At 43.7% G+C, this 121,896-nt stretch overlaps 2 protein-coding genes, 1 non-coding gene and 1 pseudogene across 4 annotated transcripts; all 4 read right to left on the bottom strand.

Annotated features, from left to right (window-relative positions):
* Positions 1 to 41,024: 41,024 nt before the first annotated feature.
* LOC145358976 (cyclin-dependent kinase 6-like) lies at positions 41,025 to 64,034 on the bottom strand. Its single transcript, XM_080213329.1, has 7 exons — positions 63,814 to 64,034; positions 60,961 to 61,096; positions 57,739 to 57,906; positions 55,539 to 55,648; positions 53,099 to 53,149; positions 48,117 to 48,252; positions 41,025 to 41,435 (listed from the first exon to the last, which is right to left on the bottom strand). Exons 1-7 carry the CDS (start codon positions 64,032 to 64,034, stop codon positions 41,331 to 41,333), a joined length of 927 nt encoding a protein of 308 aa, XP_080069455.1. The 3' UTR covers positions 41,025 to 41,330.
* On the bottom strand, positions 59,584 to 59,815 carry LOC145358975 (reactive oxygen species modulator 1 pseudogene; annotated as a pseudogene).
* LOC145358974 (all-trans-retinol 13,14-reductase-like) lies at positions 63,956 to 103,395 on the bottom strand. 2 transcript variants are annotated; one of them, XM_080213328.1, is made up of 12 exons: positions 103,224 to 103,395; positions 101,235 to 101,417; positions 98,601 to 98,842; positions 95,007 to 95,208; positions 88,210 to 88,407; positions 87,992 to 88,111; positions 84,891 to 85,029; positions 82,433 to 82,542; positions 81,076 to 81,242; positions 80,327 to 80,486; positions 76,279 to 76,423; positions 63,956 to 64,072 (listed from the first exon to the last, which is right to left on the bottom strand). In XM_080213328.1, exons 1-11 carry the CDS (start codon positions 103,393 to 103,395, stop codon positions 76,281 to 76,283), a joined length of 1,836 nt encoding a protein of 611 aa, XP_080069454.1. In that variant the 3' UTR covers positions 63,956 to 64,072; positions 76,279 to 76,280. The 2 variants fall into 2 exon arrangements, with proteins under 2 accessions (XP_080069454.1, XP_080069453.1); XM_080213327.1 differs by lacking the exon at positions 63,956 to 64,072 and having other exon boundaries at positions 76,151 to 76,423.
* On the bottom strand, positions 81,476 to 81,674 carry LOC145359357 (U2 spliceosomal RNA). Its single transcript, XR_013889571.1, has one exon. It is a non-coding gene; the product is annotated as a U2 spliceosomal RNA (small nuclear RNA).
* Positions 103,396 to 121,896: the final 18,501 nt, after the last annotated feature.

Consider the following 121,896-nt stretch of genomic DNA (forward strand, 5'->3'; position numbering starts at 1 on the left):
TTGAACATATCTGCATGACACTGGCTGTTTATCTAGTTGATGTTCCTTATCCACGGAGTATTGTGCCTACGGCCCTTGGTGACTGTTACTCCATTGCGATTGTTGAGGGCATGTGGATCTCTGGGACTGATAGTTTTATACTCAGTATGTAGTCTTTCGGGGTTACTGCTTCTCTGTGTGCCTTTTCTGCCTACCATATTGCCTGATTGTATATTGGTTGAGCTTTTTCAACACCTGCTTTAAGTTGGTAACCATGGAATTAAGGATCATAATTTTGTCCTGGTACCTTTTTTGCGTTGTCCCTGAAATTTGTTCGGTGATCTCGCACAGTTTGATTCATTGCTTGCGCTTTCAATGATAAGACCATAAGACATAGGAGTAGAATTAGGCCACTCGGTCCATCGAGTCTGCTCTGCTGTTCAATCATGGCTGATATTTTTCTCGTGCCTTTTCTCCATGACCCCGATCCTCTTATTGATTTAACAACCTATCTATCTCTGTCTTAAAGACATTCAATGACCTGGCCTCCACAGCCTTCTGTGGCAAAGAGTTCCACAAATTGACCACTTTCTGGCTAAGAAATTCCTCCTCATCTCTGTCTTTTTTTAAAGGATCGTCCCTTTACTCTGCGATTGTGCCGTATGATATTTACTCAGCTCCAATCTTGCATTTCAAATCTTGCAGTTCAGCTCTGTGTGAACGTTTTCCTGTTTCATTTATCTTCAGCCTGTGCATTTCATTGCACTGAAGTGGTTGGAAATTATCTTGTGGTTTATTTGAATATTGTCTCTCTCACTCTGGGACCTTTTGCTGCCTTCCTTTTGGGGTCTTTTGTTGCTCGTTCTCTGGCATGATTAAGGTTACAGCCCAAGCTTTAAACTCTCTTCAGCTGAAATTAGTGACCATTGCATCCCATCTATTGGGAACTCCAGATCTGCTGCCTCATAGCCGCAAGGACCCATGTTCGATTGCCAGCCAGGGTCACGGTCTCTGTGGAGTTAGCAAATTCTCTGTGTGGGTTTTCTCCAGATGCTCCAGTTTCTTCCCTGCTGCTATCAGACTTTTGAATGGACTTGCACTGCATTAAGTTAATCTTTCTCTACACCCTAGCAATTAGCTGTAAAACTACATTCTGCACCCTCTCATTTCTTTCTCTATGAATGGTATGTTTTGTCTGTATAGTATGCAAGAAACAATGCTTTTCACTGTATGTTAATACAAGTGACAATACCATATCAAATCAGGTCTTTAAAACATGCAGTCCAAAGATGTGCAGGTTAAGTGGACTGGCTATGCTAAATTACTCCTTAGTGTCAGGAGTACTAGCTAGGGTAAATGTGTGGGGTTTTGGGATAGGGTCTGGTTGGGATTGTGGTCAGTGCAGACTGAATGGGCTGAGTGGCCTCTTTCTATATTGTAGGATTCTATGATTCCTTCTTGGCATTGTATTGGCGCTTAGGCTAATTTGTCCTCTCAGCAGTATGAGTATCATGTGATCATATAGCTTCAATCTCACTTTCGAGGGTTCCATTTTTGTATTACCATTTTGTGCTGCTTCATACAGATCTGCGAAGGTCATTCAGTTACACAATGCACCAAATGTCCCTCTGACTTTTTGTTCGCTTGACATTCCTTTTATGGTCATCATTGTAACAGTCAAAACTACTCTCCATTTTTGGACATGACAGAACCAGCCAGTTGTATCATGTATACATCTCCATCAGACTCTTCTGCTGATATCTCTCCAATGCCTGTGTGTATGGGCTTTTGTTAGCCAAAAACCTGTGAGTGAAATGATTCTGCTTCATACAGTTAAAACTAGGTTTCCCTAGGCTGGGCAATCCTTCTTTTCCTTTGTATTCTACCCTCCTGCAGTTTGCACCTTGCTCTTTCAACCTGGAACATCTCTCCTGATCTGCTCTGCCACACATATGCTATAGCTGACATTTCACAACATCCACATTTCAACACATATATATATCGCTTTCTTTAGTGTCAGTTTCTCATATTTTTTCAATAGACTCTCACCAAGGGATCTTACAAACCATAGACTAATCTATCTTTAATCAGGTCATCTTTTAGTTATCCAAGCTGTGTTACTTGCAGTCACATACAGACTTATGTTTTATGTCTCTCCTTGACCTTGCATACAAAGGAGTATGGCTACGTTTATTAGTTCTGGCTTGTTAATTTGCAATCTCATTGTTTTTCCACTTGCAAGTGGAAAAACTGCCAATTCTACCGCATATCGACTTTCATTTCTACTGGAGCTTTTTGCCGTGTTCGCTCACCCAGTATTTACTTCCAGCTTGCGGTATGTGTTCCCTTTTTTAACGTCCTTTTTCAGCAGTTGTTTTTGCAGATTTAAACATTACTGTGTTCCTTTCTGAGCTGTGTCTTTACAATTTTTCCAGCATTCAAACATCTGTTTTATCTCCACTTCCTGACACCAGGCCTCATGTTTAAAGACTCCAGAGCCTCATTACTGTTTTCTCTGTGAGCAGCGGCCTTTATTGAACAGCCTTAACTTGTCTGCCACCAGCAAGGCAGCCTTACGGCATAGACGCATGACCGCTGAAAGCCAGACATGACATCAGACTGATTACATTTAGGATGTAACAAATAAAATCTAAATGCCTGGACAAATTACACAGCAGCAGAAGCCTGTTGGTTGAGCCTAGATTCAGGAATCACATTTCAGAACAGTGTAAGTGAAGAATTATGGGATCTTTTGCATGGTCAGCTCTAACAAGGAGTAGAGTTTAAGCTTGTACTGAAAATCTCCACTGGCATTTCAAAAGTAACCCAGTGGCTGTGAGGTAATTTTTAGGCGTAACTTGAGGACGTAATAGCAATGTGTATAGTTTGTATGTAGGTCAGTTCTTTTTCAGCAGTCACACCTTTGGATACCTTAGTGTGCAGTGGACATACAGTCAAGCTTCACTTGCATCCAGCATTGCTTAACCTGATGTCCAGTACTCAGCAAGTGACCACGATGGTATCTGAGGATTGATTATGGGAGATACAGGCGTGGCTCAGTCTAGTACACTCATAAGAATTAGGAGCAGTAGGCCATCTGGTCCCTCAAGCCTGCTTCAATAAGATCACGACTGACCTCTTCATGGACTCAGCTCCACTTACCCGCCCGCTCACCATAACCTTTAATTCCTTTACTGTTCAAAAATTTACCTATCCTTGCCTTAAAAACATTCAATGAAGTAGCCTCAACTGCTTCATTAGGCAGGAAATTCCAGAGATTCACAACCCTTTGAGTGAAGAAGTTCCTCTTCAATGCAGTCCTAAATCTGGTCCCCCTTACTTTTGAGGCCATGCCCCCTAGTCCTAGTTTCACCCGTCAGTGGAAACAACTTCTCTGCTGCTATCTTATATGTTCCTATAAAACATCTCCAGACTCCCTGGCCTAGGGCTTGTCTGTTCCCTCTGTGACTGGATCTTAGATTTCCTAACCCGCAGATTGCAATGAGTGACGATAGGCAACACCTCCATGACTATCTTCAACCCGGTGCTCAGCAAGGCTGTGTCAGCCCCTTCCTATACACCTTACACACCTCTGACTGTGTGGCCAAATTCCCCTCCAACTCGATTTTCAAGCTTGCTGATGACGCCTGAGTGGGATCCCAAACAATGATGATATGGAGTACGGGAATGAGATGGAGAATCTGGTGAACTGGTGCGATGACAATCTCTCCCTCAGTGTCAGTAAAATGAAAGAGACAGTCATTGACTTCAGGAAGCATAATGGAGGACATGCCCCTGGCTACATCAATGAGGATGAAGTGGAATTTGTTGAGAGCTTTAAGTTTCTAGGTGCCAAGATTACCAACAATCTGCCCTGGTCCCTCCACGCTGATACTAAGAAAGCCCATCAATTTCTCTACTTTCTCTGGAGACTAAGCAAATTCGGCATATCTAGTGGTTAGCATTGTTGCCTCACAGTGCCAGGGACCCGGGTTCAATTCCTGACTTGGGCCATTGTCTGTATGGAGCTTGCACATTCCGCCCATGTCTGTGTGGGTTTCCTTGGGTGCTCCGGTTTCCTCCCACAGTCCAAAGATGTGTAGGTTAGGTTGATTGGTCATGCTAAATTAACCCTTAGTGTTCAGGGGTTAGTAGGGTAAATAAGTAGAGTTATAGGGATAGGGCCTGGGTGGGATTGTGGTTATTGCAGACTTGATGGGCCATATGGCCTCCTTCTGCACTGTAGGCATTCTATGATTCTATGACTAAGATTCTCTCCAACTTGTACAGATGCATCACAAAGTATCCTTTCTGGTTGTATCACAGCTTGGTATGGTTCCTGCTCTGCCCAAGACAGCAAGAAACTACAAAGGGTTGTCAACAAAGAAGTCCATTATAGAAACCAGCCTCCCATCCATTGACTCTGACTCTGTCCACAGTTCCTGTTGCCTTAGAAAAGCAGCCAGCGTAATCAGGGACACCACGCACCCTGGAAGTACTCTCTTCCACGTTCTTCTGTCGGGAAAAAGATACAAAAATCTTTGGGTCATGTACCAATCGACTCAAGAACATCTTCTTCCCTGCTGCTGTCAGACTTTTGAATGGATCTACCTCGCATGAAGTTAATCTCTCTCTCTACATCCTAGCTATGACTGTAACACTACATTCTGCACCCTCTCCTTTTTGTCTCTATGAACAGTATGCTTTATCTGCATTGCGTGCAAAAAACAATACTTTTCACAGTATACTAATACATGTGACAATAATAAATCAAGCAGGTGACCACAGAAATAAGTTCTGCCCCTTTTGCTGATCCTATGCAAGAAAATCTGAATCTAAACCCAAAATGTTGACTCCCTCTGGCTGTTTTTCATAGAACCCCTACAGTGCAGAAGAAGACAATTCGGCCCATTGAGCCTGCACTGTGAACAATCCCACCTAGGCCCTATTCCCCATAACCCCATGTATTTATCCTGCTAATTCCCTTGATAGGGACATTTCAGTATGGTAAATCCACCTAACCTGCACATCTCTGGAGTGTGGGAGGAAACTGGAATACCCTGAGGAAACCCACACAGACACAGGGGGCAGCATACAAACTCCACACAGACAGTGACCCAAGCTGGGAACTGAACTCAGGTTCCCGGCGTTGTGAGGCAGCAGTGCTAACCACTGTGCCGCCGTGCTGGATTCATTGTTCAATCTCATCTGCTTCTTTACGTCGGTGACTCATTTCACAAAGAGAGCCACTTTGCCAAACAGACTGACCAATACTGTCCAAGGCTGCAGAATCTTTTCCCTTTTATCTATCAGATTAGCTTTCACAGTATCAGAACAACAAAGCACTTTGGATCAATTTTGATTTCAGCTGAAACTTTGGGAACCGAATTTTCTGTGAGCCAATATGAACAGAAATAATCTGTCAGTCTACTCTGAGAAATGTTGTACCTTTTTGTAAGCAGATTCTTGACCTTGTCAGTTGACATTGTATCAGACCCTCTGATGTGTAATGCGGGCAGCAATGTGTAGCATGAACTGACACCATTTGTTTTCATCTCCACGGAGCTGCTGAAAACAATTTAGTTTGAGTTGGAATGGCAGGATTTTATTTTTTAACCTGTGTGCCTTGCTGCAAACGCAACGTGCATCACCCATCACAACTAAAAACTTTGCTAGGGCACTTCAGAGGGGGGGAAAAAAGCAAAACATTGAGGATGCTGGAATTTGAAATGATGACAAAATGCTGGCAATCCTCAGCAGAACAGTTAGCATTTGTGTATGAGGTGGAGATGCCGGCGTTGGACTGGGGTGGGAACAGTAAGAAGTCTCTCAACAACAGGTTAAAGTCCAACAGGTTTATTTGGGATCGCAAGCTTTTGGTGCACTGCTCCTTCATCAGGTGAGTGGAGATTAGCGATTGTGCAGAGAGAGTGTTAACGGGGTGAATTTTACCATCCCGCCCTCCGTGGGAATTGGAGCGGGTGAGGGTTGGACCATAGACAGGACCGTTGACCTCGGATGGGATTTTCTGGTTTCAGGGCGAGTGAGGCTGGAAAAATCCCACCCAATGTTTCAGGTCAGTGATCTTTTAGCGCAATGATTCTGAAGCCCATTGTCAGAGCACAAAGCTGTTGCGTTGGTTCGACCACTGTGGAGATGTCAATAGTGCCTTCCTAAAACAGGCATCAAGGCCCCTGAGACATGATGAGGAGTCTAAGGCCAGCCTCGGATGCTAAGCGGAAATTGCGCTGAACACAGCCACTTCATCCTGGGTTACCAGGACTGTATTCAGCCTGAGAAGGAAGAAGTTTAGAGAATGAAAGCACACTGTAGCAGCTGTTAGGGAAGCAGGCACATCACTTGATGATGCAATCGTGATGGTCACACATTCATGTACATTAATGGGTTTGCAATTTGTAAAGGCAGAAGGATCGTATAAAGGAGCCTGCAAGGTCAAATGAGTGCAGGAAAAGAGTGACTTTTGCACGCAAAAGGGTAGTAAAAAATCTGAAATACTCCTCAGAAAACTGTGGACACCGGATGAATTGAAATATTCAAGATTTGAAATTGACAGATCTGTACATGTGTATGCCACCATGCATCCTATCTGTATGATGGGCAGCATGATGGCACAGTGGTTAACATTTCTGTCTCACAGCACCAGGTACCCGGGTTCAATTCCAGCTTTGGCTGACTGTGTGGAGTTTGCATATTCATAGAATCATACACTCCCTACAGTGTAAAAGGAGGCCATTCAGCCCAGTGAGTCTGCATCAACGACAATCTCACCCAGGCCCTTTCCCCGTAACCTCACATATTTACCCTGCCAGCCCCCCCTGACATCCCCCTAACTCAAAGAGCAATTTAGCATGGCCAATCAACCTACTCGCCACATTTTTGGACTGTGGGAAGAATGGTAGCACAGTGGTTAGCACCGCTGCTTCACAGCTCCAGGGGCCTGGGTTTGATTCCCGGCTCAGGTCACAGCCTGTGTGGAGTTTGCACATTCTCCTCGTGTCTGCAGGGGTTTCCTCCGGGTACTCCAGTTTCCTCCCACAGTTCAAAAATGTGCGGGTTAGGTTGATTGGCCATGCTAAGGAATTGCCTCTTAGTGTCCTGGGATGCATTGGTTAGAGGGATTAGCGGGTATAATATGTAGGGATATGGAGGTAGGGCCTGGGTGGGATTGTGTTCGGTGCAGACTCGATGGGCCGAAGCACAGAAAGAGGCCCTATAGGGTTCTATGATTCTATGAAACCAGAACACCCGGAGGAAACCCAGGCAGATGCCGGGAGAAAGTGCAAACTCTGCACAAGTTAGGGGGATTAGTTATGGTAAGTGTGTGTGGTTACGGGGATAGAGTGGAGGAAAATGCCTGGGTAAGATACTCAGAGGGTCGGTGCAGACTTGATGGGCCGTATGGCCTCCTTCAGTACTATAGGGATTCTATGAAGGGACCTGGATTAAAAATTGGAAATACTCAGCAGATCTGTCAGCATTTGTGGAGTAAGTTAACCTCTCATTTTGTCAGACCTCATCGAGGAGTTGAGGTACAAATATTTATTATCTAAGGAACTGATGAAGTACATTTCAGTGAAGGGTTGGTGGATTGCAGAATGCTTCTGAATAACCCAATCTTTCCTCTGGATTCCCAACACGTCTTTGTTCTACGTGAATGGGAATGATACAGAGATAGAAGATAAAACAGTTGATTAGAATCCTAAAACGCAGCATATTAGACATGCACTGGCAGAGAACATTCTTGTGATTTATCACATTTAACTTATCAGATCTCTCAGCAGCTGTACTCCAGTCGCTAGCATAGCCTATTGGATTTAATCAGAAAGTCCTGAGGTGACACACTGAATGTTAACAGTCCAGACTTTCATAACACTTGGTAATAGAATGTTAACCTCTGCTACAACCCGCAGGTAGGGAGCTTTGCGTGAAATATGTTAGCCACATACTGAGCAGGGTACAAAATCTGACCAAATTACCCACATACTCGCCTTATTTTTATCTTGGGTAAAATCCGAGTAAGCAGACGCCAAACTTAAATACAATGGAATAATATCCATAGCTTTATAATAGTGCACAGTCACTTTAACACACACATCAATTAGATTCAAATGACATTTCACTGAACCTATTTGATAAAACATGTTTGGCATTATGCAATAGTGAAATTTACATGAAGAAATGCCTGATACTGAATGGAATAAATGGGGCCAATTTACAGAACCTTGTATAACTAACATTCAAAGCAAAAACCACAGGTTCTTGGATTTCTACTTGGCACATTAAGCTACTTTCACATTGATAACGGTCCACACCAGATTGACTGGTTCCCAGTGAAGAAATCCCACAATGAAACCAGTGCTAAACCTGTCATAATGCCGAGGTCATTAATCAAAAGAAGGTTTCCCGGTTTGATCAGGTCATATGTTAATTTGTCTTCAGCCTGCTGTTGAGTTTGTGATTCCCATTGGTTGAGAGCCTGGGATATCTTACAAGGTGTTCTGTAAATGCAACTTGCTAATAAACAGCTGCTGCCATCAGAAATCACTTACAGTATAAAAGCATCTATTTTTAAATTTTTAACTTAGCTAATCTGACCTAAAACAGCCTGGTATCACAACTTGTATTATCACAAGCGCAAGAGATCTGAAGTGAAAACCAAAAATGCTGGAGATACTTAGCAGGTCAGGCTTTTGGCTAAGATCAGCTCCAAGATGGGGTGCAATGCCTTGTCTTGTCAGCTTGGGTTTTGATTGTCTTTCTTGTGGGGACCATGAGTGAGTTCAATTTGAATTTGTTTTTTAGAGCAAGCAAGGAATGGATTTGCATTTGCCTGTTCCACTCTGAGCATTTGCTTTATAACTTTAAGAATGGAATTCTCCTTTTTTAAAAAGGGAGGGAGAGGCAGAGTTAATAGGTGTTGGGGATCATGCCATCCAATAGGAAAGATGGCAAGAGACCCATGCTGCCATGGGGCGGCATGCCAAACCATGAGCCAATCAAGGAGTTCCACAGCCGGTGGTGGGCCTTCCCCCTGGAGGCAAGACTGTGGGTGTGCAGTTGCTGCCTACTGGGAGCTGCCAGTCTCTGGCTGGTAGCTCTTGTGCTCAGCAGTGCCACCGGGGAGGTTGTGGCTGCTGCTGGAAGGACAGGCACTAGAGTCCCAGGATTGCAGAGCATCATAGGCCAGGGATTCCTGATGAGGGGGGGATGGGTGGGGGGAGGTCAGGAAAATAGAGATGCAGAGAGGTCGTTGATGCATCATTGAAAATGGTCCCAGGGCGTGTTAAACAGACAGCTGGGAACAGGACTGTAGGAACTTTCAAACCTTGATTAATTATGTACAGGTGAGCACCTGGCTCCTTCTAGAGCCATCTTTCTCTAAGCTCCAGTCATATGATCTAACATCACTGATTACATCTGTTAACTGTTAGCAAAATAACTATTAACCCTTTATACAGCATTTCTCCTCAAATTTTTACCCAATACACAATTTTTACACAATAAACATTTATCCTACATCCACACCTCCCGGTGACCCCCAACCCCCACCGAGTCTCTTTTTGGCAGTGGCATTAACCGCAGACTGTGTCCTTGCTGTCTGGGAGGACGTGCAGAAAGTGTAGTCCCATATTCTTTAGTTAAATCGGTTTCTGGTGTGCTGCGGAAATTTGAGTAATGTTTGGTTTACTCTCTTTGCTTTGTGGAACCTATTTTTGACACTGTGCTCCTTCCCAAGGTAATAAGACTCTGTGTCTCCTGGTGTAGCAGGTCTGAAATCTTCCAATTCAAGAAGTTCCTTATCTGGCAAGAGTATCTGTTGTTTAAGTGCATTCAATGTATAAGTAGTAGTAATAGTTTATTTATTAGTCACAAGAAGGGTTACATTCACACTGCAATGAAATTACTGTAAAAGTCCCACACTAGTCGCCACACTCCGCCACATGTTTGGGTACACTGAGGGAGAATTTAGCATGGCCAGTGCGCATAACCAGCACATCTTTTCATTAGGAAACTGGAGCACCTGGAGGAAACCTACGCAGACATGGGGAGAACGTGCAAACTCCATACAGACATTTGGATAGATACTGACACAAATAGATAATTCCTCATATCATAGCACCAAACATAAAAATGTTGCTTTCTTCACCAGCATTAAGTGAAGGATATGTGGTTAAAGATTTGTCTTCAGGCATTCAATTTGCGTTTATTTTCTTGTCAGCGTATTTCCTTTCCAGATATTTCTTGAGGAGAAATCGAAAGACTCTGGTAGTCTTTGACCTACGTGGTATGGTTCAAATGCTATTAAACTGTGGCACAATGAGTTCAGTTGAGCCCACAAAGCATTTTTATGTGCACTAATGAGGGGAGGCAATGGCCTAGTGATATTATTGCTAGACCATTAAACTAGAAACTCAACTAATGTTCTGGGGACCTGTGTTCAAATCCAGCCCCGGCAAATGGTGGAATTTGAATTCAACAAAAAATATCTGGAATTAAAAGTCTAATGATGACCATGAATCCATCGTTGATTGTTGGGAAAACCCAACTGGTTCAGTAAGTCCTTTAAGGAAGGAAATCTGCCGTCCTTACCTTGTCTGAGCCACATCTGTGATTGACTTTCAATTGCCGACAGGCAACTAGCAATGGGCGATAAATGCTGGCCAGCCAGCAATGCCCATGTTCCATGAATGAATAAAAAAAATGAATATGTGTAAGACCTGGAACAGCATTTTGAGGTGCTCACTGTTGGATCAAACATCATCAAAAATTTTATGTAGTGAATTAATTGGTGTTACAGGATATTTGGACTTGCAATTATAAGCACCAAGAACTTAGGTGGGGATAGGCTCGTAAGAGAGTCTGTTGCAAGGCCATTTGATGATGGTGCATGTTTTAATATTACAGTAAGAAGTCTCAACATCAGGTTAAAGTCCAACAGGTTTATTTGGAATCACGAGCTTTCGGAGTGCTGCTCCTTCATCAGGTGAGTGATCAGTGTTACGTATAAATAGCTGATGCCCAAGAGTTCACGTGCTGTTGAATACTCAGTTCCTGACCTGGAAGTCAGAATTTGAACCCTCAAATATCTACAATTTGAATCCTTTTGTTTTGTGACCAAATGTGGCCATCTGGGGGCAGGGTGAGCTGGAAACACAAGTTTACTAGCTCATAATCCATCCCATCTATAATCCAACAAAGCATGGGGGAAAAAAGTATTTGATACTTGAAGATTCAACTAAAGAGAGAGTGCTGGTGATGCATTTTGAGTTTTTGTTCTCCCGTGTTCTCTATATTGTTGGTGCTGAAAAGCTCGCTCAAGGTAGGAAATTTAGTTGTTAACTGGATTGTGATTTGAATGAACTTGTCATTCCATCAAGGGAAATGGGAACAGCACAAGTGTATGGTATTGAGATAGAGGATCAGCCATGATAGTACTGAATGGGACAGTACATACAAAGGGCTGAAAAGCCTACTTTAGCTCCAATTTTTTTATGTTTCAGTAGGTTTCTATTTCAACACTGATCAAGCACGTGTTTACCTTTTCATTCTTAAAACTTTTTTCAAAGGATTAACATTTATTTTAAAGTGCAGTTTGTTTGAAAAAAATATAGAAGTAAGTCTCCGCCTGACCGAGGAACGTAATAATGTCAATGTTGTGAGTGAAATATCTTTCCTCTTGTTATGGACTCATATTCCTGGACTGGATCCTCATTGTTGACAATCTCTGAGGGGCCACATTTGCAAATAAATGTTTAACCTTTGGCGTGTGGGGCAGTGCTTCCCAAATCTTTCCATGATGTGACCGCAGTTTAACTTCTCAGACTTTATCTGAGCCCTTGATTAAAATTAGTGGGGATGGAGTGGGAGATATTCGTGGTGGTTGGTTTACTGACCAAGAGGTGGGGTGGAGGTTGGTCTTTGCAGCATTCTTGAGCATGGGGAGATGAGTTGTTGCTGGGTGGGGGAAGGTAGAGTTTTGACTGGTTTGAAGGGATGGGCACTGGAGCTGGAGGGGGTTGTTTAGCTAGGATGGGAGTGGAATATCTGATTCCTAGGATGGTAGGTCTGTCATAGGAGGAGAGATTAAGTTGGTTAGGTTTATATTCATTGGAGTTCAGAAGGGTCAGAGAAATGTATAAAATTCCAACAGCGTAGATTCAGAAAAAACATTCCCAATGGTGGGGGAGTTCAGAACTAGGGGTCATAGTTTGAGGATAAACCTTTTAGAACTGAGGTGGGGAGAAATTTCTTCACCCCGACAGTAGTGAATGTGTAGAATTCACTACCACAAAATGTAGTTGAGGCCAAAATGTTGTCTGATTGCAAAAAGAAATTAGATATAAATCTTGGGGCTAAAGGGATTAAGGGATATTGTGAGAAAGGGGGGATCTGGATATCGAGTTCAATGATCAGCCACGATCAAAATGAATGCCAGAGCAGACTTAAAGGCCTACTCCTGCTTCTAGTTTCTATTTTCTTATATTTGTTGACTGAGTGGGATTAAAATTTAAAAAAAAGCGAAGAACCACCTTTTTAACATGCTGTGGTCATAGCAGTGATCAGGCAATTAAACCATGCCCAACAACAGAAAGAAAACATTTAAAGAGACCTCGCAGCTGTAACAACTCAGTCTGAGCTCCATGACTGCTGGAAGCTCACAATCCCAAAATCTCATCTTGCACCCCCACTGAGGATCACTGCTCATAGTTTTGGAACTGTGGGTTTAGGAAAGTGTAACTATTTATGTATCCATCGCCTGGCATGCTGGATTTCACTAAACTCTTGATGTTCTCTGCCAAAACGTATTCCTGAATAAACTTGAGAAGTTAGATAATTTGCATTACTTTCCTCCATGGTCAACCAATCATTAAATCCTTCCGACCTGTCCTGCCCACCTTCAACTCCAATACATGTGAGGAGCTCATGTACTTGTCTGTTTCTAAGATTAAGATGTCTTATGCATTCTTTCATCCTCTTGCCCAAGTTGAACCTCCAAAAAATTCCTCCTTGACCTAATCTTGAATCTGTGCCTATCTTTTATCTCCCCTCATGTCCTCTCTTTCTCATCTGGTCCATTAGACACACCTCATGCTCTCTTAATGCCATCCTAACCCACTGACCAGCTCTAACTGCTGACCAGCCACTCTGCCCTCTTGGTCTCAGAGCTGGCACATATTCTTTCTTCTCCTGTCCACGCTGCAATCATTAACGCTCTCCTCAACGCACACGTTTGATCCCTGTGTCCTTGAAAACCATTATCTTCAACCATCTTTTCTTCAAAGTCTTCGAATGTGCTGTCCCTTCACAGAATTGTGTCCATCAGAAATGTAAAACCAGCAAGCAAAAGCATAAGTAATCTTTTCAGTACAAGACCAGACATCCCACATAACAACAATGCTGACATGCCATAAGATCTGTAGATCCCAAATCGGCCTCAGCAGCCATCTTTAGACTCATGGACATTCATCCATGCTACAAGGCATAGCCAATAAAAATATGAAGCAATCTTTTAAAGACATGAAAAATAAAAAAAATTAGATACACTATTTAAAAAATGTAAACAAAGCACATAGAATTCAAAAGTGGCAAAGTTATGTTAAATTTGTACCTTATTCCAGCAACACTTGCTGCACAGCTGCGCACAGTTCTCGTTTCCATGTTGTAATTGGACATAAAAAGATTACGATTAACACTGAACATTGTGGGTTTTATTTTTAGCAAAAAGAGATGACTTGGATGTGACCTGACAGTGATCTTTAAAATCATAGGAAGAAGTCTCACAACACCAGGCTAAAGTCCAACAGGTTTATTTGGAATCATGAGCTTTCAGAGTGCTGCTCCTTCCTTGGGTGAAAGCTTGTAACTCCAAATAAACCTATTGGATTTTAACCAGGTGTTGTGAGACTTCTTACTGTGCCCACCCCAGTCCAACACCAGCATCTCCATATCATGGCTACCTTTAAAATTTTAGGGTGTTTAATCTGCACTATTATTGCAGAATTTATTTTTGCAATTAGACAATGTTTTGGCCTCAACTACGTTCTGTGCTAATTAATTCCAAACATTCACCATTCTCTGGGTGAAGAAATTTCTCCTCCCCTCAATTCGAAAACATTTACCCTTTGTCCTCAAACGCTGACTCCTAGTTCTGAACTCCCCCACCATTGGGAATATCCTTTCTGAATCTACCCTATTAGAATTTTACATGTTTCTATGAGATCCCCTCCCACTCTTCTGAACTCCAGTCAATATAAACCTAACCAACTTAATCTCTCCTCCATATGACACACCTGCCATCCCAGGAATCGGATATTCCACTCCATCCTAGCTGAACAACACTTAATCCTCACCCAATCCAGGGCGTATGTGGAGGGAAAACAATGGGCCACAAGTTAGTTGCAAATAAATCCTGAAGAGAAATAAAGAGAAATTTCTATATGGCAATACTGTAAAATTTGGCACCAAAGGAAGTGGTTAAGAGAAATAAATTTGATGCATTAAAAAGGAAGTTAGATGAGCAAATGTGAGAAAATGGAGTAGAATGATATGCTGAAAGGTTGAGGAAGAATAGGCAGAGAGATTAGCACAGGCTAGTTGGGCAGAATGGCCTAAGTCTGTGCTATACATTATATGTTTTAAAAAAAAAAGAAATATTAGATTAATGAAGGAGACAATGAGGTAAAAAAGTAGTGACAAAAATATACAATTTTAAATGTTAAAAGTTTCCAACTAATGAGATTGAACACTTAATTGTTCTCTCCATGAGCCAGAGAGATTAATTGACAGTGCCTTAATTATCATGTTGTTAGGAGATTGCTTCATATTTTTATTGGCCATGCATCACTAGTGCAGATGATTGCCTTCCATGAGTCTAAAGATGGCTGCTAAGGCTGATATGGGATCTGCAGGCCTTAACAACAATTGCCTGAAATGTTGTATGCGGGGTGTCTGGTCTTGGACTGAAAAGATTACTTATGCTTTTGGTTGCTAGACTTGCATTTCTGAGGTGAGCTGAATGGATGATTAATTTGCACATTCAGCAAGTTCTTAAAAATAATGTTTGAGGCCAAGGGGGAGATACAGTGTGCAAATGATTGCAAAACCTTCCGGCTTTGGGAGATACCAAGTACTTTAAACTTTACTAATTTACTTTTTACCAGATACTTTACTTATCTTCCTCCTGCCATTGAAATAGTGGCAGACAAATTCATACAGCAAGCGCACCTTGGGGAATTGATTCCCTACTCTCTTCTAATTCCTTACCCTCTAACACATGCAGTAGAATTCCCAGCTGACATCCAGAACATCACCTAAAAGTCTTGAAATGGATGCCTGGATCAAGGGCATTGTTGCGCTTTTCAAACACAAGGGCATCACTGTCAAATCTAATCCTGTCCATTCCCACACTTCAGTAGGCACTGAATAGCAGTTCCAAACCACAACCTTAGTCACTTTTTTCTCTCTCTCTCTCTCTCTCTCTCTCTTTACTCTCCAGCTAAATTTAGCCCCTGCACTGCCACCTAGCAGATATCAGGTAGCTTAGTGTAGGCCAAGATCAAATCCTTTCCTATTCTATGTACCTCCATTCCTGAATAGGGACTGAACAAGTGAGGCATGGTGGAGCATGTAGTAACACTCGATCATTAGGTTAAAAGCCTGGTTTGATCCCAAAAACTTGCAATGTTTCAGTGCTCCGACTTTTTAGACAGTAAATGCAGAGCACAAGCAATTGGGTGAAGTGGATCTAATTCTCCTGCAGCCACCTTGAGTGAGCACCTTCTTCCTGCAACCCATGCAGTGAGGTTACAGAAATGGAGGAGGCCTGTCGTTCTTCACTTTCCTACCTGACGTTAGCGAGTATGACAGAGAGATTGAAGAGGTGCAAAATGGGTTACCAGTTTCTCACCAGTTTGTATTATTTGACTTTTAAAAACTTTTAACGTTTGCCCACATTAGGAATGAGTTCAAAAACAGGTTTGAAGGTATCAAGTGAATAAAGCTGTACCAACTGTATTTTATTAAAAATCCAAAAATCAAATTAGGACGCTACCATATTAATATATGATGCCATGATGATTTATGTATGCATGGATTATATTGACTGGCAACAAGACGTCTCGGGTGGCACGATGTCACACTGGTTACCTCTGCCTCACAGTGTCAGATACCTGGGTTCGATTCCTGGCTTGGATCACTGTCTGTGTGGAGTTTGCAGTTTCTCTCCATGTTTGTGTGGGTTTTCTTTGGGTGCTCCAGCTTCCTCCCACAGTCCAAAGATGTGCAAATTAGGTCGATTAGCCATGCTAAATTACCCCTTAGTGTCAGGGGATTAGCAGAGTAAATGTGTGGGGTTACAGGAATAGGACCTGGGTGGGATTGTGGTCGGTACAGACACGATGGGCAGAATGGCCTCCTTCTGCATTGTAGGGATTCTATGAAGATGTTACTATTGGGTTATTGCAATATAAATTCTAGTTCCATAGCCCTGCAGACCTGACTGTTTGTTTGCATTTGGCCAGCATGAAACTATTCAGTTGCTTAAATAGGTGCTCTTGTAATCCATTGTGAAGGAGTTTAGATCTCATTTGCCCTCTAGTGATAAGTACAGCAAACAGCAATGTTTTCCATATTCTCGATCTGTGCCAACATCAACTTGTGTTTATATGGCACCTTTCAATGTAATAACATATACCAAAGTGCTTCACTCAGAAGCCAAATTGATTCTGAGACAAAAGGGAGATATGAAGATGAGTGGACATAAGCTTGGCTGAAGAAGTAGCTTAAATGTGGTGGAGGCAGATTTAATCCAGGCTTTCAAAGAGAATTACCTGAAGAGAGAAAATTTCCGAAGCTACAGGAAAAAGACAGTAAAATGGGTCTAGCTGAGCTGTTCTGAAAGAGTCGCAATGAACTAGACAGGCTCCATGGCCTCCTGTGCTGAAACCGTTCTTATGATTCTCTGAGCTTCTGAAATGAAGAGTTGGAGAGAGAGGTTTAGGGCAGGAATTCAGCTTGGGGCCTAGGCAGCTCAAAGCACAGCCAGTGTTGGAGTTATTAATATTGTGGATGTGCAAAAAGCCAAGATTTCAAGAGTGCAAACACCATCTGTGTTCAGTGCGCAGAAATAAAGCTGGTTTTTTTATTCTGTGCAGAAAGAGCTAGTGTAAGTCTCATTCAGAACTCGTTCAGTTATAAGCTACAAGTTTGCCAAAATTTAATGTCTTCCCCTGACGGTTTGGGTGGTGGAATTCAATTGGGCAGGACAATGGTGGGTGGGACCCTGCTGCCTTCCTGCCCCAATACCAATTAAGGCCCTTAAATGGGCGATCAATGCCCACTTAAAGGTCTCATCCCACCTCTGCTGGTATTTACCCAATGACAGGCAGGGTACTCGCGTTGCTGAAAGCTTTAAGAGTAAGTCCTGTTGTGTTGCTTATGGAATACTTTGGTTGTTGGGGAGAGAGTTTCATTCAGAGCCTGGTGAAGGGACCTGGCATTGGGAAGGAGGAAGCCTGTTGAGATCTACCGCCCTGCCCTTGTTGCCACTTCTCATCCCCCTTGACCCTAAACCTGCAACCCCTATCCCTTTATTACTCACTTTTGGCTGGGACCAGTGCAAACGTGGGCCTCAGGTGAGTGTAATACTGGCAGCAGCCACCAGCTCCCTGATGGCACTGCTGAGCAATGAAGAGCTGCCACCCTTTGGCCGGCAGTTCTAGGAGGGCAGGACTTCCACCACTACCACCATCTCTCCCCTCAATCCTCCTCCCTCTCCCCAGGGTCCTTGATTTGGTGAATGCCTGCCACGTTAAACTTTGTCTTGTAATAGCAGCCTGGGTCCCTCCTTTTCTTAACACAATGTATTTGTCCAGAGTCATTAATAACTGGGAGGTTATGAAGAAAATTCACTTTAAAGTTACTATTGCTTCAGATAGTTAACAGATTAATAAAGTTATCACTGTTGGACCAAAATGCAAAACTCTTTTTTCTTTCAGTCCCATTTGTCCTTCATTTGAATCATTGAGGCCAATTCTACTAGCATTGTATTAAGAGATTTCATATCCTCCCCCCACCCAATACATTGGATATTAATTCAATTTCCAGATCAAAAATTGTATGTGTTTAATGGTACTCTTGATCTAGAATCTGAGTGCAGAAGGAGGCCATTCGGCCCATTGACTACAGTCCCACCCAGGGCCTATCCCCATGCATTTACCCCAGCTAGCCCCCCCTGACACTAAGGGACAATTTAGCATGATCAGTCCACCTAATTCACATCTTTGGCATGTAGGAGGAAACTGGAGCACCCGGAGGAAACCCACACAGACATGGGAAAAATATGCAAACTCCACACACAGTGACCCAAGCTGGGAATTGAACTTGGTGCTGAGATAGCAATGCTAATCACTGTGTCACCATGCCACCGCTATAAATCAGTAAAGGACAGATAGATCTCAGCACGCGAAACTGCATTATCTATTTTATTATTTAATCACATCCTCCTTCCAAAGTCATATAGATAGGTCCACTTTTATTCTTTTCTTTCCACCCTCACACTCCATCTTTTCCCTCATGCAGTATTTAACTTTTTCCAATTCTGCCAAGAGATATATCCACCTGAAACTTTTATCCTTCTCTTCACGAATGCTGCCTGACCTGCTGAGTGTTTACAGCATTTTCCCTTTAGTGCATGCAGCTATTCCTGAGCTCGGAAGTTTCATTGTGTTTAGTTTCTGACCACCTATTTCCACCTCTATAATACTGCTGACTTAGCACAGCTGCTGCTGAAATCCTCATCCAAGCCTTTGTTACCACTGGACTTGCCTAATCCCATGCATTCCTGGCTGACTTCCTACGTACAACCCCCTCAACTTGACATCATTCAGTGTTCCACCACCCACCGCACTAAGCCCTATTCGACCATCATCCCTGCCCTCGCTGATTACCTTGGCTCCTTGTGAAGCAAACACCTCAATTTTAAAAATTCTCATCCTTGTTTTCAAATCCCTCCCTTGCCTAATTTCCACCAGCCCCACGACCTTGCCTAATTTCGACCAGCCCCACGACCTCCCTGTATTTCTGTTCTCCACCAATTCTGGCACTCTCGCTTTTAATTTCTCTACTATTATTGGCCATTCCTTTGGCTACCAAGGCTCCTTAGTTCAACAATATCTTCCCTACACCTCTCCTCCTCTCTATCGCATTTTCCTCCTTCAGACACTCGTTAAAACTTTGCTCTTCAACCACGTCTTTCGTCACCTGCCCTGATATTTCCTTAGATGGCTCAATGTCAAATTTTGATTGAAACACACTTGTGAAGTACCTTAGGGTGTTTTAGTCCATTAAAGAATTAATATATATAAATACAAGTCATTCAAAGAAGAGTCTAGATTTAATTCCAAACTGGTCTATCAATTTTAAACTGCTTTACCTTTTAGAAAAGTGATCTGTGTCCCTGGAGTTATAATTTGCCTCTTGCACCTATGAGCCTCCATTTTTCTATTTTAAACATTCTGGCTCAGTGGTTAGCATTGCTGCCTCACAGTGCCAGGGACCCACCCTCTGGTGACTGTGTGGAGTTTGCACGTTCTCCCCATATCTGTGTGGGTTTCGTCCAGATGCTCCAGTTTCCTCCCACACTCCAAAGACAAAGAACAAAGAAAATTACAGCACAGGAACAGGCCCGTTGGCCCTCCAAGCCTGCACCAAACATGCTGCCCAACTTAACTAAAACCCCCTCCTCTTCAGGGGACAATATCCCTCTATTCCCATCCTATTCATGTATTTGTTAAGACGCCCCTTAAAAGTCACTATCGCGTCTGCTTTCACTATCTCCCCTGACAGCAAGTTCTAGGCACCCACCACCTTCTGTGTTTTTAAAGAAAAAATGTCTCACACATCTCTTTTAAACCTTGTCCTTCACATTTTAAACCTCTGCCCCCTAGTAATTGATCCAGGCAAAAACTTCTGATTATTCACTCTGTCCATGTCTCTCATAATCTTGTAGACTTCTCGCAGTTCGCCCCCTCAACCTCCGCTGTTCCAGTGAGAACAAATCAAGTTTCTCCAACCTCTCCACATAGCTGATGCCCTCCATACCAGACAACGTCCTGGTAAATCTTTTCTGTACCCTCTCAAGTCTCCATATCTTTCTGGTAGTGTGGCAACAAGAATTGAACACCTATATTCCAAGTGCAGCCTAACTAAGGTTCTACAAAGCTGCAACATGACTTGCCAATTTTTAAACTCAATATCCCGGCTGATGAAAGCAAGCATGCCATATGCCTTCTTGACTACCTTCTCTACTTGCGTTGCCACTTTCAGTGACCTGTGTACCTGTACACCTAGATCCCTTTGCCTATCAATACTCTTAAGGGTTGTGCCATTTACTGTATATTTCCTATCTGCATTATCTCACATTTGTCCGGATTAAACTCCATCTGCCATCTCTACGCCCAATTCTTCAACCGATCTGTATCCTCTGATGGTCCTTGTTGCGATCCGCAAATCCACCATCCTTTGTGTTGTCTGCAAACTTACTAATCAAGCCAGTTACATTTTTCTCAATCATTCATATAAATTAGTTGTGCGGGTTAGGTGCATTGGCCATGCTAAATTGCCCCTTTGTGTCAAGGGACTAGCAGGGTAAATATGTGGGGTTACGGGATAGGGTAGGATTGCTGTTGCTGCAGGTTTGATGGACCAAATGGCCTCCTTCTGTGCTGTAGGGATTCTTTGATCCTCCCCATCATACAAATAATCTAGTTGGCAGCAGCATCTTTCTGTACTCGTATTGTGGGACTCTCTAATCCCAGATATTCAATACAAAGCAAGCAATTAATCCTTGATAACACTGATGAGTAAAATAGGAGTAGTTGGTTCCCACGGTTAGTGAGAATTTGCCTCACTTTTTTTGACCTTTTATCTGAGCCATGAGAAACCTTCTGATTCAGCCTCACAAACAATTATTTCCCCTCCCTATAAGCCATTTCTAAGCTGGCATTAGCAATTGTTTTCACTTAAAAAAAAACATTTGAATGAAGGGTCTGAGGGTATCATTGCGAAATTTCATGATGACAAAAAGATAAATAGGAAAGTAAGTTGTAGCGAGGACATGAGAAGCCTACAAGAAGATAGAGGGGGTGGCTCTCTGATCTCACCACGCCTGACACAGATCACGGTGATCTCAGAGAATAACATGCGGACCTAAAAATAGGTTTTGCGCCCTGCGCCAAACAGTTTGCGATTCTCCCAGTCCATTTTTAGTGGCACAAACTGGATCACGCCCAAGAAGGGTGCCAGGACGATTAGTGCATTTAAATATTCATAGCCTGTTCAACCCCCCAGACACAGAATTCTCTGGCCTTCCGGTGCCGCACGATAATGGCAAGAATCATAATGACCTAGCAAAGATCTAGCAAATTAAATATAATGTGGGAAAATGGGAGGTTGTCCATTTTGGAAGGAAAAATAAAGGGAGTATTTTATCTTCACAGTAAGAGATTGCAGAGCTCTTAAGGTACAAAGTGCAAAATGGTTCGAATGGAGATGCAGCAAGTAATTAGCAAAGTAAATGGAATGTTCTAATTTATTCTAAGGGGAATTGAATACAAGAGTAGGAATTTATGCTTCAGTTGATGTGATTGCATGCGGAATACTGTGTACAGTATTGGTTTCCATATTCAAGGAAAGATACAAGTGCATTAGAAGCAGTTCAGAGAAGGTTCATAGAGTCATAAAGGTTTAGTGCATGGAAACGAGCCTTTCTGCCCAACTTGTCATTCTGCTCTTTTTTGTTTTAAACCCTAAGCTAGTCCCAATTGCCTGCATCTGGCCCATATCCCTCTATATCCATCTTACCCATGTAACTGTTTAAACGCTATTAAAAAGACAAAATTGTATCTGCCTCCACTACTACCTCTGGCAGCTTGTTCCAGACACTGACCACCCTCTGTGTAAAAAAAAAAACTGCCTCTCTGTACCCTCTTGCATCTCTCCCCTCTCACCTTAAACCTATGCCCTTTAGTTTTAGACTCCCCTACCTTTGGGAAAAGATATTGACTGTCTAGCTGATCTGTGCCCCTCATTATGTTGTAGACCTCTATAAAATCACCCTGAAGCCTTCTACAGTCCAGAGAAAATAGTCCCAGTCTATCCAGCTTCTCCTTATAACTCAAACCATCAAGTCCTGGTAGCATCCAAGTAAATCTCTTCTGCACTTTTTCTACTTTAATAATATCCTTTCTATAATAGGAGATTAGTACCTGCAATGGATGGGTTGTCTTACGAGCAAAGGCTTGTATCTGCTGGAATTTAGAAGAGTAAGAGATGACCTGATTGAAATATATATGATCCTGAGTGGATTTGACAAGGTGGAAGCGGGAGGGATGCTTCCTCTTGTGGAAGGGATGTTTCCTCTTTTCTCTATGGGCAGCACGGTGGCACAGTGGTTAGCACTGCTGCCTCACAGCGCCTGGGAGCCAGGTTCGATTCCCGGCTTGAGTCACTGTCTGTGTAGAGTTTGTACATTCTCCCCGTGTCTGCGTGAGTTTCCTCCGGATGCTCTGGTTTTCTCTCGCAGTCCAAAGATGTGCAGGTTAGGTTGATTGGCCATGCTAAATTGACCATAGTGTCAGCGGGATTAGCAGGATAAATATGTCGGGTTATGGGACTAGGATGGGATTGTTGTTGGTGCATGCTCGATGGGCTGAATGGCCTCCTTCTGAATTGTCGGGGTTCTATGGGAGAATCTAGAACTCAGGGTCACTGTTCCAAAATAAAGAGTCACCCATTAGGGCAGATGAGGAAAAAAAAATTCTGAGTCGTGAAACTTTGGAATTCTCTTCCTCAAAACGTGGTTGAGGTAGAGTCCTTAAAATATCTTGAAGCCAAAGATAAATAAATTCTTGATAACCTTTCACCCCCTTGCTTATTGGGTATAGGCAGGAGTACACAGTTAAGGTAAAATCAGATCAGTCATGATCTTATGGAAAGTAAAGCAGGCTTGAGGGGCTAAGCACATTATTCCTATCCCTAAGTTGCATGTTTGTATGTAATCATGAATAATTTCCATGGAGACATCCACATGTCTAATACTTGAATGTTTCTCTGTTCCTAACTGAACATTTTCAGAATCCCACACACCACCAAAATATGGACATGAGAAGTAGGAGCAGAAATAGGCCATTTAGCCCTTCAAGCCTGATCCACCATTCAATAAAATCATGGTTGATTTGTCGGTATTTTGAATGCCACATTCCCATCTACCCTTGACAATCTTTGATTCCCTTACCCAACAAGAATCTATCTATCTTTGCCTTAACCATATTCAATACCACCCACCACATTCCCCGCCCCCCGCTCCTCAGCCTTCTGAGACAGAGATTTTTAAAGTCACACAATCTTCTGAGAGAAAAAGAATTCGCCTCATCTCTGTCCAAAAAGGATGACCCTTAATTTTGAAACAGTGCCCTCTGAGTTCTGTGTGGCACAGTGGCAGTAGTTGTCACTGCTGCCTCGCAGTGCCAGGGATCTGGGTTCGACCCCCAGTTTGGGTCACTGTCTGTGCAGAGTCTGCACATTCTCCTCGTGTCTGCGTGAGTTTCCTCTGGGTGCTGCGGTTTCCTCCCACAGTTCAAAAGATGTGCTGGTTAGGTGCACTGGCCATGCTAAATTCTCCCTCAGTGTACCCGAACAGGCACCAGAGTGTGGGGACTAGAGGATTTTCACAGTAACTTCATTACAGTATTAGTGTAAGCCTACTTGTGACTAATAAATAAATGAACTCATCCACAAAAGGAAACATCCTTTCCACATTCACCTTGTCAAGATCATTCAGGATCTTCGATAGTTCAATCAAGTCACTCCTCACTCCTCTTAAGTCCAGTCTGTCCAAACTTACCTCATGAGATAATTCCAGGTATTAATCTAGTAAACCTCTACTGAATTGCCTTGAACACATTTACATCCTTTCTTAAATAAGACCAAAATTGCACTTCATATTCAAGATATAATCTCACCAATGTCTTGTGTATCTGAAGCATAACATCCTTGGTTTCATGTGCAATGCCTGTCATAATAAAGGATAGCATTCCATTTGTCTCCTTGATTACATGCTACACTTGCATGCTAGCTTTTCATGACTCATGCACCAGAACACCTAGATTCCTCTGCAGTTTGGAATTCTGTAGTCATTTCTCATTAAAGTAATACTCTACTTCTTTTATTCTTCCTGCCAAAGTGAACAACCTCACTTCAGTGCACATTATACTCCATCTGCCAGTTTTTTGCCACTCACTCAACCTATGTTTCACCTCCTTACATCCACTTCACAACATACTTCCCAACATTTTTTTTGTCATAAGGAGAGAATGAGGGTAGATTTTATAGAAACATATAAGATTATGAAGGGAATAGATAAGATAGAAGCAGGGAAGGTGTTTCCACTGGTGGGTGAAACTAGAACTAGGAGACCTGGCCTGAAAATAAGGGGGAGCAGATTTAGGACTGAATTGAGGAGGAGCATCCGCACCTAAAGTGTTGTGAAACAGTTGAGGCTACCTCATTGAATGTTTTTAAGGCAGCGATAGATTAATTCCTTTACTGTTCAAAAATTTAGGGTTATGGTGAATGGGGGGGTAAGTGGAGCTGAGTCCACGAAAAGATCAGCCATGATCTTATTGAATGGCAAAGCAGGCTCGATGGGCCAGATGGCCTACTCCTGCTCTTAGTTCTTATGTTCACCTGTAAATGTAGCTCCCATGCCTTCACTCCGTTTGTCTAAATCATTGACACAAATGGTTAAAAGTTGAGGCCCCAGCACATATCCCTGAGGGATTCCACTTGTCACATCCTGTCAATCAGAAAAAAACCCATTTGTGCATAGTCTCTGCTTAACGCCAGCCAACTAATCTTCCATCCAAGCTTTCCATGTTACCCCCTACCCCATGAGCTTATAATTTCCACAATAACATTTAACTTGAAACTTTATCAAATGCTTTCCAAGTAAGTTACATCTACATATTCCTTGTTATCAATAGCACATTTACTCCTTCAAAATACTCCAATTGTTAAATATGATTTTCCTTCCTCTAAGCCGTGCAAATTCTTCCCAAGTGCCCAACATTAACCTCCTTAATGATTGATTGGCTCTAACACATTCCCCACAACAGACATCAAGCTAACTGGTCGATAATTTCCTGTTTTCTGCCTCTCTCCCTCCTTGAATAAAAAGGTTATATGTGCTACTTTCCCATCTGTTTGAACCTTTCCACAATCTAGCAAATTTTGGAAAATTATCACCAACACATCTACTATCTCATTAGCTACCTCTTTTCAGACCCTAGGATGAAATCCATTAGGACCAGGACATTTGTCAACCTGTAGCTCCCAGTTTATTCAGTATGACTTCCTAGTGATTGTAATTTCACCAAGTTCCTCTCTCCTTTCCACCTCCCTCATTTACACCTATTGCTAGAATATCATTTGTATTTCTATAGTGAAGACAGAAGCAAAATATTTGCATATTTCATCCACCATTCCCTTATTATCTTCTATTAATTCCCTATTGTCACTCTTGAGGACTAACACTCACTTTACTAATACTTGTCGAAACTCTTGTTATCCATATTTTATATTTTTCGCATTCTTCCTCTCAACTCTAGTTTCTTTCTCCTCATGAATTTTTTCATCATTCTCTGCTACTCTTTATATTCTGACTAATTATCTGACCTACCGCATGGTCTGCGCATTATACGCTTGCTTTTAAGTTTGATGCTTTCTTTAACTACTTTAGTTAACCATGGATGGTGTCCTCCTTTTGATGAATGTTCATTATTGTAGAAATAAACTTAGGAGTATTCTGAAATATCCCCTTAAGTGTTGCCACTGCTTCTCTATTGTCCTATTTCTAGCCTGCACAGGTGTCATAGTGTGGCGACTAAGGGATTTTCACAATAACTTCACTGCAGTGTTAATGTAAACCTACTTGTGACACTAATAATTAAATTTAAATTTAGTTGACTTCAGCTATCTCTGCTTTCGTGCCCACATAGTTGCCCTTATTTAAGTTTAAAATAGCAGTCTTGGACCCACTCTTCTCCCTTTTCAAACTGGATGTAAAATTCAATCATAGTATCCTCACTGCTTCCTCATAAGTCCTTTACTCTGAGGTCATTAATTAATCCTGTCACATTACACAATACCAAGTCTAATATAATATCTGCACTCCTCTAATTCGCACTCTGTCTTTGGCTGCAACAGCAGTTGCCTAGGCCCTAATCTCTGACATACCTTCCCTACACCTCCTCACCACTGCCTTGCCTTACTTCTTTTTCAAAGCACTTTATTAAAGCCTACTTCTTTAACTAAGCTTTTGGTTATCTGATATCATATCTCTTTAAGTGGCTGAGTGTCAGTTTTTAATAAGGTGCTTCTCACAGGAACATTATGTTAAAAGTGCTAAGCTGTAGTTGGACTACCATCCACATTCCTCTAAATCTCAATATTCCAACCATTTCAAGTAACAGGAAATAATGAATGGGAATGTTTTTAGGTGATCCCTGTTTTCTAATAAAGGTTAAATTTATTTATTAGTGTCATAAGTAAGCTTACATTAACACTGCAATGAAGTTACTGTGAAAAACCCCTCGTCGCCACACTCTTGCGCCAGTTCAGGTACACAAAGGGAGAATTTAGAATGGCCAAACTCCACACAGACAATCATGCAAGCTGAGAATCGAACCTGGGTCCCTGGCGCTGTGAGGCAGCAGTTCTAATCACTATGCCACTGCGCTGACCATAATAAAATTACTTTCACTGCTCTTTAATAGGTGCAATGTATTTTTATGCTACATTTCAAGCCAGTTTCTATTAAGATACAATAAAACCCCATCACATTCCCAAGACTGAACATAGGTATGCAAATTGCTGGGTTAAAATACATTTGCTTGCAGGCTAACTTGACTGGAACTTGATCTATGTTATTAAGTGAAAGGCTTTGACATTTTTATTATGCGTTCGGGCCAGTAAAGCGATGTACGTTGTATGGTGCACAATTAGATTCCAGGCATGAGCAAGGCTTGACCTGATTTCCTACCATACACACCAGTAAACTGTTTATTCTATGTTGATTATGAACATCGTTTAATGGTGGCCACCACCGGATTAGGATTGAGAAGGAATCACTTAGCTGAAATGCTGACTTGTACTGGAGATACTAAATCCTGAGCTTAGGTTCATTCAGATCCGCCAACTATGAAGATTTTAACAACGCTATAAATTCTTCATCCAGCCTAGTGCAGAATACAGTTTGGGATCATAGTGCAGTGCAGCAGAGCAGAATATTAATATGGAAAGATGTGCTTGAGGAGTAGTAAGATTCAGATTCACGCAGATGAATGAATCTCTGCATTTTCCAAGTCGCACTCTCCTGAGAGGGACATTTTTTCTTGTGCTCAAGCAGGTGATTACAGCAACACTGGCTGAGGTTTAAAGGTCATTTGTCAATCTTTAACAGGGAATCCTTTGTAAATGTGAAATGTTGGCAGATAAATATGTTGTACGTTGGGGAGGGGGGGGTGGTAATACATGATTGGCATTTGACTTCAATCCATGAGGGATATAGCTCAGTGGTCGAGTATTTTGCTGCAGATCAAGAGGTTCCTGGTGCCCTCTACCATTTACAGGTGGCACAGTAGTTAGCACCACTGCCTCACAGTGCCAGGGACCCAAGTTCAATTCCGACCTCGGGTGACTGTCTGGAGTTTGTACGTTCTCCCCATGTCTGGGTGAGTTTTCTTTGGGTGCTCCAGTTTCTTCCCACCGTCCAAAGATGTACAGGTTAGGTGGATTGGTCATGATAAATTAACCCTTAGTGTGGGATATTACTACCTCACTCGAGGTAGTAATATCCCACCCGAGGCCAATGTAAAATTCTGGTCTTAATGTTGGGGAGATTAGCAGGGTAAATACAAGCGGTTACGTGGATGGGCCTGGGTGAGATTGTTGTAGGTGCAACATGAATGGGCTGAATGGCCTCCTTTTGCATTGCAGTGATTCTGTGTGAACTTGGACAAAAAAACAATTCTATCAATTCATAAACACCCAAAAAATGGCACAAAGTAAGTTACAGATTGCATAGTGCATTATCCAATGAAAACGCCATAAATCACCTAGGACAAAGGTGCAGTGACTCAGACAAATAGGGAGAAACCTCTCTGCAACACATTGGCAACATTTATTTATCAATGGGATCTTGCATGTATTTGTGTCGCAGGCCACAAACTAGTAACGGATTCTACCTTCAGTGTTACCAACAATTATGTGTTTCATGTAGGAATATATGAAATTTGAGATGTTTCACTGGAATTGAATCGATAGCATGCAAAGGACTGAATATGCCAACCGGGTACTTGCTGCCCTGTACCTGTCTGTAACAAGACATGCCCCAAGTAGGGAGCAGGCAAACTTAAGGTACAAAATTTATAACTAGAAAGCATAATTGTGCAGTTGTACATTGACAAAGGCAAGATAGGAACATGCCAACTAATTGCACCTGGCTGGATTCATAATGGCCAGGATGTTTAGGATGATGGGGTTTCCCTTCTCCCCACCTGATGTATCAGTGTCCAATGCATCACCGCTGGTACTGACTGCCCTTTGAGCCATTTAATGCTCCAAGGGCTGGTAATGAACTGGAGGAGGGAGTTCAGTCCCTCGGTTGGCCAGTAGCTCTCAGGTTTCAACAGCACCAGAAGCTGCAGTGGACAGAACTGGTATTGCAAGCAGTGATGTGGAGATGCCAGCGTCGGACTGGGGTAAACACAGTAAGAAGTCTCTCAACACCAAGGTAAAGTCCTCTGAGACAGAAGGTTGGAGGTCCGTGCTCCACTATGGATCTAAGAATAAAATCTAAATTATGGGTCGAATTCTCTTATCGCGTCTGCAGCTGGTTTGGAGCAGCCCGGTTCCATCTCCATGCTAAGCTGGTCTTCACAGATAGCACCACGCTGCTGTACCCATGGGTATTTCTGCATCACCATCTTGGATCAGTATTGCTCCTGGAGTTGGGGAAGGCGGAGTCACTTCCACCTCCGCAACAAAGGTCTGAATTTCTACTGGGTATGGAGTGCGAGGTGAGGTGGGGGGGGTGGCGGTGGGATGCTGTTGGTTGTGATGGTCTGATGAAGACAGAGGTAATGTGGAAAAAGGGCTGTGCAAGGCAGCACAGAGGTTAGCACTGCTACCTCATGGCACCAGGCATCCGGGTTCGATTCCGGCCCTGGGTCACTGTGTAGAGTTTGCAAGTCCTCCCTGTATCTGCGTGGATTTCCTCCTAAAGTCACAAAAATGTGCGGGTTAGGCGGATTGGCTGTGTTAAGTTGTCCCTTAGTGCTCAAAGATGAGTAAATTAGGTGGATAAATGCGTGGAGTTACAGGGAAAGGGCAGAGGGGAGGGCTTGGATGGGATGCTCCTTCAGAGAGTTGGTGCACACTCGATGGGCTGGATGACCTGTACGCTAGTGATTCAGTGGTTCTAAGATCTATTTGTGTCTAATGCCACAAGTTTAATAGAACCACTATATTTTTATCCAAACTGTTTTTGTTTGTTTTAAAAATATTGCCCCTTGTGTTAACTTGTGGTTCATTTCCTACTGCCAACTCCCAGCATTCTTCAGCCACTGATGGCTCTCAGCTGTGTTGCTGAGAGAAGCAGCCATATCTGACAGATTCCTGTCTGGCTGAAGGATGGAGTATTGCATAACTAGTGTGAGGCTACAATTTTCCCAGACAAGAGAGGCAAGTTTGACAGTGAAGGCTGAGATTTTCAAACTTGTGACCCTCTGTTTTGAAAGGGGAGGGAGAAAGGATTATTTGAATGGTTTTGTTTAGAGTTGATCCAAAAGGAGGTAGTATTTTTGCAAGGTTGGATTTGACTCTCGAACAGCTTGCACTGAGAATCATTGCGTCAGATTGGAACTCTTGTCCTGTTTTGAGTTCAGAAAATATATAATAGAGACTGTGAACGAGAATTTATAGCTGCTGGTATGGCATCAACTTTTTAAGTTTGGTTTTCTGGAACCTGGCATACATGAGCTGACTGGGCTTGACAATGCTGTCAGTATGCCTTTCGTCTCTTACAATTCTTCATCTGCAGGCCCAGACTTGTGAACAGATTGCCTCAGGCTAGTGAAATATAGGTATCCATGTGCATGAAAGAGGATCCACTTGTTGTAATTGCTATCACAAATGACCTTGTTGTTTCAAGAGTTAATTGGTTCCACATTTTGTTCATATTCGCATGATTCAGTTGAAATAGACGCATGTTGCAACTAGAGACAAAGTTTGTTTTATTAGTGTCGCAAGTAGGCTTACATTAACACTGCAATGAAGCAACTGTGAAAATCCACTAGTCATCTCACACTCTGGCACCTGTCGGGTACACTGAGGGAGAATTTAGAATGGCCAATCCACCTAACTAGCACGTCTTTTGAACTGTGTGAGTAAACCGGAGCACCCGGAGGAAATCCACGCAGCCACCGGGGGAACATGCACAATCTGCATACTCACCCATGCCAGGGATCGAACCTGGGTCCCTGGCACTGTGAGGCTAACCACTGTGCCACCATGCTGCCTTGAAGGTAAACGGCCCATTATTTACAGGTAGCAGAATTATTTAAACTTGAGCAAAATGTCTATTGCCTTATCATGAGGTGTGTTAAATGTCTTTTGGATCAATTTTTCATATTGGGAAGACATCCTTTTATCATTTTCTCACTGTTACACTGTTTTGAAAACACATTCAATAAGTTTTTTGTAATATATAGCTGTTTTTGTTCGCTGCTTAATATTATTTTGTAATAAAACTGATTTGTAGTCTTCATCTCAAATTATGCGACCTGTTTATAACGAGACAGAGATTTAGGAGGAATTCTCCCCAAAAAAAATTCTAAATGTTGAATTCGCGTAAGAACTGGAGTAAATCCTGCTGGTTGTTTTTCAGTAGGATTTTCAGAATGAATCTCCCACACTGTGCGCTGCAGAGAACCTTAGCATAAATTGTGCTAAAAATCTGTGGGCAGAGCCCATTCCCACTGGAGAGGCCAACAGCATAGCGCTGAGCGGGTCACTGTGCATGTGCTGACCTGTCAGCGCCAATCTGGCTGGCCAGCATTTATTGTGCTATCTACCAGCCTCCCGATTGCTGGCTAGCCTTGTGAAGGCTGCATCACCGTCTGTCTGACCCCACCCCTCCCACCCTCAACAGCCCAATCTGTGGGTTGCCCCCCCCCCCCCCCCCCCCAGACATGCTCAGGCCAGCTTCCAGTTGCTGGCCTCCTCCCTCTATCAATCTCAGCCCAAATGCAGAGTGGCAGTGGGACCCCCCCCCCCCCCCCCCCCCCACCGCAACTGCCACCAGTTGCTCCCCAGAGGGGTGAGAAATGGCTGAATGCTGAGCCTCACTTTTCCAAATACTCTACTTTTCAGTTCGTAGAAAACGAGAACCTGTATTGGACTTAAATGCACCTGTGTGAATTGCAACAACTGTCAATGTACACCTGAAGTTACCATTGGAAATAAATTCTCCCAATCACTATGGAAGGAACCATCTCATTTAAACATTGATTAACTATACTTAATTTGCAATCAGCAGGGATCCCAACTAAGAGTGTGTTCCCTTCTCGATGTACAATTGATTCCAATGACTATTGTAAATGGGATCATTTGATTTTTTTTTTGGATATTCTTCATTGGACATGAGCGACGCTAGCTGGCCAGCATTTGTTGCAGTGCAGAAGGAGGCCGTTTGGCCCATCCAGTTTGCACTGACTCCCTGACAGAATATCTTACCCAGGTCCTATCTCCATAACCCCACGTATTTGCCCCATTAAGCCACCAAACTTACACACCTTTGGACACTAAGGGGCAATTTAGCATGATCGATCCACCTGAGCTGCACATCTTTGTACTTAACACCTGGAGAAAACCTGTGCAGACACGAGGAGAACGTGCAAACTTCACACAGTCACCCAAGGCTGGAATTGAACCCAAGCCCCTGTAAGGCTAATCACTGTGCCGCCCCCGTTTTTTTTAAATCTGTAAGCAATATATCAGTGAACATAATGGACAGACTTCAGCAAATTTTGGCACACAGGGTATGACTAAAGAAGAGCTAATCTGTTATTGGTGAAGACATAAGAACATAAGAAATAGGAGCAGGAGTAGGCCATCTAGCCCCTCGAGCCTGCCCCGCCATTCAATAAGATCATGGCTGATCTGAAGTGGCTCAGTTCCACTTTCCCGCTTTCTCCCCATAACCCTTAATTCCCCTGTCTATGAAAAACCTATCTACCCGCATCTTAAATATATGTAGCGAGATTCACCACCCTTTGAGTGAAGAAGTTCCTCCTCAACTCTGTTCTAAACCGCATCCCCCCCCCCCTTATCTTGAGGCTGTGCCCTCTAGTCCTGCTGTCCTTTCTGAGTGAGAAGAACCTCTCCACCTCTACCCTATCCATCCCCTTCATCATCTTATATGTCTCAATAAGATTTCGCCCCCCCCCCCACCCAATCCTTCTAAACTCCAACGAGTACAAGCCCAGTCTATTCAGACTCTCTTCATGGCTCAACCCCCTCAACTCCGGTATCAGCCTAGTGAACCTCCTCTGCACTCCCTCCAAGGCCAAAATATCCTTGCGCAAGTGCGGTGACCAAAACTGCACACAGTACTCCAGCTGCGGCCTCACCAGTGCCCTGTACAGTTGCAGCAAGACCTCCCTACTTTTATATTCAATCCCCCTCGCTATGAAGGCCAGCATCCCATTTGCCTTCCTGACCACCTGCTGCACCTGTAGGCTGGGTTTTTACGACTCATGCACAAGGACCCCCAGGTCCCTCTGCACCGTAGCATGCTGCAGCTTTTCGCCCTTTAAGTAGTAGTCCTTCCTACTAGTATTCCTGCCAAAGTAGATAACCTCACACTTGCCAACATTGTATTCCATCTGCCAGGTCCTCGCCCACTCGCTCAGCCTATCTAGATCCCTCTGCAGACTTTCTACATCCTTCGCAGAATTTGCTTTTCCACTTACCTTCATGTTATCAGCAAATTTCGACACCTTACACTCAGCTCCCTCTTCCAGATCATCCTATAACCTTCAATTTTTTAAAGGGATGTGTTAACATTGGGGGTAGAATTTTACATCTGCATGCCCAACCCAGAAGCCCATTAACTGTACATGATGGCATTAGGCACATATTCCAACATCATCGTGTGCTGGCGGGATCTTTCAGTCTGTGCTGTGGATTGGCAGCACGCTCACTGACAATTAAGCTGCTTGTTTGGGGGATTAAATCCACAGGTGACTCACATTTTACATGCCCAGTGCAATTTCAATCTCTCACATGGAAAACACAGGCAGGCAGACCATTTTTAACCTCATGGATTCAAGGGCTGGATAAAATGGGAATGGAGCAAATGCTGGATGAGGAATTAGGAGTGTCAGGGATTGAGCTCAGGTGGTGTTCTGGAGTTTTCAGAGTGCTTTGTGTGTTGGGTTCAGCACAGTGTGGGGCTTTCAGAACATTGCTGGATGTCCCCTCCCATCTGCTTTGTGTACCAGTGCTGGGCACTCTGCGGGCAGTGACACCTCTTTTTACTCTTTGCATACCATTTCTAAACTTCACAGCGAACCACCACTAGCCGTGCATCTGGCCCATCGACCCCACTGACCCAACGTGGCCGCAATTGGTGCCACTTGATGTAATATCGTCATTCTGAATTGATTTCAGGTGTGACTGGAAATTACGGCCATTTCTAGTTCCGTCTACTGAACCTGCATGTTGCATGTGAATTTCTACCCTGGGTGATGGGGGCAAATTGATTTTTGTTTTGGAACGCTGTTGATTGTTTTTGGACATTTATCTATTTGTCTCAGCTGGTGTGGTAGGATTTGTTACAGCTGTCAAAATGTGAGCAGAGTTTTCTGTGCAGGTTGTTGGATGTGCATGGACAGGAAGACCTGCTCAGTGAGATAGAGCCTCTGAATGAAAAGATTCCGTCTTTCAGCTTTGTAATTGCTGAAGGTCGACCAGGAAGAGCTGTGTAATTGTAATAATGTTGAGTTAACACAGCGTGGCAGAAGTATGCACTGTACTGAGTGACCACTTTGTTTATAAAGTGTTAGACATTTCTCACCTGATTTGTTTTGACGGCTTTTTTAACCTTGCACATTAAGTTTGGTGGGCAAAAACCACATCTATAACTTCAAATTACCCAGCCAGCTAAAGCTAAAGGGTAAAAAGTGCTAAATCTTTGGTGACTTTGCAAGCTTTCCCAGCAATGGGATTTGAATCCTGTGTTTTAATGTCATCCCTAATCTCCAGCATAGTCCATTCATTGACACATCTAAGATACTTGACATAGCTTGATGAACTGTTCCTGAGGCTTAAACAATAAAAGATTTTGTTTCTTTTCTAATTAAACAAGGCAACTTCAATTGCTGAATTATTACTTGAGTACAGAAGAAATGTGGATAAGTACCAAAGGAACCAGATGTCCTCTTATGTTAGGTAAAGTGCATTGCTATCAAACACAGTGGGATCCTTCATACAAGCAAACGCATCAGAATCTGGTATACAGCCAAATGTAACAAGCAATTGCAATGGTCCCCTGTGACAGCTAAGAATAAAACGCCTTTTTTTTCCAAATCATTAAAATGTAAAAGAAGATACTTTGGTATGTGTGTCCCTATCTGAGGATGAATGAGCTGAACGCTCTGTCTTGGGGAATATTTCAATTGTTTGTCACTTGAGTGCTTTAAAGGTGAATTAAGGTCACAGCTGACTAGTCTGAAACATTAAATACTTTCTCACGTGAATGCCATATTGAGACAGGAATTATGAGTTTGGGGACATGGGAGCAAACAAAATCATGATACTGTAAATACCTTTCAATCAGTAGAACAGCAACATATATACAGCCCAGTGATTGAAGTGGCCATTGCCCAGCACGCTGGGGTGGAACACCAGGTTTCTTCTCTATAACAACCACAAACTGTGACTCCGGGAGATTGATTTAGCCAAAACAATTTTTAATGAGCTTGTTAAACATAATTAAATGTTAGTTCTGCCCCAAATAAAATTGCTTGCTCCAGGAGGCTGAGATTGACACTTAATTCTGCTTACTATCACCCTCCTTCAATAGTAAGTATGGTTTCAAGGTATTGATTGTAGCTTTCATTACTAAAAGACTTTAAATTCCAACTACATGGAAAGAATAATGAATGTGTCTGGTCATTATCTTAACTGTTCCTCACGATTGTACATCACACAGAATAGCAAATCCCTGCCAAATTTTAACATCTAGAGCGACTCTCTAAACCTTTCTGCTCCCCTTTTAAGATGAACCTACTTCTTTTGACCAAGCTTTTGGTCACTTCTCCTTAAATGGCTCCTTGTCTGATATTGGGCCAGATTGTCTGACCTCCGTTACAGCCAGGATTCTCTGAGCCTAAGGCAGTGAACAGAGATTCGCTTGAGCGCCAAATTCTCCATCCACGCTGGAAGTGTCGGCGAGGTGTGAATGGCTGGAGAATTCCAGCTATTGTCTTGAGACATTTTCCATGTTAAATGTGCTACATAATTGCAAGTTGTTATAATTTCAACAGTTGGTGCAGTGACTAGCGCTGCTGCCTCACAGTGCCAGGGATCTGGGTTTAATTCCTGGCTTGGGTCACTGCCTGTGCAGAGTATGCATGTTCTCCCCGTGTCTGTGTGGGTTTCCTCTGGGTGCTCCAGTTTCCTCCCACACTCAAAGACTTACTGGCTAGGTGTATTGGTCGTGCTAAATCCTCCCTCAGTGTATCCAAACAGGTGGCGGAGTGTGGTGACTAGGGGATTTTCACAGTTGCTTCATTGCAGTGTTAAGGCTAGATTACTTATGTTAATAAATAAACTTAAAACTTTAAACTTCATTTCTGATTGATGGGGTGTTAATATTGAGGGGGGAAAAGGTCTATTTTTATATTTCAGGTTCCTTTCTTAGGGTCACACTTGCAGAGTCAGTATTTGCAGAAAATATTGTGTACATAGACTTCTAAAATGTCCACTCTATTTAATCCTAAAAATTGTAAAACAAATCCAAATCCACAAAGAAGGCATGAGCTCCTATTCCATGGTTTTGGTAAAGCACAGGATGCAGACCAAGTCCACATTGATGTGTGTTCTGAGAGTGCCCAGGCTCAATCATAATATTTTGACACTATTTTCAGTATCTTCATTGTATTGCTGTACAACTGGCTCTTCAAGCTTGCCTCACACTGGGATATTGTATTCAGACTGAACTCCACTGAAGATCACACTGCAGCAATTCCAAGACCAACATCCACCTCCTGCAGCTTCTCACCCACTTGGTGAGGTAGCTTTTGACAATTTCTCTTAAATTGTGAAGCACAGATTGCACTTTTCTCAATATACTTGAGGTGAACTTTGTTTTTTAAAGAAAAATATTTGGTGAGGTGCGTGGAACTTATAACTTGAATTTCAGGTGGGGGGGGGGGGGGAACAGGCACAGTGGGGGGCAAGGCCTCTATAAGATGCTGTTTTGGAGTATCAGTGTAGACTCAATGGGCCGAATGGCCTCTTTCTGTACTTCAGGGATTCTGTGGTTCTATTTTCACCAGCACAAAATTGGCTTCAAAAATGTCATAACATACCTTGAGTACAATGTTCTTATTTTATTTTTGGGATGCTGGCAAAAGGTACTCCCTTGGCATGGGCACTTTGCCCCCATGGGCAGTTTTGGGGGCACTGGCAGGGTTCCCATGCCCAGGGGTCACCCCCCACCCCCCACCCACACCACCCCCACCCACACCACCCCCCACCCACACCACCCCCACCCACACCACCCCACCCCCCCCCCCACCCACACCCCACACCCACCCACACCCCCCAACCACCACCGCCCCCCCCCCAACCACCCCCCCACCCGCCCCCGCCCCCCCCCCCCCCCCAACCACCCCCCCCACCCCCCCCCCCCCCAACATCCAACATCCTGGGGGGGGGTAAACCTTCTCCAGCGGGATCAGGCCACTAGCTTCCCGAAAGTCAGGAGCAACTTTAAACCGCACCAAAGTGACACATTCTGGCGGGGAGGGGGAGGCTAGCGAGCCCAGAAAATTCAGTCCCGGGCCTGCTAATAACATTTAAATGATATGTAAAATATCGTTTAAATGCTAACCCTGCCTGCCTGCTGATTTCCAGCATGGAGGTGCAAGCAGGACATGAACTCTTCCCCTCCCACCTCACCCTTTCGTATCCAAAACTGGCAGTTTTACCCATTCACTGTCATGGTTCACTGTCAGAAGAATTACCAACAAATGTGCTCTACAGTTGTTTAGTTGCCAGGAAAAGGAAATGCATATCAATGTATTTGCAATATTATCTTCTCAGTTACTACTTAGAATCATAGAATCCCTATTGTGCAGAAAAAGGCCATTTGGCCCATTGAATCTGCACCACCTCTCCGAACGACCATCCCACACAGGCTCTGTGCTACACCCATAATCCTGCACCTTTACCATGGCCAATCTACGTAATCCACACATCTTTGGAGTGTGGGTGGCAACCCACACAGGCAGGGTGAGAATGTGCAAGCTCCACACAGTCACCCGAGGCCGGAATCGAAGCCGGGTCCCTGGCACTGTGAGGCAGCAGTGCTAACCTCTGTGCCATTGTTGATATAAAATTGCTTGCATAACAATCAAGGAAAGAAACTCACGAGAATACATTGTGATGCCTCAACACATTTTCACACATGGTGATGAATTTAAAGAAAATGAAACCCACCATGTCCAATAGCAAATGTCTACCTTATGTTTGTTTAAAAAAAAATTGAATCTTCCTTCGTAAAGGACTCCAGAGCTGCCACTGTAGGGAAAATCCAGCCAACCTAGTTTGTTGCTCAGAAGGTTAACTGTAGTGAGTTCAGGGTCTGATCCAGGGGGAAGTAGTTTTGATTTTGAATGTGTGGGCTCAACGAAATAATGACGTTTCAGGCATCACTCCAATGGCAGAAATAATACAGCATTCTCACATTCACTGGCCGCCTTCTGCATTGTAGAGATTCATTCGACCCATCAAGCCTGCATTGACTACAATCCCACCCAAGCCCTATATTATTCCATCTGTATCTATTTTCACCCAATTAGTTTTCAGCAAAACATGTGTAATTTTCTTTTAATTTGTTAGAAACAAGACTGAGGAGTTGACCCTCTAACTTTCCAACCTTTTTTTGGTTTTAGCCATTGGGCTTCCACAACTTTATTTATCACCATTGCGCTGGTTCCAGACTTGGTATATTTATAACCCCTGCAGGTAAACCACTTAGTTTAGTGCATTTGCAAATGTAAGCAGCACAATCCAATAGTCCAGCAGGAATTCAGGGAGTCAGTATACCTTTTAATTCAACAAGCGCTTTATACATAGTAAAGGACTACGGTCTAACTGAACTCTCATTTCCCCTCCAGCCCCAGTCCTTATCGTTCCACTATGAATGGGCTAACATGTCATCAGAAGCAATACAAACATCTTGCATTGCATCCACTTTGAGAGGTTATCTGGAAAAATGACAGACTGCTTTCCAGTGTTGACATCCTAAGTTCCATTTCAATATCTTTAAATATAGCCAGGATTGCACCATCATTGTTGCAGCAACTTGCCATTTTGGATGAGTTATAGAATTGTAGATAGTTCTAGCATAGGCCATTCAGCCCATTACCATGCTTGTGCTGGTCCTCTGAAAGGAGCAATTCATCATCCAGGGCCACATTCTGGCCTTCTACCTAAAGTCTGATAACAGTTTTCTCCTCCCTTCTGAAAGGAACTGTTGTTGACTTCCTCTTTTTGAGCTCAGGCCCTTGTGCATTCAAATCACTGTCCCATCAGTCATCCCACAGCAATGATCAAACTTCGGATCTTTCTACTCTCTAGAACTCGGTTTGAAAGGTATGTGGATAGCATTGCTGGAAATGTAAGTATTTCATTCACAAACATTATGTTTCTGTATTCAATATTTGTGCACAGCAACCACATACACAATGGCATTACCCAATTTTCTTGACCTTTAAAGTTTATTTATTCGTCACAAGGCTTACATTAATACTGCAATGAAGTTACTGTGAAAATCCCCTATGTTCGGGTACAATGAGGGAGAATTTAGCATGGCCAATGCACCTAACCAGCATGTCTTTCGGACTGTGGGAGGAAACCGGAGCTCCCGGAGGAAACCCACACAGACACAGGGAGAATGTACAAACTCCACATAGACAGTGACTCAAGCCAGGAATTGAACCCGGGTCTCCGGTGTTATGAGGCAGCGGTGCTAACCACTGTGCCACCAGCTTCAGTTTGATATTCTAGAATTTTTATTATTAATTAATATATCCACGACCAGTTTATGGACATTGCGAATATGATTTGCTCTTCAGCCACAACTCTTAAAAAGACAAAACGAAGTTGCATTGAAATGCTAGTGCAAAAGGAAGGAAGAAGCTGCAAGCGTGCTTATACCTCAGGTGGAAGGGTTGGTGGAGTGAAGCACTGCTCTAACATCTTTCTATCCATTATAAACGGATCAACCGCTCTGACATTGTTTGAAGTGGGGCCTACAGGCTTTGAACTAGATTGCTTCCCTACCCCCAACTCTGCAAACAAGGAACCCTTTGCAACACTGGTAAGGGGGGGGGGGGTGGAATTCATATCAATGGCTGTGTAATACTCCTCCCCCAACCTTCTGATAAGTGGATCACAGGACTGAAATTCTGCTCCCACATGCCCAGAAGGTACCCCAAGGAGATTTGCTCTCCTCATAATGACATGCTGGCCTATGGGAAGGGTGCAGCTGGGTAAGGATTATTGGCAGTCTATTTGTTTGACTGTCATACAACACAAGTGTGCCTGCCTGCTGCCCTTCTTAACAAAGGGGCAGCACGGTAGCACAGTGGTTAGCACTGCTGCTTCACAGCTCCGGGGTCCTGGGTTCGATTCCTGGCTCAGGTCACTGTATGTGTGGAGTTTGCACATTCTCCTCGTATCTGTGTGGGTTTCATCCGGGTAGTCCGGTTTCCTCCTACAGTCCAAAGATGTGCAGGTTAGGTTGATTAGCCATGCTAAGAAATTGCCCCTTAGTGTCCAGGGATGGTTAGAGGGATTAATGGGTGAAATATATGGGGGGTAGGGCCTGGGTGGGATTGTGTTCGGTGCAGACTTGATGGGCCGAAGAGCCTCTTTCTGCACTGTAGGGTTCTATGATTCAATGATTCTAAATCTTACATCCTTGGTGTTTCCTTCATCTGAACCATTGTTTGTTTGTTGAACTGGGCTGACATTTGTTTTTCTGAGTGCTGACATTTCATAGAAATCATAGAATCCCTTCAGTACAGAAGGAGGCCATTCGGCCCATCAAGTCCATACCGACTACAATCCCACCCAGACCCTAGTTCCATAACCGCACATTTACCCTGCTCATCCCCCGACACTAGGTTAACTTATCATGGTCGATTTATCTAACCTGTATGTCCTTCAGACTGTGGGAGGAAACCAGAGTACCCAGAGGAAACCCAGGCAGACACGGGGAGAACATGCAGACGCCGCACAGACAGCGCCCGGAATTGAACCCGGGTCTCTGGCGCTGAGATGCAGCAGTGCTAACCACTGTGCCACTCAGTATTTCTGCTATATCTGTTTCTTTTTTCTTTGAAAAGAAAATATTAATGATCCCAGCTGCTTAAGTTTATGCTACTCAGAGCCAGCAGCAGTCTCAGACTTGCCACTTGTGTTTGCCACTGTGTGCAAGATCCATTTCCAGGGTTTGAAAAAAAGCCTACCTTCCACCAGTCTATTAGCCGCAGGTTCTGGCACAGCAGTAACACAAAGAAACCTACCTGTCACTCTTCAGATTGCCAAGTGGCATTCAAAGATTAATAAGCATAGTGCTGTGTTAATGATAACACATCATGCCTCAACCACGATCATTCAAAACCAAAACCCAAACATTCAGCAATCAAAACATTGGAAATCCTTTTCAGTTACGATTCACTTCTTGCCACGTTTCAAATACAAAAAAGGTTGCATTTATTTGGCACCTTTCATGACTTCTGAGTGTTGCAAAGTGCACTATATCCAATGTAGTACTTTTCAAGAATGATGACAGCTCTATTAGGTGGAACTAATCTCACCTATGACGGTTTGCAGTCACATTACTTCTTCCTACCATTTCGGTTTTTAATTCAGGATTAGCCTCCTTTCAGTTCAACACAAAGGGTTCCCTTTGTTCATTCGTGACTGATCTCAAAATGTGCTGGCTTATCGCTGAAATAAGGATGAGCAAGTGCTTCATAGGTGGATGTCCTTCGGTCTGGGCTGAAGTGGAGGCATTTCTGAAAACAGAAGAGAATTAATACAACCCCTTTAGTGTTCCTTCACCTGATTCCCTTTATTTTACAAACTCAATTCTACGCCTATGCGTGCTGCAGATACAACTTTAATGTTTATTAATATCACAAGCTTACATTTACATTGTAATAAAGTTACTGTATAAATCCCCTTGTCCCTACACTCCGGCGCCTGTTCAGGTACACTGAGGGAGGATTTAGCATGACCAATGCACCCAATCAGCACGTCTTTCGGACTGTGGGAGGAAACTGGAGCACCCTGAAGAAACCCACGCAGACACGGGGGGGAGCACGCAAACTGCATAGACAGTCATCCAAGCCAGGGATTGAACCTGGGTCCCCGGCGCTGTGAGGCAGTAGTGCTAACCACTGTGCTGCCCTGTCTGAATCCAGAGTATCTGTAGACCTGACACTTTTATATAGTATATATATATACATATATATAGAAATACAGGTGAGATTAGGTAGGCAATCATTACCTCAATCAGGGAGCTCATACTCCAAAAGGTCAACCTCCAGGGGGCTGGTAGAAGTCATTACAATAATAATAAAACAGTTATGAATCAGAATGCCAGCTTCTGCTAAATGGATATCCACCTATTAGACGTAAACATTTTGGGCTTGGAAATCTACATCAGTCCATTCCCATAGCCTGCCTTAGAAATTCACTCTACTCCGACCTGCCCATTTCCAATCTCCAAAATGCTGAGATACAAATCTCATTCCGCCCTCCCATATCTTCCGCAAGTGTCTGTTTTGCGTAGGGAAACCCAACCTGAAGAGGGAATGGTTCCAGCCTGGGTGGCTCAACACCACAGCTGTGCATTTTAATTAAAACGTACATACTTATTTATAAGTATGCGACAGCCTAGTACATTTATCTTATCTACTTCCACTTCTACATCGTTAAGACTTTATTGATTAATTATTTTGAAGCACCTCTTTGGCAAACAAAGGTTATATGTTGTGTTTTCCTCCGGACAGGTTAAGTTGTGTCTGCAGGAGGCAGAAGGCTGGATTTTTCTGCCTGTGCTTCCAGGCTCAAGTCATGTTTCTGGGTTCAGATTCATTTTAAACCTTTGGTTATTCTATCAAATGGTGCTTTTTAAAGAGAAAGGCACTTGCAATATTTTGGGTGTCACTGGCTGGCCAGCATTTACTGCCCATCCCTAGTTGCCCAAGGGCAGTTGAGAATCAACCACATAGCTGTAGTCTGGAGTCACATGTAGGCCAGACCAGGTAAGGATGGCAGATTTCCTTCCCTAAAAGACATTAGTGAACCAGATGGGTTTTTTTTTCTGACAATGGTTTCATAGTCAGCAGTTGATTCTTAATTTTGGATATTTTTTATTGAATTCAAATTCCAACATCTGCGTTGGTGGGATTCGAAACTAGGTCCCCAGAACATTAGCTGAGTTTCTGGGTGAAGTGATGGGAACTTGTAATGTGATGTACTCCCATTATTTGCCCACTGAACAATGTGCCCACCCACGTTTGGAATCTGAAATCCATAGAATCCCTACACTGCAGAAGGAGGTCATTCAGCCCTTTAAGTATGCACCGACCCTCTGAAAGACCACCCTACCTAGGCCCACTGCCCCTCCTATCCCCATAGTCCCACGTATTTACCCCACTAATGCCTTTAATCTACACATCTTGGCAGAGTAAGGTACAATTTAGCATGGCTGATCCACCTAACTTACACATCTTTTGGACTGTGGGAGGAAACCAGAGCACCCGGAGGAAACCCACACAGACACGGGATGAATGTGCAAACTCCACACAGACAATGACCCAAGCTGGGAATTGAACCCAGGTCCCTAGAGCTATGAGGCAGCAGTGCTAACCACTGTGCTACCCTAAAATGCAGGAAGTGCCAAGTTTTATGGTCAATGGCAAGCCAATGCATAATGGTGGATATGCTAAACACCTAACGTCACTTGCGGTGGAACATTCTAGAATTGCGGAGTTGGTGGATGATTCCCCTTCAGATTTGTTTTGCCATTCCAGCCTGCTGGGTGATTGAACCTGTCCTAATTGTACCCGTTGCGTCTTGAAGAAATTTCTTACTGTAATTATTTTTCTGGTGATTTACAACTTTACTGCAGATCAGTTACGGACAAACGACAGGAAGGCTGGAATGTTGCAGTGCAATTTTTTTCACCTCTGCGGGAGAACCCGGCCAGTTATACAGTTCAGCAATGCCCTCCAGTGGCTCAGCTGGAGGCTGCAGCATTAAGTCACCCTTGTTTCAAAAAAAACCTGGGAGACTCAACCATTTTGACACTGACGCTGGGACCAGTATTGCCTCAATACTGTTCTTGTCCAGCGCGACTTGGCCGTCAGCGTGAGATCCAGATTGCTTCTGACACCAAGAAGGTTTTTAAAGGGTGAGGAGAGGACTTTTAAAAAAGGAGGTCAAGGGCAAAGGAAGGAGGTGAATAAAGAATCAAGCACTGTGGCACTGCTGCCTCACAGCGCCAGAGACCAGGGTTTGATTCCCAGCTTAGGTCACTGTCTGCGGAGTCTGCATATTCTGTCTATGTAGGTTTCCTCCAGGTATCTGAGGTTACGTACCAACCAACTCAAGAACAGCTTCTCCCCTGCTGCTGTCAGACTTTTGGATGAACCTACCTTGCATTAAGTTGATCTTTCTCTACACCCTAGCTATGACTGTAACACTACATTCTGCAGTCTCTCGTTTCCTTCTCTATGAACAGTATGCTTTGTATAGCGCACAAAAAACACTACTTTTCACTGTATGTTAATACATGTGACAATAATATATCAAATCAAAGGTGCTCTGGTTTTCTCCCACAGTTCAAAAGACAGTGCTGGCTAGGTGCATTGGCCATACTAAATTCTTCCTCAGTGTACCCGAACAGGCACCAGAATTAGGGGATTTTCACAGTAACTTCATTGCAGTGTTAATGTAAATCTACTTGCGACACCAATAAATAAACTTTAGATGGAAAATGAGAGTGTATGGATGGGGGAGTAATTGTGGAATTTGCAGGTTGGAGAGAGAGCAGGATAAGGGTGCTTAGGGCTTTAAAACAAATGCAAGGTGCTGAATGATGGAGAATTAGGTATTTTAAAGCAGGACAATGGTATTTAATGGTGGGGGCACTCACCAATCAGCTCCTCACACCCAGATCCAGCATCAGAATTGGTACTGACACACACACACACACACACACACACACACACACAGTCACCTGGCAAAGGAATACTGACTCCGCAGGAAACAGAGTAAAGGTTTGTGGGACAATTCTCCCAAAGAAATTCTGTGTCGAAATGTGCATGAAAACTGGAGTACATCAGTGGGAGTTTAGAGAAGAATCTCCCACTCTGCGCACTGCAGAGAGCACCAGCATAAATCACCTTAAAAATCAGTGAGTGGTGCCTGTTCCCACTGGAGAGGCCGGCAGCATAGCGCTGAGTGGGCCACTGCGCACGCGCCAATCTGTCTGCGCCGAAGCCTGTCTGTTGGCCACCTGATTGCTGGCCAGCTCGATCACTGGCCAGCCCCACAATCCCTGCAACGCTAGCTGTGTGAAACCCCCCCCACCCCAGCCCAAATGCTGACCAAATCCTCGGCATGCCTGGGCCCAGTCTCAACCTCTCCCCAGCCCCAATCTCCCACCCTCCCACACTGCAGACCCAACGCCACCTCCCCCCCCACCCCACCCCACCCAGCAGACTGTCTCCCCATCCCCACCAATTGCCCCCATTAGGGCCCAACCCTTTGGCACTGCCCAATGCCCAGTGGGCAGTGCTAATGTGCCCCCTGGGAATTGGCACTTTGCCCCTTGGGCAGTGCTGCAGGGCCCAGGCTGGTGCCAATGCCCTGGGGGCACATCCCCCCCATCACCTGACCCTCTAAGGGATACTGATTGCTGCCCCCTTCCCTCCAGTGGGGTCGGAGAGCTACTGTAAACCTCGCTGGAGTGAAATACATCGGGGGGGGGGGGGGGGGGGGGGGGGGGGGGGGAGAGAGAGAGAGGACGCTAGTGAGACTGGAGACTTCAGTGCCAAGCCTGCTAATTATATTTAAAATATTTAAATGAAGCCCTACAGAAGTAATACAACTCCGCAGTAGAAATCCGGGGCTGGGAGACATGCTTGGGGCTGGATGCCCAGTGCAGACTGCGCTAATCAGGCCCACTTCAATCTCCGGGTCTGCTGTGCTAAAAAAAAAATCAGCACAGAGGGATGGGAGAATTGCCCCCCCCTTAAAATCTGGACTCTAATTTATTTTTGCAGGAGACTATCCTGCTTGTGCCCCATCTCTGCACTCTCAGGGTTAATATAGGGTGGTAAACGGGGGAGTCACTGTGACGAGTAGCAGCTCTGTGTGAAGGGGGGGGGTGGACGCTGGGAAAGGGATTCAGGAACAAATAAAGTTTATTTATTAGTCACAAGTAAGGCTTACATTAACACTGCAATGAAGTTACTGTGAAATTCCCCTAGTCGCCACACTCCAGCACCTGTTTGGGTCAATCCACCTAATCAGCACGTCTTTCAGACTGTGGGAGGAAACCAGAGCACCCAGAGGAAACCCACACAGACATGGGGAGAACGTGCAGACTCCACACACAAGCAATGACCCAAGGCTGGGAATCAAACCCAGGTCCCTGGCACTGTGAGGCAGCAGTGCTAACCACTGTGCCACCATGCCGCTATGCTGGGGAACTTTCAAATGGACTGACCTTGAATAGTGTCTCTAGGAGTACAGTGCTGCAGTATGGACATTGGGCAATCTGTGTACAGTACAGTGTAATGTGTGACTTACCTTAGTAGGGGAAAGAGTGTGAGAAAAACAAGGGCTGAGTAAAACCGGGGTGGCACACCCTCCTCCCCTCCCCCTCCCCTAAGAAAGCAGGCCACCATGGAGCTGTCACTCTCTATGCTGATGTGCAAATGTTAAGCACTGCGAGACTGATCAATAAGGGCCGCGCGGGATTTCCACTCCTTACTGGGGTGTAAATCCCACCCTACTCAAGGTGCTGGCCAATCCGACTGGTCAGCGGCTCCTCCAGCCCCAGCAGCTAGAGGTCTCGGATTCCTGGAACTGGTAAAACCCGGCCAGCCTTGGGCTGGGCGAGTTCAGATAGGGTAGGGAGAGGAGCAGTCACTGAAGGAGGGCATAGGTAGGATTGGGGTTTCAACCTAAGGGGGGGGTTCGGGGATCCGGCCCAGCTGGCGATGTCAAAGGTTTTATGGGGTGGACAGAGTATTGCCATGGTCAATGGGCCTGATTGTGAGCATAACTGACCCTTAATTTTTCATGTAAATAAATATATCAGGCAGACAGATTTCACTCCAACCCACTGTATTAATAGGGTGAGCCCAGCGATGAATGGAAAGGGTGCCCAGCCCATTTAATGCCCCATTCCCTGCAAGAAACATGATGGCCAAGGGCATATAAAATTAAACCCAAACTGTATGTGTGCTTGTGGGGGAAGGGGGAGGGGAAATGGATAGAAATTCTATTTTACACACACACACACACACACACACACACACACACACACACACACACACACACACACACACACACACACACACACACACACACAAAGGAATGACATCTAATTATTTGTGTAAACTCTGGCTGCTGTCCCACATTCTGTCCTCCGTAAACCTAAGTTCATCCAAAACTCTGCCAACTGTGTCTTTAACTTGCAGCTAGTTGGGAAAAAGATACAAAAGTCTGCAAGTATCCTTTCTGGTTGTATTACAGCTCGGTCTGGCTCCTGCTCTGGCCAAATCTGCAAGAAACTACAAAGGGTTGTGAACACAGACCAGTAAATTGGCGTCCCATCCACTGACTCTGTCTACACTTCCCGCTGCCTCGGGAAAGCAGCCGGCATGATTAAGAACCCCACGCACCCCAGACATTCTCTTTTCCACTTTCTTCTGTTGGGAAAAAGATAAAGTCTGAGGTCATGTACCAAGCGACTCAAGAACAGCTTCTTCCCTGCTGCCAACAGAGTTTTGAAATAGATCTATCTTATATTAAGCTGACCTTTCTTCACGCCCCTAGGTATGACTGTAACACTATATTTAGCACCCTCTCCTTTCCTTCTCCCCTATGTACTCCATGAACGATACGCTTTGTTTGTATAGTGCGCAAGAAACTGAATACTCATACATCTGACAACAGTAAATCAAATTAAATCCCGTTCCCCAATCACCCCCCCATCCTCCTTTCCCCGGTGCCCACTGATATACACCTGCTCCTGATCAGGGAAGGATATCAAATTCTCATCCTTGTTTTTAAATCTCTCCGCAGCGCTCACTCCTCCCTCTCTCCGTCACCTCACTTCCAGCCTCACGGCGCTCTGAGACTTGCACTCGTCAAATTGGGGCTTGTTAACCCTTTCACCGTCGGTGACCATGGCAATTGGTTGCCTAGGATCCGAGCTCCGGAATTTTCTCCCCGCACAGCTGCGTCTCAAACCTCTCCTGTTCCCTTTTAAGATCCTCCTTCAAAGATCGAACTCGTTAACCAAAATGTTTGTCATCTGACCTAACTGCTCGCGTGGTCGGGTGCCAGACTGAGTTTTTCAATAAAGCGCTTTTGGACACATTATTTGCGTTTAAAGGCACCAGATAAATAGAAGCTGTAACAAAACACAGGATTCAGACAGGAGAACTCACAAGTAGAAGGTCTTTTCCCAGTGAATCAATCTGAGGCAGTAAATCTTCGATGGGCTTTAGGGGGCTGGCTGTGAAGGAGCTGTAGGGCAGAGGAGCATCAACGGGCCATTCCTCTTCATCAGGGAGCCCGAGCATGCTGAAAAGATAAGGCCAAGGTTAACCCAAGTACCAGCCACTCATTAAACACTGAATGCCTTTTAATGATGTGTTTAGTGAGTGGCCACTTTTAGTGCTCCATCTATCATCACGCAGAATGCACTCATTTCAGAAGGCCTCCCTCTCACATTCACTACCCTGCCCTCCGCTCCCTGGACTGACTCGGCTAGAAGCCCAGGCTAACACAGAACCCTACAATGACCTTTACTCCATTCATTACGAATGGCTCGATTTAAATTACAGCTTTTTATAATTAATTAATGTGAGCAGCAGCAGAACCTGCTGCTGGGATTTAGATCCACCTACTGTGGGCCTGTCAGAAATTCTGGTGATTTTGGTAGCGGGTACGGAGATGGGATGTGACATAGCAAGTGATAATCATCGAATCACGGGATCCCTACAGTGGAGAGCGAGGCCATTGGGCCCACTGAGCCTGCACTGATGACAATCCCGCCTAGGCCCCATCCCCGTAATCCCACGTATTTACCCTGCTAATCCCCCTGACGCTAAGGGGCAATTTGCCCTGGCCAAACAACCTAACCCACACATCTTTGGCCTGTGACAGGAAACCGGAGCACCCGGAGGAAACCCATGCAGACACAGGAAGAATGTACAAACTCCGCACAGACAGTGACCCAAGGCCAGAACTGATCCCGGTCTTAGCACTGTAAGGCAATAATGCTAACCACTGTGCCACCATGCTGCCCAGAAGATTGAAGAAGGCCGGATTGATGCTGCTTCCTGCACTTTTCCTGCATTTACCGCACATTGAATATTATGTCCAGTATGGCCATTCACACCCTTTATTCTTTTTGTTGGTAGCTATGAGTAATCCTTTCCCCTGGTTTCTATGGCAATGACTCATCTTTTATTCCCTACCCCTGCAGTATAAATATCTCCCACTTCCTACACCTTTTAGCTTTGATAAAGTGTCATCTGGTCTTGAAACGTCAGTTCTTTTCTCTTCTTGCAGATGCTGCCAGGTCGGCTGAGATTTTCCAGCATTTTCTCTTTGGTTTCAGATTCCAGCATCCGCAGTATTTTGCTTTTATTTATTATGTCCATTGTGTCTTGTGATGGGCAGAAGCTGCACTAAGACACAGAGAGGAACTCTTCAGCCACTGGGATGAGGATTTTCGCAATGACCTTTCCCACGGCGGACATATACTTTCTACAGTTGGAACCGTCTCCTTTCTTGAAGATGGTCACAATTAAGACGTCTCTGAGATCTCCTGGCATAGTCTCTTCCTTCCCGACAAGGGTGATGAGGTTGTGGATTCTTATCACGAGTGCATCTCCACCTCACTGTAGTATTTCAGCTGGAGGCCTTGTTGTTTTTCAGCAGTTAGATGACTTTTTTGAACTTTCATCGCTATAGTGCCGAATGAGGTCATTGGGCCCATCAACACCAATCCCCATCCAGTCCCTATCCCCATAATCCCACATATTTACCCTCCTAATCTCCCTGACATCAAGGGGAAACTTATCCTGGCCGATCCAACTAACCTGCACATCTTTGGACTGTGGGAGGAAACCGGAGCACCTGGAGAAAACTCACATAGACATGGGGAGAACGTGCAGGCTCCACACAGACAGTCACCCAAAGCTGGAATTGGATCTGGGTCCCTGGCGCTGTGAGGCAGCAGTGCCAACTACTGTGCCACCCATAATGTGGCGTAAATGAGGAAAAGACATTTTATCTTGTTTCCTTCTACCATTGCATCAATTGCAATATTAGTACAATAAAATAACTCACTTCTACAAAGCAGTGGTTAAACTCTCACTTGACATCTAATGACATCAATGGCAGAAAGGGGGCAGCTGTTCTCCGTAGTTGAAGGGTCAATTACAAGGGGACACAAGTTAAAAGTGAGCGGTGGGAGATTTAGGGGCGATTTGAGTAAAAGCTTTTTTACTCAGAGGGTGGTGACAGTCTGGAATAGACTGCCTGGGAGGGTGGTGGAGACAGGCTGTCTCACATCCATTAAAAAGTACCTGGATAAGTACTTGGCACACCATAACATTCAAGGCTATGGGCCAAGTGCTGGCAAGTATGATTAGGTGGGCAGGTCAGGGCATTTCATGTGTCAGTGCAAACTCAATGGGCCAAAGGGCCGCTTCTGCACTGTAGTATTCTGTGATTTTAACATTTAACAGTGTCCAATGCTAGCCAACATTTTCAATATTCATTCATGGGGTGTCAGTATCACTGGAAATTTCAGCATTTATTCTCCTTCCCTGGTTGCTCTTGAGAAGGTGATATTGAGCTGCCTTCTTGAACCGCTGCAGTCCATGTGGTGTAGATACACCCATAATGCTGTTAACTTGGGCATTCCAGGATTTTGATCCAGCAACACTGATGATAATAGTTTCCAGACAGGATAATGTTTGGTTTGGAGGAGAACTTGCGTCTGTTAGTTTTTCTTATTTATTCAAGGGAGATTGGCTTCAGCGACTAGGCCATTGCCCATCCCTAACTGCCTTCGAGAAGATGGTGCTGAGCTGCCATTCTGAATCGCTGCAGCCCATGTGGTGTAGGTACATCCACAGTGCTGATAGGGAGGGAGTTCCAAGAATTTAACCCAGTGGCAATGACGAAATGGCGATATATTTCCAGATCAGGATGATGAGTGGCTTGGAGGGGAACTTCCAGGTGGTGGTGTTCCCATGTGTCTGCTGCCCTTGTCCTTCTAGATGGTAAAGGCTGTGGGTTTAGCAGGTGCTGCCTACGGAGCAGGTGAGTTCCTGCAGAGCATCCCATAGATAATACACACTGCTGCCTCTGTTCATCAGTGGTTAAGGGAGTGGATCTTTGTGGATGGAGTGCCAATCAAGCTGGCTGCTTTATCCAAAATGGTGTCAAGCTTCTTCAGTGTTGTTGGTGTTGCACTCATTCAGGCAAATGAAGAGTATTCCATCCAACTCCTGATTGGTGCCATGTCGATACTGGATAGGATCTGAAGAGTGAGGAGGTGAGTTACTCACCACAGAAGTCCCAGCCTCTTACCTGCTCTTGTAGCCACAGTATTTATATTTCTAGTTCAGTTTCTGATCAATTTTAATTCTACAGGATGTTGATAATGGGGGGTAATGCCATTGAATATCAAGGAGCAATGATTAGATGTTGGAGATGGTCTTTGTCTGGCACCTGTGTGGCACGAATGTTACTTGCCACTTGTCATCATAAGCCTGGATATTGTCCAGGTCTTGATACATCTGGACGTGAACTGCTTTAGTATCCGAGGAGTCATAAATGATGCTGAATATTTTGTAATCGTCAGCGAACATCCCTACTTTTGACCTTATGCTGGAAGGAAGGTCCTTGATGAAGCAGCTGAAGATGGTTGGGCCTAGGACACTACCCTGAAGAACTCCAGAGATGCTGGAGTCCCTCAAACTCATCAAAGAAGCAAACTGTTTAGTCTTGGATAAGGTTGAGCTTCTCCAGCAAGTTCAGGGCACAGTGGTTAGCTGCTGCCTCAATGCCAGGGATCCGGGTTTGATTCCCAGCTTGGGTCATTGTCTGTGTAGAGTTTGCACATTCTCCCCGTGTCTGCGTGGGTTTCCTCCGGGTGCTCCAGTTTCCTCCCATGGTCCAAAGATGCGCAGGTTAGGTTGATTCACCCTAGTTTCAGGGGGATTAGCAAACTAAACACGTGGGTTACGAAGATAGAGTGGGATTGTTGTTGGTGCAAGCTCGATAAACTGAACGGCCTCCTTCTGTATCAGATAATCACAGAGTCCCTACAGTGCAGAAGGAGGCCATTTGACCCATCGAGCCTGCACCAACCACAATTCCACCCGGCCCCTAATTCCGTAAACCCCATGTATTTACCCTCCCCTAAATTACACATCTTGGGACACTAGGGGCAATTCAGCATGGGCATTTCTGGACTTTGTTCTGTAGAAATTATATGATTCTATGAACTGTGCTTTGTAGATAGCAGACAAGATTTGGAGAGTCAGGAGGCGAGTTACTTGACACAGAATTGCCAGATGCTGTATTTGCATAACAAGTAGTTAAGTTTCTGGTATGGCAGTATATCGTAGGGAAAGGCTAAATCTCATTAAGAGAAACAGATAGTACTGCTGAGATAACTGCGGGGAGTTGGAAATATATAAAAGATCTGTCGACATCTCTGTGAAGAGAAGTTAACATTTTGGGTTCAGAAGTTTCATCCGGCCACAGAATAAAATGTGTTGTCCAATGAGATAGAAAGCACGGAAAGGCCATTTGGCCCATCAAGCTAAATTGGTTCTTTGGAAAAATACTTCAATTTAGTCCCCATAATTATGTAGATTAGTTATGAGGGTTACTGCCAGTTAACTCCAAGTCTCGCTATCAAAATTTAATAACTGCTGAACAGCCAGTGAAATGGTAAAACGCTACCAACTATTTCTATATCAGCAGTCATTAGAATGGATGTGAAGAGGGTGTTTCCACAAGTAGGAAAAATTAGAACCAAAGGGCACAGCCTCAGGCTAAAGGGATGATCGTTTAAAACAGAGATGATGAGGAATTTCTTCAGCTAGAGAGTGGTCAATCTGTGGAACTCTTTGTCGCAGAAGACTATGGAGGCCAGATCATTGAGTGTCTTTAAGACAGAGATAGATAGGTTCTTGATTAATCAGGGGATCAGAAGTTATGGGGAAAAGGCAGGAGAATGGGGATGAGAAAAGTATCAGCCATGATTGAAAGGCGGAGCAGACTCAATGGGCCGAGTGGCCTAATACTGCTCCTATGTCTTATGGTCTTATTACGTTGAAACCCTGGGTTTGAAACCAAGTGGGCCATTCGTGATCTGGGTACTGGACACAATACTTACTCAAATATTTTTTGAAGTTGATTAATATCCGAAATTCCACAAAGAAAGGGTCTAAAAATTAAAAAAAACAAGATGGTCAAATGATGCTTGATCCTTTCACTATTAAAGGTGCAAACATTTGTTAATTCGACTTCAGCCCCTGGAGATTTTAAATCGCATCTTTCTTTGAATCTCAACACAGGGATGGAGCTTTCACTGCTCCTTGTCATTTGGCACACTCCGTGTAATGTAATTTCTTCCAGCTATACTTTATCTTTCACCCCTTTCGCTCTCCCGACAGTTAATCTTTTTCAAGTATTGGGCGCTTTGCTCGAGAGGAATATGATTATAGATTTGATTGCCGTTCAGTGCCGCTGCGTTAACCTCCTGTTAGGAGCAGGGTGTTACATAATCTCTGAGACAGCGGTCAGAAGCTTGTTTACATTCAAACAGAAACCTTGGCTGGTTTTAATCCAGTTTTTATATCAACCTGCCCATGAACTGGAACTGAGACGAGACGAGTTTGACAGTAGGTCACAATGTATAGTTCAATTGCAAATTTCACAGAATCCTTCCCTTTAAAAAAAAACTCTCGCCATTTTGACCTAGGGTACACTTTCACCTTTGCAGAACATATGGCAGTGAATGAGGTGACATGGGCATTGCGGCACAGAATGGGGTTACAATGTGGCACAAATCTGGTTACATGACAAGAGGATTCGGTTACAAAGAGATTGTGGGTGGGATTTTCAGGCTCCCCGCAGCATGTTTTCCAGTGGCACAAGGGGCTTGCCACTAGCCGCCAGTGGGCATTTTCCAGTCCTGCCAATGTCTACGGTGTTTTGCATGGCTTGTTCATCCAGCCATGGGGGTAACCTGCCATGGGGTAAAGGAGGGGGTGTCTCCTTCGGTGAGACGGGAAGATCCCACTGATGGGAAGAGCTGGGAAATCTTGCCCTGTAGGGTAGGGTAAATGGGGTTATGGTAAGGCAGAAAACAGAGTTAAATGACTTTGTTATGTGACAAAAAAATGGGGTTACGATGCGGCAGCTATGTAGTGTTACTATGAGACTAGGGTATAGCAGAGAACAATGCCTCATAAGAATACGGTATGGCCAACAAGAAACCTGGATGGCATGGACGGTTTGGGCCGAAGGGCCTGTTCCTGTGCTGTATATCTCTATGACTCTACAACAGGATTGTATCAGGTTAGATTAAGCAAAACTAAACAGGATTGCAAAATGAGAAATGTATTATTATAGAAAATGGAGTTAAGTGGAGACTTAGGATATAGTAAAGACTGGTGTCACTGTAATAACAGCAAATAGATTAGATATGACAGAATGGGATTAAAATGTGTTACGTACGACAGCAGTCGGGATTATACTCAGTTATGGCATGTCAGAGGGTGGGGTACAAAAGAATGTGGCTATATGGCGGAGAATGGGGTTACAATGGGTTACAATAGGGTAGAAAACAACACTGCCCTTGGATTGGATCTGTCCCAGCAGAAAGGAAGAATTCAGGAATCACAGAATTATTACATCACAGAAGGAGGCCCATCGAGTCTGCACCGTTTCTCCAAACAAGCATCTTGACTTAGTGTCATTCCCCTACCTGTCCCCTGCACATTGTTTGTATTCAAGTAATCATCTAATAGCCTCATGAATGCCTCGATTAAACCTGTCCCCGCCACACTTCCAGGCAATGCATTTCCAACCACTCGCTGTGTGAAAAAGATTTTTCTCACATCACATTTGCTTCTTCCACAAATCACTTTAAATCTGTGCCCTCTCATTCTTTCACAAGCAGAGACACTTTCTCCCTCTCAACTCTGTCCAGCCCCCGCATAGAGTAGAATAGAACCCTTACAGTATAAAATGAGAGCATTCAGCCCATCAAGTCTTGCACCTTCCCAGGTCTTATTCCCACAACCCACATATTTATCCTGCTAACCCTCCTGACACTAATGGCCAATTCAGCACCGCCAAACAACCTACCTTTGGAGTGCGGGGGGAAACCAGAGCACCTGGAAGAAACCCAGGCAGACACAGGGAGAATGTGCAAACTCCACCCTAGCTATGACTGTAACACTACATTCTGCACTCTCTCGTTTCCTTCTCTATGAATGGTATGCTTTGTCTGTACAGCACGCAAGAAACAATACTTGTCACTGCATGTTAATACATGCAATAATAAATCAAATCAGATCAGTGGCCTGAGGCTGAAATTGTAACCTGGGACCCTGGCGCTGTGAGGCAGCAGAGCTAACGACATGATTATGAACATTTCTATCAAATCTAATTTACAACAATAAACTGCTGTCGCTAAGTAGATCAGAATCAAGAACACACCAGGTTTATTTTAGAAGCACCAGAATAGCAAAGGGAATCTTCATGGGCATGAAGATTCATGGAATAAATTGCTGTATTTATCATCAGTCAGCTGCTTGGTATCTTACCGGAGTTGAATCATTTCAGCGAATATACAGCCAGCACTCCAGATGTCAACAGCTGCTGTGTACCTTGAATACAAAAGGACTTCCGGTGCTCGGTACCAGAGAGTAACGACCTAAATAAGAGACAGATTTGTTCAAAAGATCCACCTTCCAAACAGGTTCTCCCAACTACGATATAAACACTGGCAATGAGGGAAATGGGGACAGGTGGAGGGGGAAAGCAGATCATGATCACCAGGGCAGCAGGGTGGCACAGTGGTTAGCACCGGGTTCAATTCCGGCCTTGGATCACGGTGGAGTTTGCACATTCTCCCCATGTCTGTGTGGGTTTCCTCCAGGCAGTCCGGTTTCCTCCCACTGTCCAAAGATATGTGAGTAAGGTGCATTGGCCATGATAAATTGCCCCTTAGTGTCCCAAGATGTGTAGGTTAGGGAGTCTAGCGGGGTAAATACATGGACAGGGATAAGGCCAGGGTAAGATGCTCTGTTGGAGAGTCAGTGCTAACTCGATGGGCCGAATGGCTTCCTTCTGCAATGTACAGATTCTATGATGTGCACATCAAAAACATATTTTCATTCTTACATTAAAGCAATGGGGTGGGCTGCTTGGCAAAGGGGGCTCCATCGAAATAAAACAGAAGGTAGTAAAAGGCAAATTTAACCAGTATGAATAAATGTCTGATCATCCAAATAGTTTTTGAGTTGGGGGTTGGGCTAAGTAACTTCAAGAAAACACAAATGAGGGACAAAATCTTAGACGGTAGTTTAAAAAAGGATGAAAAGTGACACAACTTTCTTTGTTGGCTTTTCCATTGATCTCTTACAAACTAAAGAAATATATTTACAGTCATTTTTAGCTTTCTTGTCATTCTGAAGACTATAATCTCTTTTCAGTGCATCCCTGAAGACCTCCCTGAATCTTTGAACTCATCACAAAGCGGATCCCTGCTGTAAATCTGCTTCTCGTGACCTCATTTATACAACCCAGGATATTATGCAATAAACATACAGCAGCAGGTACCAGGAAGTTTCTCAGATTGAATGCATAACTCTGATTTATTCTGATGCAATGACAAGTACTGGGTACATCATTCAAACATTGTGACACACTTGGCATTGTCATGCAAATTCCTTGGGTCACTGCACATTCTCCCCATGTCTGCGTGGGTTTCCTCTGGGTGCTCTGGTATCCTCCCAGAGTCCAAAGAAGTGCGGGTTAGGTTGATTGGCCATGCTAAATTGCACCATAGTGTCCAAAGATGTATAGGTTAGGGGGTTTAGACATGGTAAATGTGTGAGGTTATGGGGATAGGGTCTGGGTGAGATGCTGTTCCGGAGTCAGTGCAGACTCAACAGGCTGGATGGCCTCCTTCTACTCTGTAGGGATTCTATGGTTCCATTTTACCCTGTCATGAGCCACCTTTTAGCCAATTATCTACAATGTATTAAGCCTGCGATGTATGCTGTCCATCTGTCTTCTCAAAACAGGTTGAAGTGCAGGTCTATAAGAGTTCTCCGTGATTCTTGCCTGTGTGACCTTTCTTGAAGGTTGGGTCTAGACAGAGATAAGTTCCCTCTTTCCAAGCCAAACACTGCCCTGACTTGGAACTTGAGCAGTCATTTCCACCCTTCAATTTAATGGCTGCAGAGCCTCTCCATAGCTCACACCTCAATGCATTACATACAGCCCAATTTGTCCATTTTATTGATTTTTTAAAATTCATTTGTGGGACATGGGCATCGCTGGGTGGCCAGCATTTATTGCCCAGCCCTAGCTGCCCTTGAACTGAGTGCCTTACTAGGCCATTTCAGTTAACCACACTGCTGTAGCTCTGGAGTCACATGTAGGCCAGACCAGGTAAGGACAGCAGATTTCCTCCCCTAAAAGGGCATTAGTGAACCAGCTGGGTTTTTCCCAACAATGGTTTCATGGTCATCAGCAGATTCTCAATTCCAGAGATTTTTTACTGAATTCAAATTCCACCATCTGCTGTGGCGGGATTCGAATCCGGGTCCCCAGAACATTAGCTGAGTTTCAGGATTAACCGTCTAGCAATAATACCACTAGGCCATTGCCTCCCCCTTGAAGATCGCTGTCAATCTTGAATCTTGTAACGGTCCTGCTTATGTGAGCTCCTTCTTACCTGAGAGGCTACCATTGTGACAGGATAGAAAAAAAGAACAATACCCTTGAAGAACTCACCACAGGGGTCAGTGCCATGTTGAAGCTGTACACTCGAGCTAGGCCGAAATCTGCTAGCTTCACCTGGCCGCTGTTGGAAACCAGGATATTATGTGGCTTCAAATCTCGATGTACCACACGGTTTGAATGAAGAAAATCCAAGCCTCTGAACAGTTGTAGCATTATGTCCTAAATGTACAATGATAAAACCAATAAAGACAGAAGTGAAAGGCGAGGTTATTAGAAAGAAAGTTACGTACAGTTTCACTGTTCGTACTGGAGAGAACATGTTTGGCAGGACCGCCACATGCACTCTGGCTACACCAAGCATTCTGGGAAAGCCAGTCATTCTGATGATATCTGGTGCTCTCTGCCTTTTGCTCCACTGGAACCATTCCAAATTTTAAGAGCTCTCCAGCTTCTACGTCAGTAACCTGCTGAAAGTCATTCCCCGAGTTACGTGACAGCAGATCTCGCAATGTCCGGAAGGAGCCAGACGCTGAAACATCAAGGTGTTCATCTTTATTTCCAGAGTGTGGACTGAGACTTTGAGTCACCTTGCAGTAAGTCAAGCTGTTGTCTGATGGCGCCCCCTGTGAAGTGAGTCGGGTATCGCTCTTCAAACATCTCCTGACAAGACACATCAATCGAGGCCTGCCTCCCGAACAGGCTGCCTGTGATCGGACTGCAGCCAAAGATGCGCTAGTTAAGTGAACTGGCCAGACTAAATTCCCCCTTGGTGTACCCTTCCACAGTAACTTCATTACATTGCTAATGTAAGTCTACTGGGGACACTAATTAATAAATAAAGAATAGATAAATTGTCTATAAAGTTATTTTTGCGCTGCCAACAAAAGACCTATCCTCATCCTGAGCCCATAAACCATCCGAATAAACAGAAATGTCCCTACGCTATCTTGCTCTGCCAACTAGTACCCCCATAACAATCCAATACATACTACCCAATTCCACACCATGACATCTTGCCCACCACAACATGAAACACCCACAAAGAATAAAAAGTCACCTCACCCCACCATATCTGGGAGCCCCTTCACCCCACCCACCTTCACAGGCACACACAGGAGACAAAAGCATCAGGACGGGGGAGGACAACAAACCATCCTTCAACCAACAACCTACCCACAAACATCCCTATCAGGAAACCCCCAGGACTTTTTTTCCACTGCCTGACCTCTTACCCCCTCCCACACCCAGTAGCCATCTACTACCCTCTCAGTAGCCCACCCACTAATAAAACCTTTTCCCCTCCCAAACCCTTCCTCAAAAAAACAGGATCTGACTCAATAACAGACACAAAACCTCCCCAGCCAAGAAACCCCCAAAAAACAACTCTCCAACAGGCACACCACTTGGACATCCATCCCAGCCCCCAGGAACAGTCCCCTCCTTCTAACACACACCACCTCAACAACCACCTCCCCTCCCATCACCTAAAATACGACAAAAGCAGACCATCACCCTGTTTCCCTTTGTCCTCCCCCGTCCCCCATCCCTTCTCTTCTGCCACAGTGCAGTACCCTCCACACACCATCCCACACAAGAAAAAACATGGTTAATACTATATAGGAAAAAGGCCCAGGAGGCAAGAAGACAACAAGCCACAAGGCAAAGGCAAGGCATCACAGGGAGCAACAAGGGTTGGACATGAGCCAAAAGAAAAGGGAACATGTCCTCTCTGTGTCTGATCCCAAAAATCTATCTGCTTCACTCTATTCTTTTTCATGCAATATTAAATCATATACTTTAATCTCCATTATTATACAACTGGTAAACAAAGGGACAGAGACAGGTGATACATGATCTGCAACACTTGACATTTCAGCAGAAAGGAAAGATTGATTGTTAGCATCTGATTCCCATTCCAATCGCCATGAAGGTTCCAACTATGCCTCCACTCTGCATCTGCCCAACACCGCCCAGCAGCTCTCCACCCTTCAGCCTCAGCATGGGGCATGAGAAGCTGCTAAAAGATGCACCAGCTGCCATGCCAACTGCAAGGCCCATCGTCAAGCCCATTTTAACTGTCAAAGCAGCTGGGCTGTGACTGCCCATGTAATCCCACTGTGACTGGCATTGTGAATACACTTTCCAAATCTCAGTGTCTTAGGCCTGACATCTTACATCTTACTCTTTGGGCCTCCTATCTCTGGTTCTCACTCTCGATCCCTGCAACAGCACCAGATGATAGTGGTTTCAAATCTCTGCTGGCCAGCTGATATGCACTTATCTCGGTCAGCTACCAATATTCTGTTCACCTGAAAATCTGGACACTATGAACCCATCACTCTCCCAGTCTCTCCCCCTGCACGCCCCACCCCATCCCTCCCTGAACAAGTGTCATCAAGAGAAAAACACAGATCTGGGAGCTGAATATAAATCCACTTGTGGAGGTCTGTCTGGTTGTAGAGTTTGCAGGGACTTGCGTTTAATGTGTTGCATTTTTGCACTAAGTTCACACAAATTCCACTATCTTCCAAGTCATATAGATTGTTTCTCCCTAGTCACAAGGTGTGGAAGACAGAGCCCTGGTGCCAATATGTCTAATTGAAATATGTGCCAGCACTATTGACAATCAGGATGTGAGCAAAAGTCTACATTTATTTGTGACTGACACATTGAGGAAGATCAGAGCCGGATTTCTATGGCTGTTCACGCCCCGCTGCTGCTGTAAGCGAGGACAGAAAATTTGGACTTCAGCCAAGTCTCTGTTCACTGCGCGGGACTGGAGAATCCTGCCGGCATGAACAGCCGGAAAATTCCGGCCTTGATCTCCTCCGAATATGCATCTGTTAAAGACTTTCTCCTTGAGCAACAATCAACACTTAGTCATTCCTCACTGCCTTTCACCATGTGGGGTGTCAGGGTGGCACAGTGGTTAGCACTGCTGCCTCACAGCGCCAGGGACCCAGGTTCGATTCTGGCCTCGGGTGACTGTCTGTGTGGAGTTATCCAAGTTCTTCTCGTGTCTGTATGGGTTTCCTCCGGGTTTTCCACTTCCCTCTCAGACGTATGGGTTAGGTTGACTGGCCATGCTAAGTTTCCCCCTGGTGTCAGGAGGATTTGCAGAGTAATTAAGTGGGGTTACAGGGATAGGGCCTGGGTAGGATTATTGTTGGTGCAGTCTTGATGGACCAAATGGCCTTCTTTTGCACTATAGGGACTCTTTGCTACAGGAGGACAAGAACAAAACAGTTCCAAAGTGTGTTACACCTGGCCTACCTTAACTTGATTATGAGGAAGGCCTGGCTTGTGAACTTTGGTCAGAAATGTTGATAAGTCTTGCTCAATGAGTTCAAACACGAGTGTCAGCTTCATTATTTGGTCTGTCTGAGATCCAAGATCGACGTTAAATAATCTAAATGACAGAGAGAAAAGTCTTCACTGCAACAATGCTCAGCTTTTGCCAAATCTTGCTTGATAACACTCCCATGAAGTGAGAGACCTTGTTGTATTTAAGACACAATGAATACAAGTGATTAATTGAGACGACATACTGTAAGCTCTGGACTTCTTGAGAAACTGCTAGGTTACTGTGGAGGAAACAGGCTAAAGTTAGTAAAATTCTGAAAATTACTGATCCAAATTTAGGAGCATTGCCAAATCATGATCTAAAGTTCAGTTTTGCAGAACTCAGAGCGCAAAACACAGGCCAATTTGCCGAAAATGTTTGATGCTATTGCTTCTGCTCCACATGAGCCTCCTCCCACTCCAATTCACTGGACTCTATCAGCAGACACTTCTATCCCTTTCTTAGTCCTATGTTTTTTGTCTAGCTAGTTTAACATTCTGTTCAGTGTTGAACTGAACCCCGTGATCTTTAGATGAGTTGTTAAAAACCAGTCATGCAGAGTGAAACATAATGGTCATTGCCGAAGCACACAGCAACCAAATTAGTGGGAAGGAATCACTCAAGCCTTATACAATGGACTGATAGGCGTTGACCTTTTAATTTCATTTATTATTGTCACATGTACTAGCATACGGTGAAACGTATTGTTTCTTGTGTGCCATACAAAGCATACTGTTCATAGAGAAGGAAAGAACAGTCATAGCTAGGGTGTAGAGAAAGATCAATTTAATACGAAGTACGTCCATTCAAAAGTCGATAGTAACAGGAAGAAGTTGTTCTGGAGTCGGTTGATACGTGTATAGAATTAGAGGATCATTACAGTACAGAAGGAGGCCAATCGGCCCATTGTGTGTGTACCGACCACAATCCCACCCAGACTCTATTCCTGTAACCCCACATATTTAGCCTGTAAGTCCCCTCCTGCTATCTTTTTCCCGATGGAAGAACGTGGAAGACAGTACGTTCGGGTGTGCGTAGTCCTCGATTATGCTGGCTGCTTTTCCGAGGAACTGGAAGTGTAGACGGAGTAAATGGATGGATGGTTTGCGTAATGGACTGGGCTTCATTCCTGGCCCTTTATAGTTCCTTGTAGGTTTGGCCAGAGCAGGAGCCATACCAAGCTGTGATACAACCAAAAAGAATGCTTTCTGTAGTGCACCTGTGAAAGTTGGCTAAAGTCTTGGCTGACATGCCAAATTTCCGCAGTCTTCTGAGAAAGTAGAGGCGTTGGTGGGCTTCCTTAACTATAGTGTCGGGATGGGTGGACCAGGACAGGTTATTGATGATCTGGATATGTAAAAACTTGAAGCTCTCAATCCTTTCTACTTCATCCCCATTGATGTAGACAGGGGCATGTTCTCCTCTACACTTCCTGAAGTCGATGATAACCTCCTTCATTTTGTTGACATTGAGGGTGAAATTATTGTTGTCGCACTAGTTCACCGGGTTCTCTATCTCATTCCTGTACTCTGTCTCGTCATTGTTTGAGATCCGACCCACTACCGTGATGTCATTGATGTCAAACTTGAAAATTGAGTTGGAGGGCAATTTGGCCACACAGTCATAAATATATAAGGTCAGTAGTTAAACACAGAGTGAAATTAAGTGAGAGATAGGAGTTGAGATTTAAAATGTTAGTATTTTTCCAGCAGCACAAATAGGTTTCTATACCTTCGGGCAAGAACCTCTCCTCTTGCTCTGAAAAAAACCCCAATAACAAACTGGATTTTCAAGTCAGGAACTTTTCCACATAATATTAAATTGATATGCAAATCAGGGACATACAGTAAACTTTTTCAGTCTCGCCAAAGCCTATGGGCTTTAGAACAGTTTGTCACATTTTCCAATCTCAACCTCACCACGACAGGGGTGTAAACTTCCGCCCATATCTTCTATTAAGATGTTCTTTTCCTTTGAAAATGTTTACTCTTTCATGAATCCATTATTTGAAAGATCAGCAGTATCAGCACAATGGTTTGCAATGTTGCCTCACAGCTCCAGGGCCCAGGTTCGATTCCAGCCTCGGGTGATTGTCTGTGTGGAGCTTGCACATTCTCCCCCGTGTCTGCATGGGTTTCTTACGGGTGCTCTGGCTTCCTCCCACAGTCCAAAGATGTGCAGGTTGAGTGGACTGGCCATGCTAAATTGCCCCTTAGTGTCCACTGATGGATTAGCCATGGAAAATGTGTGGGGTAATGGGGATAGGGCAGGGCAGAGGGAAGGGTAAGATGCTTTTTCAGAGATTCAGTGTAGATTTAATGGGCTGAATAGCCTCTTCTGCATTATAGAGATTCTTCAAAAAAGATGCACTTGCCTTTGTTAAAACTATTTGCAAGATGCATTACAATCAAGGCCTTCTTCTTCTCCACTCAAAAATAAAGTTATCATCATCCCAGGTGACCATAGGCAGCTCTCCCTTTTGAGGGAGAGAGCTGACTGGTGGTGATTTAACCTGAAGATGACCGCACCTCAGGCAAAGGGCAAAGTTGAGAAGGCAGAGAGTCTCCATGACTAACCGTATGGGAATTGAACCCACACAAACCAGCTGTCCAACCAGCTAAGCTAAACCGAACCTGGTTGCTTGTTAAAAGTGTATGGTTGACCTCAAGCTTGCTTTTCCAATCTTATTGATCAGAAAGGATCAACAAAGGATAAACACTTGTGGGGGGGGCGAGTACATACAGGAGGAAAATCGAACAGTTTCAGTGCATGAGTAACCTCACCTGATGACATTTGGATGGTCAAAGGCTTCTAACTGTTTTAACCAGGCCACCTCCCGAATGACTATGAAAGGGATACCTTCCTGCGTTCTGGGAATCTCAATTCTTTTCAGTGCCACAAACCTCCCATTATTTTCCAGGTCTCTTGCTTTGTACACTTTCCCGTAAGCTCCTTCACCAATCTCGGCCATCAGCTCATATCGCACCGAATGACTGTTTTCCATTCTTACCGGTAATCAGTTCCAAGACTGAATAGCACCACCTGGAGAAAATAAACATTATTAGCAGCAAAATCCAGGCAGGCATATGCTTCTTGCAAGTCAAACCCTGAAAATGGTTTAAGTATCATTGAACTGTTCGTCAAAACATATTAACTATATTTTATATAAAAACTGTCTCAAGAGACTGTGGCAGGATTTTACGGCTTTGCTCGACCCGAGTCCGGAAAATCCTGCCCGAGGTCAATGGACATTTCCATTGTCCGCTCCAATTCCATGGTGGGCAGTGCGGTAGAAATTATCACTTTGGGAATCTATATTAGAATGGAATAGAATCCCTACAGTACAGAAGGAGGCCAGTCGGCCCATTGAATCTGCATCAACCCTGACAGAGAATCTCACTCAGGCCCAATATCCCCATATATTTACCCTGCTAGTCCTTCTAACCTGCAAATCTTGGGACACCAACACCCAATTTAGCATGGCCAGACCACCTAACCTTAACATCTTTGGATTGGGGAAGGAAACCAGAGCACATGGAGGAAACCCACACAGACGTGGGGAGATAGCTATGCATGTGTCACATTGGCAATTACCATTATCAGTCTCACAGCCAAGACGGTAAACACTTTTTCCCAGGAAAATAAGGGAATTTATGAAATTAAGAGAGGAGCCAAATCAATCAACGGACAATCCTTATTGAAAAGGCATATAAAGGGTTAATTGACAATAAACCTTGAAATATGGGATCCTTCAAATTTATTTTCCATTCTTCCCAAAAGTAGCATTGGAACATTATTTTGGTGAGTGAAGTTTCTCCTTGGGAGAGATTTATTTGGTCTTGCAAGTCAGGGTTGACGTCTCCTCACTCTGAGGCAGTGTAGTTAAATGCAAAGCCAAAACGCTCCTTATCCAACCAGTTCTTTGCAATTCAACCCCAAACACAGCACAACAGCGGGTTTCACTGTGAACAATCGATTCAGAGTTTGTCTGTTCAATGTTGGAAGTTGCTTTTTTAAAGTTTATTCATTGGACGCAGGCATTGCTCATTTATTGAGCATCTGTAACTGCCCCTTAACTGGATAGAGTGCTTGGCTATTTCAGAGAGCACAGCTGTATGTCTGAAGCAGGCTAGACCAGTAAGGATGGCAGATTCCCTTTCCTAAAGGAAACCAGGTGGGTTTCTACAAAAATGGTTCTCATTAAATTTTTAGTTCCAGCTTTTTTAACAGAATATAAATTTCACCGTTTGCTGCAGTGGGACTAGAACTCAGGTCCCCAGGACATTAACCTGGATTAAGCACAATTAGTGGCAATACCACTCCGCCACCACTTCTCCAATTCGTCCAAAGACTGTACATAAGCTGAATGTTCACAAAGCTAGTTTGCCTCTGTAGAAGTACAATAGATGTAGTCTGGACAATTATTGGAGCTCCAAAAGACTCCATCTGATACGTAGTAGAGATATTCATATCTGTTTTCTTGGCTCTCGCGTGATTTGTGTCAGCCGGTAAAATTGTGGCCAACGTGTCACAACAACTGAGGTTATATTTTAAACCTGTAAGTTTCAGCAACCTGCAAGGATTGCTTTGTACTTACCTCCATCCTGGAGTGGCTCTTCGATGCTAGATATTTTGGGCTTGTCTTGCAGATCTTTCTGGAATTCTTCCATGGGAGTGGATGTGATCACCAACTCAATGATTCTGTCAGCTAGCTTTGTGCTTGAAAAAAATAGTCTGTAACATTTTCTCTGTCTGCTGACAATGTAGTCTCTGGATTCTGCAGGCTGTTGTCAAAATGACATAAACTTTAGTTGATGATTACACAAGTTTAGGCAGGTCTTCCTATGTCGTCCATATCTTTTAGGGATCCTTTAGTTCTTCTGCTGTTAATCCTGATTTTTTCAGCCTTCATAAAATCCTGCTAGGCAGGACTTTACAGCTTGTCTGGATCAGTCATGGCTGAATCAAGAAATCCTAGCTTAGTACATTGGTACTGGAGGAAATAAATTTCTATTGTAGACCAGCTATATCCCAACTCAAACAGGGAATTTTGTGGATACCTTGACAATATCCCTTTGAACTTCCTCCTTGTTTGATTCAATTTATTGTTCAGCAGCCCCAAAGCAACCATTTTAATCAGAACCTTCTCTGTCACAATTTTATGATGGTTTTGTGTGGCTCTTTTGTCTTTCCCTCGCTCGCTAGCCATCTGGCCCATATCCTGGTCATACCTTTCCCGGCTGAGGTAACATGGCACTGGTGCTTTTGACACTCTGCCCCACTCACCACAAGGGATCTACCTGCTTCCCATTTCTTTATGCGATCACCATGTTCTCCAACCTTCTGTGTAGTCACCATGCTGCAATTTCAAAGAACAGTTCAGTACAGAACAGTCCCTTCAGCCCACTGCGCCGACACATGATGCTTTTTGTAAAGACCTTTTGCCTCTACGTGGTCCGTATCCCTCTATTCACTGCCGATTCATGTATCCATCAAGATATCTCTTAAACGTTGCTTTTGTATCTGCCTCTACCACCTCCTCTGGCAGTGCATTCCAGGCATTTACCATGCTCTGTGTAAAAAAAGCTTGCCTCTCACATCTCCTTCAAACTTTCCCCCTTTTACCTTTAATCTATGTCCTACAGCAATTGACATTACTACCCTGGGAAAAAGACTCCGACTATCCATTCTATCCATGCCTCTCATAATTCTGTAAACTTCTATCAGCTTGCCCTTCAGCCTCCCAATGTTCAAGTGAAAACAAACTAAGTTCGTCCAGTCTCTCTTCATAGCTCCAAACCAGGCAGCATCTTGTTAAACCTTCTCTGTACCCTCTCGAAAGCCTCCACATCCTTTTGGGTAGTGTGGTGACCAGAAATGTATGCAATATTCCAAATGGAGCCTAACTAAATTTCTATACAACTGCAACATGACTTGCCAATTCTTATACTCTATGGCCCAACCAATGAAGGCAAGCATGCCTTATGTCGTCTTGACCATCTTATCCTCTTGTGTTGCCACTTTCAGGGAACTGTGGACCTGCACACCTAGATCCCTCTGTATTTTAATACTTCTAATGGTTCCACCATTTATTGCATACTTCCCTCCTGGAGTAGACTTTCCAAATGCATCACCTCACATTTGTCTGGATTAAATTCCATTTGCCAACACTCCCTGAATCCGCAGCTTCAGCACCACCTCACCAAAACTTTGAGGGTTATCTTGTGCCATGTCGCAAGACACTAGTTCAAGATGGCGCCCGAGCAAGGCAACTTCTTGTGAGCTGTCCCCAGTAGCATACCCTTACATTCTATCTTTTATTCTCGTTCTATACTCTTAAAACTGAAGTACTTCCGAACCCACAGACCAGAACCAGTAAGGATAGGCAACAACACCTCCTCCACAATTATCCGCAGCACGGTGCCCCACAAGGCTGTGTCCTCAGCCCCTTACTATACTCCTTGTACACCTACAACTGTGTGGCCAAATTCCCCTCCAATTCCATTTTCAAGTTTGCTGATGACACCAACATAGTGGGTCGAATCTCAAACAATAAGACTGAGTACAGGAGAAAGATAGAGGATGGGATTTTGTGGCTTTGTTTGACTCAAAACTGTAAAATCTCACCTAAGGTCAACTGACCTTTTCATTGTCCGCCCCTCGCCTGCTCCAATTCCCATGGCGGGCAAGGCAGTAAAATTCCAGCACGAGAATCTGGTGACATGGTGCAATGAAAATAATCTCTCCTTCAATGTCAGTAAAACAAAAGTTTAAAGTTTACTTATTAGTGTCACAAATTGGCTTACGTTAACACTGCCATGAAGTAACCGTGAAAAATCCCCTAGTTGCCACACTCTGGCACTTGTTCGGGTACACTGAGGGAGAATTTAGCATGGCCGGTGCACCTAACCAGCTTGTCTTTCGGACTGTGGGAGGAAACCGGAGCACCTGGCAGAAACCCACGCAGACAGGGGAGAACATGCAAACTCCACACAGTGACCCAAGCTGGGAATCAAACCCAGGTCCCTGGTCATCGACTTCAGGAAGCATAGTGGGGGACATGTCCCTGTCTACATCAACAGTGAGGAAGTGGAAATGTTCAAGAGCTTCACGCTTTAAAGTACACAGATCACCAACAACCTGTCCTGGACCCTCCATGCTGATGCTATTTTTAAGAAAGCCCACCAAAGCTGCTACTTTCTCAGGAGGCTAAGGAAATTCAACATGTTCACTCCAACTCCCATCATTTTTTTAAAGATGCACCACAGAAAGCATCCTTGCTGGTTGTATTGCAGCTTGGTATGGCTCCTGCTCTGCAAGAAACTACAAAGGGTTGTGAATGTAGCCCAATCCACTGTGCAAACTAGCCTCCCATCTATTGACTCTGTCTTCACTTCCCACTGCCTCAGAAAAGCAAACCAGCATAATCAAGGACTCCATGCACCCCAAATATACTCTCTTCCAACTTCTTCCGATGGGAAGAAGATACAAAAGTCTCAGAGCACATACTAACTGATTCAAGAACAGCTTCTTCCCTGCTGCCATCAGACTTTAGAATAGACTTACCTTATATTAAGCTGATCTTTTTCTACACCCTAACTATGACTGTAGCACTATATTCTGCACCCTTGCTTTTCCTTCTCCCCTATGTATTCTATGAACAGTATGTTTTGTCTGTATAGCGTGCAAAAAACTATGCTTTTCAGTGTATTCCAATACGTGACAATAATAAATCAAATCTAAGGCAATTCATGATGTCATATCCGTACTTAATCTTGCTGCTATGCTATCTGCCCACTGCCAAAAACCACATCATGGTTTTATAATATTAAGGCATCAATCACTCATAAAAGATTGGGTAAACACATTTATGGGTTCATTTATTTAACTAGGTACATGAGAAGAAACATACATGGATAAACTGAACAGCAGCAGCAGAGCTGTGTGTGCTGTGTTCTACTCACAGATCACAATGAAACTGAGACTGGATCACATGATGTACTTCCCTTCTACTGATGGAATGCTGCTATCCCTTAAAGGCATATCAGAAATACTAATTGAAATCATTACTGGTTGATGACAGTGGTGAGGGGGTATCATGTGTCTGCAGTGCAGACTTGCTTCCCCCCCTTTGTTCTTCATCTTATTGAGGTGCATCAGTGGCAAACCTACCTGACCCCCTTGGAAAAGACTGGAGGTTAAATGGGAATCTCATCAGAAAGGCCGGGTGCAAAAATCACTTCCAGTTTTAGTAACAACGGATCTGGTTAAACTGATTAAACAGAGCTCTGACAAAGGGTCATTCTGACTCAAAATGTTGGCTCTATTCTCTCGCCAGAGATGCTGTCAGATCTGCTGAGTTTTTTTCAGCACTTTGTTTTTCTTTTGGATTCCAGCATCTGCAGTATTTTGCCTTTAAGTGATTAAACTTGTCCATTTAAACTTAGTTCATGGTATTATTGAGCAAACCTGGCCAGTTACCTGTTACCACTGGCCACCAGTGTGAATGAGATGGATAAAGGAACATCAGACAGAATGAAGTGGGCAGAGATCAGCTGTGATGGATTCCCACTCCCACAATGGCCCAAAACCGGGCGAGGTATATATTTATCTCGGCTTGGAGTTGAAATCCAGACCTCCCAGTGGCAGAAATTCTTGGCCACCTCCTTCTGTCATCCAAAATTAATGATTTGCCGAATGATAGTAGTGGCCATGTAATGTGAGCAAGACCTACATGCAAAGTAACTGAAGATTCCATTTCTTTTAACTGATGGTTCACGATGTAAAATTGTAGGACCTTGTAACACTGCTATCGATGGAAGAGATGATGAACCGGGATGATTGATAAAACCATAGTACTGTAAGACGCAGCAGCAGAAGTGGCCCATTTGGTCCATAGTATTTACTCCACCATTCAATGAGATCATGACTGATATGATAATCTTTAACTCCACTTTCCTGCATTATCCCCACATCCCTTTATCTCCTCACTGATTAAAAATCTACCTCAGCCTTGAAATGCTTAGTGACCCAACCTCAGCGGTAAAGAATTCCAAAAATTCACTACCCTCAGAAGAAATTCCTCCTAATCTCGGTCTTAAATGACTGCCCCTTACTCTGACCAAGACACATCTATGAATGGCTTCACACATCCTGACAAACATTGACTACATTTCCAATGCCATCTTAGAACATCCATGAAGCTACACGTTTAAAAGCCATCAATAATGCCCTAGCTCTGATGTCAGGTTTGGCTACAGGTCTGCTTCCAGTATGTGGTCCAACTCTATGACAACTGTTGCAATGGATTAAAGTCTCCACAGGCACTGGGCCTCGGGCAAGTGGAAGTATCTGTTTTTCAGAATGTTTTTGTGCATGGATATCTCTGGGCAAGTTGCTGGTTTCTTAAGAGAAGTTAGATGTTCCTTCCCGCTTTCTTGTCTTCTCCAAAGATTGACAGGAACTCCCGGTGTGAAAGGTCTCTGTGATATAATAACGGTAGTCAGAAAAAAATGAAGAACTGCAACAATAGCTACGTACACTTTGAGGACAACCAGGAGAGTTAAACTTCAACAAAGGTTTGAAAAAGTTAGTTTCAGGTGAGTCTCCTTAGACCTTATTTCCATTGGAAATGCCTAGCAACCCTGTGTACCCTATACTAATTTAATCCTGAATCAAAGAATCAAAATGCAAACAAAAAGATCCCCGAACAAGAATGCTCACTCGAACACTGAGGTTACCCAACTCCTGAAGGCGGCGAGTATACAGAAAAGTCATAATCTTAATATCCAAAGAACCAAAACCATAGAATCCCTACAGTGCAGGAGACCATTCGGCCCATCGAGTTTGCACCAACTCTCCAAAAGAGCATCTTACCCAGAACTCCCCTCCACTCATCCATCCCTGTAACCCCATGTGTTTACCATTTAATCCACCTAACCTACACTTCTTTGGACGCTAAGCTAACCACAGCTAATTCACCTAACCTGCACATCTTTGGACTGTGGGAGGAAACCAGAGCACCCAGAGGAAACCCACACAGACACGGGGAGAACATGCAGGCTCCACACGTTCACCCAAGGCCAGAATCGAACCCATGTCCCTGGTGTTGTGAGGCAGCAGTGCTAACCTCTGTGCTGCCTTTCTCCTCTCTTCAATCTTACTCTTGCTCAGATAGTGGCAGAGTGCAATCTGTGCACGTCCCCAGTGGTTCCCAACTCTGGCTCAGGCAAATTGTCCTTGGTTTTTGAGAAATTCTAGATTACGTACTGGGAAGGCTGGTGAAAGAGACAGGAAATCTGCCTCTGTGGTCAGGGAGGGGGAGATGAATGAAGAGGTGATCAAGTAAATCTAACACTGGCACGTGACTATCTACCCTTCAGGGAACTTTAAGTTGCTCAAATGTAAATGGATTCTGATTGGCCAAGTACCATCAATGGAAATAGCGGGTGGGTAGCAGCATAGTTAAAAGCCCTCTCCTCAAACACTGATGTGGAACCAGAACAGTATCCTTCCTGTCCCATGTTGCTAAGATGTGTTGGCTGCTTCAATCACCAGCTGAAGAAAGAACCACCCCTTTGCTATTTCTACTGTGTGGTCCAGTAGCTAGGTCAGGTGAAAAGGAAGATCCTACTCATGGGTCACACCAGGACTTGACTGTTTAAGAGGAAATTGTTCAGCTAATTAAACAATGACAATGGGCAGGATGTAAAAGGTAAAGTTGGGGCTGTCCGAACTCTGAAGAATGATAGGCTTCGGGATAATTAATTTATTAATGTCACAAGTCAGCTTACATTAATGCTGCAATGAAGTTACTGTGAAAATCCCCAAGTCACCACACTCTGGCACCTGTTCTGTACATTGAGGAAGAGTTTATCATGGCAAATGCACCTAATTGGAGTGTGGGAAGTAATCAGAGCACTCAGAGGAAATCCAAGCCAACACAGGGAGAAAGTGCGAACTCGGCACAGGGACCCAAGCAAGGAATTGAAAACCCAGGTCCCTGGTGCTATGAGGCAGCAGTGCTAATCCACCTGTGCCACCCTAATTGGAGTTGACACTAAAACTCTGAGGTATTAAACAACTGGATGCCATAATGGGGGGAGAAATAGGAAAAAAAAACACAAATCCTTTCTGGGGAATAATAGAGGCTTCCTTATCTCTACCTAGCTTATAAACTGCTTGTATCCTTTTCTTGTTCCCGCTATACAGTGCAGCTTTCATTGTGGAATCATAGAATCCTACAGTGCAGAAGGAAGCCATTCGGCCCATCGAGTCTGCACTGACCACAATCCCAACCAGGCACTATTCCCATAGCCCAATGCATTTACCCTAGCTAATTCCTCCTGACACCAAGGGACAATTTAGCATGACCAATCCACCTAACCCACACATCTTTGGAGTGTGGCAGGAAATTGGAGCAACCAAAGGAAACACATAGACAAGGGGAAAGTATGCAATCTCCACACAGACAGTGGCCCAAGCAGGGATTGAACCCGGGCCCCTGGCCCTGTGAGGTAGCAGTGCTAACCACAATACCACCATGCCACCCTTAGTAATAACATGTAAATACAACACTAATGACGGAAGTTTGCACACCAGTATAAAATCCACAGCCCCAAAGTAGCAGTTTAATTAAAAACAAACAGCAAAAAAAATCTTCTAATGTAAATGGAGCAGCGGCTGTCTTGGTTACATTTACTGAAGGGATTATTCCATTTGCAATCGATTAGAATTACAGAAGTGGCAATGATTCTAATGCACGATCTTGAATTTGCAAAATGCAATGAGGAGGGTCAGGAGAAAAATCAAAATGCAATCAACTTGATCTCCCGCAAAGAAAAACAAAATTTAGAAATGTGGTCTTCTACATTCTTCCAGTTGCTGCCATACACGGGCGTTTGCTAAAATCTGCAAATATTAACCTCCCCACAACCCAAAATACATCCGATCCCTGCCAAGCTCACGAACTGTCACTCATTGCTGTATGTTGCAATGATGTCACTATTACCCCAAAGCCACAAATCAATGCCTACCCTTAAACAGTACTGTACGAAAGCATTGTTCAGTCTAATACTAGGGCTGAAACTCGCCTGTGTAAAGACTGATTAATTTCCAACATGTTTGCAAGGGTTTACCTGTAAGTGAGTGATCGCGCAAATCAAGTGGTTTAATATTCTCACATTAAACGTGAAAAGGATCGAGCAGTGGCCAAAGCCTTTGGGCAGCTTGACAGCAACGCAGCAAAAAAGCTACTTAAATATCTCTCGCATATTAAAGATGATTTTAAATACTGCATCTCCAAATTGTAAATGCAACGCATCAAGAACGAAACGTAACTTCCAAAGTGCAATCTGCAGCATTACCCCCTCCCCTCCCAGGTAAAACATTCCCACAACTCAAACCAACCCCTGAAAATGTCCTTTTGAAGAAACACCAAGTCGCGATCACTTTGTCCTCGATCCAGAACTATCTTCAGTGAACACATAATTAAGTTAGCTTCCTCACGACTCCTCCCACCCCTTGCACGTGTCATTCCAAAAATGTGTCCTTATTTATTTTTAAAGTGAATTATGCATGGCACAGTATACTTTTTTGGGAGTAAAAATATGTTGGAGGGGCTTCTAGGCGAGACCAACTGAAGCTATGCAAATATTTTATTAATACAGAGCTGTTTAAATTTGTGACTTAAATTTAGCCACATTGCTCCTTCCCATTTGCAATTCTGCAACTTCCATCTAAAGGAATACTGTGCACATTAAAGATAAACTTGCCCAGTACTCAAGAGTGAAACTGATCTCAGAAAGCTGGTGGTCGAAAACATTGTGCTGCATTGGAACAGGATAGCTATGTGTCCCATGCATTATACTTCACTCAGTCTGACCCTGCATCAAACTGCAACTGTTTACAAACACCAGCCTGTCGTTAGCTGGTAAGGTCATGACATGCATCAAGGCATTGAGTGCAAAATGACTGAGAAGCATTTGAAGAGAATTAGGGTCAATGATCAAATGCTTGGTCAAGGAAGTGGCAGGTTCTAAGAAGTGTCAGGGACAATAAGAATCAGAGTGGTGGAGAGTTTTAGGAAGGAATGTTAAGAGTTATATCATTGAATCCCTACAATGCAGGAAGAGGCCATTTAGCCTATCGAGTGTACACAGACACCCTCCCCCCCAACAGAACATCTTACCCAGGTTCATCCTATTCCTATAACCCCATGTATTTACTCCACTAATCCCCCTAACCTATACATCTTTGGACACCAAGGGGCAATCTAGCATGGCCAATTTATCTAACCAGGCATCTTTGGACGGTGGGAGGAAACTGGAGCATCACAGACAAGGGCAGAATGTGCAAACTCCATGCAGACAGTCAGGCAAGGCTGGAATTGAACCTAGGTCCCTGGCGCTGTGAGGCAGCAATGCTAAACATTTTGCCACCATACTGTCCCAGCTTAGGGTCTTAGCACCTGAAGGCACAGCAACCAATGGTAGAGTGGTTAAAATTTGAGGTGTTCAAGAGGTTAGAGGCGTGAATATCTCAGTATTAAGAGCCTGGGGGAGATTACAGAGATGGAGAGGTGAAAGGGGCAAAACCATGGAAAGATTTGAAACCAAGGACAAGAACTTTTAAGTGTTGCTTAACCAGAAGCTAATGCATTAAGCATAAGGGTAATGAATGAATTGAACTTGTTGTGAATTAAGACATTGGCAGCAGAATTTTAGGTAAACTTTCATGTTTAGGGAGTGGGAGAAGGACCAGGTATGGGTTACACTGGAAATAACAAAGGTATGGATAATGGTTTCAGCAGTTGAGGCCAGGGCAGAAACAACAAAATGGTGGAAATCAGCCTTGTAGATGATGGGGCAATAGGTGGTCAGAAGTTATTCTTGGGGACAAAAATGATACCAAAATTCAAACATACATCAGTGCAAAGCTATTCCATTTCACACAATCACAATTTAGACTACCAAAGCAAAATTGTTGCAAATGGAGCTTGAACTGGAAGCTGGCAGTATGAAACAAAATCCCTCGGCAACGCTGTCCATTATATGTAAACAGCAGTTTTGCAGCACACTGACTTGTGAAAATGGAGCCCGATTAAAGATCCAGAGCCCAATTTGAGAGTAGATTGCAGTGGAGCAAAGAGCATTCTACTCAATTTTTGAGTGCACCAGGCCTTAATAATTAATTTGCGCTGTACCAGATTAGCATGAAAACTACCCTGCACCAAACTGGAACTTGTAGAGTAAAAAAAACCCCTGAAAACAGCAGAAAATAGCTTGTCACTTTTGGGAAGTAACTGGTCACATGCCCTTATCCGAATAATTCACCAGGTCTTTATCTGCAAACAAGCTTATTACATAGAAGTTAATTAACGTCTCCAGGATTTTTTTTTACTCTACAAGTTTATTTGGTACTGCTATTTACATATAATTAAAAGGCAGTGTAGGGGGATTTTGTTTCACACTGCCAGCTGCCAGTTCGGGCAAGTTTTCCTCTGGTCTAAATTGAGCAAGTGTGGAAGGGAATTCCTAAAACAAGTTCAAATAACATTACCACAGTTTATTATTTACTATTTAACATTTCAACAATGAGGAAAATTAAAGGACAGTTTGTTACGAGTGACATTTTTTGCATCATTTACAATTTGATCCTTATGAACCCTTTTGCACTTAGCAAGGTTGCAAAAGAAGATCACATTTTGGATTTCCTCTTCAATCCAGGGCAGTTTTTAAGTTTTCATAAAAAAATGTTACACTTAAAACTTTTATTTGCCCACTGACCAGGTCAGTTTTCAGCATTTCCTGTTTTGGTTTCAATTTTCTGTCGCATGACCCACCCTCCGCAACTTCGCATGTGGAAGGATTGTTTAGTCCAGTCATGTTGCAACTGTCCACTTAGCATACCATCGTGAAAAAATATCACAGTTAATTCTCCCAGATTAATTTTCTGATTAACGCTTTATGAATCACATTATTAACAAGCCTAAGATTGCAAATTTGATTCAAATGCTGAGAGCACAGTGCTGTCAATATATTGGATTACATTGTGTACACATCGTTAATAGAACCAGATTCCTACTGTAAATATTCAGAATATGTACGGCAGTGAAAAACCATTTATTAGCTCTTGTCCGCGAGGTAGCATTATGGGCCTGCCAACCAGTCTGTCTACCACATGTCTCTACTGAATTTGGATCTCAATGTAATCACAAAATCATTGAGATTAAAACTTCTGCAGCTCACTGTTAAGCTTGCTTGGCTTTCGCTTTCTTGAGGTTATTCCGAAGGTTCTTCATGTCCATGAACAGGTTGCGTTGAAGAACCGCTGACCCACAAATAAGGCCCCCGAAAATGGCTCCCGTAAACCCACAGGAAAAGATGTCTTGACCTGAAATGATATGGGGACAGGCAGAGGAAGGGATTACACCGTGGTATAGCCAGGAATGGCCTTTTCCCATTTCTATATTTACACTCTCTTTCACTTCTGTTTTCTCACTACACGCAAACAATCTTTGGTATTTAATGAAAGTTTTGTGCTGGGGTAATATGATGGAGTGGCAGGTCAAGTTTTTACTCTGAGAATCATTATTTGTAAAAGTTCATTTGCTCACATCTGCTGAAACATTTGGCACTTGGGGTTTTTTTTAAACATTCACAGGCTGTGGGCCATATTAGTATCTATTGCCCTTAATTGAGTGGTTTACTAGATCAGGTCACCAGGCAGTTAAATGTTAAGGGCACATTGCTGCCAGTCTGAAGTCATGTGTAGGCCTTTGAGGTAAGGATAGCTAATTTCCTTCCCTAAAGGGCACAGGTGAACCAGTATTTTTTGTTTCATAACCGTCCAACACCAGCCATTAGAGACACGGGCTAGAATGTTCTGGCCGTTCATGCTCCACTGCTGCTGCAAGCAATGATGGAGCATTTGGAGCTCAGCCAAGTCTTCGCTCAGCGTGAACAGCTGGAAAATTCCATGTTTTGTTTACATTGAACAACCACAATACTACAGTTCTATTAGTGATTCCAACTAATAGAAGCTTCAGACTGGACTTAAGAATTGTCTCTTAAAGTTTGTTATAGTGTGAATTCATGGCCTTTTTATGTGGACAAGTATTTCTTACTTAATTATTATTAATTATTAATTAATAATTAATTATTCGGATTGGCAGATGGTGACTAGTGGAGTGCCCCAGGGGTTGGTGCTGGGGCCTCAGCTTTTTACCATTTATATAGATGATCTGGAGGAGGGAACCGAGTGTAGAGTGTCGAAATTTGCTGATGACACCAAGATTGGGGGAACGGCAAATTGTGCGGAGGGTGTGGAGAGTCTGCAGAAGGATCTAGATAGGCTGGGCGAATGGGCCAGGAAATGGCAAATGGAATTTAATGTTGGCAAGTGTGAGGTGGTCCACTTTGGTAGGAAGAATGGTAGGAAGGACTATTACTTACGGGGCAAAAAACTGCAGCAGGCGACGGTGCAGAGGGACCTCGGGGTCCTTGTGCATGAGTCGCAAAAACCCAGCTTGCAGGTGCAGCAGGTGGTCAGGAAGGCGAATGGGATGCTGGCCTTCATAGCGAGGGGGATTGAATATAAAAGTAGGGAGGTCTTGCTGCGGCTATATAGGGCATTGGTGAGGCCGCAGCTGGAGTACTGTGTGCAGTTTTGGGCGCCGCACCTGCGCAAAGATATTTTGGCCTTGGAGGGAGTGCAGAGGAGGTTTACTAGGCTGATACCGGAGTTGAGGGGGTTGAGCTGTGAGGAGAGGCTGAATAAACTGGGCTTGTACTCATTAGAGTTTAGAAGAATGAGGGGAGATCTCATTGCGACGTATAAGATGATGAATGGGATGGATAGGATAGAGGTGGAAAGACTCTTCCCGCTAAATATTTTTAAGACGCGGGTTGATGGGTTTTTGATAGGAGAGGGGATTAAGGGTTATGGGGAGAGGGTGGGAAAGTGGAACTGAGCAGCGACAGATCAGCCATGATCTTATTGAATGGCGGGGCAGGCTCGAAGGGCTGGATGGCCTACTCCTGCTCCTATTTCTTATGTTCTTATGTTCTTATTAATAACAACATATTGCAATTCAAAACAGTTTCCTTTAACATGATTTCATCTGCATTAAGCATGTGTTAGACTTCACCTCGTTTGCACATTGGTGTAATCAATAAGGCTTAAGTTATCAAACTGTACTATGCATAAGCTTAGTGATAAAAAAATGTATTTATTATTGGAATGTCATTAAGAAAGACCTTAAGTAAGAAAGCCATAGTACTGTAATATAGCTTTAAGGAAGAATATGTATGCCGGAATTTAAATACAAAGATTTGCGGGTTAGGTTAGGTGGATTGATCATGATAAATTGCCCCTTCGTGTCAGGGGGATTAACAGGGTGAATGCATGGGGATAGGGCCTGAGTGGGATTGTTGTCAGTGCAGGCTCAATGGGCTGAATGGCCTCCATCTGCACTGTAGGGATTAAATGCCTGCCCCAGAATCAGGGCGGGTGAAGCTTGCAGAACGGCATTCTCCATTTGCTTCAGGCAGGATCTTATGAGCCTTGGGTAAAATTCCAGAAGTGGATTTATAGCTAGGACACATTCGGGCTCCTGTGAGTCTAGCATTAACAGTAAACAGAAGCTGCAATGCTGATTGGTAGAAGAATGATCTAAAGGTGGGTCTCTGATGAGAAGGACTGAAATTAAGGTTAGATTGTTGTGGGGAAGTCAGGAACACTCTTTGCATTGGGCAAAAATTGTAAATATTGGGTACAAACTAAAGTTAGATACTTGTGGGGAGCCATGAGCACTTTTCCCATTGGACAAGAATTGCAATTATATAGTTAGAAACTGCTGGTTGTGTTGATACTGTTGCACAAATTTGGGTTGGATGTTGCAAAGTATGTCTGCAAAAAGGACATAATAGAGGAACATCGCTAGGGTTTCTGCTCTTGCCAGGGGATGTTATTTGTTTCATGACATTTGCTGGAGGGTATTTGCCAGAAGAGGGGGTTAGTGGTAGAGCACTTGCTCAGAAGTCAGCACCTGTGATTAGCGATTGTCTCTTTTGCCAATAAGGTTACTACTCAACAAGAATTTTCCTACAATGGGTAAGTATAGAATCCAATCTCCATGTGCTTGGCCATTTATCTAGAACTGGCACTTTCGATCCCAACTCCTTGATTGATTTGCAAATGGTACAGTTTCTGAAATTAGGCTTTCAGATAAATGGGCATTGCTTAGCTAAAATGGAGGGTGGAATGAATGCATTAATTATTTGTACCCAAAATATCCCGCAGCATAATTTCAAGATCTTAGTGATTTAGCTAACATATTCGATTTAATAACTTAAACTGAATGATAAATTGGGGAAAATTCCAAATCCTGCTAAAATTATACCAAACAAGTTCAACCAATTTCTGTTAATATTTCCATTAAATTACAACTCTTTAGTTTACTATCTTCCTTTTATAGCTATTGACTGCATCAAACACTTTTAAACTGCCATAATTTTATGATCGGTTGAAGTTACTGAATAGCATTAGCATTACCCTCACCTTTATGATTAATGTTATGTTTTTTCTTCAAAGACCATTGTTTACTATAATCACCGCCTATTTCCATCCTCCTCACTCCCGTCAGAAGTCCTCCCTTTCCACTTTAGACCAATTGACTCCGACCACTGGCTCCTCCAGTAGTCAACCCTCCATTGTTGCCTGGTATGGAGGGTGTTAGCTACGAGGTGAGATTGAGTCAACTAGGGTTGTTCTCCCTGGAAAGATGGAGGTTGAAGGGCGGCATAATAGAAGTTTATAAAATTATGAAGGGCATAGATAGGGTGAACAGTTGGAAGCTTTTTCCCAGGTCGGAAATGACAAACACAAGGGTCACAAGTTCAAGGTAAGGGGGAGGCGAGATTCAATACAGATATGCGGGGGACTTATTTTACACAAGGGTGATGGGGGCCTGGAATGCACTACCAAGCAAGGTGGTTGAGGCAGACACGCTAGGATCACTTAAGACTTATCTAGATAGCCACATGAACAGACTGGGAATAGAGAGGTGCAAACAGATGGTCTAGTTAGGAACACATGATTGGTACAAGCTTGGAGGGCCAAAGGGCCTATTCCTGTGCTATATTGTTCTTTGTTCATTGTCAAGCATCTCAGTGAATTATCCGACAGTTGACAATTTAATGCAAGGGCAAGCAAACTTTGCAACTGGAAAAGAAAACTTCTGGTCTCTGTTTTGGCTTCCAAATCATTCTAATTGCTCGACTTAGGATAACGTACCTGTTAAGTAAAGTTTCTTGACTGGTGTTTTCGCTCTAAAGGAAGCAACAGCCTCTGGTGTAAAACGGGACACATCATGGCTAACACCATACATTTCCCCACGTGAAGCACCAATGTAGTGCTGATTTGTAAGAGGAGATCCTACCCTGATGAACTCCACCTAGAGAGCATTTAGACATAACAAGTTAACCAAGAGAAACTGTAAACAGAAATGATTTTTTTTCATGATTCACAAGTAATTGTACACTTGCAAGAAGCGCTCAAACCACGGAAATCTCTGACTGCAATGCGAACTCCAATCCACGATATTGGCCGCACATTGGCACAGTGGGTAGCTCTGCTACCTCTCAGCTGCTAGGGACTTGGATTGAATTCTGGCCTTGGGTGGACTGTGTGTGTGTGTGTGTGTGTGTGTGTGTGGAGTCTGCACGTTCTCCCCATGTCTGTGTGGGTTTCCTCCGGGTGTTCTAGTTTCCTCCCACAGTCCAAAGATGTGCAGGTTAGGTGGATTGGCCAAGCTAAGTTGCCCCTTAGTCATTCTCAGATGTGCAGATTAGGTGGATTTGGGGGGGGGGTGGGGAGTGCATCAGGCAGAGTACTGCGGTGCTTTCAGATGTTCGGTGCAGACCTAATGGGCTGAATGGCCTCCTTCTGCATTGTACAGTTTTTATGGATACAATGTAGCTTTTCATTCTCGTAGCATAATAATCAACAAGACTCAACGCAAGATGTTTGAAAGGCAGACATACCCTGTCTTTGAGTTGTGGAAAATACTCCATGGCTTGGTCAGTCAAACTTTTGGCGATGCCCATTTTAAAATTTTCATAGTCCTCTCCTCTCTTTTTCACGCGTTCATCCTTCCATTCTTCAAACCACTCAAAGCGAGCGAATGTCACAATTACCATAGTCGACCTCCCTAAACGGGAAGAATTTAAATGACCATTCTTTCAAAATTTCACAGTCGTAAAACTAATGGGTTCTTTTGAACTGATCATCATGGTGATGAACTTGTTTATGCTATGCTCTTGAACATTTTATTTCTTTTTTTTGTTCCAATTCAATCCAATCAAATCCAATTCAGAGTCCCAACAAGTTGAGACATTCCCGATCCAAGCTGGCAAGACAGGGCTGTCACCTCCTGTCTTGGGCTTGATCTATGTGATCCAAGCTGATTGGAGTAGGCATAGCTCCTCCTCCAAGGCTTGATCTCATTTGCATCTTAGCCAAAAGGCCGAGATGCCGCTTTAAAAAATTGCTTCAAATGTAGCTAAAACGTAACCTGTTGACTTCAACCAAGTACAGCATGTCGATACTGCACTTGATCTTAGCCAAAAGGCCGAGAAGCAAGACAACAGTCTTGGGTCCAAAGTCTTTCAGTGGTTTGGAGAAGTTACCACTGTATGATTTTTCAAAGTTGTGTTCATGCTAATTCACTGCTAGAATATAGAATTTGGCATTTATTTTAAAACTGCAAGGAATATGGCTATAAATTTCTCCAGATTATCCCTTCAATTTCCCATAAAATTATTAACTTTATCTGGGATAAATTTCCATGTTTGTTATTCACTCTCTGGATACCTCATCCCAGTGGTTATTCTTCTTCTGCAAGCTTCAATATGGCAGCTAGTTGTGGTGGCTGCACAACTGAGTCTACCCTGTTCTGAACAAAGTCCTTAAGTACACATTTTCCAACATGGGCTCATAGAGAAAAATAGAAATTAGGAGTTGGAGTAAGCCATTGAGCCTGTTCTGCCACCCCTCAATATGATCACGGGAGGTGATGGCCTAGTGGTATTATCGCAAGACTTTTAATACAGAAACTCTGGAGACCGGGGTTCAAATCCCACCATGGCAGATGGTGGAATTTGAATTTAATTTTTAAAAATCTGAAATTAAGAAGCTGCTGATGACCGTGAAATCATTGTTGATTGGTGGAAAAACACATCTGGTTCACTAATGTCCCTTAGGGAAGGAGATCTGCCATCATTACCTGGTCTGGCCTACATGCAACTCCAAAGGCACGATTAACTGCCATATTGAGGTGGAAAAAAAGGCTACAATGAAAAATTAGTTTGAAATTTTAGATACATGTCTAATGCTGTTTACCTGCATATCTGTCATCCCAAGATGGATCCTTAGCTGATGGAAAGGAGACCAACATCATGGGACACCCTTCAGTGACCTCCTCTTTGCTGAGTGTTAAGTATTTATTGCATCTTAAATAATTGCAAAACAGTGTTAGAAGTAAAGCAACTAAAATGTGTTCAACAAAACTTAGGAGAAGAACTTACAGAACCTTGTAATTTTATATATAAAAGCAAGATTTTTGGTATTTCCTTCTTTCCATTTGTCGAATTATCAAGACGTTTCAAAGCATATTATTACCTGGGTGCAGCTTCTGGATTCCATAGTACCATGGAATCCCTACAGTGCAAAAGGAGGCCATTCTGCCCATCAAGTCTATCCCAACTCTCCGAAAGAACATCTTACTCAGGCCCATCCCCACCATCCTATCCCCATAACTCTGTGCATTTATCATGATTAATCTACCTAAACAACTGTGAGAGTAAAATCGCAGCACCTGGAGGAAACCCACGCAGACGCAGAGAGAACGTGCAAACTCCACATAAACAATTACCCGCAACAGAATTGAAGAGCTGGTGCTGTGAGGCAGCACAGCTAACCACTGTGCCACCATGTCACCTTGGATTCCTCCAATGGATTTTTCATAGGGTAGAAGGAAGGGAAAAGGTTAGGGATGTACGATCAAGAGTAACCCATTCAGTCATCAATTAGATTATGGTTGATCTACGCATCAATTGCATTTACTTTGATTTATATCCCTTGACACTGTCGCACAAGAAAAATCTAATCAGTCTCAGTCTGGAGAGTTTCAGTTTATTCTGTATGTATAGCTTTAAATGTAGGGGTCAGAATTCCATAATCTGGAAGTTGAAGGTCTAAACTGCACTTGTATATTTTCCACTAGCTTTTAAATGCCTGATTTCCCACTGCAGGCCTCTAAGGAAAGCCACCTCCATACGCTGCCCTTTGCTTCTGGTTTACAGGTTATGGTACACTCCACTGTGTAACGCAGGGCAGAACAAGATAATAGAGACTTAAGAATTGATTAATAAGAGACATTTCTTCACTGAAAGAGTGGTGAGCCCATGGAATTCATTAACATAGGAAGTAGTTGATGCCAGAACATTGAATTTATTCAAGAGGCTGCTGGATATAGCACCCACCACAATCCAACCCAGGTCCTGCCGCCATGCATTTATCCTAACTAGTCCCCCTGACACCAAGGGGCAATTTAACATCAGTCCACATATCTTTGAACTATGGGAGAAAACCGGAGCACCCAGAGGAAACCCACGCAGACACGGGGAGAATGTGCAAACTCCACACAGAGAGTGACTCAAGCCAGGAATCCAACTCGGGTCCCTGGCAGCAGTGCTAACCGCTGTGCCATTGTGCTATCAATATACAAACACTTTTCCTGGGGCTGAGATTTTCCACATGCCAGCCATGTGATGGAGGTGACCGCCATTAGCCAGCGGTCGGATCTTTCAGTTCTGCCAAAGGCAATGGTGTTTTTCATGGCTCATCGGTTGCGCCGCTGGGAACCCCCTGGTTAATGGCAAGCCACCCCCATTGTAGACAGTCCCAGTCCCTGATCTTGAAATTGAAAAGTTAGGTGTTCCTTGCACCGAGGGCAGACCAATTCCACTTCCACATTCGGAGTAACAACAAACAAGATGGTATGAATTGAAAACAAAATTTCAGTCAAATTCGCCAAGCAAGTGTGGTGAAATGGAAATAAATTTGGAGAACTTTTTTTTTAATCATTCATTCAAGGGATGCAGCCATCCTGGCAGGGCTAACAGGGATGCATTGGCAGGGCTAACATTTATTGTCTGTCCTTAAATTGCTACAGGCTGTGTGGTGTAGGTAGACCGACAACATTGCTATGTGGGCAATTTCGGGAGTTTGACCTGGCAACAGTGAAAGAAAGAGAACACATTTCCAAGTCAGAATAGCGTTTGACTTGGAGGGAAGTTGCATATGGTGGTGTTTCCAGTTGCATGCTGCCCTGGTTCTTCTACGTGGGAAAGCCTGTTGGCTTGGAAAGTGGAGAAACAAATTATAAATGAAGGGAGCATTAATAGAGTCTGTGTGGAGTTTGCACATTCTCCCAGTGTCTGCGTGGGTTTCCACCGGATGCTCCTTTTTCCTCTCTCACTCCAAACATGTACAGATTAGGTCGGGTGATCATGCTAAATTGTCCCTCAGTGTCAGAGGGATTACCAGGGTAAATACAGGGATAGGGCCTGGGGTGGATTATCAGTGCAGGCTTCTTCTGCACTGTAGGAATACTATCAGAGGAAAGAACAAAAGAAAAATGTAATTACAACAACTAAGATACACCTGACAGCAGAAGACTGTAATTCTTTGGAATCCTACATGCATTTTATTTGCAAAGTTGAATGCGACCAAATAAAGCTGGGTTCACAAGCACCAGCTATTATGTCGCCACGTTTGAAGCACTGCTTTGACTTACATCTCATCAAGGTTATTCTCCCGAAAAAACCAATAATTTGTTGCTTTCAATCCCAACTCTTCCTTGGAACCATCAAGACCGATAAATATGCTGAATCCTCCCACTCCGTGCTGCACCATGTTCAGCTGAGACTGGATCACTGCGAGGTCAACAGAAAGATCATTAACCATCATAATCCATTCAGAATTGAAGAAGGGATTTGCATGCTCCTGAACATTAGCATCATAAACGAGAATTGCTGGGCTCAATAATAACATTTCTAGGATTTTCAGACCTCAGATTAATCTCGCGCATTCTGGTGACTGGTTGAAGAATCTAATCGGTCACACATTCCTGACATTAGTGATGTGTTTATGAAGCTCTCCCTGAAGAAGGGAAATGAAGAATGGAAGCTGGTTACCCGATTGTCACCATTAGGAGCTTTTCACTAAGAAAGAGCTTCCCTTCTCCGTAAATGCTTCTTCCTCTCCACTGACAGCTGTATATACTAAAGGGAATGGATAAACTACCTGGGCCACTGTCGGGCCAGCCACAATTCCCCTCCCGTGTTGACAGGGCCCCATGAATCATTCTTGTAATAAAATGCCTAAATATTAAAATTAGAGAAGTGTTGCAGAGGCTGCTGGAATGCCTTCCTTTTCTCCTGTGAGGCTCCAACAGCATCTTCCATTCTTCCCGCTCTGCCTACAGTCTCTTTCGCCGTGTCTTCCTGCTGCTGGTATTAGGATGCAGCTGCAACAATGGTCAGACAACTAATTCAAACAACTTCATTCCCTCAAATTCTTGTTGCTGCCTGTTATGCGCTGTTTAAGCATTTCCGTTTGGAACTATATGCTTCTTCCGATAAAAGACTGAGTCAGAAACAGGTTTCAAACTAAAAATGGTAAACATAAGTTACCATCTCCTTCACTTCAATCAGTTTGCTTTATTCAAATAAAGATGGATTTTCTACTAAATTGCTTTCCTTTTTACATGTTCCTTCAGCTAGCCAAGGTAGCTGAGTTCTGCTATTGTGTAATCTCAATGATACACAAGGGGGAAAATTTTCCTGTTCTGTCCGCCCACAGGAATTGAAGCAAGTGAGGGGTGGACCATGGAAAGGCCTGTTGACCAGAAAATTGAACCCTAGAAGTAGAAACAAGAATAGGTTTCCAGGCCCTTCGCGGCTTGGTGGGATTTTAAGTTTGCAAATTGGGACAGCTGCTTTCCACGCATGCGCAAAGTCCAGGTACGTTATTTATGGGATGCCCAGTGCACGTCGAGCCACCAACCTCCCAAGATGATATCCCCCTCTTGTGCCATCCTATCCGGTCTGTAAAGCCCTCCCACCACACGCCCAGGATTTCTAATCACTCCGTGCCCAGGAGTCTGGAATCCATTGCGGAGTTTGGCAACTTCACTCCCAAAGGGAAAACTTTACTTCTGTCTTGCATGCTGCTGAATGACCTAGCTGGAAGCACATAGTAACTAAAATAATTGATGGGTGTACACATTGAGGTAAAGGCTTTCCAATTCATAATGAAGTTCGGTCTCTCCCATTATTGAACCATTAAAATGCACTTATTTTGAAACCTAGTCACTTGAATTGCATATTTCAAAAATAAATACAAGGTTAAAATAATCATAGAATATTAACGATAACAACAAGCTATATTTCAGTAGCACCTTTAACGTAATCAAATATTCCAGGCTCTTCAGTGGAGCTAAAAGCAAAATTGAATAGAAGCAGTGTGCAGAGGTACAGGGAAATGGCACAAGACTGGTACCAAGCCATGATGCTTGTTTGGGGGAGCCAGTACAGACATGATGGGCCAAATGGCCTCCTTCTGCATCAATTCTGTGATTCTGTGAAGTCTGACTCCAAGGCACAAAAATAGATATTAGATCAGTCGATCAAAAGCTTGGTCTAAGAGACAGGTTTTTAAGGAGTGCCTTAAAAGGAGGAAAGCAAAGTAGGGAAGCTGAGAAGTGTAGGGAGGGTATTCTAGAGCTTGGTGTCTAAGCAACCAAAGGCATGGCGAATGGTTCAGCATTTAAACTCGGGGATGCACAAGAGGCTAGAATTAGTGGAGTGCAGAAATCACACATCGTTGTGTGATGGGAGCAGATTACAGAGATATGGAGGGCAGAGGCAATAGAGGGATTTAACATAGAGGATGAGAATTTTAAAATCAAGATGTTGCTAACATAGGTCAGCAAGCACAGGGATGATAAGCAAATAGGGCTTACTGTGAATTTAGACACCAGCAACAGATAGGGCCAAAAATCAAGCAGCAATCAAATTTATCTTCTGATAGTTTGCAGCACGGTGGCAGAGTGGTTAGCATTGCTGTCTCATAGCGCAAGGGACCCAGGTTCAATTCTAGCCTTGGATGACTGTATGGTGTCTACACTATCTCCCCATGTCTGAGTGGGTTTTCTCCGGATGCTCCGGTTTCCTCCCACAACCCAAAGATATGCAGGTTAGGTGGATTAGCCATGCTAAATTGCCCCTTTAGTATTCAAAGATCATTGAAATCATAGAAACCCATCAAAGCAGAAGGAGGCCATTCAGCCCATCGAATCTGCACCAACCACAATCCCATCAAGGCCCTATCCCTGTCACCCCACATATTTACATCGTTAATCCCTCTAACCTATGCATCCCAAGAAATTAAGAGACAATTTAGCATGGCCAATCAACCTAACCTGCACATCTTTGGAGTGTGGGAGGTTAGGTTATGTAATGTGTAGTTTGGAGGGATTAGTGAGGTAAATACGTGGAGTTATGGGAAAAGGGTGGGATCTTCTGTTGAAGTGTCAGTGCATTCTCAATGGGCCAAATGGCCTCCTTCTGCACTGTACAGATTCTATGATATGCCAGCTTACTAACTCACATGTATATTCCTCTTTCATTTAAACAGCTACTCCTGACCCATGAATGAAAGCAAAAGGAAAATATGTAACAGATCACACACATACCGGAAAGGAGAACTCATCGCTTAAACAAAGACTCAAACAATCGATTGTGACCTAGGCAACCACAAGTTACATACTTTAAACTATTTAATGTGGTGTTGCTCTTTGTATTCTGTAGAAATAAAGTTCCAACATTCACACACCTGGTTTACTTTGCAGTGCACGAGGTAACAATTTTTTGTAAGTATTAAATATTCCAGCATCAGATATCACAACAGGAGCAAAGAGGTTTATTTCTTCTTCACCTTTCTTCACAGTCACACCTAGTAAAGAAGTGGAAAAACCCTAAGTAGCAACAATTAAACACAATTTTACTGTCACCCAATGCTTAAACCACGGAAAACACTAGAACCACGCTTACCACATGCCTGACCATCTTGATTTATTAGTATTTGTTGGACAGGCGCTCGCGTAAGAACATCGCCACCACTTCTTGTAATAATTGGAATTATGTGAAAGGCGATCTCACTTGCCCCACCCTTTGGGTACCATGCACCATTCTGGTAGTGCTGGGTAACGAAGGCGTGCATCAAAAAGCTGGCATCCTTAGGCAAGACTCCTGGAGAGAGAAAACGAGACACCACTGCAACTGGGGGATAATCAACTGACTTATTAAATTCCAATTCCACACAAGATGGCTGTAAGTAAAAGTACAAACTATTGACTCAGTTGCAAATCTACGTATTGCCAAAGTTTTTAAACCGCCTGTTGGGGGCCATGTTGAGCAATTAACAAAGGGACACATAAACTATAAATGAAGTCTCAACATCAACATGACACTAAGCACCGACAGAATGAATAAATCCAGAAGTCACGTTCAGTTATTAACAGCGAGAGAAGGATGTCAGACGCGATCCGAGTTACATGAGTGCAACTTTCATAAATCTATCTTAATAAATTAATTATCTGGAGATGTTTCTATGCCGATTCAGTTTTTGGAAATTGAAGCAAGAGGAGGCCATTCTGCCCATCGAGCCTGCTCCGCCATTCATTTTGATCATGGCTCATCATCAATGTCCAGAACTTGCCTTTCCCCCATATCCCTTGCTCACTATAGCCCCAAGAGTTGTCTTGAAATCACACAATGTTTTATCACATTAAATCAGAAATCAAACAAAATTTAGTTGCGGTTACAAAGCTAATGACCGAGTCTAACTCAGGTGAACTATAAATTCCCAGTGAATTCAGATTGAGCTTATGCTGCGTGTATAGGGAATCAATCAACAGTGAAGTTTGAAGTGGCAGAAAGGAATTAATTTACTATGAAATGATCAAACTAAATTTCGTCGAAAGTCTATTCATAAATACTAAATTTGTGGAAGAGGATTCTAACAGTATGGGCAGGATTACATATTTAAATCACCAACATAGGGGAATAAGAAATAGAAGCAGACGGAGGTCATCTGGTCCCTTGAGCCTGTTCTCTCATCAAGAAAGATTATGGCTGGTCTCTTACTACACTAAGGTTCCAACACTATCACCACATCCATTAACTATGGAAAGTTTTTGTCAGGAATCCAAGTAGGGAGCAACAAATCCTGGTTATATGTACATGATGAGTTGAGAATTAAAGTACAAGCAGCTTTGAGACCGGGACAAGTCCAAATTTCTTAAAAGTTTTGCAGTTGTAGTCCTTGAGTAACACAGCAGCTAGTCAGGGCCAGATTTTCAACTACTGAGGCAAGTGGGTTGAGTTGGGAGATTTCTAGCCGGGCTGACTCACTGTTGAGGGATTCCTGTGCATGGTTTGCTTCAGTCTATTCAAAGACTTCATTTTAAAGATATTTCTGCCTATGTAACTAACTCTGCTAAAGTTTAAAAAATTAATTTGACTACATTTTAAAACTCAGAAGGTATGCTGGGTTAGCTGGAAGTTGACTGCATTTTTGAAGGTGCAATGCAAGCAAAACAGGATTTTCATCGGCCAAACAAAGTTGTTCATAAACAACATCCGCAAGGCCTGTGTCTTCAAGTTAGGGACAGCGGCCGGAATGTTACCAACACGCCCACCCATTGCTCGTAAGATCGCGCCCGAGGCCAACGGAGAAACTGGGGTGGGCGTGGGGTAAAAATCAGGGCCAGCATGTGCAAAACCATTTCAATAACAAAGATAAATAATGACGTATATTGCAGTTTCAGCTCTGTGTTTGCAGTTCAGTTCAGCTTTGTTTTAGGGTTCTGTTTTGATCAGTACAGGTCAGGCAGGAGAAGCCAGTCTCTAACTCTCCAGCTTTTCCCTTTCCTTTTCGCTTTTGTAATGATTTCATTTTAAGTTCCGTTCAATAAAAGAAATTAATTTAAACGCTGTGCCAATGCCCTCTTCGTCTATTCAAAGAAATAAATGGACCTAGCACTCACTTTGGTTTAAAGGATCCCATTAGACCTGATTTTTGTTCCAGTGAGTCAAGGACGAGGTAGGGCCAGTCACATGGAGCCTGGAAGCAAATACTTTGCAGCCAAGAAGGTGAGTGAAGGATGAGGGAGCTGGTTAGAAGGTCCTCCTCAGCTCTCTGGGACTTGGTCTCTGCTGCTATAGACATTTCTGGACCCTCTAGCCCTCACCCACTTCTTATGGTTAACTGCACCCTGATGCTATTTCCATGCCAACTCATTAACTTCATGCAATCCACATGCCCCCTCGTATCCCAATGCCACCTCCATGCAAACTCATACCCTCCCACCCAAACCCCATGCCAACATGCCCCATGTCAATTCCATAATCACACACTCAGTAATCACCTGGGGCAGAGCTTAGGCGCCATGTGAAGACATAAAAATAAACATCTAATGATGTAATACAGTTCTTATTCATAAACACTTGACAGGTGAAATAAAATCCCATTCAAGAAGTCTATTCAAAACTTTTAAAGCCCCTCAAGTAGTTATTCTCTTATAAAAGCAAATTTCTAGTCATTAGCCACATAAAAAAAACAGATAATACTTTAATAATTTATTTAAACTATCAACGAAACTGTGAGTTCAGAAGCCCTGATGAAATAATTATAGCTTCTGAAACACAGCCAAGTATTCATACCCACACAATAATACTCCTTGCCTCTATCAAAAGTGCACAATCAGATAGCATTTTTTTTAAACTAATTCCAGATGGCCTGTCGACCAAAGCCATCCAGCAGAAAGATTTTTAAACTCCCACTGTAAGCCTGTTTGTTTTATGTTTAAAGAGCAGGGAATTTAAAAACTTAAGATTGCGACATTTAGATCAACTTTCTCTGCCCTTCAGAAGTGTTTACGTCTACTTCATTAACTTGTGACTCCGCACTCAGGGTTGAGGCCATTGCAGCAATCAAAATGGGGTCTGTTTGAACTCAGCACTAAGTTCCAATAGCTCGGCTGAGTTTGGCTTCCCCACTCTGTGAATCTTATCCTGCCGTCTATCCCCATTGGCAAGAATTGGATCTGCTGCAAATGGGGCAGGACATCTGCATCAAAGTCCTGTGTGTCATTTTTGAAGGTCTGTAGATCTTTCCCAACCTCGTGAAAATCCAGGCCTAAATGTCAGTTCCCGATGGATATGTCAAGGGAGGCCTACTGTTAGAAAATACTTACTTTGTGGCAGCCGTCTCCTTGTATTAGGAGAAGCCTTTGTTTTTGCCCCAACTTTCGCTGGGTTTCCAACGGTCAGTTCTTCAGAAGAAGCTAGTCTATTTGTCCGCTAAATCCGCTAATCCTGTCAACTTTGTTTTTTTTTCCATAAATGGCAAAGTTTCAAAAGCGACCAGCAGCCCTTCAGTAGGTGCTGGAGCCAGCCTTACACTCCTCCCCCACCATGGTCCCAGCACTAAGAACACTGCATCATCACACAAGGTGAGCACAGGTTCATTCAGTGCATTTAGAGCAATGATATCAATGATGGGGGAAATTGGAGATGCGGCTTCACCACATAGCCCTGAGTAAAGGTATATGTGTTGCATAGGTGTCATGCAGATCAAGCACAGAGCCAGAGGTGTGATGCAGCAAGGACATGGAAGCTTTGGAGAGAGTGCAAAGAAGATGCTCCCTGGTCTTGAGGGCATTGGCAATGAGGAGAGGTTGAATAATCTAGCATTGTTTTCACTGGAAAGAGGGAGACCTGATAAAGATCTCCAAAATTATGAGGCACATAGATAAGGTGGATAGTCAGAGGCTTCTACCCAGGGTGGAAGTGTCAATTATAAGGGGGCACAGGTTCAAGTTGAGAGGGGAAAGTTGAAGGGAGATGTGCGGGGGAGGTTTTTCACGCAGAGTGTAGTGGGTTCCTGGAATGTGCTGCCAGAGGAGATGGTGGAAGCAGACACATTAGCAACATTTAAGAAGCATCTGGATGGGTACACGAGTATGGAGAGAATAGAGGCATACAGACCGAGTAAGAACAGGTTTTATTTTAAAGTTTAGTTAGGGCATCGTGATTGGCATGGGCTTGGAGGGCTGAAGGGTCTGTTTCCTGTGCTGTATATTTCTTTGTTTGGAAATCAGAAGCTAAGATGCAGGCAACATCCAGATGATGGTGCATCAGACCCAAGTCGTAAGATACATGACCAAGACATCATCAGAAAGAGGCTCGTTAACCAAGGTCATTGCCCAAATTTCTGATTCAAATGATGTCCAGTCCAATTTTTAAACCTTGTGCACTGCAAATGAAAAGAATCAATGGGAACATTTTCAAAATAAACTATATGTGCAATTAGTAGCCACACAACTTTAAATTTAAGGAAATAAATTGCACAGCAGCAGTTGTACTTGATTTATTCCCTTCCCACCTCTGGCACATTCCAATCCAAGGTGAATGCAGTGTCTGAGTCACAAACTATGTTTACACAATGAATAATAATTTATTGGAATTTTAATGAGCTCCGAGCACTCGTAAGGCAGAGATAACCAAGGGGAAGAAGCTCTGCATGTCGAAGATAAACTTCAACTCCTAAAAGAAAGAAATTATCGAAAGTTGGCAATCCATTTGATTTCTCATTTGTTTATTCATCAGGTATAGCAGGGCGATGACGCACAGTGTGAAAAAGCATCTTCAGGAGAAGATGAAGGGATAACCCATTTATTCCAGAGATACAGAAACCAACCCATTAAGCAACACTTCATGGTGAGGTGAAAAGACTTCTTTATGGTTAAGCAGCCCAGGATGGAAATCAAAACTTAGCAATTGAACTAACTGTATCCCCCATCCGTTACTTGCACAGAACACCTTGCTGCCATTATGTAGCTGTTTGCAGCATGTATTTGGGTGTTGATCTTTGGTGATGAATTTCTTGATTATCTACTGCTGATAAATTGTCCATTAGTATCAGGGGGGTTAGCAAGGTAAATATATGGGGTTACAGGGAAGGGGTCTGGGTGGGATCGTTGTTGTTGCAGTCTCGACGGGCCAAATGGCCTCCTGCTGCTCCATAGGGATTCAATGATTCTATGACATTGTTCAGATTGAAATTGAGTGTTAAGTGTTTGCTTTTCCTGTTGGATGCAGCTTTTTTTTGAAAAAAAAGAGGATGTTTACAGATGCACCATAGAAAGCAGCCTTTCTGGTTGTATCACAGCTCGGTATGGCTCCTGCTCTGACCAAATCCACAAGAAACTACAAAAGGTTGTGAACATAGCCCAGTCCATCATGTAAACCAGCCTCCCATCCACTGACTCCATCTACACTTCCCGCTGCCTCAGGAAAGCAGCCAGCATACTCAAGGACCCCGCACACCCCAGACATTCCCTCTTCCACCTTCTTCCGTCAGGAAAAAGATACAAAAGTCTGAGGTCATACACCGACTGACAATAAGAACAGCTTCTTCCCTGCTGCTGTCAGACTTTTGAATGGACCTACCTTGCATTAAGCTGATCTCTCGCTACACCCTAGCTATGCCTGTAACACTACATTCCACACCCTCTCCATTCCTTCTTCCCTATGTACTCTATGAATGGTATGCTCTGTCTGTACATTGTGCAGTAAACAATACTTTTCACTGTATCAAAATACATGTGACAATAATAAATCAAAATCAAATAAAATAAAATCAACTCATTGCATCAACCTGAATCAGTCATAGAACACAGAAGGCTGCCATTCAGCCCATCACCTTCTGTGATGATCCTCTGAAATTGCTACATTGGAGCCATTAGTTGGCTCTTTCTCTATGGCTCTGCATATTTTCCCTTTTCAAACCAATCCAATTCCCTATTGATATATGCTTCCACCTCACAAAGGTCTAGCAGAAATTTCCACATCTCCTGAAAGAGAAATCTCAGTGACCTGTCCAATTCATGGAAATGGAAAATGTTTGCTTTCCAATGGGCTTTTTGCAATTAACTGTGAAAAGAAATCGCTTCGTAATGCCAATAATATTCCAAGGAAAATTCAGGAAGTGAACAGAGTTCCTAATAGAAGTACAATTTAAATTTAGAAATACTGGAGATATAAATATTCTAAATGTGACGGCACAGTGGGTTAGCACTGCTGCCTCACAGCGCCAGAGACCTGGGTTCAATTCCTGGTTTAGGTCACTGACTGTGTGGAATTTGCACATTCTCCGTGTCTGCATGGGTTTCCTCCGGGCGCTCCGGTTTCCTCCCACAGTCCGAAAGACGTGCTGATTAGGTGCATTGGCCGTGCTAAATTCTAAATTCTCCCTCAGTATACCTGAACATGCACCGGAGTGTGGTAACTAAGGGATTTTCACAGTGGCTTCATTGCAGTGTTAATGTAAGCCTACTTGTGACATTAATAAATAAACTTAAACTTAATGGCCCTGGTTTTACCAACACGGCCAACCCAAAATCGGGGTGGGTGAGGCTCGCAGAATGGCATTCTCCATTGTCCTTGGGCGCAATCTTACAAGCCTCGGAATGGATTACCAGTAAAATTACAGCCAATGTGTGCAAAATGCTCAACTCATCTATCTCTAGCTTTAGCAAGGAGCCCAACACAAAGCTAACAGTGATTCTATTTCGGCAGCTAGTGTGTTTAAATTATTCTTGTGAAAGCATAATGCTGAAATTGAATGTTGTCAGTTAGTGCTTTGTTTTACCAAGTATTCCACAAATTGCTGTAGCTGTGATAATCAGAATCAAACACACCAAGAAGTGCAAGCTAAAGTTAAATTTGCCACTTACTCTATTAGTGAGAAGCACTGTACACTGATATAAGTGAAAGCACATTACCGTAATCCCCACAGATGTAACACATGATGGCTCGAAGGTCTTTATTATTTGTCAGCTTGTTAACCACATCTGAAAGTGGGGTAGTTGCCTGTTTGAAGACTGAAGAGATCCAGTGGATCATGCCTGTCTTTATGAGGAAGTTGGCCAGTGGAAGAGGGATCATTTTCATAATTACTAACAACGGTGCTCTTTTGGTGACCGCCTAGAGAAAAACAGAAAACATGCATCAAGAAGTGAAGAAAGAACTAAAGTCTTTGAATGCATTCATGCCTTCCAGCTCCCATCAGTCAGAATTCCGTGCATGAATCCCTCTCATCCAGCTGCAGCCAAAGTCACTGATTATCGGCTCAGTAAGCTCTCCTTCAGGCAGTGTTGGAGATAGTGGCCACGCTAACCTTCTCTGCCCATGTAATGCAAAAGAGAGGAAGCCCATAATTACTCCCTTCTGCTCTCAGATCTTGTTATCATTTATTGTGGATTCCAGGAGGTGTCCTCTGTAAAACATCTATTTTCCATTTTAATGATATTGGGTGTCACTGGCTGGCCAGCATTTATTGCCCATCCCTAGTTGTCTGAAAAGCAGTTGAGAGTCAACCACATTGCTGTGGGTCTAGAGTCACATGTAGGCCAGGCCGGGTAAAGATGGATAGGTTTCCTTCCCTAAAGGACGTTATTGAACCAGATGGGTTTTTCCAACAATTGTCATAGGTTCCATGGTCAGTAGATTCTTAATTCCAGATTTTTTTTTTATTGAATTCAAATTCCACCATCTGCCATGGCAGGATTCGAATCCGGGTCCCCAGAACATGAGCTGAATCTCTGGATTAATAGTCTAGCAATAATACCACTAGTCCATTAACAAAATTCCATCCATGCATGGAATATTGACTGATGGAGTTGGGAGACAAGAATGCATTCAAAGACTTTCAAAAGGAAAGGAAGCTTGGAGATGCGGATACATAGATGTCACAATTTTTTTTTTTAAAAGGGAGGGCAGAAGCCAATGCCAATTTGAGCATTGTGAATGAATGTGGGATACCTACCCAAAGAAAGGGATCCATTAACTAAGAAAAACATTAAACACATTGCAAACAATTAAATGAACCCCAGCAGAAACAATTGTTAAAGTCCAAGAAATCTGCTAACTACATTCTTGAACAAATCAAAGAGGCTGTGGTGTTGTTGAATTGTGGGGCTTTGTAACTCCCTTGGAACAGTTCGAACATTCTGACAGATTCTAACAACAGCATATCAAGTTAGGAGGGACTAGGACTTTTGATAGCAGATTTTAATCCTCAATGTAATGTAGCAGAATTAAGGAAGGTAATACAGTGTTAAACAAAACTTGTTGATCTAAACAAAACAAAAATTATATTTTAATTTTCTGCCACAGGCTAAAATGAATGCACCATTTCTGAAGAGAATACAATGAAAATAATAACTATTTCAATCTCCGCACCTAACTGAACTGGCCCTATTAATGCTCACTGAGCTGGAGGGATGGATATCATTGTACTCCAGTGCGTTTGTCAAAGTGTAGTAAAGAGCTACACTTTGACAAACACACGGGAGTACAAGAACACTATTTCGAGGAGCAGCACAGTGGTTAGCACAGCTGTCTCAGTGCCAGGGACCTCGGTTTGATTCCCGGCTTGGATCACTGTCTGTATGGAGTTTGCACATTCTCACCGTGTCTGAATGGGTTTCCTCCAGATGCTCCGGTTTCACAGTCTGAAAACCGTGCTAGTTAGGTGCACTGACCCGAACAGGCATCTGAGTGTGGCAACTAGGAGAATTTCATTGTAACGTCATTGCAGTGTTAATGTAAGCCTAATTTGTGACTAATAAACTTTAAGTTTCACATAGGCTGGCAGACTGATGGTAGCAATGCAGCGAGTGGTTAGGAACTGGAATGCGTCCAACTTACATATCTCTGGACATGAAGGGGCAATTTAGCATGGCCAAGCCACCTAATCTGTACATCTTTGGACTGTGGGAGGAAACCGGAGTACTCAGAGGAAACTCATACAGACACAAGGAAGAAGTGCAAACTCCACACATACGCACTGACCCAAGGCCAGAATCACACCCGGGTTCCTAGTCCTGTGAGGCAACAGTACTAACCACTGTGCTGCCCATGGGGTTAGATGTGCATGTTGTTGAATGTGGCAGGGCAGGGTGAGAAAGTAGTTAAAGAGACATGTGGGATCTAAACTTCATCAATAGATACATTCAGAGCACACAAGTGCAACAGGTAATCAGGAAGGCTAATGGAATAGTTATTTCAAGGAAGTTGGAGTGTCAGAGTAGGGAAATCTTGCTGCAACTGTACAAGGTACTGGTGAGACCACGTCTGGAGTACTGTGAACAGTTGTGGTCCCCTTATTTAAGAGAAGATATTATTTCATTGGAGGCAGTTCAGGAAAGGCTCACTAGGATGATTCCCCCCATATGAAGAGATTGTCTTATGAGGCAAGGATAAACAGGTTGGGATTCTACTCAGTGGAAGTTACAACCATGAGCGGAGATCTTGTTGTAACATAGATGATTCTTAAGAGGCTTGACAGGGTAAATGCTGAGAGGATGTTTCCCCTCATGGAAGTCTAGGGCCAGAGGGCACAGTCTCAAAACAAAGAGGTGCCAATTTAAGATTGAGATAAAAAGGAATTTCTTCTCTCAGAGGGTTGAGAGTCTTTGGAACGCCTTGTCACACAGAGCTGTGGGGAAGGAGGCCTTGTGTATATTTAAGGCTGATATAGATAGATTTTTGATTAGTAAAGGAATCAAGAGTTTGGGCAAAGGGCAGGAAAGTGGACATAAAGAATGTTGGATCAGTCATGATCCTATTGAATGGCGGAGCAGGCTTGAGGGGCCGCTGTTCCTACTTCTTAGGGTCTTAAAAGCAAGGAAGGTACGATGAAATAAGAACAGAAAACAATGGAAATATTCAGTATTTTGGGCAGCATCTGTGGAGAGAAACAGAGTTAGCATTTAAGGTCAATTACCATTTATTAAACACTGGTTTGGCCTCAACCCAGCAAATTGTGTCACTTTCCAGGCACCAAACTTTAAGAAGGACGTGAAGGCATTAGGGATGGTGCGGTAAAGATTTACCTGAATGGTTCCAGGAGTGAAAGGATGCGATAACATGGGTAGGTTGAAAAAAAAAGCTAGGGTTTATATCCTCGCAGAATGAGTCTAGACAGAGCAGGTAGAGCCCATTGGCAAAAAGATTGAGAACTAAAGGGCACAGATTTAAAGCGAATAGCAAAATAACAGAAAGTGACACAAGGTTAAACTTTTTATTTTTACACCGTGTAGGGTTAAGATCATGAATGCACTGCTTGAAAGGGTGGTGGGGGCAGACTAAGTATTAAGGCTTTCAAAAGGGAATTGAATAAACACTTAAGAAGTAAAAAGATATTGCAGCGCTTTGGGAAACAGCCAGGCAGTGGAACTAGGTAAATTACTGTTACAGAGGGTCACAATGGACATGATAGACCGAAATACATCCCTCTGTGATCATTCTATGATTCTACAATTCTAAATACTTCAGAATGAATCCTGCTATTATACACGTTTTTCAAAAGTCACCTTTGCAAGCTCCAGAAACTTATCAATTGCTTCGCTTTCCTCTGGGAACTGCTTCTTCAAGTAAGCTCGATAATTTTGCTTTCCGCCACAGAGTTGATATGTACGCCGGGTCTGATGGTCTCCCAGGATTACATTGTCAAAAACGTCATCCATTTTTGCCCATTCCAGTTGGCCATCTGTAATCTGGTCCACCAATATCCGCAGAAAAGATTGTTCATGGAGCTCCCCTATGTAGTGAATTCCTGAAATAGTGCACAGTGGATACTTTAAGTGGTAAATTCTCTAAAGAAGGAGAACGATATTTGAGGTTACATATAAAGATCCAAAAGCACACAATTGATTCATATATGCTTCTGCTTTCTCAGCCAAGAGTTTATCAACAGGGGGTTTGAGTTTAAGAGCTGTGGGGTTATGCTACAACTATACAAGACATTGGTGAGACCACATTTGGAACATTGTGTGCAGTTCTGGTCACCTCACTAGAAGAAGGATGTGGAAGCATTGGAGAGAGTGCAGAGGAGATTTAGCAGGATGCTGTCTGATTTGGAGGGTAGGTCTTATGAGGAAAGGTTGAGAGAGCTGGGGCTTTTCTCTTTAGAGTGGAGGACGATGAGAGATGACTTAATAGAGGTTTATAAGATGATGAGAGGGATCGACAGAGTGGACGTGCAGAGACTATTTCCTCGGGTGGATGTAGCTGTTACTAGGGGACATAACTATAAGGTTCATGGTGGGAGATACAAGAGGTCCGAGGTAGATTCTTTACTCAGAGAGTGGTTGGGGTGTGGAATGCACTGCCTGCTGCGATAGCAGAGTCGGACACTTTAGGAACTTTCAAGCAGTCACTGGATAGGCACATGGAGCACACCAGAATGATAGGGAGTGGGATAGCTTGATCTTGGGTTTGGACATAGCTCGGCACAACATCGAGGGCCAAAGGGCCTGAACTGTGCTGTACTGTTCTATATTCTAAGAGTGCAGGCAGCTCGGTGGTCAAGATATCTGCGTTCAACTAATTCTGAGATCTTGAGCATCCCTGATGTTAATCATTCTACCACTGGCGGTCAAACCTTCAGCTGCCTGGGTGCTAAGCTCTGGAATTCCCCTACAGAAGCCCTCTTGGAAGGCACTGCTGATAAACTTCCTTGTTGACCAAGCTCTCAGTCACCTGCCCTATAACATCACGTGCTTTTGCATCAAACTTTGTCCGATAATGCTTTAATGAAATACTTTGAGGTGTTCAATTACATTAAAGGTGCTATGTAAACACAAGTTGTTGTTGCCAGTCTTTTGAAGAGGTGTTCTGTAACTGGAAACTGATAAATGTGTGAGACCATTCCTGTGAAACTCCCCTAATTAATTTTACATGCCAGCTTTTTGGAGCAGTGCACATTCTCTGCATTCTCCCAAATGGCCAAATCGGGGCGGTACGGTAGCACAGTGGTTAGCACTGTTACCTCACAGCGCCAGAATGCCAAGTTCGACTTTGGCCTCAGATCACTGTCTGCATGGAGTTTGCACATTCTCCCTGTGTCTGCGTGGGTTTCCTCTGGTTTCCTTCCACAGATGTGCAGCATAAGTTGGTTGGCCATGCTAATTTGCTCTTCAGCATCCCAAGATGTGTAGGTTAGGGTGTATTACTAGGGTAAATATGCGGGGTTATGGGGATAGGGGCTAGGTAAGATTCTCCATCAGAGTTGGTGTAGACTCAATGAACTGCTTCTTCACTGTAGGGTTTCTATTTATTTATTATTGTCACAAATAGGCTTACATTGACACTGCAATAAAGTTACTGTAAAAATGCCCTAGTCGCCCCATTCTGGTCCCTGTTTGGGCACACTGAGGGAGAATTTAGCATGGCCAATGCATCTAATCAGCACATCTTTTGGATTGTGGTAGGAAACCCACGCAGACACAAAGAACATGCAGACAGTCACCCATGGTCAGAAATGAACTCGGGTTCCTGACACAATAAGGCAGCAGTGTTAACCACTGTGTCACCCAATTTCCTTTAAGGCAATTCTTAAAACAAGCTTTGGGTCATCTGAACACATAATACCTTACATGGTTTAGTGTCATACTTTGTTTTATACTGCCCTGGTGAAGATCCTGAGATGTTTCATTATGTTAAAGGCACTTTATAAATATAAGTTGTTTTTGCTAATTATCTGGTCAGCACGTCCCTCTCAAACACTACAAAAAAGCAAGCCACTCACATTAGTCATTTGGCAGATATCACTGTAGATAATTGACAATCATGTGTTGACATTCTCCTTGTGTCTGCGTGGGTTTCCTCCAGGTGCTCTGGTTTCGTCCCACACTCCAAAATGTGTGGGTTAGGTGGATTGGCCATGCTAAATTGCCCCTTAGTGCCAGGGGAACTAGTTAGGGTAAATACATGGGGTTATGGGGATAGGGCCTGGTTGGGATTGTGGTCAGTACATGCTTGATGGGCTGAATGGCCTCCTTCTGCACTGTAGGATTCTATGATACTCTAGAACTGCTCCTATTGTTATTGGTTGAAAAATGTCTATGGCAGAGAAACACAGAACGAAAGAGAAAAGGACTAAATGTGTCTCACAAAACAAGCATACTAGTTTCTTTACAGCAAATTTCAACCCCAGGTTCTCTTACCAACATCAAACTCAAAACCATTTTTAATATATGTGTGGCAACATCCTCCAGCTTGGTTGTGCTGTTCCAGCACCAGAACGCGTTTACCGGCTTTTGCCAGCACTGCTGCTGCTGAGAGTCCTCCAATTCCACTGCCAATCACAATGGCATCCAGGTCATCTGGCACCTTACTTGTGGTAAAGCCTGAAAAGTTATCACAAAGACTTATTAAAATCAACAAAGAAAAGGGTTAGGAGCCATACACATAAATATCCACAGGTCGACACTGAGGCAGATTCTGAGCAAAATTTTGATCAGATATAATGCCTGGGGGGAGGCAAGGGTCTAGTGGTATTACTGCTAGATTAATAATCCAGAAACTCAACAAACGTTCTGGGGATCTGGGTTTGAATCCCACCACAGCAGATGTGGAATTTAAACTCAATAAAAAAAAATTGGAATTAAGAATTTACTGAAGACCATGAAACCATTGTTGGAAGAACCCATCTGGGGTTCACTAATGTTTTTTGGGGAAAGAGATCTGCCATCGTTACCTGGTCTGGCCCACACGTGACTCCAGAGCCACAGCAATGTGGTTAACTCTCAACTGCCTCCCTAGGGACAATAAATGCTGGCCAGTGACACCGATATCCCACGAATAAATAAACACTAATTTTCCAAAACATATCTGCTGGACAAAGATGTCTGGGTTAGATTGATTGGCCATGCTAAATTGACCCTTGTGTCAGGAAGATTAGCAGGATAAATGTGTGGGGTTATGGGGATAGGGCCTGGGTGGGGTAGTGGTCAGTGTAAACTCAATGGGCCAAATGGCCTTCTTCTGCACTGTAGGGATTCTATGATTCTATGGACAGTGTGAAGATCCTTTGCAGAGGCTGCAGACCAGCACAGAGAAAAGCAAGAAGTGTGAATCTCATTCCCCTATGTTCCCCTCTCCCTCATAACAATTAAAATATGTATACATCTCTTGAATTTAGCTGGCTTACACTTGGGAAGCAAAATAAACGTTGTACCTACAATCACTTCTTGGTGTGAGGGGGAGGGGGGAACTTACCTATTTGAGAATAAGCAACTAATGTCCTGTAGGGGAGCAAATCTACTCTCCTCACCTGGTCTAGCCAACATGTAGTAATGCAGCTGGCTCTTAAATTGCCCTCCAAAATAGCCTTGTACGTCATACTATTCAATGGCATTTCAGGATGGGCAATAAATGCTGACTGAGCTAGCAACACCCACATCCCATAAATGAATAAAAAGACCTTTGTAATTTTGTTTTATAATCTGGAATTTCTGCTGTGCTAAGTGATTGCATGCTTCGTTATACCCAGGTTGTTGTTTCTGTGATTTCTTTATACAAGAGGTAAGACATAGGAGCAGAAACAGACCATTCGGCCCATCGACTGATCTGACACAATAATCTTCAACTCCACTTTCCTGCCTTATCCCCATAACTCCTGATCCTTTACAGATTAAACATCTATTTCAGTCTTGAACATGCTTTACGGCCCAGCCTCTAAAAACCCCCTATTGCAAAGAATTCCACAGACTCACCACCCTGTGTTGATTTGCAGCACCAACAGACAAAGGGACCTGAATTCTCCCACCTCGCCGAGGGCTAGGATTCTCTAGACCCGCTGCGGTGAATGGAGATTCGGCTAAACGCCAAATTCTCCATTCTCGCTGGCAGTAAGGAGTGAATGGCTGGAGAATTACAGCCACAATAGACACCTGGCAAAGTCAACCACAGATTTTTAAAAGAATAAACACTATGAAGTTCCCAGATTTGGAAGGGGAGCAGAAAGAGATTACTTTTACTAGCAACCTGCCAGTAATTAATGATAGGGCTTGACATAAACCTCAAATTACATGTCTCTCCAGATCTTAATAAGCACATTAACCCGGAATCTCATGATTGTGAACGTTAACTGCAGAGCTAATGCTGCCGGAATGTGGAATTTGAAACTTTTCTCTCTCTCTCTCATGTGACACCTTTACGGAGAACTCTCTTCCTTGCTTCTGGGTCGGTCACCAGAGGCTCCGGCGGTCTCCTGCTGTCCCCGGCAAACGGGTTTGGACTGCGGGCTGAGCGGCGGAAGATCCGGCGGTAAAGTCCCATTAAAAAGTACAAACTCAACAGCACCAGCCCCGTATACAACCACATCTTCTCCCCGCGCTTGGCTGCTCTCACTGGAGGCTGAAGTCCACTTCCTTGTCCAATTAAAGGAGTTCCAGCCAATTAAAGGGAGGCAAAAAAAAAATTGGGAATAAATTGCAACCAAAAAATTAAACATGATTTTTTTTTAAAAAGCATGCCAAACACTCGTCAACCAATAGCGGCTAGCAGAGCTTTGCACTTGACACCATTTGGCAGAAGAATGTTTAGTGCTGGGTTGTGTCTGACTGTAATGTAGAGCCATATGCTACACTAAGTTTTTTTTTGCACTGGGATTTGGGATCTAGCACAGTAAGAAGTCTCACAACACCAGGTTAAAGTCCAACAGGTTTATTTGGTAGCACAAGCTTCCTCCCTGTACTCTGGTTTCCTCCCACAGTCCAAAGATGTGCGGGTTAGGTTGATTGGCCAATCTAAGAAAATTGCTCCTTAGTATCCAGGGATGCGTAGGTTAGAGGGATTAGTGGGTATAATATGTAGGGATATGAGGGTAGGGCCTGGGTGGGATTGTGTTCGGTGCAGACTCGATGGGCCGAATGGCCTCTTTTAGCACTGTAGGGTTCTATGAGCTTGTGGCTTGTGCTACCAAATAAACCTGTTGGACTTTAACCTGGTGTTGTAGGACTTTACCGCCGGATCGAGCGCTGCCCCTTCGTTAGGTGAGTGGGAGCAGGAGAAGGGGCAGCGCTCCAAAAGCTAGTGGCTTTTGCTACCAAATAAACCTGTTGGACTTTAACCTGGTGTTGTGAGACTTCTTACTGTGCTTACCCCAGTCCAACGTCGGCATCTCCACATCATTTGCAATCTAAGCAGAGAATTGCTCATGCGTTAACTGAGTTGTATTTGTGGCAAAATTTGGGTTTTATTGGTCAGACTGTGGGAGATGCAGAATCCGTATGTGGCGGAGGAAAAATTTCCTTCATTCGATTCACGGGTGGGATTTTATGGTCGCGCTCGCCCTGAAACTGGAAAACCCTGCCCAAGGTCAATGAACCTTTTCATGATCCGGCCCTCACCCGCTACAATTCCTGTGACAGGGAGCTGGGAAAATTTGTCTTGACCTGTCCAAGAGTAAGACAGTGGCACAGTGGGTAGCACTGCTGCCTCACAGCGCCAGGGACCCAGGTTCAATCCCAGCCTTGGATCACTGTCTGTGTGGAGTTTGCACGTTCTCCCCGTGTCTGCATGGGTTTCCTCCCACAGTCTGAAAGACATGCTGGTTAGATGCATTGACCCGAACAGGTGTCAGAGTGTGGAGACAAGGGGAATTTCACAATAATTTCATTGCTGTGTTAATATAAGGCTTACTTATGACTAATAAATAAAGTTTAAATAAAACAACAGCAATTTGCATTTATATCTTCTTTATTCATTTGTGGGACATGGGCATCGGTGGGTGGCCAACATTTATTGCCCATATCTAATTGCCCGAGGGTAGTTGAGAGTCAACCTCATTGCTGTGGCTCTGGAGTCACATGCAGGCAGATCAGGTAAGTACAGCAGATTTCCTTCCCTAAAGGACATTATTGAACTAGATGGGTTTTTCCATCAATCATCAATGGTTGCATGGTCATCAGTAGATTCTTAACCATATAGCACTACTGATATAATGACATGTCCCTCCCCGTTTCATGGGAGTATTATAAAGCAATATTTGATCAGGAGCCACATAAGACATTGGGGCATATATCAAAAGCTTGATCAAGTGGGCTGCACAGTAGCACAGTGGTTGGCAGTGCTGCCTCACAGTGCCAGGGGTCGGGGTTCAAATCCAGCCTTGGGTGACTGTGTGGAGTTTGCACGTTTCACCTGTGCCCGTGTGGTTTTCTCCGGTGCTCCAGTTTCCTCTCACAGTACAAAGATGTGCAGATTGGGAGGATTGGCCATGTTAGATTGCCCCTAGGTGACCCAAGATGTGTAGGTTATGTGGATTAGTGAGATAAATGAGTAAAGTTACGAGGATAGGGCGGGTGGTGGGCCTGGGTGGGATGATCTGTCAGAGAGTCAGTGCAGTCTCGATGGTCCAAGTGGTCTCTTTCTGCACTGCATAGATTCTATGGTTATAAAGGTAGGTTTTAAGGCGCATTTTAAAAGAGGAAAGTGAGGTGGAAATGCTTGGAGCCTTTATGCAGATTTAATAAGTGGAGTCATTGGATAACTGATCAAGTGGTACTTTGTATGGAGGGTTTGTGCAAGGAGCCTAACCAATCAGACTGAAGGATCCTCACTGACAAACAGGAAACTTAAAAAATCCAAATTTAATTTAAATCATTGTACAAGAAATGAAAAGGAACATAGGATTAAGGGGAGGCATAAATGGTAAGAAAATTTGATTTTCATTTTTTAAATCTTCATCTGTCTCAGTTTACCCTCTGATTTCACCTTCTCTGCTGTTTGGCCATTCACACCCTTTATTCTCTCTATGGACTGTCATTAGTAGCCTTTTCCCCTGGTTTCTGTGCCTATGACTCATCTTTCATTCCCTTGCCCTGCGGTATAAATATCTCCCACTTTCTATACCATTTAGCTTTGGCAAAAGATCATCTGGACTCAAAACGTCAGCACTTTTCTCTCCTCACAGATGCTGCCAGACTTGCTGACTTTGGTTTCAGATTCCAGTATCCACAGTAATTTGCTTTTATTAAATAAATGGTTTGCTTTTGTGCTGTAGAATTCAATATGTTTATTCTGTACTCCCAATCATTTCTCGCAGTTGAAACTGGATAGAAACATTTTAGTGCAGATGGGAAATTGGCCCGTTACTTTCAGGTGGGGATTCCGTTGCCTTTAAATTTAATTTTCTATTTTTCTTTTACTACTTTATTTCAGGATAAACCGCTGCCATTATAATTCAAATTGAAAAGCTTTCATTAAAATACATGAGCTCTACACATTACCTTAATTCAGGTTAATAATATCATTCACTAATTAATTCACAGAAAGCCATTTGGTATGTAATATTGGAAACCACTCGCTCTTTCAAGTATTTAAAGGACTAATGAAGCTTTGTTATAGCAGTATACTGAGTATACTGGTAAGAATTACACTCAAGTTAGACAGTGAGATAGAAGCTTAAGGCCAGAATTCTTTTGCTGTTCAAGCCCCACTGCTGCTGCCGCAAGTGAGGATGGAGAATTTGGCGCTCAGCCAAATCTCTGTTCACTGCAGCCGGATTGGAGAATCTCATCGGCGTGAATGGCTAGAGAATCCCACCTTAAGGCCAGAATTTTACCCACCCCGATGCCGGGGGCAGGCCAGACTCAGAGAACGGAATTCTCCATTGGTCTCGGGCAGAATCGTACAAACCCCGGGTGGACCTGCCGGTAAAATTTCCTCCTAAGTCTCACAAAGTCATTTCATGAAATGCAAACTATCTGCAGGGTTTTAAGGAGGCTGACCCCACTGCCATATACTGACAGCATCCAATTTCCTCTAACTGCTTTCGTCCATCACTAACTCTATCATGTTGGTAACTATTCTTGACGCTTTGCCATGTGGTAGTGGAAGAATGTTTGTACGAACAACAGATCTACACTCTCAAGTTAGATAATGGGATGAATGAATAATCATATTCGTCTGAAAAATAACAACCAACCTCAATTTCTTCTGAAATTGTGCAGTATTACTTGGCAGTTACTTTGCAATACGTTCTGCATTTTTTGTTGAATACTCATTCAAGTGCAACATTGACGTAAGAATGTTTTGGCACTTGGCTAACTAATTAATTAGCTAACCACTGTTTGCTAATATTTAATTACCACTGACAGGAAATCACTTTGTTGAGAAGTAATAATGATAGAATCATACAAAGCAGAAAAGGCCTTTCAGCCCATTGACACGTGAGCAACACCTGACCTATCACTTAATTCCATTTATCAGCACTTGGCACATAGCTTTGAATATTGTTGTGCCGAGTGCTCATCTAGGTACTTTTTAAAGGATGTTCATGGAATCATAGAAACCCTACAGTGCAGAAGGAGGCCATTTGGCCCATCAAGTCTGCACCGACAACAATCCCAAACAGGCCCAATCCCCACAATCCCATACATTTACCCCACTGATTCCTCTAATGTACGCAACTCAGGACACTAAGGGGCAATTTAGCATGGCCAATGCACCTAACCCACATATCTTTGGACTGTGGGAGGAAACCCATGCAGACACGGGAAGAATGTACAAGCTCCAGACAGACAGCGATCGAAGCCGGGAATTGAACCCAGGTCCCTGGAGCTGTGAGGCAGCATTACTGATCACTGTGCCACCATGCAGCCCAGGCACTGTGAGGCAACTCGCCTCAACCATCCTCCCAGGCAGTGTATTCCAAACCGTCACCACCTTCTGGGTAAAAAGGTGGTCACAGCCTCCCAAACCTCCTGCCCTCACCTTGAACTTGTGTCCTCTGGTGACAGACCTTTCAAATAAGGGGATTAGTCGCTCCTTATCCAGTCTGTCCATGCCCCCTCATAATCTTGTACACCTCAGTCACCCCTCAGTCTTCTCTGCCGCAATGAAAACAACCCAAACCTATCCAATATCTCTTCCTCTGTTATCCTCTGGTAACATTCATACTTTGGCAGCCAAATATTTAAATGAGTAAATTTCTGGCCTGACATTTTGTCAAGCCATGTAGACCAGGACAGTTGCAAGTTTTGGATCTTGTCTATGCTGATCTCAGGTGTTGCACGTGTGTTAATGGTTTTGGACTAGGAAAGAGTTCCACAAAAAATGAATCATTATCCCAAGACTACTGTTAGAAAACAAAGTTTGATAAAGGTAAAGAGAGGGTCAGGCTCTGCTGATGCTTCCAATGGCAAGAGAACACATGAGAAAGGACTATACAGACAAGGTTACCACATAGCTTTGTAGAACTCTGCCAGAAAACATAAAGGCCGGAATTCTCCAGCCGTTCAAGCCAGCAGGATTCTCTGGTCCCATCGGCAGTGCACCCACTTCCACAGGCTCCCCGCCAGCATGAGGTGATATCAATGGAAATTCCCATTGACAACGGTGAGGCCAGAGGACCCCACCGGTAGCAAACATCGCATCACCACCTGTAAGCAGGAAACTAGCAGCTGGAAGGCCGGAGAATCTTGCCCAACATGTTTATTCTGGTACATGATTCTATTCTAATCAGCAAATGTTTTACACTGAATGTCATAATATGAATATTATGTTTGCTGCCACACAGGATTGGCCCAGTTAAAATTCTAAAAGTGTACTTACATAATTCCTGTTCTCGGTACAGAAAAACAATGTACATTTTTCATGATGACTAATTTAGAAATTTTAAAACATTGCTTTCCTGGAGGAGGCAGAGGAGACATGCAGTTTCTGATTTTGTCTGAAGTTTTAACTTTCATCAATTGGATTTAGTCTTCACAGCTAATTCTGACAGACTGCTCAAATATGTTACATATCAGATAACATGGACAAGCGTGATTGCCCCATGTTGTTTGAACAGTGTGGCAATTGTACCATACCACTTGGACAATGGCAATATGAAATTATTTCAGTCTGTGTTACACTTTCATTCTCTTCAGTTAACATTCTGAATACTTGAAATAATAAAGTTTAGTTTATTTTATTAGTGTCACAAGTAGGCTTACATTATCGCTGCAATGAAGTTATTGTCAGAATTCCCTAATCATCACACTCCGGCGCCTGTTTGGGTACACTGAAGGAGTATTTAGCACGGCCACTGCGCCTAACCAGCACATCTTTCAGAAAGCCAGAGCCCACGAAGGAAATCCACACAGACATGGGGAGAATGAGCGGATTCTGCACAGACAGTGACCAAAGCCGGGAATCAAAGCCACATCCCTGGTACTGTGGGGCAGCAGTGCTAACCATGGTGCCATCATGCGTAATGGTTTCATACAACAGAACCATAGAATCCCGACAGTGCAGAAAGAGGCCACTCAATCCATCGAGTCTGCACCGACCCTCTGAAAGAACATCCTGCCCAGTCCTTTCCCTCCACCCTAACCCACATTTATCATTGGCTATCCAGCTAACTTACCCATCTTTTGACATTCAGGTGCAAATCAGCATGGCCAATCCACCTAACCTGCACATCTTTGGACAATGAATGATACAATCATTTTCCTGGTGAACAAGGTCAATATTGTCCAGAATTCTCCGGCCATTCACAACCGCCTGCCATTGCCAGCAAGAACGGAGAAGTTGGCACTGAGCCAAATCTCCATTCACTGCAGCGGGACTGGAGGATCCCAGTTGCAGCCAGAGTTCAAGAATCATGCCCATAGGGTGGAATTCTCCCAAGACCCCACCCGCAGGTTTGATGGCAGATGTGGAGGAAAATATGGCAGGAGGCCAGAAATTGGTTTTACACTGGTGTTAATTTCTTGTTCAATCATCTGTTGGTGCCTGCCATGAGAGACTGGAAAACTTAATGGAGGCTGGCGTGAAACTAATTTGCATCCTGTTACTAGGATGCAAATTCAACCAGGGTATTCCACATACTCCCAGTTATTCGCGGAGCCAGTATGAAACATGTTTGGAACAATGAGATGCGCAAATACCAAAAGGGAAAGTGCTGAAAAATCTCAGCAGGTCTGACAGCATCTGTACACCAAGGTGTGCAAATGTTAGGACTCACCTGATCAATGCCTGAGGCTGCCTCCATACTTCAGGATGGAGGCTGTCCGCATCCCTGGACACTGGAGTTTCACAGCAAGGGGTGGAGGAGGAGCATCTGCAGGCGAACCTTCTTGATTTGGTGTTCTAGAGGGGGGTCTTCTGCCAGCCTCCGAATGTTCCTGAAGATCCAACGTCAATTTCAAGAGATCCACCTTTATCAATAATGGGCCAGTAATCACAGAATCCCTACATGCATGATTGGGATTTGGTTTAATCTCATATGATATAAGTTTCACTCTCTTCTTAATTATAAATCACTTATAGATTTCCATTAGGCATAATGAACTGATTAATCGTGTTCATTCTCAGGATGCCTTTCTGATTTAACATGTTAGGGCACAACTCCAATGAAGGTGTTAATTGGTTTCGGTGGAATTACAGGATGTGGGATACAGCATGCAGGATTCATACCTATCGGCTTCCTTTAATTGCCCCAGCATCAAGTAATTGTGAGGTAGGGAAATGGCACAACAGCCTCAGGATGATGAGTTACATGCCTGTGTAATAAATAGTTTGACCATCTGGAAGTTTTATAGGAACTCTTATTCACAACAACACTTTACATGTCATAATGAATCAGCAAAGACTGCGTGTAACCGTAAGCCTTGACTTTTCGTTAACAATTTCTAGAAAGTGTCAAGATTAAAAGGATCAATTATTAAATTATATAGAAACAGAAACTAGAAACTGCCATTCATTTCGATCATTGTTGATCATCAAATTCAATATCCAGATCCTGAACAACCACCTCCTCCACACATGCCTTGATCTGGTTTCCTCCCACACTCCAAACATGTGCAGATTAGGTGGATTGGCCATGCAAAATTGTCCCTTAGTGAACCTAAATGTGTAGGTTAGGGGGATTAGTAGGATAAATACTTGGGATTATGGGGAAACAGCTCTGGGTGGGACAGCCCCTTAATGTCAGGGGGATTATGTGGGTTACAAAGATAGGCCTGGGTGGGATTGTTGTCAGTGCAGACTCAATGGGCCCAATGGCGTCATTCTGCACTGTAGGGATTCTATGGATTCTATGGTCCCTTCAGCCCCAAGACCTATATCTAATTTCTCCTTGAAATCATTCAAAGTTTTTAGCCTCAACTCCATTCTGTGATAGTGAATTCCACACTTTCATCACTCTCTGGGTGAAGAAATGTCTCCTCACTTCAATTCTAAAACATTTACCTCAGACTGTGATCTCTAGAATTGAACTCTGCCATCACCCCATATATCACTTAGGGGAAGAAAGGAATAATATAATTTATTTCTCAGTAGGTCTTCTGATTTGTGGCATTCCATGTGCCAAAAACTTGTTGAATACAATAAATGGTTGAATTGCCAAATTTCTTGATAAGACAGAGAAGCAACCCTCCCCATACATCTGATCATTTATTTAAGAGTGGCAAAGATAGGAGCTTAAGAAAATATTGCTTACCTTAGTGTTGGATTATTTAGTCTTTATCTGCCGATCGTTTCCCCATATTGTTGTGGAGTTTTGTGGAGCAAATCAATAGGAACATGAAGACTGGGTTTAAAACATTTTTAAAGTTGCATTTTCTTTTAGAAAACTGTGATAAATGCTAATATCTTGTCAGGAAAGGTGCGGTGGACTTGGAGAAAAAGTTCAAAGTAGACCGAGGCTGAGGGGGGAACTGATAGAAGTCTACAAAATAATGAGAGGCATAGATAGGGTGGACAGTCAGAAGCTTTTTACCAGGGTTGACTACAAGAGGGCATAGGTTTAAGGTGAGAGGTGGTAAGTTTAGGGGAGACATGCAGGGAAAGCTTTTCACACAGAGTGTGGTGGATGCCTGGAACACATTGCCAGTGGGGGTGGTGGAAGCAGGCACGTTAACAAGTTCAAGATACATCTTGAGAGGCATAGGAAAGGGAGGCGAACAGAGGGATAGAAACCACATATTGGTGCGGGGCTTAGTGGGCTGAAGGGCCCATTCCTGTGCTATCTTGTTCTTTCTTCTTTGTAGATATTACTTGAAAAAAAAACCTGTAGGACAAGAACCATCCAGAATTCAAGCTCATTTCTAATTCTCTGCCAAACTGTGTTTTAGTAAATGTCCAGAAATGTTCTTTTTCTTGCCCAAACCCCTGCTGTGTGATGGAAGCAGCAATTTAGCAAGTAATTAGCATGTAATTTGTGATTAGAATCAAATGAGAGCTCATTTGAATGAGGTGACCTGCTGATTGTTGCTGAGGTTAGGGAAGGAGGAGGGGAGAGGGGGTTGACAAGAGGGATGAGTCCTCCCCATTCAGTAAAAAGTTATTATTCATTCCTGTAATTAATCTGCCAAGCGTGCTGAGATTTTTTAAAAATATAAATGCCTGCTTCCTGTTGCTTTTTCACTTTATAATTTTTTTCACTTCAAGATCACTATAATAGGTGTTATGAAGCAAATTGAATAAATTGCAGCAGTTTGTTCTTAATTAGTTCACCGGTACAAAACGATTTTTTTTACTGACTGGAGAGATGGTGACACAGTGGTTAGTACTGCTGCCTCACAGCGCCAGGGACCCAGGTTCGATTCCGATCTCGGGTCACTGTCTGTGCGGAGTTTGCATGTTCTCCCTGTGTCTGTGTGGGTTTCCTCCGGGTACTCTGGTTCCCTCCCGCTGTCCAAAGATGTGCAGGTTAGGTTGATTGGTCATGTTCAATTGCACCTTAGTGTCAGGAGGATTAGTAGGGTAAATGCGTGGGGTTATGGAGGTAGGGCCTGAGAGAGATTGTTGTCAGTGCAGGCTCGATGGGCCGAATGGCCTCCTTCTGTACCATAGGGATTCTATGAGGTTCACGTGATTGATACCTGGGATGGAAGTTATATAAGAAAGGCTTGATAGGTTGAGACTGTATCTGTTGGAGTTTACAAGATTGGGAGGTGATTTTATTGAGGGAACTTGACACGGTGGAATCTGAAAAGATGTTCCCCTTGTGGGAGAGACCAGCACTAGGAGACACCATTTAAAAGAAAGGGGTCTCCCATCTGTAAGTGGGAATCCCAATAGATTAGTAAGATTTTTAAGCCATTAGACATTAAGACGCTGACAGAACTACTAGTATTCAGTCTAATTACTTTTAAACCAAGCTTATAAGCTAACAAAAGGATAGTTTACACGTGTGCTTATAATTTTAAAATACATATGCTGATACTTTGAATGTATTAATATATTGTTTAAGATATATTGTTCATTTTAGCCAACGGCAATTTGTTGCAAAGCATAATGGTAAAAAGGCATGAGGGTAAGTCATATTCCAGGAGAATATTTAGACCTTGGGGAGGTCAGTAAAGTTTTGACAGTTAGAACATCTAGGATACTTGATTATATTTCATGAATACGGTTTATTCACTACCCAGGCAAGGTGGATGCATGCCCAGACATAGAGTCATGTGTTAATCGGATTTGGCAGTGACCTTGCTAGGTGACTCGTCTGTGCATAATTAATGAGGTTCCAAGCACAGAATGTGGCACGGGATCCCGCCATTCTGGCTAGTGGGAAAGGTAGCGCTGGGGCCACCCACCACCACACCTGGTCTCAAAAACAGAGAATTCTGCCCCACTTGTTGTACGTGACAAGTGCTGTCTTGTTACCAAAGTCTGTTAGCAGCAGCTAGGTTTAACATTTGGTGTAGCGTAAACTCGACACAGGACATTGGTGTTAAATGTTTTAGAATATCTAAGTGGTTGGTACGTCATAAACTGTCCTGCATTGAATTTTCCAGCACACTGTCAATTAACTGAGGGAGGAATTCAGGCTGGGAAACAAAGTGAACATAAGAACATAAGAAATAGGAGCAGGAGTAGGCCATCTAGCCCCTCGAATCTGCCCCGCCATTCAATAAGATCATGGCTGATCTGTCATGGCTCAGTTCCACATTCCCGCCCTCTCCCCATAACCCTTAATCCCCTCGCTTATCAAAAACCCATCAACCCGCGTCTTAAAAATATTTAGCGAGGCAGCCTCCACCACTTCAACGGGCAGAGAATTCCAGAGATTGACCACCCTTTGAGTGAAGAAGTTCCTCCTCAACTCCATTCTAAACCACCCCCCCCTTTATCTTGAGGCTATGCCCTCTAGTCCTTCTGTCCTTTCTGAGCGGGAAGAGCCTCTCCATCTCTATCCTATCGAGTTGAGTCGATGGTTAAAAAGAAAAAGGAGGCTTATGTTCGGATGAGATTGGAGGGCTCAGATAGTGCACTAGAAAGCTTTAGATTGGCTAGGAGGGAGTTGAAGAGTGAGTTGAGAAGGGCTAAAAGAGGACATGAGAAGACTTTGGCTGATAGGATTAAGGAGAATCCTAAGGCGTTCTATAAGTATGTCAAGAACAGAAGGTTGGTCAGGGCAAGATTAGGGCCAGTTACAGACAGCAGGGGGAAGTTGTGTGTGGAACCGGAGGAGATTGGAGAAGTATTGAACCAATATTTCTCTTCGGTGTTCACGCAGGGGGACATGAATATAGCTGAGGAGGACATTGGGTTGCAGGGGTGTAAAATAGACAGTATTACGGTTGATAAAGAGGATGTGCTGGAAATTCTTGAGGGGCTGAAAATAGATAAGTCCCCTGGTCCGGATGGGATCTACCCTAGGATTCTCTGGGAGGCTAGAGAGGTGATTGCAGAGCCTCTGGCTCAGATCTTCAGGTCGTCATTGGTCTCTGGTGTAGTCCCGGAGGATTGGAGGATAGCGAATGTTGTCCCATTGTTTAAGAAGGGGAACAGAGACTTTGCCGGGAATTATAGACCGGTGAGTCTTACTTCTGTTGTGGGCAAGGTTTTAGAAAAAATTATTAGGGATAGGATTTATAGTTATTTGGAGTGTAATGAATTGATTAGAAATAGTCAGCATGGTTTTGTAGCAGGTAGGTCGTGCCTTACTAACCTTATTGAGTTTTTTGAGAAGGTGACCAAAGAGGTGGATGGGGGTAAGGCAGTTGACGTGGTATACATGGATTTTAGTAAGGCGTTCGATAAGGTTCACCATGGTAGGCTTCTGCAGAAAATGCAGATGTATGGGATTGTGGGTAATCTAGGAAGTTGGATCAGGAATTGGCTATCAGATAGGAGACAGAGGGTGGTGGTGGATGGTAAATATTCATCATGGAGTGCAGTTACGAGTGGTGTGCCTCAGGGATCTGTTTTGGGGCCACTGTTGTTTGTAATTTTTATTAATGATCTGGATGAGGGTATAGTTGGGTGGATTAGTAAATTTGCTGATGACACCAAAGTTGGAGGTGTGGTAGATTGTGAGGAAGGGTGTCATAGTCTGCAGGGAGACTTAGATAGGTTGCAGAGCTGGGCCGAGAGGTGGCGGATGGAATTTAATGCGGAGAAGTGTGAGGTAATTCACTTTGGTAGGAGCAACAGATGTGTCGAGTAATTGGGCTAACGGGAGGACTTTGAATAGTGTGGATGAACAGAGGGATCTAGGTGTGTGTGTACATAGATCCCTGAAAGTTGGGAATCAAGTAGATAAGGTTGTCAAGAAGGCGTACGGTGTCTTGGCGTTTATTGGTAGGGGGATTGAATTTAGGAGTCGCAGTGTAATGTTGCAACTGTACACTACTCTAGTGCGGCCGCACTTGGAGTACTGTGTGCAGTTCTGGTCCCCGCATTACAAGAAGGATGTGGAGGCGTTGGAGAGGGTGCAGAGGAGGTTTACTAGGATGTTGCCTGGTATGGTGGGGAGGTCCTATGAGGAGAGACTGAGGGATCTAGGGTTGTTTTCGTTGGAAAGAAGGCGGCTAAGAGGGGATCTTATTGAAACATATAAGATGATTAGAGGTTTAGATAGGGTGGATAGTGATAGCCTTTTTCCTCGGATGGAGAAAGCTAGCACGAGGGGGCATGGCTTTAAATTAAGGGGGGGTAGCTACAGGACGGATGTCAGGGGTAGGTTCTTTACCCAGCGGGTGGTGAGGGATTGGAATGCCCTGCCTGCTGCAGTTGTAAATGCGTCTAGTTTGGGGGCGTTTAAGAGATCTCTGGATAGGTTTATGGACGAAAAGGGATTGGTATAGGCTAGTGGGTCATTGTTTTTGTAACTGGTCGGCGCAACATCGTGGGCCGAAGGGCCTGTTCTGCGCTGTAATGTTCTATGTTCTATGTTCTATGTTCTATCCATCCCATTCATCATCTTATATGTCTCAATGAGATCTCCCCTCATTCTTCTAAACTCTAACGAGTACAAGCCTAGTACAAGCCACTGTAAACCTCTCCTGCTGAATAAATCTTTACCCACCCTTGCTGCCCATTCCCCTGACCTCGTCCTCTCGAGCACGTTCTCCGCTTTGGTTTTATTCACCAGCCCGGCCCACGTTGAACCGTACCTTCATCATCCCTGTCCCTTTCCTTCTACCACCTATCTTCTTAAAACCCGTTTCCATCAATGATGAGTGTGAGAAGTTCACCTGCTTTCTATGTCACGGTGGCACAGTGGTTAGCACGGTTGTCTCATAGCGTCAGGGACCCGGGTTCGATTCCCAGCCTTGGGTCACTGTCTGTGTGGAGTCTGCATGTTCTCCCCGTGTCTGCATGGGTTTCCTCCCACAGTCTCAAAGAATTATTGGTTGGGGTGCATTAGCCATGCTAAATTCTCCCTCAGTGTACTCGAACAGGTTCTGGAGAGTGGCGACTAGGGGATTTTCACAGTGACTTCACTGCAGTGTTATTTGCACTTGCGACCAATAAATAAACTCTGAAGTCGAAGCGACCGGTTCAGCTGGTGTCGTGGTTCCCCATGACGACAACTGATTTTAGCCGATTGGAACAGAGAGTCTGAGTCGTAATCCTCCAAGCAGTAGACTTTATTTTCCAACGCAAGACAATAAAGCCGGGATGTCCGGAACAATCCACTGAACCATCTGCTTACAGTCTTTTTATGCACATTACAGCTCCATATCTCAAGATTCTTATCTTACTTTCAAGATTCAACCTTGTTTAGCCACCATTTGTTTCTGGGTCAACCCTTTATCTACCTTGCTTGAGATTGGTCATTCATTGTTACATCTCTTTGCTTCTTGAAACCATGGTAGTTATGACCTTTGCCCTTATCTAGACAATTCTGCTTACATAATAATCGTGGTTTAGCTAACTCAGGCCGAATAGTGAAGAAAAACATGCTTACTTTATTCTCTCTTTTGCTACTGTCACATATCAAGTTGGACAACTGGGCAGTGTCCATTGTTCTCCCGAGTGGCTACTGCTTACATTCATCAATGAATGACTACTATACTGACTACATTGGGTCACATGCATTGATTATATTAGTTACACTTCATCTAGTCATGCTGGTCTGACTACTATATTAATTACACTAAGTAACACACATTGAGCTGATTAATCATACTGGTCTCATCCCATCTCCCATCTTGAATCTACTTCATCACACACATTCTAATACAAGTTTCGGATACAATTCTTTTACACTGGCTCCCCTGCCACCCCTCTTCTTCACCTTGGCAAAGCTCCAAATATTTCCCTTTTCCCTGGCCCTCAAACCCCATCCCGGCATCCCCTCCTCATGCCCCTCCCGGGTTACTCTTGCCCACGAGGCCCTGCTCCAGCTGGAATGAAGCCATTCCCAGCAATTGGTAGTACCATCTTACTTGGTTCCCTCTTGCAATCAAAAAGCACTCCCTTCTTAAAAAAAACTCTCAGACCCTCTGTCCTCGCAAACTAAATCTTTCCTTTCCTCTGTGAAATCCGTGCTGCCAGCTCCCAGAGCTGTGTCTGTCTGTCCCACAACCTCATGCTGAAATCGTTCCAATCTGGTTTCCATTCTTGAATTGATGAGTGGAATTTCACAGTGTAATCTGATGAAGCTTGTTCCCTGGAGGGACACTCATTAGTTCTCTGCCAGGCACTAGAGAGACAGTAACCTGGACAAAGGCCTCGCTCCCCTCTGTTAATTCAGTGACCTTCCACACGCCCAATGCCTATTAACTGATTGAGAGCATACAACCAGAACTTCCAGTTTCCCCAACCGTGCAGCAATTAGAATCATAGAGGTTTACAGCATGGAAACAGGCCTTTGGCCCAACTTGTCCATGCCGCCTTTTTTTAAAAACCCTTAAGTTAATCCCAAATGCCCACATTTGGCCCATATCCCTCTATACCCATGTAACTATTTAAATGCTTTTTAAAAGACAAAATTGTTCCCGCCTTTACTACTACCTCTGGCAGCTTGTTCCAGACACTCACTACCCTCTGTGTGAAAAAATTGCCCCTCTGGAGACTTTTGTATCTCTTCCCGCTCACCTTAAACCTATGCCCTCTAGTTTTAGACTCCCCTACCTTTGGGAAAAGATATTGACTATCTAGCTGATCTGTACCCCACATTATTTTATAGATCCCTAGAAGATCACCCCTCAGCCTCCTACGCTCCAGAGAAAGAAGTCCCAGTCTATCCAGCCTCTCCTTATAAATCAATCCAACAAGTCCCAGTAGCATCTTAGTAAGTCTTTTCTGCACTCTTTCTAGTTTAATAATATCCTTTCTATAATAGCCAGAATTGCAAATAGAATTCCAAGCGTGGCCTTACCAATGTCTTGTACAACTTCAACAAGATGCCCCAACTCCTGTACTCAATGTTCTGACGAATGAAACCAAGCATGCTGAATGCCTTCTTCACCACTCTGTCCACCTGTGACTCCACTTTCAAGAAGCTTTGAACATATACCCCTAGATCACTTTGTTCTGTAACTCTCCCTAATGCCCTACCATTAACTAAGTCCTGCCTTGGTTCAATCAAAATGCATCACCTCTCATTTATCTAAATTAAACTCCATCTGCCATTCGTCAGCCCACTGACCCAATTGATCAAGAACCCGTTGCAATTGGAGATAATTTCTTTCACTGTCCACTATGCCACCAATCTTGGTGTCATCTGCAAATTTACTAACCATGCCTCCTATATTCTTATCCAAATCATTAATATAAATGACAAATAACTGGACCCAGCACTGATCCCTGAGGCACACCGCTGGTCACAGGCCTCCAATTTGAAAAACCCTCTACAACCACCCTCTGGCTTCTGTCAAGAAGCCAATCTTGTATCCATTTAGATACCTCACTCTGGATCCTGAGATTTAACCTTATGCAACAACCTACCATGCGGTACCTTGTCAAAGGCCTTGCTGAAGTCCATGTAGACAACATCAACAGCACTGCCCTCATCTACCTTCTTGGTTACACCTTCAAAAAACTCAATCAAATTTGTGAGACATGATTTTCCACTCATGCTGACTGTCCCTAATCAATGCTTGTATTAAACTCTGGGTGACCTGAATAGGGTAAGGGTGTGAGTCTGTGCACACATAGGGTCAGCTACCACAATGATGCCTTCCACAGCTGAATGCCACGCTGACATTTAGGTTCACAACAGAGAGATGGTCAGATACCTCTGCCCTAGCAATGTGCCAGCCTGCAGGAAAGAGCAGGAATAAAATAACATTACGCCAATCCGCAAATGCTTTTGGGACAATGGGTAAACTCTGCCTCCAGAATGGAGCTTTCAAAAAATCACCACTTCTTGCTGCAGCTGTATAGGGCATTGGTGAGGCCGCAACTGGAGTACTGTGTGCATTTTTGGGCGCCGCACCTGCGCAAAGATATTTTGGCCTTGGAGGGAGTGCAGAGGAGGTTTACTAGGCTGATACCGGAGTTGAGGGGGTTGAGCTATGAGGAGAGGCTGAATAAACTGGGCTTGTACTCGTTAGAGTTTAGAAGAATGAGAGGAGATCTCATTGAGACGTATAAGATGATGAATGGGATGGATAGGATAGAGGTGGAGAGACTCTTCCCGCTCAAAAAAGACAGTAGGACTAGGGGGCACAGCCTCAAGATAAAAGGGGGGCGGTTTAGAACGGAGTTGAGGAGGAACTTCTTCACTCAAAGGGTGGTGAATCTCTGGAATTCTCTGCCCGTTGAAGTGGTGGAGGCTGCCTCGCTAAATATTTTTAAGACGTGGGTTGATGGGTTTTTGATAGGAGAGGGGATTAAGGGTTATGGGGAGAGGGCAGGAAAGTGGAACTGAGCAGCGACAGATCAGCCATGATCTTATTGAATGGCGGGGCAGGCTCGAAGGGCTGGATGGCCTACTCCTGCTCCTATTTCTTATGTTCTTATGACCCCAGCCCCTTCCCCACATTCCCCAACTCTGCTTAAACTTCCACGCCTTCCCCACATTCCCCAGCCACCTCCGTTCCCCCCTCTCTCCTCTCCCCCACGTTCCCCCCCCTCTCCTCTCCCCCACGTTCCCCCCCTCTCTCCTCTCCCCCCCGTTCCCCCCCTCTCTCCTTACCTTCCATTTCCTCCTCACTCAGCTCCTCGGGACCAGCCAATGGCAGCAGCAGAAATGGGAGGATGTCGACATCATTGCCAAGCAGCCACTGGTCATAGGAATGATCAAAGTGCTGTAAATTATCTTGACTGCACCTGTAAGGCCATGTACATGTTCATATATAAATGTATATATATGATAAAACTATAAATATCATTTCTAATCTCCTTCAGTTCTGAAGAAGAGCCATATCCGAGTCAGGGTATCGGCTTGGTTTCTCGCTGCAGATGTCATGGCCCCGCTGGATGTTGAGAATTTTCAGTAACTGCTGAATTTTACTTTTATTGTGATGAGGCTAGTACTTGCTGGTGACTTGTCTTCACCTCAAAATAATACAAAGAACGAGGAAATGTACAACACAGGAACAGGCTATTCAGCCCTTCTGTGCTTATCATGATACCCTAACTAAACTAAAGAAACATTCTGTCCTTACTCGGTCCATATCCCTTATTCCCTCCCTATTCCTGTATCCATCCAGATGTCTCTTAAATGTTGCTGAAGTACCTACTTCCACAACCTCCACTGACAGTGCATTCCAGTCACCCACCATCTCCCGCTTCACCTGCACATCTCCCTTAAACTTTCTCCCTCTCACTTTGAACTTGTGCCTTCTCGTAATTGACACTTCCACTCTAGGAAAAAGCCATTGACTATCCACTCTGTCTATGCCTCTTATAATTTTGTAGACCTCTATCAGGCCTTCCCTCGACCTGTATTTCCAGTGAAAACAATCCTAGTTTATTCAATCTCTCCTCATAGCCAACTGCCTTGGCACCAGGCAGCACTCTGGTGCACTATGTCCAAAGCTTCCACATCTTTCTGGTGGTGACTAGAACTGCACGCAATTCTCTGAATGTGGCCTAACCAAGGGTGTGTGCTGCCGGTTTATACGTGGTCATAATGGTGGGAGTGCAGACATTAAGGAGCATTGTGCTAGTGTCTGCTGTCCAATTGGTGGATATTACTGACTACTGTCTATGTCCGGTCTGAAGGGTTGAGAAGTGATTGGGACCGTGGAGATGGGGCAGAGAGAGGAACAAGAAAGTAAACATGAACAAGGCCTCTCTCCATTCCAGATGAAAGGCCTGGCAGTGGATGATTGGAACAGATCACAGCCCACAGTAAATTCCATAACCTGAATCGTGAGCTGGACAGGAATAGAGTAATCTTGGCAATTGCTAATATATATTATAAAATATCCATGCCAGAGGCCTGGACTCATTACAGAATTTGTTCTCACTCAATTATCGATAATGTTGGACAACAATAGTGTTAAATTCCAGAATGTTGCCTATTTTCATTGGCACTCCTGTGCAAACTAAAGATTTCCAAGCCTTAGCCAAGTTGCAACTGAGCTCCCCAAACTAAAATGAGTTGAATTGTTCTAAGCCGAAAGATGGTGTGTACTCCACATCAGGTGAAATTTACAGGCTGATTCCTCTGGTTTGGAGACTAACTCAGTGATCGGTCTTCACAGA

Source organism: Carcharhinus amblyrhynchos, chromosome 27 (genome assembly GCF_965287045.1).
Source record: "Carcharhinus amblyrhynchos chromosome 27, sCarAmb.v2.hapA, whole genome shotgun sequence".
NCBI classification, from domain to species: Eukaryota; Metazoa; Chordata; class Chondrichthyes; order Carcharhiniformes; family Carcharhinidae; genus Carcharhinus; species Carcharhinus amblyrhynchos.

Coding starts and splice junctions, on each gene's coding strand:
- LOC145358974 (XM_080213328.1), bottom strand. CDS start 103,395: ATGTGGTTGTATACGGGGCTGGTGCTGTTGAGTTTGTACTTTTTAATG. Junction 88,408..95,006: donor TTACATCTGTGGGGATTACG/GTAATGTGCTTT, acceptor TTCTCTCTCCAG/GAGTCTTGCCTAAGGATGCC. Junction 76,424..80,326: donor CAAGAAACTTTACTTAACAG/GTACGTTATCCT, acceptor ATATCATTTCAG/GTCAAGACATCTTTTCCTGT.
- LOC145358976 (XM_080213329.1), bottom strand. CDS start 64,034: ATGGAAAACAGTCATTCGGTGCGATATGAGCTGATGGCCGAGATTGGT. Junction 55,649..57,738: donor ACATGGCACTGACCCCTGTG/GTGAGTTCTTCA, acceptor TCTCTTATTTAG/GTCGTTACTCTCTGGTACCG. Junction 41,436..48,116: donor TGGGAAAAGACCTTCTACTT/GTGAGTTCTCCT, acceptor TTCTGTTTTCAG/AAATGCCTCCACTTCAGCCC.